This window comes from Dipodomys merriami, unplaced genomic scaffold (assembly GCF_024711535.1).
Source record: "Dipodomys merriami isolate MVZ:Mamm:240054 unplaced genomic scaffold, mDipMer1.0.p SCAF_14, whole genome shotgun sequence".
Taxonomy (NCBI): domain Eukaryota; kingdom Metazoa; phylum Chordata; class Mammalia; order Rodentia; family Heteromyidae; genus Dipodomys; species Dipodomys merriami.
In genome coordinates, this window is record NW_027202715.1 from 7,834,597 (window position 1) to 7,975,026 (window position 140,430).

Consider the following 140,430-nt stretch of genomic DNA (forward strand, 5'->3'; position numbering starts at 1 on the left):
CCTGTGGGATTCCTTGTCCCTTACCCAGAGCTCCCTGCAGGCCTAAGGCAGGCCCCAGGAGAGGTAGAGCCTTTGCTTTTGAAGTGGCGTGGTTCCCTAGGGAGGCCTTACCCATCCAGGCCCTGCTTAGCTAGGGGGAGGGGGTTAGGGAAGACTGGCAACAGAAGAGAGGTCCAAGGGCAGTTTAGAGAAGATGGTTCTGATGGGTGGGGGGAGGTAACCAGTCAGGTAAATGTTCTCACACAAGCATTTAGGCTTGGCCTGGTAAACATTGGAAGCCTTGAAGGACTCTGATTGAGCTGAGTGGCTTAGGTGTAGGGTAGATTGGGTGGTTCAAAATATAGCAGGAGATGGGTTGGAGCAAGAGAATGTATATAGTAAACAGGGATCAGGTAGAGGGGTGACAACAGGAAGCCTGCATTCCAGAGGCCAGGCCGAGGGCAGCCTACTACAAGCCTTCCAGCTTTTACCGAGGCTGGGGCCTCTCATGGAGTGAGGGCCTGAGAAAGAGCAAAAATAGAGGCTCAGCCTGAGCCTCGGGTTGCGCTGCTTCCTTCCCGACATGGCCTAAAGACATTGGGTCCAGGGGAGACAGACAGCCAAGCCGGTGGCCTTGTTACAATGCACGGGAAACTACTTCTGCATCAGGCCCGGGGTGACAGTGGATCAGGATGGGGGTCACCTAGGATGGCCTGACCGTGGGGTGAAGATGTTGGGGTCTGGGCTGCCAGAGCCCTGCTCCAGCATCCATAAAGGGCCTCCTTCCATCTCCTTTGCAGTGATGGGTCATTTCCCTATGACTCTGTCCCCTGGCAGCAGAATACCAACCAGCCTCCCGGCTCCCTCTCCGTGGTCACCACGGTGTGGGGAGTGACCAACACCTCCCAGAGCCAGGTAAGAGCGTCTCCCGCTCCCAGACAGGAGCCTTCCCCCTCAGGCCGCCACCACCTGCCCCCATTGCCCTCCAGCTCCAGAGCCCTGCTTTCGGGGGTCTTCCACTGCCATATCCCAGAAATGGTCTCCACTCACCTCACCTTGAGCCACTTCTGGGTCAGGGGAAGGAGTTAGCTTTCTAGGCTATAGCAGATGATGGGGGTAAACCACACTTACTCTGGTTGGATAAGCAAGAGAACTTTCTTTGCATTGTTAGCTTTAGAGTTCTGTAAGGTTAAGGTCTTTGGCTCTTGAGTGACCTGAATTAGATTTCAGTGAGATACTGTATTTCAGCCTGGAGGGAGCCGTTGTGCTTCCCTGGGGTCCTAAAACACAGCGTTGATCACCCCCCTCACCAAACCCATCCCCGCTGGAAGTTCTCATCCCCTGTGGGGCAGGTTTGTGCCACCAGCCACTCCCCCGTGACTCTGCTCTCTATGTCACGCTTTCTTCCTGCCTTTCCCCCATGACACTTTCTTGGATGACCGACACTGTCTGTGCTAACAGGTCCTTGGGAACCCCATGGCCAGTGCCAACAACCCGATGAATCCAGGCGGCAACCCCATGGCCTCAGGCATGACCACCAGCAACCCCGGCCTCAACTCCCCACAGTTCGCTGGGCAGCAGCAGCAGTTCTCCACCAAGGCCGGCCCTGCACAGCCTTACATCCAGCCGAGCATGTACGGACGGCCCAGCTACCCTGGCAGCGGGGGCTTCGGGGCCAGGTGAGCAGAGCAGCCCCTTCCTCCTACCACCCCCATCCATGCCCCAGTTTAGATGACAGCCTGGGAAGTGTGATCATGGCTGTTACTTGTCTTTGCCCTGGTAACCTGTTAGGGCTGGAGGCTGATCGCAGGATCAGACACTGCACAGCTAGGTGACATGCTCATTTCTCAAAGTGACCCTTGCGTGCTTGACTTCCACATATTGGGAGCTGCTGAAGAGCAGAGGCTCTGGGGTTATGTGCCTCAAAGCTGTGCCTCACCAATCTAGAAAGAAAGAATTAGACAGAGACTAAAGTCCCCTGGGTCACAGAAGAAAAAGCAGGGAACCCCAGGGAGAGATTTGGGTGCAGCAGAACATGAAAGACAAGCCACCCCAATTCTATCCAAGCTCCCAGCTTGGCTTCAGCCCTGTCTAGCTCCTGGAAGTGACCACAGCCCCACTGGGTTTCTGGTCTGGGGTGGCAGACACTTGAGGCTGCATTCACACCTCCACCCTACAGCACTGGGGGCCTTGGGCACCGTGCCCAGGTGTTGTAAGGCTCTGTGTACTCCAGCTGATGGGTTCACAGTTGAAGGCATGGCACCACCAAGCACCCACAACTTTGCACCTGGCCATTGCCAAGTGGTGATGATCAGGTCAAGCATCCCTTGTCCACTCCGGGCTCTACATTTTGGTGTCATGATGCGTGAGTTGGGTGCTGGAAGGACCTGGGTACTGCCCCGTCCCTGTCTTCCTAGCCCAACTTGTCATAGGTCCATCTATATAACTCTTCTACCCTTTTCTCCCCACAGTTACCCTGGGGGTCCTAACGCCCCTGCAGGCATGGGCATCCCTCCACACACCAGGCCGCCAGCCGACTTCACTCAGCCAGCAGCTGCAGCCGCAGCAGCTGCAGTAGCAGCCGCCGCTGCCACAGCCACTGCCACGGCCACAGCTACAGTGGCAGCCTTGCAGGAGACTCAGAACAAGGATATAAACCAGTATGGACCGGTAAGGGTCCCCATGTAGCCTGGGGAAGTGAGTTGGATATGGGTGCTTCCCACAAGAGAGCCAATGGTCTGCATGCTGGCTTTCTTGGAAGCCTGTGGAGGGGAGGGAATGTGTTAGGATCAGGTGTGGCAGTACCCTGTGGGCAGCAAGGATATTTGAGTGTTGTGTTCTGTGTGGGTTGGTGGTTCTTGTTGGGCTACAGTGAAAGAGGTTTGGCAATGCTCTCTGGGAATCCTAATCCCCAAAGAGTGAGTGGGTGGCCTCAGTGTCTAACACGGCCTTGTTCCCAGCCTATCCCCAAATCAACTCGGAGACCAGGTCTGCCGTATTAGCACCCTCTGTGGGTCCGGCCTCAGACCTTCAGAAGCATGGGGTAGGATGTGAGGAGAAGAGGGCCCCATAACCATGTGGGACAGGAGGCGTGGAGGTGGGTCCACAGAGCAGCTAGGCAGAAATGGAAGCTAGGGCCACATCTTGGTAGATGGAGGGTGTGTGTTCTCCATTGGCCAGGGGCCAGAGCTTGTAGGAAAAGACTTCAGCCTCCATCCTCATCTGCCTCCCTCTCCTATATCCTCCCCTAGCCCATCCCCACCCCCACCCTGGTCCCCTTGCCTGCCTTCCCTGGAAATGCTGCCTGTGCATTGGAGTGATTGCTCCCTGTCCTCCCTCCCCGAATGCCCCAGCTACAGCTTTCCCGTGCGGCCTGCAGAGGGCAGCAGTAAGCCCGGCAGGGACAGGCCCTCCTCTGGGGGCCTGGTCACTAGCAGCAGCCACACAGGAAAGTGCCCCTTATCCCTTAGCCCCCCACCCCTCCCCTGCCCTCCCTGCACTTTCAATGCATGTGGCATTTTATTCTTTTTTTTTTTTCTTCTTCTTCTCCCGTTGAAGGTCTGTTCCTCTTTCCAGATGGGTCCCACCCAGGCGTATAACAGCCAATTCATGAACCAGCCCGGGCCACGTGGGCCTGCCTCCATGGGGGCTAGCATGAACCCTGCCAGCATGGCGGCTGGCATGACTCCCTCAGGGATGAGCGGCCCCCCCATGGGCATGAACCAGCCCCGGCCGCCCGGCATCAGCCCCTTTGGCACACACGGGCAGCGGATGCCCCAGCAGACGTACCCGGGCCCCCGGCCCCAGTCCCTTCCTATTCAGAGCATAAAGAGGCCATACCCAGGAGAGGTGAGTGTGGGAGCAAGTTGAGACTGGGGAGGGCTGGCCTTGAAGACTAGACTCAGGGGCTGTGGATGGGCCCTTGGAGAGGGCATGCTTCAACAGCCAGAAAACCTGAGCCAAAAGAAAGGGCCTTAGGAGCCTGAACTCCTGGGGATTGAGAACTGACTTTGCCATTTCCCAACTTGAGCAAGTCACATGGTAGTGACAATTATACCTCTCTAAGCCATGCCTCCCCTCACCCACCTCTGCCTTGATTACTCATCCACAGAAGCCCCTTTTATAAGTATCCTGTCCCAAGGTTTTTCAGACCCATCTGGTCTTATACTGTGGCCCTCGACTTGGGCTGCAGTAAAGAACATACGTTCCTTGAATGTTCCCCTCAACAGCTACCCTAGCACAGGCCGATGACCTTGTTACTTGAAAAGGTTATCCTGAGTCAGAAGCTTAAGAATGGGGACCAGAGCCCTTGCTGAATATCCTGGAGACTGGAGCAAACCCTGACCCTCTAGCTAGTTGGCCTAGTTCATGGCGGGGGTGGAGGTGGGTGGCTTGAGAAAGACTGTGGGTTGTGGCTGTCCTTAGGAGATCACACGCCCCACTGAGCTCTCTTCTCTGCCTTCTCAACACTCAAACCTCCCAGTTTGCTCACTAGATGTCTGTGTATATGTGAGAGAGGGTACTGGGCATTGAACTCAGAGCCTTACACTTGCTAACCAGGCACTCTACCACTTGTTCAGCTCTTCGAGTGCCTTTATTTTGGGTCTCATTTTATGCTTTAAGCCAACCTGGGCTGTGGTGTGCTTTCCCTGTAGCTGGGATAATGGGATTCACCACCATACTCAGCTATTGGTTGAGGTAGAGTCTTGTGGGCTTTTATCCTCGGGCCAGCCTCAACGTTGGATCGTTCCTTCTCTGCCTACCAAGTAGCTAGGATAATAGGCTTGAGTTATCACATTTGTCTTTCTGGCTCCTAAAGGAATCGTCTTCCTCACAGAGCACCTTCCACACTGCATATCTGTTGTCCAGATGTGTAGTGCTTGCTCCTAGACCCGGTGATGACTGGGAGCCCTGGCCTTCATCTTGCCAGACATACAAGATGGTAGGACTTTAGGATGGACTGGAGTCAGGTCACCTGGTCCGTCCCGACAGGATTCTTCGGCTTGGGCAGGCACCAGGTACCACACACCTGCCGTGGAGAGAGACAGAGACACAGAATGCTGAAGGATGATCCCTTATATTCAGAGTAGCCAGTGCATCCCACAGTGTGAGTCATGGAAAGTTCTTGAAGTGCTGGCCACTCTGACATGTACTCACATGCATGGGAGCACAGTCATCTACCATACCTCTAAGTTAGAGCATGAGACACACTATTAGATGAGAAGTGTGTGGGCTGCAGGGGCCCTGAGAGTCACCTGATGCTCCAGACAGGGAGTATGGTTGAGGTGGCCCTGTCTCCTCTGCCAGGATGGATTGTCCAGCCCCTCACCAGCCCGTCTTCTCGGCCTCTGCATGCATGATGGGTTGACAGTGGCCTAGAGCTGGACACTGAGTGTGTTCTGGTCAGTGTGAGGTACAGAGCCCAATGCCGCTCGGATCTACCCTCGGAGTCCAGGGTGCTTTCTGGGAGCCACATCTAGTGGCCTGTCACCTTGGGGTACCCAGTGTGTGTGGGGGGGTGAGGGGACACTCACCCTGAAGTAAAGACTAGGAGACACAAAGGCAGGCTTTAGAATCAAGCCCCTTAAAATAGCCTCACTAAGATGCTCTAAAAGGATCCAAGGACGTGTGAGCCAGGAAGAATGGCCTCACTGGAAGGTGGCCTGTGAGCTGGACAGGAAGGACCTGTCCCTGGTAGAAGGGCACCATCTGGTCCAGCCTGCCTCCTTTTCTAGGCAGGGAGCATGTTTGAGTAGCAGCTACAACCTTGAGGTGAGGCCATGGAGTGATTTGCTGATGGAGCTCAGTCCCAGGATTAGAGGGAGCAGCTTGGTGACAAGTGACATGACAACCTTTCTCCTGTCCTCTCTCTGCAGCCACAGCCCAACTATGGAAACCAGCAATATGGACCAAACAGCCAGTTCCCCACCCAGCCGGGCCAGTACCCTACTCCTAACCCTCCAAGGCCACTCACCTCCCCCAACTACCCCGGGCAAAGGATGCCAAGCCAACCCAGCACCGGGCAGTACCCGCCCCCCACGGTCAACATGGGGCAGTATTACAAGGTGAGTGTCCACCCTGGGGCTGCCTCAGATCTCTCCCATCTGTGACCCCATTCTGTGTCCTGACCCCGCATGTGCTCCCTAAAGACCCCAAGAAGCCATGTGAGATTTCAGAGAGGACCATGCAGTACATTCTTGTTTTCTTTTTTTTTTTGGGGGGGGGGCTCCGGTCATGGGGCTGTTCGTGAACTCTGGGCCTGGGCGCTGTCCCTCAGCTTTTCAGCTCAAGGCTAGCGCACTCTACCACTTGAGCCACAGCGCCACTTCCGGCTTTTTTTCTTTTTGCTTATGTGGTGCTGAGGAATGGAACCCAGGGCCTCATGCATGCAAGGCAAGCGCTCTACCACTGAGCCACCTTCCCAGCCCCACATTCTTGTTTTCTTGTGGAAGTGCCTTGCTGCTTGGAGTTCAGTGTATGTGGACAGAAAGACTGGCTTTTCTTGGTTCTTGTTCTCATGGGATTTGGTTGGCCATTTTCTTTCTCCTGATTTATGGCACAAGCAAGAAAATAACAATAGAGAATGTTATGATGCTTTTTTTTTTAAGCATACACCCTGAATATATTAACATTTTATTCTAAACTGGATCTCTCTCCTTGCAGATCACTCAGCAACACATTGCAAACTGTTATTGTAGCCAGTCTTGAATCTGTTCGGGTTTTTTTTTTTTGCAGGGATGAGGTTTTTGTGGTCATTGTTGTTATTTTTGTGCTGGTCCTGGGGCTTGGGCACTGCTCCTTAGTCTTTTCACTCAAAGCTGGCACTCTACCACTGAGTCACAGCTCCACATCCATGGGTTCTTTTTGTTTGATTTTGGTTTTGTTTTGGTGATTAATTGGTAATTTGGTAGACTTTCCTGCCTAGGCTGGCTATTTTCCTCAGATCTCAGCCTCCTAAGTAACTAGGGTTACAGGTGTAAACCAGCATGAATCTAGGGTTTTCTATCTAGCTTGAATTCATTGTATGTTAATTATTGCCAGAGATCACTCCACCCTAGTTAGCCCCCTTCCCCTCCTTTATTCGTGGGTATTTGAGTTTCTGATTTTTCACTTGTTCTTTTTTTTCTCTTTTGGTCTCATTTTTGCTCTTGCTTTTCTGTGTGTGTGAGCACACGCATGTGCATGCTCATGCTCCCCAATAGTAGGGCTTAGACTGAACCACATCTCAACCTCCATTTTGCTAGCTAATTAGCGATAAGGGTATCTGCCCAAGCTGGATTAGAACCATGATCCTCAGATCTCAGCCTTCTGAGTAGCCAGAATTACAGGTGTGAGCTACCAGAGTCTAACATGATTTTTCACTCTGAAATGATACCACGATAAGTATCTTCAGGCTTCTAGGCTTTTCCTTCTGGAGTACCACGAAACCCATTCTTGGGAGGGATGGCATCATTGCACTGTTTTATATTGACTCACCAAAGAATCCTGCTGGCAGACGTAGCCACCTGCCTTTTGTCTTTGCCATCTTTACTCCTAACTTCAGCCTAGTAGGTGTTGCCTTTTTTGTTGTTGGTGGTGATGGTGGTCATAGGTCATGAACTCGGCTTGGGCACTGTCCCTGAACTCTTTTGCTCAAGGCTTAGCGTTATGCCACTTTGAGCCACAGCACCACTTCAAGGTTTTGAGTGGTTAATTGGAGATAAGAATCTCACCGGGACTTTTCTGCCCAGGCTGCCGTTGAACCACAATCCTCCGATCTCAGCCTCCGGAGTAGCTGGCATTACAGGCATGAGCCGCCAGCACTCAGCAGGTGTTGCTATTTTTATGGATGTGTTTACTAAATAAATAGGTATGGATAGACTCAAGCCCACTCTGGATGGCTCTCCCTGGCCCAGAAGTCCCCTCCTCAGATTCTAGTCTCAGGGGAGAATTGGGGGGGGGGGGTGCTTCTCCTGCCCTCCACTCACCAAGTTGCATATCTTTTTTTTCAACAGCCAGAACAGTTTAATGGACAGAACAATGCCTTCTCGGGGAGCAGCTACAGCAACTACAGCCAAGGGAATGTCAGTAGGGTAGGTACCACTGTAAGCCTCAGAAATTCCACCCTTTGTAGTACCAGCCTCTTGGGGTTCATGGGAATGTGTAGGGGGGAAGTGTACTTTCTCATCATCTGGGTCCAGAGATGCCCAGCATAGAAAGTCTTCAGCTCTGATGATTGACTAAAAACAAAGCCCTAGAGAAAGCGAAGCAGGGATGGAGAGAGAGGAAACGTTGACCAAAGGCCCCAAGGGGAAATGGCTTACAGTCATGATGTGTGGGAGGCTGCCGGCTGCCAGCTGCCAGGCTGGTTCCCACTCTCCTTCCCTCCCAGGTTGGACAAGTTCCTCCTACCCTGAACACCAGTGTGCTCCTTCCTCTAGTGGGTATAGAAATCTGTGTCCACCTGATCTTGAAGAAGCTCAGTGGCTTGAGACTGGATGAAGGGTGGAAACCCTTTCCCTAGTCATTTATCTTTCAAAGGGATCAGGGGCCAGTGGGAGAGAAGGATTTCCTTGGGGAGATTCCATTCCTGGGGAATAGCCCTAGGTAGGACCTAGGAGCAGGTGGGGTGAAAGTTCACAGCCAGGACTCCCTGCCGTGCTTGTGTCCCACAACCCATCTGTGGTTTCTCTTTCCTCTAGCCTCCCAGGCCGGTTCCTGTGGCAAATTACCCCCACTCACCTGTTCCAGGCAACCCCACGCCCCCCATGACCCCTGGGAGCAGCATCCCTCCCTACCTGTCCCCCAGCCAAGATGTCAAACCACCTTTCCCACCTGACATCAAGCCAAATATGAGCGCTCTGCCGCCACCCCCAGGTGAGAGCCCCACACATTGTGTTCGCTTCGGCTCCAGCCAGGAGCCGCAGTGGGCCAGGAACAAAGGGTCTGGGGACTACCTGTGCAGGGCCGTGCAGCGGCACAAAAGCACTGCATAGAAAAAGTCCACTGGGGGGCGGTGGGTGGCGAGAAGGGAGAGGGTGAGATAGAGAGAGTGTGTGTGCCCGTGTGTTAGGGCTTATGCTCAGGGCCTGGAGGGCTATCCCTTTGCTTTTTTTGCTCAAGCCTGGAATTACTACTTGAGCCATGGCTCCACTTCTGGATTATTTACTGGTTAATTGGAGACACAGGTCTCAGAGTTTCTTGCTCAGCTGTTTCAAACCTCAGTCGTCAGATCGAGGTTGCAGGGATGCGTTGGGGGCTGGAAGCTGGGAAAGGCCAGCAGGGCGGCACCTGAGCCTTCCAAAACAAGACAACAAAAAGGAGAAGCTGGGGGATTCATGGTCAGGCAGGCTTCACAAAACCAAGGCTTCCCTGGTGAATGTGGGCACAACAGGATGTCTGTGGCTCTGGCTTGCATCTGGGTTCCTTCAGTATGCCTGGGGGTGGTGTGTCAGGTGGGCAAGGGAGGTCCTGTTGTGGTTGGGGGGCCTGTGACTCATCAGCCCTGTGCCCCCCTCCCCCCGCCTCCTCCAGCCAACCACAATGATGAGCTGCGGCTCACATTCCCCGTGAGGGATGGTGTGGTGCTGGAGCCCTTCCGCTTGGAGCACAACCTGGCCGTCAGCAACCACGTGTTCCATCTGCGGCCCACGGTCCACCAGACACTGATGTGGAGGTGAGCATTCTTACGGTGTGGCCTTGCACAGGTGGTGGTTTCCCTCACCTGTCCAGCATCACTATGTGGGCCCTGTCCTGCACGAGTCCCTAGGGATGTCCCGTGGCACCCACAGGCACAGGGCGGGAACCAGCCGCATAAGGGCTGGCGAGAGGAAACAGTCAAAAATTGGACCAGGACTCCTGTGGCCAGAGCCACAGATAAGAAGGGCAGCAGGAAGGGCGGGGCAGGCTCAGCAACCACTGTAGACAACAGGGGCCTGACTACCAAGCAGGGCTGGCCCTCCTCCTAGGAACAGGCTTGAGGTCAATGTCTGGAGGGCCAGGCCAGCTCCTGGGTTTGTAGCTCGCTGTGATCTTGAAAGCAGGCTGTGCCACTTCCTTTGACAAATGAGGAAACAGACTTTGGAGAAGAGCATTCATGAGTTCACACAGCCAGCAAGAGGCAGAGCTGAGATTTGGGCCTGGGGCTTCTCAAGTTCATAACCAACCTGAGGTGTCTTCATCTGGGTCCTTCATCCTTGGGAAGAGCTCACTCACATTGTCACCTGGTGCCTAGGACTAGCCACCAGTGAGCATCCTGAAGGCAGGAGGTGGGCTCTGCTCTTGACAAGCCACCCCTCCTCCCTACACACACACACTCAGACCAACACAGCTTCCCTAGACTGCTCCGAGTGGCCACAGGCCTTCAGGACTCCAGAGCTAGGATGCTCAGAAGGATGTCTGATACATGAATGGACCTAAGCTAAGGGTGCATGTACCACCATACTCCTTCCTTAGAGGTGCCCTGGCCTGGAAGGGCTGGTTCCATGGACCTAAAGATGGGTTTAGTCTCTTAGCTAGTCTTGTCACATAGCATCTGTCTTTTTGTCCTTCTGTCTGTCCTGGGAGAATGGGAGATGGCCAGGAAGGTCATACTAGGAGTGCAGCAGGTGTGTGAAGATGATGGGAACTCAGAGTCTGGGGGTAGGTTTTCATGAGATGTGGGAAAAATGACATCTCTAGGTTGAGAGAGCAGGGGAAAGGACAGTGACCAGGATTGGGGTCCCCAGGAACTCAGGGCTGATGATGCATTTTGAGCGGGGCATGGTGGGGCTCACAGAGTCAAGCTGAACCCACCCCACCCCACCCCGACTCTAGGTCCGACTTAGAGCTACAGTTCAAGTGCTACCACCATGAGGACCGGCAGATGAACACCAACTGGCCGGCCTCCGTGCAGGTCAGCGTCAACGCCACTCCCCTCACCATCGAGCGTGGCGACAATAAGACCTCACATAAGCCGCTACACCTCAAGCACGTCTGCCAGCCGGGCCGCAACACCATCCAGATCACCGTGACCGCCTGCTGCTGTGTGAGTGTGCTGGGTGGTAGGGTCCCGATCCAGCCGGGACCAGGCCTGTGGACACCACCCCTAGCTCCATACCAATCAAAGGCCTCAGACTTTTCCCCTGTTCCCCTTCTGCCCCCATACAGCCTCCGTGTCTCTCTACGTCCTTCCTCGGCCTCTCCCCCAGGGCACACACTCTCATCCTCCATTGGTGAAGTTCTGTGTCCCTCAAAACTGTGTATGCATGGAATTTTCACAGTCCAACCACCTTTTTCTCCAAACCCATCTCCACTAACTGGGGATTAAACCTCTTCCTTCTTCACCTAGACTCTTTTTGTCTAGAGGTGGTATATGCCTGTGTATTGAGAGAGAGAAAGAGAGAGGGAGGGAGAGAGGGAGAGAGATCTGGGCTCATGCTTCAGCTATCCTGTCCGTGGAGGTCAGGGATGACACCGGGGTAATTTATGTGGAGGTAAACTGGCTGCTGCTCTGCTGGCCTTTCTGGAGGACCCAGAAGAACATGCTCTGGCCTTAGCCTAGCAAGCAGAGAGGCTCTGAGGCTGCAGAAATGGATGTGTGTCTCATTACTAGGGATGCTGTTTAACTAGGAGCCTGGTCAGGGAGATGGGAGCGTGCGGTCTGGGAGGGCTTCCCAGAGGAGGGAGGACAGAGAAGAGCACTCTGACCAGGAGAGCTAAAGACCCATGAAGGGAACAGTGATGGGAGAGGTTAGGAGGCCAGCTCGGCTCCCATCCTGATACCTTATGTTCCATAACTTTCTCCAGGAGACATTTCAGAGTCAAAGTCTACCTTGTTGGCCTAGAGCAGAGACACTTTTGGCTTCTGGGGTGACCTGGACTATAGAAGCTGAAGATGGGGTGGGTGAGGGAGGACCAAGGTGGGAACTAAGCATGCTCTCTGCTCATCTCTACAGTCCCACCTCTTCGTGCTGCAGCTGGTGCACCGACCCTCCGTGCGCTCTGTGCTACAGGGTCTCCTCAAGAAGCGCCTGCTCCCAGCTGAGCACTGCATCACAAAAAGTGAGTCAGTCAGAGGTTGGGGTGGGGGGAGGGGGCAGGGAGAGAGTGTGAGGCTGGGCCCGAAGGGAGCTTTTTGCTGATCCAGTAAATCTGACAAGTGCCAGATTGAGTTTCTGTGAGCTTTGCAGAAATCCACCCACCCCCTCCCATGCTTCACAAAGGTGGGGCCCGTTCTGCAGAGATCAGGAAAATGCCTCATCCCTCTTCTTCTGGCCACGTGTCACACATGAAGTTCCTGTTCAAGTTCAGGGCAGCGGAGTCTGAGGAATTAAGTTGTACCAGTGGCACACACTAGAGCAGGATTCTCCCCCCTCCCCCCAGCCTCTCACCTCACCCACCTGTTTCTTCTGCCCTACAGTCAAGAGGAATTTCAGCAGTGTGGCCGCCTCCTCGGGCAACACAACCCTCAATGGGGAGGATGGAGTGGAGCAGACAGCCATCAAGGTGTCTCTGAAGTGTCCCATCACGTTCCGGCGCATCCAGCTGCCCGCACGAGGCCATGACTGCAAGCATGTCCAGGTGAGCGTTTCTAGGGGGCACATCTCGAAGGTGAGCCACCCGCAGTGCGGCAGGGATGGCAAGAGACGGGCGGAGGCACCAACGGGGCCCGGGTCTGGTCATCAGCATGACTTCACACCTTCCCTTGCCATCCCAGAAATACGGCTTAGACGTGTGCTTATTTGGGCAGATGTCAGAGGCCAGCAGGTTGGGGACTCAGAGGGCAGGCAGGCATACCTGTGTCTGAGCAGGTGGATGAGTGTCACCATCCAGGCTGGCTCTGAACACTGGGCAGCCCAGGCTGGGAGAGAGGCTGAAGAGGGAGGCTAGTGTCTGAACCCTCCTGTCCCCCACACCATCCCGCCTTGCCATCACGGCTCCTCTTTAAGGGCTGAATGAGAAGTGGGGTTCCTTCCTCTGGAGAATGTGTGGGCCCAACAGTGTGGTCACTTTCACTATCTAACATGGAGTGAGGAACTTGATCCATTTTGTCCTGGGTCCTTGGGCTGCTCTTGGCCTCAGGAGGTAAAAACACTGAGTCAGCTGGGGTGGAAGGAGGACCAAGATAACTTCCCAAAGGATGTAGGGAGGGAGTCCTGTGTTGCACAAAGTGCTGGAGAGAGGGATGGGGGGGGGGGGCAGGGAGTGTGCACAACTGCTTTACCATGTCATCCTACCTCCTTCCCTAATAGGGACCTCTTCCTAAGAGTTCCCAGGGTGTAGTCTCACCTGTCTGACTGTCTGATTGTCTCTGTCTGGCCTCTGCAGTGCTTTGACCTGGAGTCGTACCTGCAGCTGAACTGTGAGAGAGGGACCTGGAGGTGTCCTGTATGCAAGTGAGTGACACCCACCCCAGCCAGGCCACAGAGAGAAGGAGGCCCTCCCCCTAGCCTCCCCCTGGGGCTCCAGCCACCTCCTCCCTGTTGTGAACTGAACCCAAACTCCACAGAGGAGCTCCGTCCCTGGGCTCCCGAGTGTGGCGCATGGTCACAGAGTGCCGTCTCTGTGCTGCTGCAGTACCAGCAGCAGCAGGGAGGGGTGGGCTGTGCCCCAGAACCATCTAACCCTGCTCTTTTCTTCCAGTAAAACTGCTCTGCTCGAGGGCCTGGAGGTGGATCAGTACATGTGGGGGATCCTTAATGCCATCCAACAGTAAGTGGGGCCCCCGCTGGTGGGGTGTGTGGCCTGGGATAGAGAAGAGAGTGGTGTGAAGACAGCCCTGATCACTTCCCTGGCCAGACCAGCAGACCATTGACCTCCCTCCCCTCCCTACCCATCCCCCACTTCTTTGCAACCTTGGAAGTTTGTGGACCTGGGGGTAAATGAACACTGAAGCCAACAGAGCTCAGCCAGAGCAGGAAACCGACAGTGCTTCATAGCAGCTCCTGGAAGAGAGGTCTTGTAGCCAGCTACCTAAAAGCCCAACCACTTGCTTCTCCTAGCCTCAGTTTCCCCGTCTCACTCAGAGATAAAGGGCCTCACCAGACTCCTGTGCACAGTAATGAAAAGGGCTAGAGGTTCTCAGCTATGGACCTTGTCTGCAAAGCCAGGCAACCCAGAGCCTCAGCTCTGCCTTCGTTAATCCCCCAGCTCCGAGTTCGAAGAAGTTACCATTGACCCCACCTGCAGCTGGCGGCCGGTGCCCATCAAGTCTGACCTGCACATTAAGGATGACCCCGACGGCATCCCCTCCAAACGGTTCAAGACCATGAGTCCTAGCCAGATGATTATGCCCAACGTCATGGAGATGATCGCTGCCCTGGGCCCTGGCCCGTCCCCCTATCCGCTCCCGCCTCCCCCCAGCGGCACCAACTCCAATGACTACAGCAACCAAGGTATGTGAAGCTGAGCAGGAGAGGGCAGGAGGGAGAGAGGAGAGGAGGAAGTCAGCTCAACACTGAGGGGTGCCTGATGTCTGTGTTGATGGTGGCAGGTACAGGAGGAGGAGGGGAAGAAGCAGAGGTGGCACTCTCCAAAACTCACTGAACTTGAGGGACAGTGGGCCAAGCCCAGGGGCTTCAGAGCTGGGTTCTACACCTGCTCTCTCTCCTGTGCACTCCTGAGGGTTTCTGTGATGTCCATCTTTGTCCCATCCCTTCAACTCTCCTGGAAGAAGTTCAGGCACTGGGAGCCCCAGCAGAGGCTGGGTCACCATCACGGGCTCTCACCTTAATGCCATTTGGCTGTTTAGAAAATACTCCACCCTCCAATGTAGAGGGTGGCAGCTGCCCAGCCAGGGTCTGTGATTGTAGGTCTCCAGGGCTCCTAGGTTATTCATGATCCAGAAATACTAGTCCATCTAGCCAGATTCCCACAGCATTTCAGCAAGCTGACCCTCTGAGCTTCATTGCCATGTGGTATGGGATGCAGTGGCTTGTTGAACCCCCTTCATCTGAACTCTCCTGAGCCTGGGACCGCTTACAAAAGAGCCTCGGGGCCTGCATCTCTCTGTAGCCGTGGCCAGGACTAGCTCAGCAGCTGCTCTTACAGGCTGCCTGTAAGAGGTATGTCCTCCCTGACCTATGGGAGCTGGCCTGAGGGTACAGGTGCCTTGCCAGCCTCCCAGGAAGAACAGAAGATAGCTTTTACCTTTCTGTGGTCTAATCCTTGAGGGCAGCACCTTCCCTGTGGGCGACAAACCTCACCTCATCCCTATCTCCCTCCCTCCCTAGGCAACAACTACCAGGGCCATGGCAATTTTGACTTTCCCCACGGGAACCCCGGTGGGACATCCATGAACGACTTCATGCATGGTCCCCCCCAGCTCTCCCACCCCCCGGACATGCCCAACAACATGGCCGCCCTGGAGAAACCCCTCAGTCACCCCATGCAAGAAACTGTGAGTACCTCCTTTGAGCAACCCAACTTTCTCACTGTCTGGGTCTCTGTCTGGGGTTGACTGGGGCTCCCTTGGGACTTTTCTCATGGGGATAAGTTTGATTCTCTCTCAGGCAAAGGGGGACCCCTAAGAATGGGGTGTTGGCTTAGAAGGAAATAAGGCAGTGAAATGGGCCATCATCCATGAACCCAGAAGCAGTCTCCGTAGACTGCAGAGTCTCTATCATCCATGAACCGACTCTGCAGTCTACAGAGACCACTTCTGGCCCAACGAGTGCGCGTGCGCACGCACGCACACACACACACACACTCACTCCGCACGCACACACACACACACACACACTCACTCACTCACTCACTCACTCATAGATAGACTCATGATTCCAGCCATCTAGAAGTTTGTCTTACACCCAGGCGCTTGTTCCCTCAAGGATATAAATCGTTGGGGCATCACCACCTCCTTCAAAAGGAAGTGCTAGGAAGTACAAGCAGCAGCCTGGGAGTGTGCTCTCTCATCCTGGTGTTGCTAGGATGTGCCTTGGAGCATGGGGTCCTGTGCCGGCCACTTGCCTTCCCCTCCCATGGCTTCGCAGCAGTGGTAGGAGGCCTGGCCATCCTCCAGAGTCCTGTCTAGTAAATGCTGGGTGGTTCCACTCTATGTAACAAGGGTTTCTTGAACCGTGCTCTTGGATCAGGCTTTTGCCAAGTGTTAACAAAATACACAAGGCCTGTGCCCTTGAAGGGCCTGGATGGAGGAAAAACATATGAGGCTTAAGGGGAAACCAAGGACTGAAGGACCTGTCTGAGGCCTCAGTCATCTTGAGAAGGATCAGCTGCTAAGGTCTTTCCAGCAGGGTTAGGGACCTATATCAGAAAAATCACTCCAGCCTGATGCCAGTAGCTCACGCCTGTAATCTTTTTTGTCGGTTGTAGGGCCTGAACTCTGGGCCCGGGGGCATTGTCCTTCAGCCAGAGCTGAAGGACACTCTACCACTTGAGCCTCAGCGCCACTTCCGGCTTTTTTCTGCCTCTATGGTGCTGAGGAATCGAACCCAGGGCCTCATGCATGCAAGGCAAGCGCTCTACCACTGAGCCACCTTCCCTGCCCCTCACGCCTATAATATTAAGCACTCAGGAAGCTGAGATCTGAGCATCCTAGTTTGAAGCTAGCCCCGGCAGAAAAGTCCATGAGACTTACCTCCAGAAAGTCAGAGTGAAACTATGGATCAAGTGGTAGAGCATGAGCCTTGAGTGGAGAGAGCATGAGGCCATGAGTTCAAACCCCAGTATTCACCCCCAAACACACACATACAGTTATACTGCAACCCTCTCACCTTCCATTTTATGCTCTGAAGGAAAGGGCCAAATACCTCTGAGTCTCAGCAACAGCAAACATTAACTTTCTACACCATGAGCTTCCAGAGACTTCCTTTCCTCCTCAGACCTTCTGGAAAAATGTTGGTGGGCAGGCCAAGTACTTTGTCTTACCAGCCAGGCTTTGTCTTGTCTTCTGTTAGTCCTACTACAAGGGCTCTGTGCAGGGGGGGGCTTAGCCTGGGTTACTCCCTAGGTAGACTCTGTCTTTTCTGATTTTTCGACTGCTCACAGAAGGCAAGACCCTGAGCTCCAGCTGTGCTTTTCAGGGGGAGGGGAGGGGCAGGGAAGATGTCCCATATCAAATCCAAAAACACTTGTGACCCTGCTGAGCATTCCCATGCACACCAAGATCTGGCTGAGCATCTCCAGCCAGGTGCCGATGTGTCCAGGGATTCTGCTATGCCAGGCGACGTGTGGAGAGCAGCAACAGGGGGTGGGGCAGCTGGGCTCAGGGAGCACCACCTGCCGCCTCCAGATCTTGACGTGTTCATCCCATGCCTTGGTCAAGGGGCAGAGCTGTGTCTGAAGATATAGGGACTGTCTGTCCTGAGCTGGGCTGCCTCTGGGAATGTGAAGCTCCTCTTTGCTTCCCCAGAATGGGTACTGTGGTATGGGTTGGGGTAGCCAGAGTGTCCACAGACATGAGCAGGAGTCTCCAGCCAACTTTTTAGATAGAGAGAGTAGCTGTCCCTCCAGCCTGATCTCATATCATACATGGGGTCCTAACCCTATGGTCATGTAATCATCCCCAGTTTGCAGGACCTGGACTGAAACAGCACCATGCAACCTCATGTCCTACTGGGGTGGGGAACTGTATCCCAAGAAGAAGGAGCCCCTTGGACTACAGTCAGAGGCCAGCCTACCAAAGACCTGGGGAGTAACTTCTAGCAGCAATAAGAACAACAAGGTTCTGGGAGGGCCAGGATAGCGTGGAGGCCACTTGGAAGAATATGGAGATGTGTTCTGTGTGGCCCAGGAAAAGGGACAGAGGACCAGGGAAATACTTGATCCCAGGCAGCCAGTTCTGAGGGACAGTATGGATGTGGGACAGAAAGCCCCCCAGAGTGAGGGTTTCCACGTGGCCTGTGTGTGACAATAAACAGCAGGGGCATAATTACATCAGACCCATACTTTGCTTACATGTCCACAGGCAACGTGCTTTGTTTTTGTTTGTTTTGGTTTTGATTTTTTGTGTTTTGAGGGGAGTTGTTGCTATTGCTAGTACTGGGGCTTGAACTCAGCCAGGGCTCTGTCCCTGAGCTTCTTTTGCTCAAGGCTAGTGTTCTACCACTTGAGTTATTTTCTATTTCCAGATTTTTAGTAGTTTACTGGAGATAAAAGTCTCACGAATTTTCCTGCCCAAGGCTGGTTTTGAACCGTGATCTTCAGATCTCAGCTTCCTGAGTAGCTAGGATTACAGGCTTGAGCCACCGGCACCCGGCTCTCTTGGCGTGTTCAAGGCAAGTGCCGGTTAATTGGAGATAAGAGTCTCACAGACTTTCTTGCCTGGGCTGCCTTCAAGCAGAGAACCTCCAATCTCAGCCTCCTGAGCAGCTAGGGTTACAGGGGTGAGCCGCTGATGCCCAGGTGGCATCTTGGGTTTTGAATTTACAAATTGAAGAGTGTGAACTGTCCAGCTGATCTGTGAACCACCAGGAACTCCAGCCCCAGCAGGGCCCCCCTTCCTATGGAAATCATGAGCAGCACCCCCTCCTTGAAGATCTGAAGGCACCTGGTTTCCCCAGGCACCTTCCAGCCTGAGGCCTGTTGTTGACTAAGTGAAGTGGTAACCAGGAAGAGAGACCAGGCTGGGCCTACTGAGTCACAGGCTCCCAGGAGGCTCCCCATCTGCCTGCCCAAGCCTTGCCTCGGAAGTAGGGCTCACTTGAGGGGCAGTCCCCATCCCCGAGCTGCACGCCTGCCCGTGCTGTGTGTCTGCGTCCGCTCTCTGCTGCCCTGGCCCTGTAAAAGGCCTGCATTACCATGCCGCTAGCAGGCCTTCCTGCCTCCTCCTCCCCAGATACATGCCCATTTTGCTTCTCCATTTTGCCCTCACTGTGGTGCGTTGTGGTGACAGTGTCGACTGGGAAGGTGCTGGAAAGTCTGTGCCCGTGTCGAAGCCCTCCTGGGCTCTGTGCAGCCTGTGGCCCCCTCCCCACCCTTCCTTTCCACAAACCTCCCTGATGAGCAGCGTGGCGGGGGGAGGATATTCTTATTTGTTTGGGGGTTTGTTACTTCCCTGGTTTGTTTGGTTTTCATTTTCTCCAGGCATCTCGTGGCTGTGCCTCCGTTCACCTCACCTCTCTTCTCTCCTGCTCTCTCCTCCTCCACAGATGCCCCACGCTGGCAGTTCTGACCAGCCCCATCCCTCCATACAACAAGGTTTGCACGTACCACACCCCAGCAGCCAGTCAGGGCCTCCATTACATCACAGTGGGGCTCCTCCTCCTCCTCCTTCCCAGCCTCCCCGGCAGCCACCACAGGCCGCTCCCAGCAACCATCCACACAGCGACCTGACCTTTAACCCCTCCTCAGCCTTAGAGGGTCAGGCCGGAGCACAGGGAGCATCCGACATGCCGGAGCCTTCACTGGATGTAAGTTGGGGTCACCACACACCTCGGCCTGGGGTCAGGCCTGGCACCGGGACCTGCCCGAGAAGAAGGGGAGGGTGTTGAGGGCTCAAGGCCCCGGGGGGAGAGGTGGGAGGGTGGTGGGTGGGCCCCAGACAGCCTCCCCAGGAAGCCCCCCCACAGAGAGAAGTGTCACTGAGGATCCCTTCTTCTCTCCTCCCCTCCCCCCCGCCCCCAGCCCCTTCCTCCCCAGTCCCTTGGCCACAGTCCTGTTCCCCAGTCCTGTCCACCTACTCAGGCCCTTGCAGTGGCCCTCTGGGCCGGGCTTTGGAGGCAGCACAGGAGGGTCCCTGCCCTTCTTCCCACTCTCCCTTCCCCTTCCCCCGTGTTGAGCTTGCTATATCTGTGTGGTACCCTCTCTGGCCCTTGTCAAGGGAAGGGCTGGAGTAGCAAGGCCCTTCTGTCCATCCTGCTGGTCTTGTCTGTCTGCAGTTTTCTTGTCCACGTGTTATCCATTCCCTGCTTCCGCTTGCTCCATTGCTCACTCCAAGAGACCCCACTGTGTGGGGTGACAAGATGGTGGGGGTGGGGGCAGGAGAATGAGTTCAGGAGGCAGTAGGTCAGAGCAGGCAGCTGAGTTTCAAGGTTTGCTCACCTTGAGGTCTTCATAGTCTGGAAGGTGGACACCATGGTAAGATTGGGGCTGGGCAGGTGGACAGGGCAACTGTGTGGAATGGAACCGGACACTTGGCCCTCAAATCTCCACCTTGGGATGCAGGGCCTATGGCTGGCCAATATACCCAGAGGCTGGATTTCCAGAGGAAGCTTCTCAGCCACTCTTGTCCTCTGCCTCCCAGCCCTGTTTGTCACCTTCTCCCTAGTGTGAGAGGCCTTGTATTGTGAGAACTCAATCACTGTGAAGCCATCTTGGGCTCTCCCCCAGCTCACCCACTCCCCTCACCGGGACAGTGGAATGATCTCCCTCCTCCCCCGTGTGACAAGGACTCCACATCAGCGTCACAGTAAGGGACAGCAAACAGTGGGCCTCAGGGACAGATAGTACTCCCTGCCAGTCAGAGGCTCCCTGCGAGCTCTAGGGAGAGATCCAGAACCAGCATTTTGAGGAACACCTGTGTAGTGTCGTTTCTCCAGAAGGCCATGTGATCTGCACTTGCCATGGTCATGTCAGAGAGGCCAGAGGAACACTCCATCAGCAGGAAGCCATGGCCTGCCATAGGGCCTTCCCTGCTTTTGGAGTTGGTGTTGGAGCCTGAGAAGGGTCAGCCCAGCTCTGGTCTCCACTGGTGGGCTGAGGGCTCTGCTACCCTCAATTTGGGATGGGCATGGCTGTGCCTGCCCCAGGTGGGGTGCAGTGGCCTGAGATGATGTGGGGGGGACGAGGGGGGAAGACAGCCAGTGGGACCTCAGTTTCCCCTCTGTGGACTAGGACCACAGGAAGCAGGTGGAGGGGATTTAAGCATGCCAGCAGGACCCCTCATTCCTCTTGCTGGACACTTCTCAGCCAACACCTCAACTGGACTCCTTCCTTCCTCTTTTCCAGCTCCTGCCAGAACTCACAAACCCTGATGAGCTCCTCTCCTACCTGGATCCCCCCGACCTTCCGAGCAATAGCAACGATGACCTCCTGTCTCTCTTTGAGAACAACTGAAGGCTACCCTCTGTTGGGGGGCCAACCCTTCCCACTCTGCCTCCTGCCCTGTCTGTCCCACACACTTGCCCTCCTTCCCAGGTGCCCGTGTCAGGCCGCCCCTTGCCAGAATCATGGGCCAGGGGGGTGGACAGGTACACCGGGAAGGTTGTATAGGGCTGAGCTGCATCCCCCTGAACGCCCAGAGCTCGAAGATGACCCCCCACTGAGGGGCGCCTGGTCCAGCAAGAGGCCCAGGCCCATGGTGGCGTCAGGTGGCTCCAGATGACCTTCCAATGCAATGCCCCCCCCCCAAGTTCTTCCATTTTCTAAACTGTAGCCCTGCTTCCCAGCCCAGAGCCTCCTTCAAGTGACTAGAGCCTGAAAGAACCACCCCCACCTCCAGGCCAGGTTGGGGTGGGGGGACAGCAAGCCTTTGGAGGAGCAATGACAGTTGGCCACAGTGAGAATTGCCCACCCACCACCATCCACCCCAGAAAAGCACAAATCTAGGAAGGAGAACATCTCTCCAGGCCGAGGGCATGCGCTCTGGTCTCTACCATCTATGCTGAGAAGCCGTGTCAACACTTGTCAGAGAAACAGAGAAAAGAGAAGGTGATGAGCCTGAGGATCTCCCATTTCTACTTGAGAAGGATGGAAAGGGGGGATCAGGGCCAGCCTGGAGCCAGGACAACACATTGGAGGCTCCATGACCTGGCCTGCAAAATCAGAGCCCAGTCTTGGACAGAAAAAAGAACATGTGCCAGAGAGAGGACACACCACACATGTGTACACCCAACCAACACGACTGTGCTCTCAGTTGGGGGCCGCCGGAGGAATTGGCAGCTGGAAGTCCATCAGGAGCAGCCCCTCACAACTTTGCTATAAGCCACTCCCTGATTTTTAAACTGTGAAAGTGACCGTGGAAAGTTCTGAAGTCACCAAAGGAAAGGCACGTTGGACTTGGACGACAAGCAAACCGTTTCCCTCATGTACTCTTCTTGTTTTCTTCTTCCTGACCCCACCTGCCTCTCCTAGACTGTTCAGTGGGACATGGCTTCCTTCTGGGTCCACATCCTTGTGTGTCCAGCCAGTGGCAGGGTACACGGTGGAGAGACAGGACAGGGACAGCTGGGACAGAGGCCTGAGCTGGCCAACCGGAAGTCCAGCACATCTGTGTCTCAGGCTGCCTCACACTGCAGCCCAGACCATCACTGCATGCCCCAAGATACTCCACAGGCAACGTGTGGGCTATGTGTGTGCCTGTCGACCACCCCCTCAGCATCCCCCCTCCACACTCCTGCTCAGCAAAAGCAGCCTCTGGTCTTCCCTCTTCACTCCATCTGGCTTAGGGCCCTCAAGGGGCTTTGTCACACATCCACTTTGTTCCAGGCTGAGCCATGGTGATACCGGGTTGTCCTGTCACTTGGGGTCCCATCTGTAAATTCTTGGCACCCTTCCCTGCTGCTGCCGCTGCCGCCGCCACCACCACCACCCTGAGCCCTGCCCTGCCCTCCCATCCACTGTCGGTGTCCTTGGTGGCTGTCAAAGTCCCCGTCCCACTGCGGGCGGTCAGTGCTCCCCAGAGCTGTTTGGCTTGTACCTGAAAGGCGGTCCCAGCTGTTGACTCTACCGTCACCTCACCGAAACGGCACAAGGTTTGCTTGTAGGAAGGCTGCCCTCGTCCCCCCCCCCTCTTTTTCTTCCTTTGTCCCTTTTGTCGAGGTTTTATCCAGATCACCTGTTGTTCAGTATGCAAATCAGTTATTTTAAGACTCGCTTTTGTAAATATCTTTGTGAATATTTTAGTATCGTCTTTGATAATATTCCAACATTTTCATGACCTGGTTATTGCCTTTGCTGGTGTTTTTAAAATACCTTGACTCAACAACAGACACTGAGTCTTTTTTTAGAAAAAAAAAATCAAACAACAAAAAAAAAAGCAACCAGGGCTATTTGTTATAGATGAGGGAGGAACAGAATGGGTGGTTACACTGGGAGGTTGTAGATCTGGAAGCCCGCTGTTGAGAGCCATTCCCCCACCGTGGCAGCTGATCGGGACAAGACTATGCCAAGTAGTATGCGGCAGTACCTGCCCTGTGCCTGTGGCCTGGCACATAGCCACAAACTGCATTGGACCACCTGGAATGTCAGCTTCAGACAGACTGACAGATGCCTTTCCTTAGAAGTTTCTGCTTTCTGCTGTGATCCCAGTCATCTAGAAAGGCCCAGGGTCCCTGCTGGTTCTTGTCACTGTACCTCAGTTTTGTTCATAGACCTACCCTCAGCTTTCTAGTGCAGAGGGGCTAAATCTATCCAGGCCCTCCTCCCCCTGCCATCTTGGGCTGGCTTCCTGAGTTCCCTGCCACACAGGCCTCTAGGGCCCTTTCGACCAGCTCCGGCCCAACGTGCCTGAAAGCTGGGGGCATGAGGGGTGCCCTTGTCCAGAATAGTTTTTTGAGTGTGAGAGAGCTAGAGCCATCCCTTAGACGTGACAAATAAGGCAACATCCGTTAGCAGAGGCAGGGCTGAGTTCTAGAAAGTTAACTTCCTGACCCTGGAGCCATAAGTAACCTCGACAAAAGAAGAAATGGTCTCAGTAAGCCACTTTCCTGTGCCAGCTGCTTCCACCCACCCGCTGGCATGAGTCTGTCCCCACTCCGCAAAATGGGCTGGGAACAGGCAGGCAGAAAAGGCCCCGTATAGGCAATCATCCCATCTTCTTGGTTTGAAGCTTTATCCGTGTATCATGTTCCCCTGTAGCAGTTTAATTTTTGAAGAAACTTCTAATCCTTTTCCCTCAGCTGTAACGCCCAGAGAGCTATATTTTGCTGCCGACGGGTTTCAGGCCTGACCTGTCCAGACAGGGCAGTGAGCAGCCACAGTGACTCAAGGGACGTGTGTGTACATATGTAAATGAGAAATAGACATGTCAACAGATGCTTTCATTTCTCTTGGAATGTGTATTGTTTTTATTTTACAAAACAACCACAAAAAAAAAAAGGCTTGAAACTCCATCATGCGTGGAAAAGAAAAAAAAAACTAGATCCTGTTAGCATTTGTCTCCGCTGTGTAATATACTCTGACCCTGTGTGGAAAGGTATTTTTTTCGTTCTTGTTTTTAATTTTTACCTACCTGTACTATTGAGCTTCAGTGTGCTAGTTCTGCCACCTGTGTATTTTTAGGGTGCTATGGAAATAATGAAACGGGGGATTTCAGAAGAAAATTGTAACCAAATTCATAACTTTGTATAATTTTTTGATATCATGATCACAGGTAATCCACACGCCCACACATCGACACGCCCACCAGTGCAGCCTGAAGTGACTCCCACCTGAACCGCCATCGTCTACATTGTCTGTACAATGCAATCATTTCATCTCTTCAACTGGTCAGAAAACTAATTGTGGTTTCTAGTCTTGCAAAGCTGTATGTAGTTAGATGATGTGACCTCTAATATTTATCTAATAAATATGTATTCAGATGAAACCTGTATATTAGGTGTTCATGTGGTTATTTTGTATTTAAAGATCAAATTATTTGACTATTGCTAGACATTTCTATACTCTGTTGTAACACTGAGGTTATCTCATTTGCCCATGTTAATTTTTTTCTAAATAAATTGACAAAAAAAAAAAAAAAAAGAAGGTTCTGGTGAAGTAGCTGTTTTGTGGGTATGGTGAGGAGTGGTCTGTGTGTTTCACTTTTATTCTTAAAAACCACCACCCCCTGCCCTGTCATTAAAAAAACATGCCCACAGCAAACATTAGAATGCTTTGGGGACTGCCCCTGGGGTCCCTAAGGCCACAGAGGATCTGTGCCTGACTACATTCAGCACACCCACCTTTTCTAAGGAGAGCTTGGGTCTCTAAGCTCTGTCTGCTAGCTCCTCCCCACACCACAGTCTGACCAGCCTTACAACCTCAGTACCCCCAGCATGGGCTGCACTTCTGTGTCTGGGGTTTAAACTTAAGGGAAGTGTATGTGATTGAAAGAGCCTAATGGTTGGTGTTGCCCTTTCTCCACTCAGCCTGACTGCTGAGCACTAGGAAGAAACAAACATGGCTATCTTGGTCCTCTGGCAATGGGAAGAAGGTTCTGAGAGGGAACCCCAAATACATCCACCAGTTGGGTGTGTGGCGATGTGGGTTAGAAGAGACAAGAGTAAGCAGATGAGGGAGGCTGTGGTGCAAGAAGATAGGACTGTCCTGGAGGTCTGAATGCTCACTCCTGTCTTCTCTAGATGAACACTCAGGTGGCTAGATTGTCTTGGGGAGATAGAGGTATGGAAAGAGAACTTGCATTAGCTCCTGCCTATAATCCTAGCTACTTAGGTAGCTGAGATCCCAAAATCATGGTTTGAAGCTAGCGGGGGTAGGAAAGTCCATGAGACTTTTGTCTCCAATTAACTAGCAAAAAGTGGAGGTCTGACTCAAGTAGTAGAAGGCTAGCCTTTAGTAAGAAAGCTGAGGTACAAACCTAGGTGCTGGTGGCTCATGAGCCTGTAATCCTAGCTACTCAGGAGGCTGAGGGTTGAGGATCCCAATTCAAAGCCAGCCCAGGCTGTAAAATCTGTAACAATTTTATCTCCAATAAACTACTTGGAAAAAGCCAGAGGCAGCATGGTGGCTCAAGTGGTAGAGCACTAGTAGAGAGCTAGTCTTGAGCAAAAGAAACTCAGGGATAGCTCCTAGGCCCTGAGTTCAAGCACAACACAATACAAGCATAACAAAGAAAAAGTAGAGCCCTGATCACTGCTAAATTCATGCATTGGCCTCTGTCAGCCTTGCAGCCTAAGAAGGGGCATTGGTGGAAATAGAGGGGTTTCCAAATGGGAAATGCCCTAGGGCACTGACTCCTCCAGAGAGCTGAGGACCCATTATAGTGAGGTATAACCTATAGTTTTGATTTTTAAAAAATAGAAATCAGAAGTGTACCCTACAAAACAAGACAACTTCGGGGGAGAGGGGCTCACACTTAGCTATGTTGTGATGGGAGTTCTTACTTGGAGGTTGTGTTTAATAACAAAAATGTTAGCTGAGCACTGATGGCTCACACCTGTAATCCTAGCTACTCAGGAGGCTGAGATCTAAGGATCACAGTTTGAAGCCAGCCTGGGCAGGAAAATCCATGAGTCTTTATCTCCAACTAACTATAAAAAGAAAGTGGAGCTATGGCTCAAGTGGTACAGTATTAGCCTTGAGCAAAAAAAAAAGTTCAGGGACATAACCAAAGTCTTTTGCTAAAGTCCAAAGTTTAAATATCTGTGCCCTAAAGGCAGGACCTAAGCAAGGGAGGAAGGATCCTGTGCTCTCCTAACTTCAGGATAAAAAGCAAAGTTCTAGACATTTCTGTTTGACGTCCTGAAACGAATGCTGCTACCAATTATCAACCTGTGGCCATCCTGAGGCCTCTTGGAAACCTATGGCTCCAGCCCAGTTCCCTCCTCCTGAGCCCAACTTTGGGCTGAGAGAAGCACACCTATCCAGGCTTCAGTCTTTCTCCTACCCACTACCCTTCCCTTGGGCTCTCCCCCAGCCTCCTCCTCAACCACACCACCTCACTCACTTCACCCTCACTCAGATGCTCATGAGCTGTCCATCCAACCCAGTGACCCACCTCCATCCTCCTCCGGTCATATCTTCCTCTGCTCAGGCCCAGAAGGTGGGGGGCCACTCATTCCCAGAGGGTCAATAACCCTCCCTGGCCTCATACCAGCTCCCCCTTCTCTTCGGTTCCAATGCTGGCTCTCCAGTGACCTCCTGGTTGCTAACATCCATGCCGCTTTCAGATCCTGGCTCTCACAGCAACACTTGACAGTTGCCCTGCCTTTCTGGAAATTCTTGTCTCAGGGATTCCAGAACAATGTCCTCTTGGTTGTTCTGATGTATTCTATTCTAGCACCTTCTATCTCCTCCACAGCCCTGGAGTGTCCAGGCACTTGTGATGCCCCATGAAGGCCTTCTGTCCCTCAACTGCTAGACAGCTGGCTACCAGCAGCGCACCTGATCCCTCCTTCACCAGAGTCACCCTCAGGAGATGAGCAAGTCACGGCCCTGCATTGTGCCAAGGGCACTGAGGCCTGTGCTTGCTCCACTGTCCCCTTCCTTGTCATGGCCGCTGGCATGCCTGTGTGGTGAATCCTTCCCATTGTAGGCCACCTTGGAATCTACTTCAAAAATAATTTCCACTCTCATCTCAAAAACATGACCAGTCACCCTTGAAACTATTTCTAGTTCTTTGCTTCCTGCCAATGTCTCCATGTGGCCAATCTTGATATCTGTGTTCTGCAACCATCTCCTGCCTACCATTTCCCTCGTCGCAGCTCAATACAGCCTGCTGGACTGGCCCAGCGGGCCGCCCAGCCCAGGCAGATGTGCCTCAAGCACTTAAGTCACCGGGTGACCTTCTGGAGCTTGAGCCTGCCTACTGTAACCCACCCACTGCACCTCCGCTCAGAGAACCTGTTGGCTAAATCCCTGGACTCAATGAAGATGGCGCTCCCAGATCCCACTCTCTCCTCCACACTTTTCCAGGGCAACTGTGGCCTCCAGAAATGCCATTTCCTTTCTAGGTAATATAATGACCTGTCAGTCATATTCTCTTCACTTCCCTCTGAGTCCCTCAAAGGGACATGCCACCACACCCAGTGAGTGACCAGCTCTTGGAGTGGCTCAATGCTGAAATCCCCTATATTCAGCTGCCAGATTAGGAAAACCAAGGAGAACCCCATAAAAAGTGAGTTTGGGAGCCAGGTTCCATATTTTATCACTTAAGGTTCTATTACCTGGCTGCCGGTGTAGCAGGAAAGGAGCTCAATCAGAAGACAAAGGTCCAGCAGGGCTCCTGTGGCTCACACCTGTAATCCTAGCTATTCAGGAGACTGAGTTCTGAGGATGGCAGTTCAAAGCCAGCCCAGGCAGGAAAGTCTTACCTCCAGTTAACCACTAGAAAGCTGGAAGTGGCACAGTGGCTTAAAGTGGTAGAGTATTAGCCTTGAGCAAAAAGAGCTCAGGCCCTGAGTTCAAGTCCCAGGATCGGCCAAAAAAAAAAGAAAGAAAGAAAGAAAGAAAGAAAGAAAGAAAGAAAGAAAGAAAGAAAGAAAGAAAGAAAGAAAGAGAAAGAAAGAAAGAAAGAAAGAAAGAAAGAAAGAAAGAAAGAAAGAAAGAAAGAAAGGAAAGAAAGAAAGAAAGAGCAAGAAAAGAAAGAAAGAAAGGAGGTAGAATCCTTGTTGGGTCTCTGCCCCTTAAATACATGCTTAGAAAATCCCACTGAGGCCAGGCAAGTGAAAAGATGGCTTGCCTCCCCATTGAATAAGTCAGTCAGGAGCTCAGAGTGCCAGCAACAGAAATCACCTCTGATTTTTTTTTTCTGGTCCTGGGACTTGAACTCTGGGCTTGGGTGCTATCCCTGAGCTTCTTTTGCTCAAGGAAAGTACTCTACTACTTCAGCCACAGTATCTCTTCTGGCTGTTCCTGAGTAGTTTATTGGAGATAAGAATCTCACAGACTTTCCTGCCTGGGCTGGCTTCAAACTACGATCCTCAAATCTCAGCCTCCTGAGTAGCTAGGACTGGCATCCAGCTCCAGCTCTGATTTTCTGGAGAAGTGTTTTCAGGTTGGTGAGTGGAGAGGCTGAGAAGGACACATGCAAAGAAGCTTAGAACAGGCACAAAGTATGACTCAGATAGCTTGGGGTACAAGAGCTCATTGTCCCATGAGGTCTCACGTAAAAAAGAAAGAATGAATTCTGTAGTTTGCCCCTTGTCCTGGTACCACCTCCTGAGTCAAGGTCATAGGCCAAACGGTTCCCCAACTCCCATAGACGTTTGTTCCTGGTGGGGAGAGTAAGGTCTATCAGAAAATGTCTCAAGGACACTTATGATTCCCATCAAGAATTAGAAAACTGCAAGTCTGGGGTTCAAATAAAGCCACACTTCCATTTTGTATGGCTTATTCACTAAGAACAGTTTAGGTGGGTTTTTTTATGTTTGCCGACATTTGTTTATACAGGAAGGCTCAGACCCCTGAATACATTGACCTACAAAGGTAGGTAATGGAAAGAGAAAATTTTTCTTGAGAAGAAGGCAGAAGATAGTCAGGAAGGAAAGGATTTGGAATGGCCACATATGACCCCTAATGTGCATGTGTGTGCATTCAGGCATGTAGCCTTAAACCAAAATGTCTTAAACCCAGGTGTCTCTCTGCCAGTTGCCACGTAGGAAGAACCCTGGGGATGAAAGGAAGTGATTGGGATGGGATGACCTTCATTGTCATTGGGAGGCTGGGGAAAGAGCTGCTTTACAATGCAGTTCAGAGCTGGGAAGCGTGGGAGCTCTCTTAGCATAGGTAAGTCAAGGTTACAGTCAGGATAAGAGTCAAGTGAGGTAAAACAGAGACCTAAGAATGCTCTCATCGATCCAATCACCATCAAGCCACCAGGTGCCAATCCAAAACTCCGAAGTGGACAGACAATGTGGTGAGACCACATAGAAAAATGAGAGATGAAGTCTCATTTGTCACTAGATCTGTGAATGAGTCACCATCTAACTGAGGCCAGACTGAGACCTCTGGAGAGAGAACCGCACTGCTGATGGAGTTAACCTCCAGCCCCTTGGACAGAATCAGCCATGGTTACTGCGTGAAGTCACAGCCACAGGGGAGTTGGCCACATAACTTCCTCTGCAAGGAACTCCATGTCTGCCAGTCCAGATGGGCTAGCTCTGTAGTAACCAGAGAGGATTCTCCACCCCACAAGAACCAGCCTAGCCAAGCACTGGGTGGGGGGTGGGGGGGCTCAACCCTGTGATCTTCCTGTATTCAGGAGGCTGAGATCTGAGGATCAAGTTTCAAAGCCAGCCCAGGATAGGAAGGTACATGAGACCCTTATCTCCAAGTCACCAAAGAAAAGCCAAAAGGGAAGCTGTGGTTCATTTGGTAGAGTACCAGCCTTGAGCAGTAAAGCTATGGGACAGCATCCAGGCCCCGAGTTTATGCACCACCTTGATCAAGGCCTCAGAGGGCAAGGCCATCTCTTAAGGTGGCTGGTCACACTCTGAAGGAGGTCTTTCTGCAGGTCCTTGTCCTGTGGCTTTCCCAGTAAAATGCACACTTACTAGAAAGTCCTGAGGACAACCAGCGTCAGACTCTGGTGCTACTGACTCACCTGAGCTGGACTGAGGGCAAAGGAGGGGGCACAGAGGACACACCCCTTGCTGCCTGAACTTCAGCACTGGAATCCTGAACAGTACCTCAGGACCCTGGTCTTGGCTGTCAGTGGCCAGGCCACGGGGAGAAGTCCAGGATGGAAATTGAGGGAACCCATCTTCCTGCCACACTTTCCAGCTGGGTAGGATCATACAATCAAGTTCCTCCATTGCCTCTTTCAGACAGCACATACCCTGCCTTCTCCACTCCCCTCCACAGCTCCCCACTGGCTGAGTAGGAGAGGTGAACAGCCAGATGAGACAGAACTGTGGATAGAATTGTTCTATAAATTTGCTCTGATGCCCAGGAGCACTGAGCCTGGTCTTTGCTCTCATGGAATCCCCAACTTGGTGGGGAAAGCTCATGCTGGTACATGTAAGTTTAGAGGAGTTAAAGTTAACAGAAAAGCATACAAAGCGTAGAAGAGACTGCAAGACAGGACGTGGCCACAGGGAGGCAGCAGGCCACACATTTACTGATTACTCAGGCTATCCACACAGATTACGCAAGAGGAAGTTTGGTCTGCTTTATTTATTATTTCTTCAGTGTCTAAAACAGAACCTAGCACGTGGCTGGTGCCTAATAATTGCATGTGATGAATTGATGAATGCCTGGTGAATGGATGAGTGAAGAGAAGGAAGAAAAGGCTATGGGGTGATCTGGTCCACGGGCGATGAGTCAGGGATGAGGTAGGACAGCATTCCAAGGAGAAGGAACAGTATGTGCAAGTGCTCAGAGCTGTGATGGCACCCGTGTATTTTGGCAAAGGTGGACTGTCCACTGCACCTGTAGAGAGGGAGATGCTGTTGACACATCTGGCTTTGAGAATACAGGTTCTTACCAAGGACATGGCAAAGTGTGGGGCGGGTGAGAGGGATACAAGGGGTCCTTGCTAATTAGATATGGTTTTTCAAACTTTATTGAGAGCTACTTAATAGGACATACAATGAACTCATTTCTAATGTCTTCATATAGTTACCATCAATTTTAGAACATGTTCATTACCTCAAAAGGGGGTAACAATGTTCAACAAGAAATGTGCTCGTTACCTTGTTCATGTAACTATAATCCCTCTGTACCGCATCTTTACAATTCAATAAAATTTAAAAAAGGAAACCTTATCAACTTTGTCCTCCAGCCATCCCATCCTCCATAAACAAATACTACCCTTCCTTCCCTCCTTCTTTTCTTCCTTCCTTCCTGACTGCCTGCCTTCCTTCTTCCTGTGCCTCCTTCCTTCCATCTGCTTTCTTTTCTTCCTTCTGTGTGCCAGACTGAGGCTTGAACTCAGAGCCTTATCCTCTCCCTTGGATTTGTGGTTCAAGGTGGGCACTCTACCATTTGAGCCATAGCTCCACTTCCAGCTTTCTTGTGGTTTAATTGGGTCTCTTAGACTTTCTTACCCAGACTGGCTTCGACTTTCCATCCTCAGATCTCAGCTTCCTGAATAACTAGGATTACTGGTGTAAGCCATCAGTGCCTGGCAATAATCTGTCTCTAGATTTGACTATTCTACATGTTTTTTGTGGTCTTTGTTGCTGGCTCCTCTCATTTAGCATGTTTTCAAAGCTGCGGTGGTGTTACTACTTTATTCCTTGTTATTGCCAACTAATATTCCATTGTTGAATAGACATGTCCTATTTTACCAGTTAATGGATGTTTCAGATGTTTAAATGTGGCTTAAAAAGGATCTTCTAAAATAAAACATCAGGAAGTCGGTACTCGAAAGGGGTGGGGCCAAGGGGAATGGGCCAATGAAAAGGAGAAAGGGGGAATTAGGTAGGAATTCAATGTATATCCTTCAAAATTCATAACAGTGAGAATAAGGGGAGAGATGGGTGAGCAAATTGAAAGGGGTGCATTGATCAAAATATATTGTATTCATAAACTGTTAAATGGCAACTCCTTTGTACAACTACTTAAAGATTTTTTTTTTTTAATCTAGCTGGGTGCTAGATGGCTCACACTTGTAATCCTAGCTACTCAGGGCTGATATCTGAGGATCTCAGTTTGAAGCCAGCTATAAGAATTTTTATCTCCAGTTAATCACTAGAAAGCTGGAAGTGGAGGTGTGACTCAAGTGGCAAAGTGTCAGCCTTGAAGGAAAAAGCTAAGAGACAGCACATAGGCCCTGAATTCAAGCCCCAGTACTACCACTAACTAACTAACTAACTAAATAAGTGAGATAAAATAAGATCATCTGGTGGTTAATATTAATAGCACTGACAATACCAAATGCTGGCAGGAACACAGAATTCTCTGATATTAGGGTTGGGAGGTTGTAATAGTACAACCATATAGATAGATGTATGGATAGATGTATGGATATATAGATAAGATGGATAGATAAATAGACTCTCACACACATGTATATATATAGAGAGAGAGAAATTCAATTTCTAGGCATTTATCTAAGAGAAATAAAAACATATGCTCCCCACAAAAACTTATATATAACCCCTATGCCACCAAAAAAGGTAAATGCTGTATACAACAGCATTTGCTAGTCACCTTATTCAGAATAGCCGAAGACTTAAAACAGCCTTCATTCTATTGCTCCATCCATAGGAGAACGGATAGACAAACTGAAAACTGAATTGTATTCGCAAAATGGAAACCTACCCACATGAAAGTCACGGAAGGCTAAGTGGGGGAGATGTTATGACACATGAAATGAGTCAGATGTAAAGAATTGTACTATATAATTAATTGGGTTGTGTGTGTGTGTGTGTGTGTGTGTGTGTGTGTGTGTGTGTGTGTGTGTGTGTGTGTGTGTGTGTGTGTATGCTAGTCCTAGGGCTTGAACTCAGGGCCTGGGCACTGTCCCTGAGCTTTTGTGTGCAAGGCTAGTGCTCTACCACTTTCAGCCACAGCATCATTTCTGTCTTTTTGGTGGTTACCCGGAGATAAGAGTCACAAAGACTTGCCCGCTTGGCTGACTTTTGAACTGCTATCCTCAGATCTCAGCCTCCTGCATAACTAGGATTATAAGTGTGAGCCACCGATGCCTGTCTGAGGTTCCATTTTTTAGTGTGTGTGTGTGTGTGTGTGTGTGTGTGTGTGTGTGTGTGTGTGAAAAAATAAACTTGCACAACTAATTTGGATAGGGGATAGAAGCCAGCACAGAGGTCTTTTTCAGGGAAAGATTACTTAAATGGGGGTAGGTATAAGGCCCCATTCCAGGTGATGGAAATGCTACAGGCTCTGATGTTGCTGACACAGGATTTGAATTCATCAGCTTCTTTAGTTGCCGTTGGATGGAGGAGGGTAGCAGTGAGGACTGGGGATGGGGCTTGGGCAGGAGGCAGTCAGGGCCACAGCGTACTCAGGGCTGCTGGAGGGCATGATTATGAAGGCAGGGGATAAGGGGTGGAGACTGGGGATAAGGAAGGATGGGGAGCTAAGCAGGTGTGGAGGGCAGCACAGACTGCCTGATCTGAGGCCGAGGTGAGCGTGACTCATGGATTCTTCCAGACACCTGTGAATACCCCTGAGCCCAGTCTTACTCTATCCAGGAACTTCCTTCCCAACACTGCCCAGTCCCAGCTACTTTCTGGCAGGGAGCGCGCACAGACTGCCACCTGTGTCAGCATCTTGTGATGCTCCCTGACTCATGGGGAAAGCAGCCCAGGTGACTTCAGCTCCTCCAGGCGCCCCACGTGAGCTGGTCTCTGAGGGAGGGGAGAAGGGGTCTAGCAAATGCCCAGGCTTCTTGGGTGGTTTGGATGCCTGGGAAAGCTCCAGAGCCTGAATGGAGAGCCACCCATGAGGTGTGATGCTCTCCCCACATTCCAGAGGACCAGTAAGAGGATGCTCTGGCCCTTTCGTTCTTACCTGCTCCCACACACCCCTGTTTTCTGCTCTACAGCTGGCAACACTGCCAGCACAGATGGCTCCAGAGCCCAAGAACAGAGCTGAGGGAGGTGCCGGAGGCCTCTGAATAGGAGTGCTAGGGCAGCAGGTGAGGTGAGCGTGACCTGGAGCCCAGCCCTGCTGGCAAGTCCCAGCCTTGTCACCCTCCCATGATGCACCTCCTCTTATCCTCAGCATGGACTTACTTCCCCTCATCATCCAGTCCAGCCTCAGCCTCCCAACAAACTCAGCCTCTTCTCAAACAATCCCTTGTCTGAAGTCCTGAGAACCAAGTGTCTTTCAACAGCGATTATCCTCCCTGCCTCTCCCCTCTTCTCCACTCTGCACCAAATTCTTCCAGAATAAAGAAAATGTGGTTATTATTCATTTGTTTGTTTTGATGCCCAGTACTAGCCCTTTGAACTCAAGGCCTCGTGTTCTCACTCAGCTTTTTTGTTCAAGACTAGTGCTCTACCACTTGAGCCACAGCTCCACTTCTGGCTTTTTGCTGGTCAGTTGGAGATGAGAGTCTCTTAGACTTCTTGCCCGGGATGGCTTCCCATCATGGTCCTCAGGTCTCAGCCTCCTGGGTAGCTAGGAGTATAGAAGTGAGTCACTGGCACTCGGCAATATATTTTGAAAAGGTTTTATTGGAACCTCACATTAAAAATATAGAGCCTGGGGCTGGGAAGGTGGCTCAGTGGTAGAGTGTTTGCCTTGCATACCTGAGGCCCTGGGTTCGATTCCCCAGCACCACATAAGCAAAAAGTAAAAAGCCAGAAGTGGCGCTGTGGCTCAAGTGGTAGAGCGCTAGCCTTGAGCTGAAGAGCTGAGAGACAGTGCCCAGGCCCAGAGTTCAGACCCCACGACCAAACCCCCCAAAAAAAATATAGAGAGAGAGCCTGCCTGAATCTTCAACATCAAGTTTGATGAGTTTCTCTCTCTCTCTCTCTCTCTCTCTCTCTCTCTCTCTCTCTCTCTCTCTCTCTCTCACACACACACACACACACACACACACACACACACACACACACACACACACACACGCATACACCACCACCAAAATGAGGGTGCTCTTGAGACTCCAGAAACCTCCCCTGATAGACGGCCTCTCCCTCCAAAGGTACTACTCTTCTGATTCTGTTACTAAAGTTTAACTTATTCTTGTGCTTCCTAGAAATGAGTCATGTATACACAGACTTTTGTATTTCTTCTCAATATAACTCTTATGAATTCCATCCATGTCGTTACAGCTATATTGCCAATATTATCTTTCTGTGTGTGGGTGTGTGGGTGTGCACGCACATGTACACACACATGTGCACATGCAAGCACCTGTACCAAAACTGGGACTTAAATCCAGGGCCTCACATGCTCACTCAGCTTGCTTGCTCTAGGCTGGTGTCTTACCACTTGAGTTACAGCTCTACTTGTAGCTTCTTGCTGGTTAGTTGGAGATAAGAGTCTCCTAGACTTTCCTGCTTAGGCTGGCTTCAAACTGCAATTCCCAGATCTCAGCCTCCTGAGTAGCTAGGATTATAGGCATGAGCTAGTAATTATTCTTTTTTTTTCTGCTGCTGTCTGGGAGCACTTGGATACACAGATCCATTTTTACCAGGATGAATACTTGGGCTGTTTCTGGTTTGAAGCCCTGATGAATATTTGCATAAATATTTGTGTGGACTCACTTCTCTGAATATGTGTTTTGGAGTGGAATTTCTGTGTCATAGGTAAGTGTATTTTTAGCTTTATTAGATAGTGTTTTGCACTGATGACACCAACTTATACTCACAGTAACAATGTAGGAAAGTTTGTTATGCCTTTTTATGATTTTAGTCGTTCTAGTGGCTATAAATGGCAGCTCAGTAGGCTTCCCTGGGCTTTCTCCAGGTGACTGGTAAGGCTGTGTGCCATCTTCTCTCCTACCTATGAGTCATTTGCATTCCTGTGTGTGTGCATGTGTGAAATGCCTGTTCAAGTCTTTCAACCAGTTCACAGGGCTGTTTACCTTTCCTGCTTGATTTATGGGAGGTCTTTATATACTCCAAATAGACACTTGGCTTGGAGAAATGTATCATGAATATTACATTCCAGTTTATGGCTTTATTTCATTCATCTCATTTCTTTTTGTGTTATGCCAGGACTGGACTGGGGCTTGAACTCAGGGCCCCCACTCTCTCTTTTAGCTTTTTTACTCAAGGTTGGTTCTCTACCACTTGAGCCACAGCTCTACTTCTGATTTTTTGCTGGTTAATTGGAGGTAAGAGTGGCATGGACTTTTCCTGTCTTGGAGTATTAGGATTACAGGTGTGAGCTACTGGCATTCAGCTAATTTCATTTCTAAATGAGTTTTTTTGTGTGTGAATGTTACTGGTGTTAGTAGAATTTAAAGTATTCATCTTTACTCTTGAGTAAGTACTCTATTCTTACATCCTTTGTAGGCACCTCTGAGAAGCCAGAGTCACACCAGCTGGCCAGAGTCATACCATCTTCCATTCTGTCTTCCTTTCTGCATTGGAGTTTGCTTATTCACCCACTGGGATCCAGGAATTTATCTATCCATCAGCTTACCTGACCATCAACCCATCCACCCACCCACTTATCTCCTATCCTTTCTCTCATTCCATTCACACCCTTCCACATGTCCATCTACCCATCCATCCATCACTGATCTATTCATCCATCTATACATCAACACACTCATCCATTGATCCATCCATCCACTACCCATTTATATATCCATCCATTCACATATCATCCATCATCAATCTATTCATCTATCCATACATCTATGTATTCATTTATCCATCCATCATCCATCCTTTCATTCATTGTCAATCTATCCATATATCCATTGATTCATCCATATATCCATCCACCCATCTATCTATTCCTCCACCCAATATTTCTTTCCATGAGCATGATCTGAAAGATGACAGGCAGTAAGTCTGAGATGGTGAAATGAATAAAGCCCTCGAGGATCATATGATCTGATGGGGAAATACAACATACACAAAGTCCTTAACAGATTTTTATCTAGCTTCATGCCATCCTGAATTCTGTAGTTCTCCTGCATTGTTCTTGGAGACCTCCATGTATTGGTCCTTGTTCTGTAACACACCTTTAAATACTTGTAGACAGTCCAGTTCCCACAAGTCTGAGCTGCAAATAGCAAATAGATGATTCTCCCCTTTAGATACTTAGCCTTTATTGAGAGAGTGTGGGATGGTCAACAGCACTGCCCCATCATTGACTTAAATCTTGCTTATAACCAGGCTGTGTTCATTCCAGTGCCCCCCTGGGTACCAATGACTGGCAAGTTGTGGGTGTTTGAAGCTGGCTACGTGGAACTAGTAAGCCATTCCAGAAGCAAAGAGGCCGGCAGTGGGCTTGTGCCTGAGTTCCAACAGGTGATCAGAGCAGGCTAAGAAAGAAACAACAGGGAGTGAGATGAACAGGAAGAAGGGAGAACTGAAGTTGCCATGTAAAAATGTGGTCTCATTCCTGGCTAGAAATGGTGTAAACTATAAGTCTTCGCTGTGGGGTGTCAGGCCAAGCTGGATCCTGGAGGCCTGAGTGGGGGGGCTGGATCAATATTTGGAAGGGCAGAGATCCTGCATGCCTCCTAGGGAACCCTTGTCTGGCCTCTGGACACCAGCTTGGCACATGTCCCCTCAGCTCCCCAGCCAGGACCTTTGCTTGCTCTGCTTCCCCAACCTCTACTGAAGGGCAGTGGCTCAAGGCCAAAAGCCCACAAAGAACCCACTCACCCTGTCCTCAGCTGCTCAGGGCCTGGTTGCTGCTTTGATGATCCGACTGCCCCAGACTCCCTGGCGGGCTTGGCCATTGTCCTGCCTGGGCAGCACCTGCTGTCCCAAGGACACTGGCCCTTTGTTGGGAGAGATGGATTGTTGGGACAATCTTAAGAAGGGTTTGATCCTCGCAGGCCAGGCTGGCGCCAGGCAGGACTGAGACCCTCAGCAAACAAGACCTCTACAGAGCAACCACAGTGCCTGATGGGACTGCAGCCAGTCATGACCAAGTAGGTGGAGCTACTAGTCTCAGCTATGCAGATTCCTGTTTTCCCCCTCCCTACCTTTCATCAGCGCCATGAGGTAAACCATGTTATTCTGAAACTCATTCCCACCATGCTGTGCCACCACAGGCTCAGAGTAATGGGACCAAGGGCGGAAACATCCAAAACTGTAAGCCTAAGCAAACCTTCTTCCTTTGTAAGTTGATTTGTCTCAGTTACTTATTATAATATTGGAAAACTGACTGGTAGAGGTTGGAGGTTGTTGGAGTGTGTCTCCCAGCAATTCGTGTGCTGGAAGCTTGATTCCCAGTAAGGTGGTGTTAGAAAGGGATGGGGTCTTCAGGGGGCTCACACTCATAATACTAGCTACTCAGGAGGATGTGATCTGAGAATCATAGTTCAAAGTCACTCCCACGAGGGCAGGAAAGTCCAAGAAATTTCTGTCTCCAATTAGCTGCCAAGAAGCCAGAAGTAAAGCTATAGCTCAAGTGGTAGAGTGCCAGCCTTCAGCAAAAAAGCTCAGGGACATCTGGGTACCAGTGGCTCACATATGTAATCCTAGCTCTTCAGCTGGCTAAGATCCAAGGATCATGGTTCAAAGCCAGCCTGGGCAGGAAAGACTGTGAGACTCTTATCTCTAATTAACCACCAGAAAATCAGAAGTGGGGTGTGGCTCAAAATGGTAGAGCACTAGCCTTGACCAGAAAAGTTCAGGGACAGCATCCAGGCCCAGAGTTCAAGCCCCAGGAGGAGGCTAGAAACAGTAATTGTTTCCTGAGTGCTCAGGGTAAGGGTCAGAGAACCTTCCAGACAAAACCTCTCACAGTTCCTGAGGTGGAGAGCTTGCTCTATGAGGTCTGCTGGGAAAGCTCCACCTATGATATGGATGAGTCCCCAGCTGGAGTACCAATGGGATCTGACCATGTGCAGAGCCGTGTGGTGAACCAGTAGGCCGGACCATTCAAAGAGAGGCCAAGGACCCTACTGGATGGAGATGACAGGCTGGCTTAGCCTGATAGCAGAGAGAAGGAAGACCTACAAGAGGACCACGTCCCCCAGCCCAGTCTTGCCTCTGCCAGGCTTACAGCCAAGTCCTGTGTGGGGCTGGAGGCTGCAAACACAAAATCAAACACTTGCCAGGGGCTGGTGGCTCATTCATGCCTGTCATTCTAGATACTTAGGAAGCTGAGATCTGAGGGTCATGGTTCAAATCCAGGGAAATTCCTGTCTCAATGAACCAGCTGGAAGTGGAAGTGCAGTTTAAGTGGTAGAGCACCAGCCTTGCATAAAAGCCAAGCAAGAGCACAAGGTCCTGAGTTCAAGCCCCAATGCCTGCAGGTACACATGCACACACATAAAGTACAGAGAAGAAAGGGAAGATCTGTTTCACTTATACCCTATAGAGGTGCAGAGAGTCTACTGAATGACCTCGTTTGGGTTAAATTGTGTCTCCTAAAGCTCATGATAATGTTCTTGTCTTTTTTTCCCCCCTTCAGTCCTGGGGCTTAAACTCAAGCCCTGGACACTCACCCTGAGTTTTGGTGCTCAGAGCTGATGCTCTTCCCCTTTGAGCCACAGATCTACTTCTGGTTTTCTGGTAGTTAATTGGAGTTGAGTCTTAAGAACTTTCCTGCCTGGGCTGGCTTTGAAACCTCGATCCTCATATCTCAGCTTCCTGAGTAGCTAAGATTACAGAGGTGAGTCACCAGTGCCTGGGAATGTTCTAGTCTTGATTGCCTAATTTCTAGTGTCTCCAAATGTGGCCTTAAAGACAACAGGGCTACTATTGTGGCATCATCAAGGTGAGTCCTAATCTAATACAAAGGATGGTTTTCCTTCTGAAAAGAAGATTTGGACTCACAGACAGGCAGCACAGTGAGGTGATGGTTGGAGACCCAGAGAGGATGTGGGAGGGAGGCCTGGAGCAGAACCATCCTTTATGCCCCTCAGAGCCACTTTGCAGATCCCCCTCTCCCCTTTCCCGCACAGCTGTGAGGCAGCGTGTACCCAAGGTCAAAGACCCTCTGTTGGTTTCATAATAGTGGTTACTGCAGTTCTAGCAAACCAATCCATGACCCCAGCCTGGGAAGACCTGCTAGACCCAGTAGGGGACAAATCAGCTTGAGGTCTGTTAGCCCAAAGAGCTCCCTTCCCATAGCTGAGTACACTCCTTCCCCCTTCCACAGCTAAGCACGCCCCCTTCCTAGGCAGCACTAGGAAATAATCAGCCTCCAACCCCCTTTACCTTGGGATGGCACTTTTCTGGGGCAGCTACCACCATATAAGGCAACAAGATCCCCTGAGAGTGACCTTTAGGTCTGGGCAGCTGCAGGGCCCCTTATCTACTATTTGAATAGCAACCATAAATCCTAGTCCACCATGATGAAGCTACACCAGGGTCTCCACCTCCTAGCCCCTTCCAGCCCCTCCTAAACCTTCTAGGTTATATAGGTCTCCTCAGACAATAGCCGGTGCTGCTTCTCACTTCTCCCTTGTGAGAAGGGGTCTTGCCAACCCCTTTCCTGGTAATAACCCTTTCTTTGTTCTCTGTACCTGGATGTCTGTGTGGTTTTCTGACAAAGTCCAAATAATCTAACAGGGATGGGGCAGGAAAGCTTACAGTTACCTAGTCAGTGGGTGATTCTATTTGTATGCCACTCTGATGAGTCCATGTAAACATTGTGGTAAGGCTGGGAGAAGGAGGGGTCGTGTGGCTGCGGGGAGGTGGAGGCAAGGAAGCCACGCCTGTAAGAACAGACTGGGCAGGGTGTTAGTGACTCAAGCTCTTCCTGGAAGCAGATACCAAGGCCTGATGGACCTGAAGGAAACACATTAAGGGAAATACAAAGGAAAGAGGGCTGGGATGGGTCAGAGGATGAGTCAAGTCTGACCTTGAGAGAGGAGAGAGGGAAGGGAAGACACTGGAAGGAAGGAGGAAGAAAAGGATAGAGGAAGGAGGATTGGCTGGGTGTGGTGCCAATCATAATCCCAAAAGACAAGAGAGGAAAGAAGGAGGGAGAGAGACGTATGAGAGAGGAACTGAAGACAGGCAGGCAGAAATCTGCTTTGTTCAGTTCAGAAATGGGCTACAGGTGAGCCTGCTGTTAGAGTAGCTCCAGCCTGTCATCTTAGCTACTCAAGAGGCTGAGATCTGAGCACTGCCATAATCTGAAATTGAAATCCCAAAAGTTCACAATTCCTAAATTCTTAAAAAAAACAAAAGCCATACAATCCCAAAAGATTAAATTCTGGAATATTAAACCCCCCAAATATCAAATCCTGAAACCATAGATCCTCTATGGTGTGTGTGTGTGTGTGTGTGTGTGTGTGTGTGTGTGTGTGTGTGTGTGTGTGTGTGTGTGTGTGTGTGTGTGTGTGTGTGTGTGTGTGTGTGTGTGTGTGTGTGTGTGTGTATAAGGAGATGGAAAGCTGGATTCTGGGGTAGGTCTATTCTTGCAATAAGATTTCTATGAAAATTTTAGTTAAAAAAAAAAAAAGCATGGTCTGTCTGTCTGCACTGGCACTGCTTCTAGCTGATGAGATTCCTGGAGCTTTTACCTATTTGCCTGAGGAAACCAGAGAAGCCACTGACTGTGGGGAAAGCAATTATGTGCACAGAAGGCGCTGAAGACATTTCTGTACACCCTCAGTCCCCAGAAGCTTCCAGCACATGTGTGACCCTGCTGAGGTCAGGCAGGTGGGCCTCTGTGTACCCTGGACCACACAGGAGTGCCCAGGGAAGTGGGTGGATGGGGCAGGCCTTGTCATCCTAGCTACTCAAGAGGCTGAGATCTGAAGATCACAGTTCAAAGCCAGCCTGGGCATGAAAGTCTTTGAGACTTTTATCTCTAATTAATCAGCAAAAGAAACCCAAAATCTAGAAATGGAGGTGGGGCTCAAGTAATAGAGCACTATTCTTGAATAAAAAAGGGAAGGGACAGGCCCTGGGTGCAAGCCCCAGTACTGACACAGAAGGAAGGAAAAGGAGGAAAAGGAGGAGGAGACTCTAGAGCTTCTCTGAGTACAGTACGTTCATAGACAGATCCCCTTGGCCTCCACCCCCTGCATCTTCTGCTAAATTGTCCCAAGTTTTCCCCAGGTTACAGACACCTGTGCTGTGATCTCTCTGGTGCCCTAGGGGCAACCGTGTGTCACTGTGACAGAGACTCTGGGAGTCCATTAATTATTTGCTCACCTACACCCCAGATTATTTGTCAAATCAACAGAGGTTCTCTCAGCCTGACCTGCTGATCTTTTGTACCCTAACGCAATGACAACTGAGGTAGCCTGAGAGGGCGGGGCCGAGTTCTGGGATCAGATGGAGCTGGGGCAGACAGACTGTCAGTTATTCACTTAACCTGAGGAAAAGTTCCTGCAGCCCTGGAGTGCTTGTGTCAGCTTTGGAGGCCACGTTCATACAGAAGAGCTAGCACTAGTATCTCCTCTCCAGAGCCACACAGAAACTGAGAAATGACATAAATGCTCGCTGAGCACACTTCATTAACAGAGATGAAAGCTAGCTACTTTTCCTGTTCTATGGGAATTCCACCAGTGAGATACAGCTGGTCGAATTGGGTATCTATTAAAATGCCGGTGTCTGCAAGCAGACTCATATCCCAAAAAACCTGCAGCAGCAAACACAAAGCTTAAATAGGCCAAAACCATACATGATGTGAGGAATTAAACCTAATGAAAGTGTTTTACATAAGTAAAGCGAACCAGGTTAGGAACCATTTGGGACTTAGGGCAAGGTACCAACATGGCAGTGAGGACAAGATGGTGTTACTTAGACCCCGTATCCATATTTCATTCCCATTATCACCAAGCATCCCAGACCGCTGTACTTACTTCACCTGGAAGAGAGGATAAGCAGTTGTGATTACTGGTGCCAGATATTGCTTAGAAGGTAGACAACAATGATTACGAGGAAACATTGTTGATTAGAAGGGGGAGGATGGAAAGGTCTCCATGTTAGTTTGTTTTCAGAGATGAAAAGGGTCCACTTGATAGATTCAAGAAAATTGCACAGGCCCATGGGAGCACATGTCTATAATCCAGCTACTTGTGAGGTAGAGACAGGAGGATTGCAGTTGGAGGCTGGTTCAAGAAAAAGTTAGAGACTCTATCTCAAAAGCTACCTGGGTATGTGGTGCATACTTAGGGTTCCAGCCACTTAGAAGATAAAAGAGGATCACTGTCTGAAGCTGGCCCATGACCATACCTGAAAAATAAAAACTTTAAAAATAAAAGCAAAAGGACTAGGAACATGGCTGAAGTGGTAGTTCATCTTGTCTAGCATGTATAAGGCCCTGAACTCAATCCCCACTACTGCCAAGAAGAAAAAGAAAAGAAGTCATGCAATGGTGGTTCACACTCCTGCTACTCAGGAGGCTGAAATCTGTGGATCACAGTTTGAAGCCAGCTTCGGCAGGAAAATCCATGAGACTTTTATATCATCTCCAGTTAATCAGCAAAATGCTGGAAAAAGAGCCATGGCTCAAGTGGTAGCGCACCAACCTTGATCACACACACAAAAAGCCAAGTGCAAACATGAGACCCTAAGTTCAAACCCCTAGTAATGACTAACACAAAGAAAGAAAAGGAAAGCAAAAAGAAAGAGAAAAAGGAAGGAAGGAACGAAGGAAGAAACGAAGGAAGGAAGGAAGGAAGGAAGGAAGGAAGGAAGGAAGCAAGCAAGGAAGGAAGGAAGGAAGGAAGGAAGGGAAAACAAAAACTGCACTGGTATCAGATCAAGGAAGGGAGGATAGACTATAAAATTGTAAGCTGTTTGCCTTCATGGGTGGAGAGCTCAGAGTTCAGGTGAGGTCTGATCAAGCTGCATTGGTAAAGGACACTCTTAAATGAGAAAAGCAAATCCTGCATGGTAAATAAAGGTGGGAATGGAGCTGTAGGAAGGGCTAATCTGGGTTGGTTTAGGCACCTCCTAGGCTCTGTTCACTGGCTCTTTTCCCTGTTGGCTCTGGGTGGGAACTGTGTACATACAGTTCAGGGCTACTGGTTTATGTGGTGGTCAGCTGTGCTGTCAGAGGCCATCAGGCCAGCCCACAGGCCAATGGTAGATTCTCTGGAGCAAGAAGGCTCAGCCAGGGCTGGGAAGGTGGCTCAGTGGTAGAGCGCTTGCCTTGCATGCCTGAGGCCCTGGGTTCGATTCCTCAGCACCACATAAGCAAAGAGAAAAAAGCCGGAAGTGGTGCTGTGGCTCAAGTGGTAGAGCGCTAGCCTTGAGCTGAAGAGCTGAGGGACAGCGCCCAGGCCCAGAGTTCAGGCCCTATGACCGGACCCTAAAAAAAAAAAAAAAAAAAAAGAAGGCTCAGCCAGAGGAAGAGTGCACAAGCTATATGGTGATCCTGGCTTGGGTTCAAGTCCCGCTCATCCACTTGGAATCCATCACAGAGAGACCAAAGACCCTCTGGAAGAGGACTAGGTAGGACCACAAACCTATATGACTAATGCCAGCATCAGGCTGGCTGGGGAAAGGCTGTGTGGTAGCCCCTTAATCTATTGCAGACATACCCCAGGAGCCCGCCTAGGCCCTGTCTAGGCCTCCACTTCTTCATTTGTAAGGCTGAGCTCACAAGCTCAACCCTGAAAGGCCATCCTGTGGCTATAGGAGGCATCTTGGGGCAATGTCCAGAATGGAATCACAAAATGAGGTACTGAGCCTGGTGGCTCACCCTTATACTCCTAGCTACTCAGGAGGCTGAGATCTGCAGATCACAGTTCAAAGCCAGCCTGGGCAAGAAAACCCATGAGACTCTTATCTCCAATTAACCACCAGCAAACCAGAAAATAGTGCTGTGGCTCAAAATGGTACAGTGCTAGTCTTGAGCACAAAAGCTCAGGGACAGTGGCCTAGGCCCTGAGTTCAAGCCCCATGACCAACAACAACAAATAAAAGTGAGGTGCCATCCCTAGTTCCAGCTCAAGCCAGGACTTCTTCCAGTCCTTCCCTCCCTTCCCATGGGCTTTATTCATTCGCCTTCAGATAATGAGGCAACTTGGCCAATTTACTCCTCACCTTCACAGAGACAAGCAAGTATTGTCTTGTCCCACCAGCTTCCTGTCTGAGCTGGTGGGGTCTTGGCCAAGAGCAGCTGGTGACACAAGCATGCTGAGTGGCAGGTCGGTGTCTGGCTGTGCACAGGACACTGGGATCATCCAGGGCTGTGGCTTCAGTGGGAGGGTTTGGGTATTAGTCGTCTATTGCTGGAGTGATGACCCAACACTTAGTAGGTTACTCAACAGCCAATGTGGATTACCTCAGTTTCTGCAGATCAGGTATCTAGGCATGGACTAGCTGGGTGCCTCTGACTCAGGACACTACAGTCCAGCTGTGGACTGGGGCAGTGGTCACCTCAACTCTCGGCTGCAGGTGAGGTGAGGGTCCTCTTCCAAACACCCTCCCATAGCAGAGAGCAGGTGGCAGATGCTCCATATCCATATCCACATGTGACTGTGGGCAGGTCTCCTTCTGAGATGGCCTGGATGTCCTCAGGACATGGCAGTTGTGGTGGTGGTGGTGGTGGCAGTGGTAGTGGTAGTGGTGGTGGTGGTGGTGGTGGGGTGTGTGTGTGTGTATGTGTATGTGTGTGTGTGTCAGAGAGAAAGAGGTAGTGGGGGGAGAAGAAAGACACAGTTAAAAGGGAGAAAGTCAGGTGCTGGTGGCTCATGTCTGTAAGCCCAGCTACTTAGGAGGCTCAGATCTGAGGATCAAGATTGGAAACCAGCCCAGGCAGGAAAATCCATGAGACTCTTATCTCCAACTAACCACCAATAAATAAATAAATAAATAAGCCATAGAGCTATGGCTCAAGTGGTAGAATGCCAGACTTGAACAAAAGGCTCAGGAACAGTGCCTAGGCCCTGAGTAAAGCCCTAGGACTGACAGAGAGAGGCGAGGGGGGAGAGGGAGGGAGGGAGGGAGGGAGGGAGGGAGAGGGAGAAAGAAAAAGAGAAAGAGGAAAAAAGAGAAAGAAAAAGAAAGAGAGAAAGAAAGAAAGAAGAAAGAAAGAGAAAGGAAGAAAGAAAGGAAGAAAGAGAGAGAAAGAGAGAAAGGGAGAGGGGAGGAAGAAAGAGAGAAAAAAACTCATAATCTCTTTGTAACCTAATTTCAGAAGGACCCAACACAGTGAGTGTATTGTTTATTAGAATCCAGGCCATTCAGGCATGGTGGTATACATCTGTAATCCCAGCACTCAGGAAGCTGCTGCAGGAAGATCACAGGTTCAAGGTCAGCTAAGGCTACATTGTGAGTTCAAGGCCAGTTTGAATTACATATGAGATCCTGTCTCAAAACAAAGACAACAACAAAATCAAGGACTGAGAATATAGCTCAACGGTAGGGTGCTTGCCTTGTATCTTCTAGGCCTTGGGTTCAATATCTAGCCTAGGGAGAAAAGAAAATCTTATGTCATTAGATCTGGCCTAATTCAAGGGAAAGTGACTGCATTACATCGTATGGGTCTGCCAGGATCATTGGGAGCCATCTTAGAGATTGCCTGCCTCAGGCAGGATGCGAGTGTGCCCCTATGTGTGTCTATGAGAGAGAGCATGTGCACCTGCGCATGCATGTGATGTGCTGGCACACACATGCTGGTACGAGGGAGCTTGAACTCAGGGCCTCGGTCTCTTGCTAAGCTTTTGTTAAGGCTAGTACTGTACCCCTTGAGCCATACTTCCACTCCCGGCTTTTTGCTGGTCAATTGGATATTAGTCTCTCAGGATTTGTTTGCCCAGGCTGGCTTTGAACTGGGACCTTCAGATCTCAGCCTCTTGAGTAGCTAGGATTACAGGTGTGAGCCACTGGCTCCTGGCTGATATAATACCTGTTTGCTCTGTGCAGTAGAAACGCTGGCTCTTGGTGTAGCAGGGGCCTCCCCACCTTCATACCTACAGGCCCACCCCTTCCCATTGAATGAGGATGTAGCCCAGCCTGGCACACACACAGGTCCTATGTAGATAAAAAACACTGACTCTGAGCACAATTTTCAGTGAAGAACTCTCAAATTGGACAAGCCAATTGGGGTGAGGTTAATATGATGATCAGGGATGAGGAGAGAAAAAAATTCACCCATAACAGCTGCACAGAATTCCAACCACTGGGCACAATGCCATACATTTGAAACTGCTCTTGTTTCAATTTTTACCTGGCCTGGATGGGGTGCATTCATTCCCTCCCTCATTCATTCTCTTATTCATTTGCTTACTCATTTATTCATTTACTAATTCATTCATTCATTTGCTCCTTTCCATCTTTCCTTCACTCCTTCCTTCCTTCCTTCATTCCTTGACCCCTTGATATGTTCTAGCCCTTCACAGCATTATCTTTCTGAACTAATAATCACCCTAGAAAAGGTGGAGGAGGTAACAAGGGCCCAGAGAGTAACTACGGAGGGACTGAAAGGATGTTGGAGCAAGGAAAGCTGCTGGAAGGAAATGAGAGGCCAGGTCCCCCCAGTTGGGTCCTGCCTAGACTTCCTGAGCCAGCAGAGTCACCTTCTTCCCCAGACTTCATCTACCCACCTCCTGACTCTTCCTTTGGTGGCAGCCTCTCAACTTTTCCTTCCTCAGCCTGGCTCACAGCAGACATACAGAGAACCCCCAAAGACAAGTCGCTTCCTGTTTCGAGTTTGGGGAATCTGTGGCATGACAGGTTGGGCAAGAGCCAGGAAGTCGGAGATGGGTCACACCCTGCCACAAATTCCCTCAGGGACTCTTGAGATCTGTCTCTCTCTCTCTGGTCACTGTGCTTATCACCAACCACCCTGGGCCACAACAGTGGCCTCCTCTCCCGGGCCTCCCTGCCTCCTCTCAGGACTTGCCTCCTTGCGTCAGCAGAGCCAGGCTGATATTCTCCCTGCTGACTTCACCAAGCATGGAGATGCCACCAGACAGCATTCCCAGAGCACAGCTGTCACCCATCCAGGAAAACATGTTCTCCCAGGCTCCTCAATCAGCACCTAGAGAGATAGACCCAAAGGCTTCTCTCCCAGGTCCTGGTCCTGGTCTTGGCTATCAGCCCCGCTGTGTCTCCTGGTGATGAACACTGACAATGGCTAAATGTACCCACCCTGGGTCCACACGGGCACCTGCCTTCATCCGGCCCTTCCTGGGCCTTCTAGAACAACCCAGCCTCCAGCCTCCACTGCACAGATGCCACCTACATACCTATTACAGGACACAGCACCTGCCTGTCCCCAGGAAGAAGTTTGTGGCCCGGCCCTGCTCTAAAAATACACCTGCAAGTGAGTCTCTGGAAATGACGCTGGCAAGATGGGTTTGGCCACATCTTGAGACTGCCTCACTTTCAGCTGATGGCCCAGTATCTGTCCCTCTCTGACCTCTCAGCTCCTCTTATTTATGCCATAGAAAGAACAAATGGTGAACTGGAGGCCTCCTCTTGCTGGTGGATACACTGTGAATGGCTCATTCGGTGTTTGATTTCACAATGAGAATCCCAATGTTCATGCAACTAATACAAGCATCCAGCTTATATTAGCAAACAAGAAGACCTGAACCCCACCTATAGCCGGTGGCTGACCCAGCAGCGGTGGCCCCTCTAACTGGGGCCTACATCACATGGATGCCCCTGGGTCTGTGCCAGCTCATACACGCGCTGTGTCACCTGCTCGCGCTCACAGGTACCTGTGTTTGCATGTCCTACCTGCACACATGACTCTGAGTCCACCCAGCCTGGCCATTCCTTGGCTCTGTGAAGCCCAAAGTTGCAGTCACAGAATCCTCTTTGACAATAAGCATCAGCTCCCTTGCTCACAACCCACTCTGGCCTCATGGGGAAATGCTGCCCTTTCTGGGCCTTATCAGGGGAGCCAGGGGATCACCAACACCTGTGTCATCTCACCTGCACCTGCTGTCCTCCAGGGCTGGGTGCGTGTCAGCCACGACTCAGCTGAGGGACTGTCCCTCCTCTTGATATCACTGTGGACAGCCCACAGAGGAATGACCTCATAGCCACGCCTGTGGAAAAGGCAGAACTTTTCTCTGGTTCATACACCAGGTAGGAATGATCTCTGACTTTTGAAAGATGGTGGAGGAGTTGCAGGAAGGAAGCAAGCGGGGGGGAGGTGGCATAGCACCATCCATGACTCCCTGGTGCAATCCCACAACGGTGGCCCTCGGCCTGGCCTTGGGGGCCCTCTGTGGTTGAACCCCCCGCCACGGGTTTTTCAGTATATCCCCAATATCCTAGCTGTTCCTCAAAGCTGCTCTGACCTCTCCCAGTTTGGGCTGGCCATCTCCCCATCCCAATCACCTCTTCATAGCTTTGCCTTTGGTCCTCAGTCTCAGTTATGTCCAGGCTGATTCCCATGGGTTGAAACCATTGCTCTTGTCCCTGGGTTCCACAGTCCCCCACTACCGCCTCCTGCAAACCCCCAGCTCCTTGAGTAGAGCCAGATATTGAAGTTAGACAAGCCAGCACCAGCACCAGCACTAGCGCTCTGCCCTTGGCCATGCACTGCCCCAAACAGGCTGGGCTCCTCCCCTCACAGAAATGGTGCTGATCAGGGGAGCTCAGGTCTGGGAAAGGGCTTAGAGACCAGACAGAAGGGGCCACGTGAACCAAGGCAGCTCACACACAGTGGGGGGGGGGGACTAAGGCCTCTCAAGAACAGAACACTGGTGGCTCACGCCTGTCATCCTAGCTACTCAGGAGGCTGAGATCTGAGGATCTTGATTTGAAGCCAGCCTGGGCAGTCAAATCTGAGATGTTCTATCTTCAACTAGCCAGCCATAAGTGGGGCTGTGGCTCAAGTGATTAGAGCAATAGACTTGAGTGCAAAAGCTAAGGGACAGTGCCGGGCCCTCGAGTTCAAGCTCCAGTACCAGCACAACAAAAGAGAAGGATTGAGAAGTCTGCAGTATGCACTGGGAATGGGAGATGTGCTCTTTGGGGGCAGGATAGGGACCAAGTGGTTTCCTGACTTAGGTCACTTACATCAGAACACAGCACAAAAAGAAGGAATCACTTCTTAGTTCAAAGTGAGGCCCATCCTGGTCTGGGGTCTGGTGAGCCTCCATTGGCTTTGTATTTGTTTTTGTGTCCGTCTTAGGGCTTGATCTCAACATCTGCACACAGTCTCTGAGTTTTTTATGCTCAAAGCCAATGCTCTACCACCTGAACACAGCTATACTTCTGGATATTTGGTGGTTAACTGGAGACAAGAGTCTCACAGGTTTTCCTGCCCTGGCTGGCTTCACATTGTGATCCTCCAATCTCAGCCTCCTGAGTAGCTAAGGATCACAGGCATGAGCCACCGACACCAAGCTCTTATTGGGCTTTCATTGAGTTCTCAGCACCCTTGCATGCTAGGAAACAAAGCCAGAGCTGTGAGTCTCCAGAAGGAGGGGTCTAGACACTGTTCTGAGCTCATGAATTTGTGTGGGTCATCAGTGATCTCCCCACACTGTTCTATAAACCAATACAGGGACTAAAGCCCACCTGCCTCCATGGATCAGCTCCTTTCACTTTCTGAGCCTCCACAGTCGAATCTCTGCTCTCTGAGCTCTAAACCCTCAGCAGTCAGACTAGACACTGCCCATCACCAAAACACAGTATGTAGCAGCTGACACAGACCTGACTAGAAAACAGAGTAGAGACTGGAGGCCTGGGAGGACCAGCACAGGTTGACAGTGGTGCTCCTGGTTCTGGCTAGAGCCTTCTCTGTGTGCCCATTTTTCTTTCTGTAGAATGCAGAGGTTAGCCCAGTCATGTTTCCTCACATTTCCTGTGGAATGGATGGTGTACAGACACAGGTCTGGGTCTGGCAGGAGCACAATAGGCCCAGGTTGCACTTCCAGCCTTGCTGAAGGTCACCTGGTGGGGTGACAGGGAGGTGTCTCTGCTTACCTGCTTCCTCTCGCAGCCTCACCTTCTCTAATCCCGCCTCTTATCTCTAACCTTTCTTGGACTCTCAGTGACAGCGATTCTCCTGGTCTCTGTCTGCAAGAACTATGAGGAAGGGGTGGAAGGAAACCACTTGGGCTGGAACCTTACATACATGAGTCACAAAGGTAGACTTCTATCACAGTCAAATAAAAACTTGTGGGTGCTCTTATTTTAGAACCACGTATTTGTATTTTTCTTTAATAAAATATATAACTGGGGTCCTCACCAAAAGGAACCAGCCTTGCTGGGGAGGGAGGAGGAGGGTACAGTTGTTTGTGGCTCTGGGAAGAGTTCTGTCCCCTATCAGTTCAAAGGACTTCACGTCCTTGGGCCGGCACTGCCGTCTGGCGCCGGCAGAGGGCGCCCGCGGGACGAGCCCATAGGGGGGCGTGGCGGAGGTGTGGCGAGGGCGGGACGTGGGCGGGGCCAAAGGACTCCTAAAAGCGGCCGCGGGCGGCTTCCGGGACCGCTTCCTGTGCGCGCGGCCTTAACGCCGCGGTCTCCGGTTCGAGTGTTCGTCTCCCGTCCGCCCGCGATGCTGGCGCTGCGCTGCGGCTCCCGCCTGCTCGGCCTCCGCCCGCTCTCCCGCCCCTGTTCGGCGCCGCTGCGGTGCTCCGCGGCCCGCGCCGGCGCCCGAAACCCGGCGTCCGCCTCTGCCGGGAACCCGCTGGTGTACCTGGACGTGGGCGCCGACGGGCAGCCGCTCGGCCGCGTGGTGCTGGAGGTGAGGTCGCAGGCCCCGCCGGCCCGGGTGACCCTGGGCTCCGCCTCCGGGCTCGGGGCCTCCGATTCCCGCTTAGTGAGAAGGGGCATCGGCTGGGCCGCTGGGAACGGTGGAGGTGGGAGGCGGAGCAGGGCAGAAGACAGTTCAAGGTCAGGTGGCCGCGGGCGGCCCGGGTTGAGGAAGGGGTTTCGAGGCTCCCCCTCGGGGCTAGCTCTGAAGTGGACGTGGGTCTGGGGTGGCCCTTGGGGCCTGGGCGGTGGACTAGCCAGCCCCTAGACTGACCCGGGTGTCCCTCGTGGGTGTCCCAGGAACCCAACCCAACCCCCCTCGTGGGGATGGACACTCAGCACTCGCCTTTTCTTCCGGCCCTTAAAAAAAAAAAGGGAACAACCAATGCCTGTGGCCCGTAATGCTAGCCACGCAGAAGGCTGAGATCTTGAGAACCAAGGTTCTAAGCCAGCTTGGGCAGGAAAAATCTGTGAGCCAAAAAGTTGGAAGGTGGAGCTGTGGCTCAAGTGGTTGAGCACCAGCTTCGAGTGAATGAAGAAGCTCAGGGACAGTGCCTAGGCCCTTAGTTCAAGATTCCCCCCCCCCCAAGGAAACAGGCCCTGGGGAACTGAGGAGCCCCAGTGTCGCCTTCATGCTGCTTCACTTTGAGCAGTGTTGATGGATCAGTTTCCAGGGAAGCCTTGGAATTTTTTTTTTTATGCCTCAGTTTCTGGAAAGTGAGGCTCACACTCTGTCCACATTTAGTGTATGAGTGACTTTCAAAGCCAAAGAGGCCAGAGGCCAGCTTGGCTGTTAACAATCTAACCCTCTCCGACTTGTCCCCTCTGGCCTCTCTCTGAGCCTCAGTTTCCCATCTTGTGTATTGAGGAGCTTGAATTGAGGACCTGCCTCTTCTTAATCTAGGCCAGGCACCTCTGATGCTGGCCCCCAGTGGAAGAAGCTCCCTGCTAGCTCTGCCCAGGAAGTGGGCCAGAGTGGCACCGTCATCTCTGCTGACAGGCTAGGAAACTGAGGCTGCCTCCCCAGGCCTCAGGTTCAGGAAGCAGCTTGCCACAGTGATAGCTGCTTCCCTGCTCCTTCAGGATTGGCAGTCACAGGAACAGGCCGAATGGCCAGGGGGGCTCTTCCTCAAGCTGCTCTGGTCACTGTGGTGTTGGGTGGTGGGGAGGCAGCTTCCTGTGCCTGCCCGTGGTGTGATGATCTTTTTGTCTCTCTTCCCTCCCCACAGCTGAAGGCAGATGTTGTCCCAAAGACAGCAGGTAAGGCAGAACCAGGACCTTCTCAGTTCCCTGTGGGCAGGAGTGGGGAGGCTTAGGTGGTCTGGGGGAAAACTGACCAGGAGAGAGTTCCACATGAGGCTCAATTGTTGGGCAACTTAGGACAGGCTCTGTCCCTTTCTAGGCCTCGCTATTAGCTCTGTCCGCCAGAACCAGTGGGAGGCTCATGTACATTCCCAGCCTCTTTCTCTTGCCTGAGTGGGCAGGGCTGGGTAACACCCCTGGACTCCATGCCTTGCTATCTGGCTGGCACAGCTAAGAGCTTGTACTCTTTGTCACTATGTTTGGGCTCTGGGGACAGGGGAGGGCAGTGACATGTTCCAGTCACGTAGTCATTCAGGCACTGTAGACCTAGGAAAGGGGAACATACCTGATGTACCTTCTGGGGGGGCTGGCATGAGCCTGCTGTGGGGTCCGCCAGGTTGACCTTCCTGTCCCTCCTCTCAGAGAACTTCAGAGCCCTATGCACTGGCGAGAAGGGCTTTGGCTACAAAGGCTCTACCTTCCACCGGGTGATCCCAGACTTCATGTGCCAGGTAATGTGGTCTTTGAACTTCGGTCGCTTGGGCTGTGAGTATGGATGGTAGTGGGAGGTGCCTAGAAGCTATGGGGGATACTGATCAGTAAGTCTGCAGGGAATAGGGAGCTGCTGTGAGTACCCTACTATACCCTCACCCTGAGAGGTTACACTCTCCAAGCTACCAGGGCCTCTGCTTGCCTAGAAGTCAAGCAACAAGGCCAGTGGCACAGAGGCCCTGTCCAGCTGCATGGGTGACATTGATCATGTCATAGGAGAGAGGTTGGGGGGGGTGGGGCCTGAAGGCTTCATAGAGCCAGTGGAGACTTCTGGTGTCTGACTTTGATCCCCATGTGTGTTGCCTACCCCCTGACTACTAGGCATAGGAGGTAGGAAGGAAAAAAGGGAGAGGAGGAGGATGAAGGCAGGGCCAAGCAGGAATGCACAAGTCTGGACTTGGAGCTGCTTTTCCCAGCAAGTGCATCTTCTTGGTCAAATGAATTTCTTTAGTCATAACCTGCTTGCACATCAAAAGCATTGATACTGCTGTGTCAGGTTGAGGAGCGGATGGTACCAAGAACTTCCATGGGATGTCAGGAGCTGGGGAGGTTGTTCTTTATTGGAGCAGACCCTCAGGATCCTGGGGCAGGAGCAGAAGTCAGGGAGCTCTGAATCCTTTTTGCCCCGAATTCCCTCCCCATCCCATCTAGGGGCTGGCATGCCATGTGAATGCTGACTCTCCATGATGCCTGAGTCTGATTAAACATGGCACAGGCATGGAGGGGCAGGCAAGGCTGTGGTCTGGCTGCTGCCACAGGCTCCCAGCTCTGTCTGGGGCCGGTGGATAGGAACCAGATCTGAGGTGGGTAAAGGAGCCAGGCATGGCCTTCCAGAGCCAGAACACTGTCTATGACATGAGGTAGTAATCCCCAGAGGCCCAGGCCACCCCAGGCATCTGGAGATAATCTTCCTGGGATTTGTGGATGCTTTAGCTGGACTGGGCAGCTTACCTCTCTCAACTTAAGGATCCCGCCTCAGGAAATCTGCCCTGTGGCCATAGCCAGTGACTAGAGATACCAGGACAACTACTGGCTCCTAGGGCAAGAACTCCACAGAAGTCCTGCAGGGCTTCCCAGGCATCTGGCACCAACTGCGGTGGGCGCTGTCCCTGGTCAGAACTGCTGGGCTTCGTGAGAGAGGGCTGCCTGGACAAGGGAGCTGCCCGCCCCCTCATGCTGCACTTGGGAATGGTGCTCCTGAGTTAAGTGTGGAAGTGTAGAAATCCTGAGTCACTAGGGAACATCGCAGATGGATTTTTTGAGACTTAACAATTTGCTCCAGCCAGGTGCTGGTGGCTCACACCTGTAATCCTAGCTATTTAGAGACTGAGGACTGAGGATCACAGTTCAGAGCCAACCCCAGACAGGAAAGTCTGTGAGACTCTTATCTCCAATTAGCCACCAAAAAACCAGAAGTGGTGATGTGGCTTAAAGTAGTAGGGTTAGCCTTAAGCAAAAAAGCTCAAGGACAGTGCCCAGGCCCTAAATTCAAGCCCCATGACCAATTCCTCCCCACCCTCACCCCCCAGCCCCGCAAAAAATTGCTCTGTCAAAAGGTGTATTGTGCTGTTCAGAAGCCAGGGTTATTCTTCTGGTAGGGGATATTTAAGCTTTGTTTCCTTTTTGCTTCGTTTCTTGGTTATTTCATTAGTTCTTGCTTCATTGAGTAAAGATGAATAGCACTCCGTTGGCCTCAGGAGCTGGGTAGGCCCGGGGTAGGTTGGGGGCTGCCTCTGAGCTCTGGGACAGCTCTGTGGCCACCACTCAGCGGGTGTTGTATGTGCAGGCAGGGGACTTCACCAACCACAACGGCACTGGGGGGAAATCCATCTACGGGAGCCGCTTTCCTGATGAGAACTTCACACTGAAGCACGAGGGACCAGGTATATGGTGGTGATGGAGTCCCCAACTCCTGAGTGAACCTTGTAGTTGCAGCCCAGCTGGATTCACACCCTTCCCCCCACCCCCAACTGCCCGCCTGCCCTGCCCAACCACGGCCCTGCCAAGCAGCCCTGGAAGAATGCAGTCAAACAGTCAAAATTGCTGAGGCCAGGCACTGGTGGCTCACACCTGTGTAAATCCTAGTACTCGGAAGGCCAAGATCTGAGGATCCCAATTCAAAACCAGCCTGGGCAGGAAAGTCTGTGAGACTCTTATCTCCAGCTAGCCACCCAAAAGCTAGAAGTAGAGCTGTAGCTCAAGTGGTAGCATGCCATTCTTGAGTGAAAAGGCTAAGAGACAGCACTCAGACCCCAAGTTCAAGCCCCAGTACAGGCGCACGTGCACACACACAAATATCCTATGACGAGGCTCTCTTCCTGGAGTATCTGGGCAGCCTAGCATTTCTGGCTTGCTGTGTTTCCCCAGAACCTTCTTATTCCTAGCTCCCAGTTTAAAAAACAGACTTCCCTTTGGGAACTTGGTGTGGGAGAACCTTGAAGCAGAACTGCAGCGTGGACCCAAGGTGGAATGTGGAAATGTAGAGATGGGGCCATAGCTTTACCAAACTGAGAAGCTTCCCCAAGGCACCCCACTGAGACATAGCAGGCAGCAAAGGGCAGCCAGCCCAGGGGCCAGGTGTTGGCCCTGGGCCCAGGCCTCACCTCTGCTTGCTTCTGCAGGTGTCCTGTCCATGGCAAACGCAGGCCCCAACACCAATGGCTCCCAGTTCTTCATTTGCACCATAAAGACAGACTGGTAAGTCTCTATACCAGGCCCTCTGGGAATGAGGGCCCAGCCTTGTAGCTATAGTGTATGGCTGCGTTTAACCCAGGACAGTGGCCTTCCTGACTGTGTATCTGTTTAGAGACATTCAGTGAAAGGCTTGGGGGAGAATCTTCCTGAAATTCCAGCTTGCTCATAAGTAGCCTTCTCATTGCTGGATCTGACCTATAACCCAGTACATACATACACACACCCCTATAGACACATCTGTACACATACACACACACCCCTTTGGGAAATTCCGTTATATGTTAGATTTCATTCTGTCCCGAGTAGAAGGCAGTTTGTTTGGTTTACCCTCTTTCTTCTGGTTTTCCTCCATCATGGAACATATCTAGAGAAACTGTGTCACAGCATGTTCTGATCACGTCCTGTATCAGCACGTGACTCCCAGCCACTTTCAGTCCCTTTCTCAATGCCCACAGATTCCAGGGTTGTCTTTTCCCTGGTGAAGTTTCCAGTAAAGCATGTTTCTCTGCACAGAGTCCCTGGTGTCTCAACACCTGGGGTTGATGGATAACATCTGGCCAGGAGCTGGGCTTCATAAAGCCCATTTCCAGGATTTGGGGAATCACCAGTGGCAAAGTAGACATTGTCTACCCTCCAGGACCCCTTAGGAGTCTGCCCTTCGCTGTCAACTGTCCTGGCTTTATGAGCTGAGCTAAGGGCTTCTTGCACTGTTAGAACTCTCCAGTCAGGAGCTGCTCATGCTCAGGACTTCCATATTTTCCCACTCTAGTCATCGCTGAGAAGTTCCATTTCTGTAGATTTCTCACTTGTTAAGAGTCACTCCATGCTCTGCCATCCCAGGCAGAACAAGTGTGATTCACTAATCACAGATGGGGTAGAACAGCTTGGGGCATAATCTCACCGGGCAGGAGTGACTGAACATGTCTTGGGGCTTGGGCATCCCCTGGGGTACCTCTGTGGGGAGCTCAGGTTGAGTTTGTGTTTCGGGTTGGAGGATCCAACCTGTTTCTGCCTGAGTGGCTCGAACCCGGGGTGGCCTGGCACTTCCCACCCAGTTCACCCAGCTCACCCAGCTCACCCCTCCTCCCAGGCTGGATGGCAAGCACGTCGTGTTTGGACACGTCAAAGAGGGCATGGACGTCGTAAAGAAAATAGAATCTTTCGGCTCCAAGAGTGGGAAGACATCTAAGAAGATTGTCATCACAGACTGTGGCCAGCTGAGCTGATCAGTGGCCAGGGTGTGAGGATGGTACTCAGGCACCCAGGGGCACACAGTCCCTGTCACTGCGTGTCTGAGGAAGTCCACTCGGGAGCCCACACCTCCACCAGGACCTGCCAGGGTGCTTCTCACTGTCTGCCCTTCTTCACAGCCCCGTTTCGGGGCCCCCGGTGTGTCTCCGTGACTGGCATCCCGGGTTCCTGGGTGCCTGGACATTGTTGGTGGTGACGGGTTTATCTGAGGAAGGATGGCTTCTAACCTCTTCCTTCACGCAGGTGGGCAGCCACTGGCTGACCAGTGCTGGCTTCCACATTGCAGTAACTCAGCAAATGGCATTGCTTAGAAATGAAGCTGTGGTCCCAGCTGTGCCAAACTGTGATGCCACCTGTTGGCTCAGGCTTCAAAACCCTAGGCTCCAGATTTGAAATACAACTCAGGGCTTTGGTGACAGACTCCAAGAGTGAGAACTTTCCTTCTAGTTCCTGTGAACCCTGCTGATTTGCTGTTGTCTTTATTTTTTTGATGCCAGTCCTAGGGCTTGAGCTCAGGGCCTTGGCTTCTTTTGCTTAACTACTTAAGCCATAGCTCCAGTTTTGGCTTTTATTTTAGTAGTTTTTATTGGATATAAAGAGTCTCACAGACTTTTTTGCCTGGGCAGGCTTTGAACCACAATCCTCAGATCTCAACCTCCTGAGTATGTAGGATTCCAGGTGTGAGCCACCAGCGCCCATCTGCTGTTATCATTTTAGAGGAGCGCCCATGGCAGAGTGGGCCTGAGAACAAACTTGTGAGCGGTCCCAGTCAATGTGAATCCCCATGTTGGAAACTTCTGGAAATGCCCTGTGCTCAGGAAGAAAATAGTTCCTGGTGCTTGTTGCTTTTTCTGTGTGTTGAATAAGTCTAGTCAACTGATGGTATACATGAAAAGTTTCTGAAACATGAGTGTTCACCTTAAATATGATAATAAATCCTATTTTCTATAACAGACTGGTGTCTGGTTTCAAAAAGAAGTTCATCTGTAACTGAAGTCTGGCACCTGCTTTTGAAGTTGCCATGTACTGGGTGCCATGATGAGAACTTGGTTTCCCCACTGCTGGCAGTGGGGCCCAAGACATGCTAGGCAAGTGCCTAGCCTCTGCCAAGGACTTGACTGAACTGTTGTCATCTGCTTTAGAGATGAAGGACTGGAGACCATCTTAGCATTTACAGCTCCAGACTTGAGCACTGGCTCTGCCCCTCAGTAACCACATTTCCATTTTCCTCAGCTGCATCATGGGTATGTAGTTCCTATGTCATACAGGGTGTGGTCCATACACTCAACACTCGGCCTGGTGTGTGGTTGCGATAAGCACCCTGGAATGACAGCTCTGACACCTCACGTGTCAGGCCATTAGGAAAGGGTGATCTTAACCTAAGATGGGGAGTGGGTTTTACACTGCTTGGCAAGTCCAAACTCAAGTTGGAATTCTGGTATTTCTGGATTCCAAGTAGAATTGGATGTTGGGGCAGGGTGGTGAGCTTCCTTAGCCAGGGCTGAGTGTTGTTTAGGGCCAGGAGGATAATTCGGGGCTCTGGGCTCTGGTTGGGGTGTCCCACAGGGTTCTCTGAATCCATTCACAGGTCACAGGTTGCATGGGTCCCTCTGAAGTCATAGTGGCTGGGGTTGGATCCTTGAGTCAGACTCCGTGAGTGCAGTTCCACTGCATGGGCTGGGAGCAGCAGGACTGGTTCTAACAGTTCTGAAAGCTTTGGGGTGCTCAGAGGGGAGCATGAGGGAGATCAACATGACCCCCAAGGCCATTTCATAGGAACTCCCCATTTTCCTTCCAGTGAGGCTCAGCAAGGGACTTCACTTGAGAATTGGGATCTGAGCTAAATAGTAACTTGTAATCATTCGTTCTGCCTAATCATTCTTGGTAGGTAAACTGAGGCCCCTAGAGGAATTGTGCTGGCCACTGGTGACCCTGTGAGTTGGCAGAATGAGTTAGGTCTCAGAGTGGCCTCTGCCAGTTCAGAGAACACAGGATCAAGGCCTTGAGGAGTCACACATCCCCTACACAACTCATCTGTGCAACCATGGTCAAAACCATGACTGTGGGCCCGCCAGAGGCTCCTCCTAGCACTCCAAAGGGCAGCAACAAGTTTGAGGAACAACCCTTGAGTGACGGAGGCTGGAAGAGAGGGGGGGTTGTAATTATCTACCTGATATTTTTCATTGGGGAAGTAGATGTGTCCTTAGGAGTTGGGGGGGGGTTGTAGACTAAACAGGCAGGAATATTCTAGAAACAGTTCCTCCAAATCAGCACCATCCCCTCAGTGCTCCCAGCCCTCCACACAGAAACCTGGACTTGTTTCTTGTATACAGCAAGAGTCTTAAGTGCAATATGAAGAAAATACTGACTTGTTGCTGGCCAGGGAGCATCACTGGTTGATAGACAAATGTCAAGGTGGTCCCTGCATGTGCTCCCATAAATGTGGGCACACATGACACCATGTAAACATGTGTTCTCATCTGAAAGATCAGAGATGTGTGAAAGCCTTCTACAGTGAGCATTCTATATCCATGGATCTGAAGACAGACTGGCCAAATGTCAGTAGTTTTCAAAATGGCCTACACGTGTGATGCAACTCCTTAACAGGGTTTGGTTTGTTACAAATTCAGGAGAAGATTCTAACATTCGTGGGCAATTATGAAGGACCCAGAATAACCAAAACAATCCTGAAAAACCAGAATTAGGTAGAGGATGAACCCTTTGTTACACTTGTTACAAAGTAGTGGACTTTTCTGCCAGGGATGGCTTTGAATTGAGATCCTCAGATCGCAGCCTCCTGAGTGGCTAGGATTACAGGTGTGAGCCACCAGAGCTCAGCCACAATTAAGTTTTTGTTTGATGTTAAGTGATACCAAAGGCTGGAGACCTGCCTAGCAAGCATGACATTCAAATGCCAGTACTGCTAAAACACACACACACACACACACACACACACACACACACACACACACAAACTTTTTATGGGGGGACTAGTCCTGTGGCTTGAACTCAGGGCCTGAGAGTGGTCGCTGAGCTTCTATGCTCAAGTTATCACTTGAGCCACAGCTCCACTTCTGGCACGCATGCACGTACGTGTGTGTGTGTGTGTGTGTGTGTGTGTGTGTGTGTGTGTGTGTGTGTGTGTGTGTGTGTGTGTGTGTGGTTAATTGGAGATAAAAGTCTCATGGACATTTTTGCCTGGGCTGGCTTTGAACTCTGATCCTCAGATTTCAGCCTCCTGGCTACTTAGCTAGGATTGCAGGCTTGAGCTACCAGTGCCTGTCTCTTTTTTAAAATTAAAAACCAGTTAAGGATTATCATCCCAGTGCCTACAAGAATAAGAGACTCATTAAGAGTGACAGAGTGACATTAAGAGTGGCAGAGTTCTGGTCCTCAGAATCGAAGGGCATTCATGTTTGGTTGTCTTTTGCTAAGCCATCAAACATCCTCCAAGGAATTTACCGCACATCACCATCTTTACTGTCATCTCTCCTACAGTGGTGGTCATGGCTGTAGTCACCTGGCCTCCTGTGGCACATGCCACTTACAGGCAAGTGATAACATGATTCATTCTGACGTCACTGCACACCATGGGTTGCCAGTATACCATTCCCCCATGCCTTCAAGGCCAAGGGCACAGCTTAACAGATGTTCACATTCCATCTCCTGGGACCACTCCTTCTCTCCATTCTGTATGGTCAGGGTCCAAACAGGACCACACAGCAGCATGAACAGGGAGATGTAGTGGCTTAGGAGAGAGTGCTGAGTCCCAGGGCACCTTCCCAGTGCCCTCTGTTCGTGAAGCCTGGTGTAACTCACATGGCAAGGTGATGGGTCCAGTGCCACAGGAGACAAGAGACCGATCCCTGGTGCATTGAGCATTGCTTTTCTTAGCCAATCTAACAATCAAATATTTAGATCATTTGCATTTCATGTAATTGCACATGTGGCTAATTTAAGATAAACAGGTTTACCATTTGTTTCCTGTGGGTCCTATCTGTCATTTGTTCTCTTCTTTCTTTTGAATTGTTTTTTTTTTCCTCTCAAATGATTGCTTTTATTGCCACTGTTGACTTACTAGGTTTCTTTATCTTAAAAATAAAGAAAAAGAAGAAAAAGAAGGAGGAGGAAGATGATGACTATGGAAGAACATGGTTGAGTTTTGTCTGGACAAGATTGCTCTGGGAGGTTGGGTCACAGGGCATGATAGCTTTCTTTCTGTGTTGTTTCCACTTCACATTATCCTTTTGTGCTGGTCCTGGGGCTTGAACTCAGGTTCTGAACACTATCTCTGAGCTTTTTTCCTCAAGGATAACACTGTGCTACTTGAGCCACAGCTCTACTTCTGACATTTTTGGGTGGTTAATTGGAGATAAGAGTTTCATAAGTTTTCTTGTCCTGGCATGAGGCACTGGTACTGGCCATATTCATTTTTATAACCAAGGGGAAAAGGCCCAATATTACCACTTGGCAGTTTTTCTCAAGTACAAATGTACAATGCCAGGGGAGGGAGAATCAGGGTTCACCTGGGATGTGTGTGTGGGTACGTTGGGGGGAGGGGGGAAGCGGGGGGGGGGGCGGGGGGGGGAAGGGACAGTCTGAGAGATCCCTTTTGTGTCCATACAGAACTGGCTGGTCTGCCAGTTCTTAAAATTAGCCACCAGAGGGCGGCAGGGGACAATCCAATTAGCACAAGAAAAAAGTAAATGTGAACTCTGCCTTGGCCACTTTGTTCTGGGAGAGCAGGCCACACAGTTTGAAGGAGTCTCCACTATGGTGCCAGACCAGGGTTCCAGGGAGAAGAGGACTAGGTATCTATGTCATGGACAAGGGTCTTTTGCCACAGAACAACAGGGAAACAGAGGCAGAGGCTCTGTCAGAAGAACTGAACAAAGTGTCTGTCTGAAGAAGGGAAGGGAAAGATCCAGAAGCGTTCCCAGGGCTGTTCCTGGGGCAAGGTGTGGGCTCCACGCTGCCAGCCCACCAGGGTGAAGGATTCAGAGACCCTTGCAGGGGAGGGAAGGAGGCCCATTCTGAGCACACCCCATGTGTCGAATGCCTTTCTGCTCATCTAGTTTATCGTGATCCTGATCTCAGAAGGCTCTTGACTCCCATTTACAAGGGAGGAAACAGGTTCCATTCAGTCCATTTGAACCCAGATGTCTTTCCCAGGATGAGGGTGAAAGACAAGAGGCCACAACAGGAACTGTTGGCCCTGGCTACCTTACAGGAGGCAAAGGGGTCAGCCTAGCATCCAGAAGTGAGTAGGGGAAGTTGAGAAGGTGGCAGAAGGGAAGCTGAGTGGCTCAGCTCCCAGCATGGAGGGCTTCTCTGGGGAGGAAGCCGTGTGCTTCCTAAACTATGATGAAGGGTCTGGGAGGAGACTTGAGCTCAGCTGATGGCTCCTGCAGGCTGTGGAGCCACATGGAGAGCATGCGTAGGGAGATGAAGCATGGGTGCCCATCAGATTCTCTCATTCTGACCACAGTGGAGACAGGAGCAGAGCCATAACCACCTCCAAGGGGCACCTGGGAAACTGTCATGGGCAGACATGGAAGGGGGTGCATAGAGAAAGCCTTGATGGGGGTGGGAGGGCTGGGCCTGGGTTCTGATTGCCTCACAAGCTTTCAGTGACCACCAGCCTGCACTGGATGGTTCTCAGGAAGACTGTTCGGGGGGCTGGACAGGGGTGAGGGGCCAGGGCAGAGCACAGGGACTCACTCAGGAAGGGTGGCAACACTGCACTGTCTGGGAAGGCAGCTGAGCGACAGAGGCTGCAGAAAGAGGGGATCAGACTGGGCACCTGCTGTGCCTTGGGAGTAGGGAACAGAGGGAGGGTGTCTCGGGGAGGGGCTGTGCTCTTTGCCAGCTCTAAGGTCTTGGAGAAGTTATTCAACCTCTCTGAACCTCAGCTGTCTCATCTGCAAGAGATGACTCCTAGCGGTCCCCACTGGTCACTATACAGAAGGGAAATGATGGTTTGAGGGCATGGCAGCTGGGCAGGCCCCACCCCGCCCTCACTACTGCTGTATACCCTCCTTGCTCAGCTCACCTTGGAGCTCACGTCCTGCTCAGGTGTGAGGACAGACACAAGTTCCCAACCCTTCTTCAGCCACCATCATCCATTTACCAGGGTCCTCTGAACACATCCTCTTCCCTTGCAATTCTGGATTGCTTGAAAACAACCCCACGGATGGTTTCATGTCACCTCCATGCTCCAGTATGGAACAGACGAGGACATCCTTTGTCACCATCCCAGGGCCATTATTACCACACCTCACACAACACAAATTGCTTCAGCTGTGTGGAGTAGGAGGGTAGACTGCTCTCTGGGCTGGGCTGGGTAGGGGTCCCTGCTGGAGTCCTCAGCTCATGGTGGTGGACGCCTGGCCTGTGAGGCAGGAGGTGGCAGGGCCCACAGGAAGTTTACTTCTCCTCTGTCCTGGGTCGAGCATTGACTGAATGTGTTAGGGGTTGGGAAGTGCTGCTCAGTGGACATTGGCTGCTTGGAACCTATGCTCCGCCCTCAGTGCAGCCCTGACATCCATGACTTGGCCCTTGGAGCCTGTTTGTGGTGTGTGTGTGTTTGTATGTGCGCGCGCGTGTGCATGCATGCATGTGATTGCATTAATATGTGGGGGTGGGGGCTGGGGAGCGCCAGCCTGGTGCCTCTGCTGGGAATCCAGCCTCAGGATAGGTAAAGGGGGGTGGGAGTGGGGGCAAAGGGGCCTCCACACAGAGTGCCGAGCACTAAGGACGGGCTGTTCCTGGCTGCTGCTAGAGCTCTTGGGGAGCAGCCAGAACATCTGACCCTGGAGAGCTGAGCTTGAAAGGTAGCAGATCTCTGAATGCCTGGCCTGGAACTTCCAGGTGTACAGGGCTGGGGGGTCAGGGCATCGGAGGGGCTGCTGTGGTCTGGTGGGGCCAACTCTGCAGAAGTGAGAGATGGGGGTGTGAGGACCTCCCCAGGATCAGATCGCACACGGGGGCTGGCGATGCCACAAAGGACCCTGCTGTCAGCCTTCCCCAGCCTCAGCTTCCCCACCCACCCTGTTGGCATACTGTCCCACCAGGGCTGTTAGGAGGACACAGGATACCAAAGAGCCTAAATAGCAGGAGAGTCTGCTGAGAGGATCTTCCTAGTACAGTGGGGGCTGGGGTCAGGCTGCAGCCATCCCTGGGCTGGGGCAGGGCCAGCGGGGATGCCAGCCCTCAGGGTATCCTGAGTGCTTTGTGTCACATATTAGGAGACAGAGTCACATACCTGGGGCCCTAAACTCCCAGCAGGCTCTGCTGCTGCTGCTCTGTCTGAACTCCACACTTGGTCTCACCAGGTCTACGTTCTGGCTCCATCTTCCTCTCCAGGGCCAAAGCAAATGCTATTAAGGCTCATTACACAACCTTCCAGCAGTGGCGCTATGGCTCTACTTCCCTCCCCGCGCTGGGCTTCTTGACCTGTAAGACTGCTGTGGGACTCACTCCTCACCATCCTTTGCAACTCAGGCTTAGTCCCAGCTCTGCCTTTAAACACAAGGTTCAGATCCTGGTTTTACACACGTCTGCTGGGTGAAGCTGGGGGAGACTTTCTCCTCTAGGGAAGTCTCGGCCACTTCCAGATCCAGGGCCTTCTGGCGGTCCCTCTTTAGGTAGACTCTGCTCTCTTCTGAGTCTCTCAGTAGTCACTGCCTCTGGACATGGCCATTTAGTCCAACCGGAAGCCCTTCCTGTCTGGGGGAATGACTAGTCTCCAGGGCTGTGGGAGATGTCGAAATAGAGGCTGCAGGATCCTGGAGTTTGTTTTCTTTCCAATTAACCAGTAAAAAGCCAGAAGTGGAGCTGTGGCTCAAATGACAGGGCAACAGCCTTGAGCTACCCAGGTTCTGAGTTCAAGCCTCAGTACCAGCATTAAATAAATAAATAGAAAATAAAGGGCTGGGAAGGTGGCTTAATGGTAGAGTGCTTGCCTAGCATGCATGAAGCCCTGGGTTCAATTCCTCAGGACCACATAAACAGAAAAAGCTGGAAATGGCACTGTGGCTCATAGTGGTAGAGTACTAGCCTTGAGCTAAAGAAGCTCAGGGACAGTGCCCAGGCCCTGAGTTCAAGCCCTAGCACTGGCAAAAATAGATAAAAATAGGTAAATTCAAAATAAAGGATCGGGAGGCGATTGGTAAGCGGGATGCAAACAGGTGACTTCTGCTAGCCTTGTTTCCTTGTGGCTCTGTGGTTCCTCCTAATCCTGGATTTGCTCAGAAGGAAAACTTCCCGCTCACCAACTTTCTCTCACAACCACTTCCATCTATTCATTGTGGGCTACCCGGGGCCTGGAGCGGCAATTACAATCTCAACCATGAGGGCCAACTGTTAGCAGCCCCTGCCAGGCCCTAGCCTGCCACCCTAGGCAGATTCTCTCCTATATATGGTTACCCAGAAGCCCAGCCCTGAGCTGATGTGTGACCTAATCTGTCAACAATCTCACCCTGCCTGGGGCCCAGTTCGGGGAGAAGCCTCACTCCGGAGATGGTGTCCACTTGGGGGCAGAGAGGCTGGGAGGAGGCAGATCAGATTAAGAACTCAGAAGCAAGACAAGACCTGCTACTGCCCAAGCCCCTCCCCACACTGGCGTTGTCCCTGGCCTGTGCAAACGTCCATCTTCCCCTGGTGCCCAGTGTAAACAAACCCACAAGCCTCTTGCTTTTCAAAGTCCTTTTTAATACAGCGTGAAAAGGATATAGTCCCATAGGCAAGCCAAATACAGAGTCTCCAGGTATAAGGCACACAACGGAATGCCATCCCGGGCGCCCTTGGCAGGGTGGGTGGTCTGTACCAGCTACCCTCCAAGTGGGGGCCCACGGGTTCTGTTTGTCTTTTTAGCTGGACACACACACACACACACACACACACACACACACACACACACACACACACAGAGACAAGGACAAGGGACAAGGGGGTGGAGGTCAAACAGTGAGGTTGGCCATAAGAGTGGTGATCACAGATGCCACCAGCCCTGGGGAAGGTGCAGGTGGGCAGGCCTTGGCACTCGGCCACTTCACTGCGGGCAGGAACACCCCCCTTTTATTTTAGGGTTAGTTGTTACACTGGGCTACAATGTAGTGAGGTTGGATTAAGTATTTGTTCGGCATAGATTCAAGTCTATTAGATGTTGGAGGGGCAGGTCGGCAGATCCAAGTTCACAGAGCGAGGGGGCCCAGGGGCATGGCTCATATACAAAAGCTGGGCAGGGCCACTGGAAGGCTGTGGCTGGAGCTGCCTCTCCCCCTCTTCTTGGGTCTGGCTAGTCCATGAAAGAGGGCTGGTTTATCAAAAGCTTTCTTCCCCTTGTCCATACCCCACTTCCCCCTGCACCCCCCCCATGAAATTTAATAAAATCATCTTAATAATAGAAAAACACAAAGGCTGGAGAACATCTATTACAATGGTGTGTTAGTTAATATCAACATTAACAAACACACAATGGGGTCACTGCTCCCCCTTTTTTTGCTATGTGTCTATAAAGAGCTCCCCTTAAGAAAGGCAATATGTTCCAAAATACACATATGTATAAATACAAGAGCATATTAATAAATCTAAACATTTGACTAATACACTGGCTACTATTTAATACTGATATTTTCACCCAAGAGGGACAATACAGACTAACAATATGGCTTAGAGAATTGCAAAGATTTTTTTCTCTCATCAGAATTATGTACCCACTTCATATAATATTCTATGTAGATAATATTTCCTTCTTAATGTAATTCGGTTGCATACTTTTTACATACTAAAGCATAATAATAAAAAAGCTAATAATAGGAAAAAGAGAAAAGTTCTCACTACAAATATTTTCTTTCAGCTCAAACGGCTTTGCAAAATGCTTCCAGAAATCTTTAATATTTTATTGCCTTCCTAAAAAAACTGAAGTGTTGAAAATGCCTCCTTTTTCTTTGCTTTTTAAAATCTCAAAAATATCAAATCATAATCATCCTTTTCTTTTTTCTTTTTTCTTTTTTTATAAAGGCCCTCAAATATATACAGACAAAAAAAAATCACCTGTAAGATTTTTTTTTTCCATGAGAAACTACCAAATTCAGTGTTGTGACAAAAACTGGTCATTCAGAAATGTTAACATCTGTGAATTTTTCCCCTTCATAATACACACATAGAATTTTTATTTTGTTTTTTTTAAAAAAAGGAATTCTGTGTCAAGTATAACTCAAAATAAATACAAATTCACAAATAGAGCTATGAGTACTTCATGTATATGGCATCCACTATAACCTCTCAACTAGATCGCTAGATCTACTTAATACACACAAATGTCCCTTTTGAACTTAATTACAACTACACACTTTCCTGTCCCCTGGGCTACCAGATCCTCTGAGCACTTAATTCTCCAAGCACTAGCTTGGACAGTGGTGTCTTTTGCTGACCCTGGAAAGCTCCCAAAGTCAGAGAGAAAGGAGGCATGGAGGGACTGCCCCAGGCGGAGGTGGAGGTGGAAAGGCAGGACTCTGCACAGATGTCATTACGGGGTAATGCCGGCCAGCTGGACCAGCCTCCGAACAAAAAGGTCACTTTGGGGTGACCGTTCTCCTGCTGGTCTGGCTTCTTGTGGTCTGGAGTCTGTGTTCTGTTCGGGGTGTGGGATTCCTCCCTACCTTTGCAGCCGGGTTGGCAGGCCTTAGATCTCCTTAGCCAAGGGACCGCATTCATTGTCGCAGCTGAGACAAGCACACTGCTTCACCCCCCACTCCCAACATTCAGAAGGATGATTGACAGCAACAGCTCATTCTGGAGGACAAAAACACTGGGTCACGGCCACCCAGCTCTTCCCCCAGGGCAGCAGCTGGCTCAGAGTCCTTGGTGACAGTCCCTAGAGGGAGCTGAAGCTATCTGCAGCGGCTTGCTGCCCCCAATGGGTGGGCATGGGGGAGGGCTGCAAATAAATATCCATATCTTAAGTGCTCAGAGGGCATGCCCCCCCAAAACCCATCCTGCAGTGCTCCCCCTATAGAAGCACTCAGTCTCTCACTCATTCCCTGGACCTTGGTTAACACTTTACGGTAACTCTTCAACTGTACAAAGCATGTTCACTTGCAAACAGAAGGCGACTAGGCACCAGACAGGTATGCTCCAGCCATGGTAAACATTTGAATTTCAGGACCATTTTGTGGCCTGATTTCTTTTTTTCTTTTCCTTCTTCTTCTTCTTTTTTCTTCTTTTTCCTACAGAGTCATAGTGTTAGGGGAAAAAAAAAATCAAGCCACCAATCCTGGTTGCTGATTCTCTCCTTCCCCAGGGAAAAAAAGACAACCTACAGACTGGGGAAAGGGAAGGGGTGTATTTCTACTTGTCCTACGATGTGCCCAGAGGCCTCTTGGCTCCCTTAGGAGGTAGGAGGAAATCACTGTCCCCAGTTTTCAAATGCGAGGTTCTGTGGCATGTTTCAGGCATTGCCCCCCTGCCCCAGCCAGGAGGGCTTGGGGAGACTTAGGTGAAGAGAAGGGTCCTTTTCTGTGTTTGCAGGGAAGGGGAGATAAACACAGGGGTCACAGGGGTGGACTCAGCTTCCCTCTCCCTGACTTCCTAAAGGACTGATGGGGCGATGTCTGACAGGTGTCTTCCCCCCCAAACCTGGGATTCCCCCCAAATAAAGCTCTCTGTCCCAGCGAGGTATCTGGACAGCATCAAAACTGACACACACTGTCAGTTTTGCTGTCTGGTGTCACTCTCTGACAGGGAAACTGAGGCTAGAGATGAGACGTCTTTGCCCCTGAATCCTTCCTGCCAGGGCAGCTTCTGTATGGGAGCCTTGGTAGGATCACAGCCCCCTCCCCTAATGGGGGTGAAAGACCAAGGGGGAGGGAAGGAAACGGGCTTGCAGGACCCAAGCCTGTGGGAGACTGTCTCTGGACCAGAGGAGTCACGGGAATAGGGGGGTGCACGATGTACTCACAGAACACTGCCCAACAGTTCACCTTCTGTGCTCCAGGCTCAAGGGGACCCTGGATGAGGGGCAATGCAGTGACATCCCAGGTGGGTGGGGTTTGATCTGAATGTGGTTGGGAACAGAAGCCCCTCCCCAGCTGTGGCCAGAATGGTGTCTGCTCCCTGTGAGGGCATGTGAAGGATTGAAAACTAGGGCATTCAGCGACAGGCTTGTCACATAGGCACACTGGAAGGTTCTGATGGGAGCTGACCTGGCTGGTCTTGAGGAGATGATTCCCCCCCCCCTCTTCCCACCATTACAGATCTCGGGATTCACAGTTCATTTAGTGCGCTGGTGGCCAGACAAGGCTGCTCACTTAGAAGGGACTCTCAGGAGAAGAGCCTGGGGAGGGTGAGGGATCCCAGCTCTGACCTCAGCTTTTACTTCTCTACAAACCCCTGTCTCCCGCAGCCCTGCTGTCAAACTTCTCAAGGCCTCCAGGAGCCCCCAGACCAGGCCGGCAGCCTGAGAAGGCTGCCCCCTCCCCTGGCCCGGCCAGGAGCCTTGCAGTCCCGCTGAGCAGCCAGGAAAGTGGTGGCCAGCAGGCCAGGCAGCTGGCAGGGTGCTGGCAGGGTGTGGCGGCTGTGGTGGCGGTCACTGCACGCGGCGGCAGTAGTAGCCCAGGACCTTGCACTTCTCACACAGATGCTGCGGATGCTCCTTGCTCTGGTCAGATACATCCAGGCCGTCGGGCTTCTCCAGGGGTCTCTGCAGAGATGGAGGGAGGGGACCCAGGGATGGACCGACACACAGGGAGAAACAGAAGAAGAGTGAGACACCCAGAGAGACAGGGGACACGAGAGGAGACAGACGCACTGACACACAGAGACAGAGTGATACATGCAGAGAGACCGAAGGAGATATGTAGCCTAGTGCTGGTGGCTCACACCTGTAAGCCTAGCTGTTCAAGAGGCTGAGATCTAAGGATCACTATTTGAAGCCAGCCTGGGGCAGGAAAATCCATGAGACTCATCTCCAATTAACCAGAAAACTAGAAGTGGAGCTGTGGCTCAAAGTGGTAAAGTGCTAGCCTTGCGAGAATAAGCTAAGGGAAAGTACCCAGGCCCTGAGTTAAAGCCCCACAATTGACAAAAAAGAAAGGGAAGGAGGGAAAGAGGGAAAGAGGAAGAGAAGGAGGGAGAGAGGAAAAGAGGGAGGGAGACAGAGGGAGGGAGGGAGAGAACAAGAGAAAGAGAGAGCAAGAGAGAGAGAGAGAGAGTGCATATAAGGCAAGATACACTGGAAGGGGCCCAGACTAAGAGACAGAAATGTATATCCAAAGACACAGACACAGACACAGACACACACACAGACACACATACACAGACACACAGACACAGGCACACACACAGACACACAGATACACAGACACACAGACACACAGATACACAGACACACAGATACACAGACACACAGACACACAGACACAGACACAGACACTCACAGACACACACAGACACACAGACAGACACAGACACACAGACACACACACACACACACACACACACACACACACACACACACACACACACACACACACACACACAGAGCTTGATCCTCCACCCCACCCCGTCCTCTCTGAGTCGCTCAGCACAGAGACAGGATCCAGCTAACAAAGACCTCTGCCAGATGAGGAAAAGGAGTCCCAGGGCAAGGGAGACCCACCCCCCCAAACCCTGATTCTTGGTGTCCAGTCTTCTTTCCTGGTCTCTTGTCCCCTCTCCCCACTCGGGACAGTCTTGGGAGTCAAGGAAACATCAGCCTGGATTCAGTCACAGACTGCAACCTTGGTATGAGTGAGACTTAACTTACCAAAATTGGCCTGGGGCTTGGGGTTACCCCCTTTCCCAGGGACTGGCCTACCCTGCCCAGTTTGTTGAGTTACCGTATGAATGGAACCTCATTGTTTTCTAATGGGGAAACTGAGACCCAGAGAAGGGAGACAAGTTGCCAGAGCTCTCAGCCTTCACCCTCCTCAGGGAGGACCAAGAAGAATGGTGGACTACAGAGCCTATTTCTGAGGTCCCCCAGTCCTTGCTCCCCAAACCCAGGGAGGATGACTCCTGGGAAATGAAAATGCTACAGCCCCCAGTTCCTGCCTGCAGGAAGGGCTCCCTGAACAGATCTGGGGGTCTCCGAGGAGAGCCACAGCTGAGGAGAGGGGCAGAAACTGCCGGGCTGACATGGAATGACAACCCTTAGATGCCAGACATGGCCCAGGATGGCTCGGGATGGTCAGGGGAGGGCAGTGAGGCCATCACTGCCCAGACCAGACCATGAACTGCTCGAAAGTAGTACAAAAGATGGGCGCTGATGGCTAATGCCTGTCATCCTAGCTACTCAGGGGGCTGAGATTTGAAGATTGTGGTTTAAGTCTATGGGCTACTTATCTCCCATTTACCATCAAAAAGCCAGAAGTGGAGGCATGGCTCAAGTGGTAGAGTGAAAAATTAATGGAGTAAAAAATTAATGGAGAGCCCCTGGCCCCAAGTTCAAGCTCCAGTACAGGTACAAAACAAACAATTTGTATTAGAGACTAGGAGAGTGCCTGGCACACACAGAGTGCTGGCCGGTATTGATATTAGGTGTTCTTAGTGCTATGGTGTAGGGTGCGGCCTGGCTGGGGACAGAAAACCAGGTGAGTTCCTTTGAAACTGGTCTCCTTAGCCCTGGGATCTTCTGATCTGTGGTGGTGACCCCTGATGCCTGGTCCTCTGTGGGCCTGTCTGCTCAGCCTAGCTCAGCCTGCCACCAGCAGGCTCCATGGGGCGCAAACTGGGGCTCCTCAGCTGAAAACACCCAGCAGTTGGACCTCCCCCACCTCCCCACAGGGAAGGGGAAGAGGAGGGGCAGGTCTGGCTGGCACAGCTGGGGCTTAACAAGAAACAGATGTGGCAGAGGCAGTTGCTGAGGGGGCCCAGGCCAGAGCTTGGGGTGGGGGTGGGGAGGGGCAGGATAAGTCAGCCAGCCCCTCTCTATGTGGGGGACCTGGGAAGGGCTCCAGTGTCTCCTCCAGCTCTTCAAAGGATCCTGACAGCCAGTCATGGGAAAAGGCACTACCTCAGGCCCCTCCCCAGCTGTGGAGAGAAGCCAATCACGCTGCCTGGAAAAGGACTCTGAAATCGCTGACCCTTAATGCTTGCTGCCACAGTGACCCTGCCCAAGCCCCCTCTTCTCTCTGGGCCTCAGTCTCTCTGATGCACACAGTAGGTGCTCAACAAACACTGGCTGAAGGACTGGGAGAGGAAGAGTGGAGTCAAATGCTCTTGAAAGGTCCTTCCCCTTGGGCCCTTGGGTGCTCCAGCCCTGACAGTGTGGAGGGGCCAGATGGGGCCCATGAGGCAGGAGATCCCATGGCCCCAAGGGGGTGGCCTGGTGTGTGTAAAAGGGACACAGTGAGCATCTGCCACATGCTGGGGTAATGAGGTGCTATTGAGGAAACAAGGACTTGGGTCCCACTGGCTTGTGGGTGCTGAGCTGGTCCTGCCTCTCTGTTCATAGAAAATGTGGGTCATAAAGACAGAGACCCTCAGATCTGCAGCCCAAACCCAAGCATTATCATGTACCACACACACACACACACACACACACACACACACACACACACAGAGCTACCCATCTGCCTCCTTCAGGTCTCATGCTGTCTTCCAACCCTAAACCTAGCCCCTCCTCATGAACCTCTGCTTCTCTACTGAGTTGGAGGGGCCAACCCCTTGCCTCAGTTTCCCCCTCAGGAAGGAGGGAAACACATCAGGCTGACTTCAGGGGCTGTCTGAGAGGATGATAGGTATACCTTAGAAGGTGTGTGTAGCAGGGATGGACACATTGCTCCAAGATACCCAAGTCACAGGAGGCCAGGCTGGTCCATAAGCAGGTGCCCTGGCAGGCCTCAGGACCAGGCTTGAGTTAGTAGATTGTTTGCAAACATAAGTGCAAGCTCAGCTTATTAGTAAGCCCTCCCACTGAGGACCCTCCCTAGACTAACCTGTGTGTACCTGTGATGACTAAAAATAAAGCTGAGAGCCCTGTGGCTCTTAAGCTCCCTTGGGTGTCCCCAGCCTCTGCTGTTTGGGCCCATTTAGCTTCCCACCCCCTTCCTGTCCATCACTGGGCTGTCCCACTCCATCACCCTATTCCAGTGAGACCAGGGGGCCCTTCCCAAGGCCACGCCCACTGCATCCACTTGAGGCCACACCCCCTGACTCGGTGACCACGCCCATGGGCCCTCCCACCAAGCACTCCCCTGCGGTGTCCCCGCCCACCACCGGCCCCGCCCCGCCCCCTGGTGGCCCCAGTAGCCAACACCGACGGACCCTCCCGCGGAGCCTCCACGCCCACTCCCCGCGGCCACGCCCACCTGCTTGTGCGGGTACACGTTGATGTGGCACTTGATGCACTCTTGCCCCATGTTGGCCCACGAGTTGCCGCTCATCCATTTTCTCTTGCACTTGGGACACTTGTACTCGCCAAAGCAGCGCTTTTTGCCCTGGTACGGGGTCAGACCCTCTCCTTTGGGCCGCGCCTGGAGGATAGAAAGCAAACACAGGCGTTTGAGGATGAGGAAGCCAAGGTGGCGCCCCCTCGGGGGTGTCTCAGTGTGCACCCCCGTGTCCCCATGTGCAAGCAGCTGGAGAGGACTGAGGTCACTCCAGATCTCTCCAGGCTTCAAGATCTCTGCTATCCCTAGACAGGAAGGGGAATCGAAGGAGGAATGGCGAGGCTATTTCCCTCACTGGGGTGTCACACGGGGGCAGCTGGTGGTCACAGAGGCACACATGCTCTTGGCCCACCCAAGACAGGCACACAGACAGGTGTGCAGCAAGCCACCCTATTTCCACAGGTTCCCCCTCTCACACACACTTTCTCTAGTTGGGCCTTTAATTTAGGTCCTTCCTGCCTCTTCCCCCACCCCCCCAAGGGTTGAAATTAACCACACAAGAACTGGAAGCAATCTCAATTTTCTGTCTACCACCCCAGACATGGCTGTGTGCAGACGCATTGGACATGCTTACACACTGGCTTTCTTCTCCGGTGTCAACTAGAAACAGATCCACACTGGCTCCACAGCTTCCTGCGGGCACTTAATAACACATCTCCCTGTCCCACATCATCACGATCATCGCAACACTGAGCTGTTCCATTAATAGTTACACAACCATGGAATCCAAGTTCAGGCACATTCACCTGTTGGTATTTCCAAAAATCTAGTACATCATTTTGCATATGTAGGGTAAATTTTCAGAGGTGAAATCTCTGAGTCAATATGAACTATCAATTATCAATTGTGTGTGTGTGTATGCATGCTGGTCTTGAGGCTTGAACTCAGGGCCTGGGCACTATCCCTGAGCTTTTTTGCTCAAGACTAGCACTCTACCACTTAAACCATAGCTCCATTTCTGGCTTTTTGGTGCTTTATTGGAGTTATTTGTCTCAAGGACTTTCCAGCTTCAAACTTCAGGTTGGCTTCAAACTGTGATCCACAGATCTCAGCCTCCTGAGTAGCTAGAAATTACAGCCACCAGCGCCCAGCCTGCGCTATTCATTTTTCACGACAACCTCACAACAAATGGGTACTGCGCCCCACCCCAGCACACTACATGTTGTCCAACTTCACATTCCATGCCCTCACCCACAGTTTCACTGTCTGGCCTCCCTCCCGAGAAGTTCCTCCTCTAACAATTTTGTTTTCCTTGACTTTAGTTATCTGTGGTCAATTGTGGTCTGAAAGTTATTCCATGGGAAGTTCCTGAGTTGTGCAACTCGGAAGTCTTCAATGACTCACTGCTTTGAGTAGTAGCAAGGTGCGATTGCTCTTCTCTTCCACAGTGGGACTCACTCTTTGTTTAGCGGATCAGAGTTGTATATGCCACCTGCCCGTTAGTTAGTCACTCAGTAGCTGTCTCAGCAGCAATGTTCACCACCTGATCCCGTTTTACACAGTAACAGCCCAACTATGCCAGGGTAATCTACGCAGGCAATCAGGATACACCACAGGGAAGCTATAAAGCACTTTCTTAAGGTGAAGCTTATCTCAAATAAGGAAAGACAAAATATATGCTGAGATTACTTAGATGGATGGCTAGAACTAGATCCTCTGTTTGTGGAATTGTGAAGAAAAAGAAATTTATGCCACATTGCATAATAAGTGCTTAGTGAAGAAGGGAGACCCAAGACCTGGAGTCTCACACCCTGTATTCATAGCTACTCAGGAGGTGGGAGATTCAGAGGGTTTGGCATTTAAAGCCAGCCTGAGCAGAACAGTCCTTGAGACTCTTATCTCTAATTAATCAGCAAAAATCTGGAAATGGAGCTATGGCTCAAGTAGTAGAGTGCCAGCCTTGACTGAAAAAGTTAAGGGAGAATGTCCAGGCCCTGAGATCAAGCCCCAGTACTGGCTCTCTCTCTGTCTCTGTCTCTGTCTCTGTCTCTCAATCTCTCTCTGTGGTGGGGGAGCAGAAGCTCTGGAGGTGCTGTAGAGGCCAGGCTGAGACCCAGGAGGCATCAGTCCAAAGAAGAAGTTTCCAGATATGGGTAACTCTCATTTGGAGAGTGGAGGTAGTCAGCAGAGTTAGCTTCCTTCACCTTCTAGAACATTCCAGGGAAGGACGGAGAAAGACAGAGGAAGGCTACCTTGCCTCGGGAATGTGCTGGTAGAGCACAAGGAAAGGAGGGATGAGGCCTGACATTTGTGTTCCGTAGGATGGGAACAGCCTGGAACCCCTCTCCCAGAATCCTGTGGGGCAGGGAGTGCTCTCAAGCCAGGTGACAGCTGGTGACACTGAGACCCAGGAACGCGGTGAGACTCTTTTAGAAGTGGCTGGCAGCAAGGCCACCCTGGCCACCTCATCTGTCTGCCACCACCAGGTCCAGGCTAGGGAAAGGGAGGAACCCCCCACCCCCAACAGGAATGTTAGGAGAAAATGCTTAGGCCCTCCCAGGTCACCAGTCACCCACTGCCGGGGGAGCTTCCTGCAGGCTGGGGGAGGGGTGGCCAGCAGAGCCAGAGGAAGAGACAGTGATGGAGGGAACACAGGCCAGCGGGCAGCGCCCAGCGGAGAGCAGCCACTTCCTGGAAGGTTCTGTGCAGACATTGTTTATGCTGACCAAAGAGGGCAGAGCCAAGAGAGAAGACATTTTTGAACAGAACAAAAGCCTTTCTGGTTCCCTTGCTTTCTCCCAGAAAGGTGCAGCTTCTTCTCATAAACATCAGCATGAAGCAGATGGTCACTGCTGACATGACTCTGTAGGGGTCACCACCCACCCTGGATGGGTAGGCTGCCAGGCCCAGGAGGCTCTATTGACCCCACCTCCTGCCACGGTACACACACACACACACACACACACACACACACACACACACACACACACACACACATCTGTCAGGACGCCACCTGGCACCTCTCACTCAGGCTCAGACACGTCCTCTGGGGACCTCAGAGGCCAGGGAACTTGCTCAATGGCCTGTGGTGAGTCAGTGACAAAGCTGACCTCCAGATCCTCTGACCACCAGATGGGGGGCTAGAAGAACTGTGGCAGAGCAAGCTGGGAAGGGGAGCCTGAGCTGGGGGGGAGGGCTAGCCACAGGAAGGAACAAAGAAGGCAAAGCTAACTCAGGCTTGTCATCCTAACTACTCAGAAGGCTGAGAACTGAGGATCGCGCTTTGAGGCCAGCCTAGGCAGAAGTCTGTGGAATTCTTATCTTCAATTAAGTACCAAAAAACCCAAAACAAAACAAAAAACCAAAACAACAACAACAACAACCAAAAAAAAAAACCCACAAAAAAACCAGAAGTGGAGCTGTGACTCAAGTGTTGAGAGCCAGCATTGAGTAAAACAGGTAAGGCACAGTGCCTAGGGCCTGAGACTGAGCTCTAGTACCAACATGTGAGAGAGAGAGAGGGGGGGGACAGAAATAAAGAGAGAGGAAAGAAGGAAAGGAAGGGAAGGGATAGTAGGAGCTGAAGAGACACATAGGCAGGCTGGCTAGCAGCTTGGGTCTAAGCAGAGTGCTATAACACTCTGGACATTTCTTCAGAATGATTCTGTGTAGGCTTCCCACCAGACCAGCTAGGAGGTGGTGAGCTCTCCATGATCAAAACAGTGCCCAGGACTGGGGACAACTATCAGAGAGCCTGCCAATGGAACCTTTGCCCTGGTTAGGCGGTTGGGCCTGGTGACTCTGAGTGTTCTTCCAGTTACGAAGCCTCACACCTTGGAGTTGGTGAAGGTAGCTAGAGCAGGTGTGGACGGAGGATTAAGTCAGATACTGCTGAGAATGGGGGTGGGCAGTTATCTTTTCCTATTGTCTTCCTTTCCCTTTCCCTTTCCCTTTTATTTTCTTTCCTTTCCTTTCCTTTCCTTTCCTTTCCTTTCCTTTCCTTTCCTTTCCTTTCTCCTCCTCTCTCCCTCCTTCCCTCTTACCTCCCTCCCTTCCTTCCTCCCTTCCTTCTTTCCTTCCTCTCTTTCTCTCTTTCCCTCCCACCCTCCCTCCCTTCCTCTTTCTTTCTCCTTCCTTCCTTCTTTCTTTCTTTCTTTCTTTCTTTCTTTCTTTCTTTCTTTCTTTCTTTCTTTCTTTCTTTCCTTCTTTCTCTCTCTTCCTCTCTTTCTCTTTCTTTCCTTCCAGTACTGAAGCTTGAATTCAGGACCTGGGCACTGTTTCGCTCCAGGTCACTGTTCTATCACTTGAGCCACAGGTCCATTTCTGTTTTTTTTGTTGTTGTTGTTGTTGGTTAATTGGAGATAAAGAGTCTCACAGAATTTTCCTGCCCAGGCTAGTCTGGGAATTTGATCCTCAGATCTCAGCCTCCTGAATAGCCAAGATTACAGGCGTGAGCCACCAATCAGCGTTCTGCATAGTCTGCCCAGCTTTCTGGAGGACAAGGAAAATCTGGACCCAGCCACATTCCACCCCAACATTCGGTTACACCCACTGGACAAATGACAACAAAGCCATTAGGATAGTAAAGATGGTTTTTCTTAGGAGCTGGGAAAGGGCTTAGAGAGAAGGTAGGGTGAGCGGTGAAATACTGCCTCTGTCTCCAGCTGAGAGAAGAAAAAAATGCACAAGAATAAAAACTGCCGGGAAACCAGCCAGAAAGTTTCAGAAGTTGCCTCTAGGACATGGGACTGGGGATGATTTTGTTTCTGCTTATGTTCTGTCCTAATTAATGAAAGGTCTTTCATCATGTGTGGGTTGGACTTGGCGGAAGATAATGCTGGCTTAACCAGACCACTTCCTGGCTTGCAAGACCCCTCCTGTCCATCAGGGGGCGCCCCGGGCTTTGCCAAGGTGGTGGGAATCCAGTGGGGAAGGCAGCTCAGTCTACACTTGTCCCTGGCAGTGCCAGTGTCCCTGGCTCGGTTGGACCATATTCTTGTCCACAGAGCTATGCTGCCCAGCCACAGAGGTATCCCCACTCCTCTACCTGGTCTGCCATTTTGAGGGACTTGAGAAGTGACCTGTGACACAGTCTGATTGATCTCCCCACCCTAGTAAATCATCCTTGGGGTGAAGCCTGGTTCCCCTCTTTTAGACTAAGAGTCCCCTTTTCATGGAAATGGCAGTTGTGGCTCAGGGAAGGAAGGGAGGGCAGGGTAGGAGACTGAGGGCTTTCCCCTCCTTGTTTGTCTCAACGTCATGCTGGCTGGACAGCAGTCTCCAGCTGTGGGACCGCCCCCCCTCCCCAGACCTGGCCTCCCCACTGGACCTGCCAGGAGGACAGATGCATTTCCTACCAAGCCCTGACTTAGAGATATCGCCATTACCCTTCCATTAGATGTCAGTGAGGGTCTGGCCCACTTTTAAGACCGGAGCAGGGGCGTTATCCAGGCAAGGGAATACCAAGATGGCACAAAGAGAAGAACCTACATCAGGGTAGTGAGAATCTATAAGTTACTGAAAGTCTTGAGGTGGGTCTTGGCATGCTAGGGGCCAATCCTTCCCCTGTCTGGGCCTCAGTGTTCCCATTTCTAGAAGCAAGGGGGAGAGGAATGGCCTCTGGGCAGGGTCAGTTGCCCCCTGGAGGACCATTGGCCTGGTCTGCCTCGCGGCCCCCCTCACATCCCCGTCCTCCCCACCTCCCACCAGTGCAGCTCTGAACTGTACCCGATCTTCCAGCTGAGAAGCAGGGGCTGAAGCCAAGAGGGTCAGGAGGAGGAGGTGCAGATGAAGAACAGATGGGCACTGAGCCAGTCTCCATTCCCCTGGCCGTTAGGTGGCCCTGGCCTCCAGGGCCCTGTCCTGAAGAGAAAGAGCCCTAGGCCTTGTTCAGAATTGGGCTTCTTCACCAACGCAGCACTGGGGGCACTGGGACAGGACAGGGAGGCCCCAGGGCACTGTCTGCAAGTCCCCTTGGAAGCTCACCACAGGGGAGGCCCGGATTTCTGCCTGTGAGCCCCTCTTCTTGCTCTCTGTGTTGGAGGTGGCTGGGGGCAAATAGAGGCTGGAAGGCCGATGCCCAGTTGGTCCTTCCAGACCCATCTGGAGCCCAGTTGATTCATCTGCCAAATGAGAGGTCTGGAAGGGCTGGGGATTTTAACCTTCAATGAGCACCTACTATGTGCAGGGCACTTTCTAACATTCCAGTGCACACCTTTTCCATGTGGCCGGGCAGCAAAGGGAGGCCCTGGGGAGGGCTAGGCATGTGCACAAGGCTTCACCGCTGTGTTCCCATACGTGAACCTCAGCAGCCGACCTTTCCCACTCAGTGCTTGGCCTTGGCCTGAACAGCTGTGAGCAAAAATGAGAGTACAAGCTGGTTCTGACCTCTGACCGCTGACCCCTGGCTGATCCATTCACATCCACTCATTCAAGGAACATCTGTTGTGCACCCCAGTGCTGTACCAGGCTGGATGGAAAATTCCAGAACACAGACATGAACAAGGAAGTTGAAGGCCTACCTCCGTGGAACACAGTTTGGGACCTTCAGAAGGGGCCGATCCTGTGACCCTTTTCCCACTTGTAGCCACGCCCACCCCATCAAGGACACCCCCAGCCATGCACACACCCAAGAGAGACTTATGGAAATATGCTGGGCTTCTATCTTCAGGCAGAGGCCGCCTTGACTCCTGGGTGACAGATGAGTAAACAGAGGCACACCCCCATCACTTAATTATTAAGCAACAGAGTGAGCCAGATATGAGGTCAAGTCGGTCAAGCACCCACATTGGGGCTCTTCCTTCCTCTCCGTGTCTAGGACCCTGCCTCGGGGGACCCTCCAACCCCCGCCCCAGCACATACCCCCGGCAGGTGGGAAGCAGGCTCCTGGCAGCTGCAGGCTGCCAGACGCCCCAGAGGAAGCAGCCGGGCAGAAGGACAGGTGGGCTGGGTGCAGCCTGCAGGATGCTGGGGGGAGAGGGTGCGGGGTGCGCAGAGCCACCCCAGCTTCCTCCAGTCTCAAGGGCCTCGTTGTCTGAGCGCAGTCGGGTCCATCCCAGCGCGTGTGCCCAGCCCCCTCCCCGGCTCTGAGTTCCTTCTGCAGCCCCCTCCCCCAGAGGCCCAGAAGGCCCAACCCCTCTGCCACCAACCCCCTCCCACCCTGCGAAAATGCCATCCTGAGTCCAAAACACTAGGGTCTGTCAAAGTGCAGGGAACAATGGACGCTTTCACAGTGGCAGGAAAAGCCCTGGGGAGGGGGCATGGCTGGTGTGGGGGTGCAGAGGAGGGGGAGCAGAGACAGCAAATGGAGAGGAGGGAGAGACCCAGGAGAGAAACAGTAGCCGTGTCAGGAGCCAGGGACAGGTGACTGGGGGGAGGGGGGTAACAAGGAGGGGAAGAAGACATTTGAAGAAAGAAGGAAGAGGAAATAGATATCCAGGCAGAAACCAATGCTCACTCCAAGGACCCTGAGTAGGAGGGGACCCCAGCACCAACCATGCCTCCAGGTTGGGGGTCTGTAAGACAACAGCACATCTTGCTCCACATCCCACCACCCGCCAGGCCATCTGAAGCAATCTCAAGCAAGGCTTTTTTTGGAAAGTCAAGACTTTATAATGGCATGCGCAGCTACTCCCGGGGCTATCTGTTTCCTGCTTCTGGCTTTCCTCCACCAGCCAACCACAGGATCGGGGGCTGAGGGCAGGCAGGGGAAGAGGGGCCGGCCAAAGGGGGTGGAAACATCCGAATCACAGGCATTGCAAAAGACCAGGCCTTCCTCTCCCGCTATGACTGCAGACCCAGGGATTGCTGCTGCCTGGCTGTTCTGGGAGGAGGCTACTGGCTGCGGCAGCCCCGCTGTGGTTTGTCAATCACTGCAGAAGACTCCGAAGGGAAAGCTATTTGTTTTCCTGAGTGGACTTCCCATCCTCTAACCTTAACTTGTGTGTGTGTGTGTGTGTGTGTGTGTGTGTGTGTGTGTGTGTGTGTGTGTGTGTGTGTGTGTGTGTGTGTGTGTTAGTCCTGGAGCCTCTAACCTTAACTTGTGTGTGTGTGTGTGTGTGTGTGTGTGTGTGTGTGTGTTAGTCCTGGAGCCTGAAGTCAGGGGCTAGTCACTGTCCCTTAGTGTTTTCTGATCAAAGATAACTAGCATTCCACCACTTGAGCCACAGCTCTACTTCAAGCTTTATGGTGGTTAACTGGAGACAGGAATGCCTGGCTGGCTTTGAACCATGATTTTTAGATCTCAGCCTCTTACATAGCTAAGATTACAGGCTATGAGCCACCGGTATCTGACGAACCTTAGCTTTTATGGGTCCCTCAAATAAAAAGAAAACAAAGCCACTTCCTGTGAGTCACACGCTCCTGCCATGCCTGATGCCTGCAATTCCCTGAGCCCCTGACACTTTTCCATCCAGGTATCCTTCTAGGACCAGCTCAACCTCCCTGCCTCCCTGGCTCACAGTGTCCAGCTTCCCTGTCCCAGCCAGGGTTCACTGCCACCCCCTCCCCGCCGCCCAGGGCTGGCTAGCTGAGAACACAGGAGGCGGAGCTCCTCAAACTCCCAATGGGTTGTGTGGTCAGCTCACTCATCTAGCTGTGGGTCATGTCCTGCCCTGACCCGGCCTCCTGCATGCCACACTCGGAGTTCATCCTGAATTTAAAGAAATGTTGCAAGCTATCCTGTGGTTCCCAAATGTGTGTGTGGGGGGGGGGGGGGAAGGGGGCAACGCTAGGTATGGCCCAGATGTCCTTGCCTGAGTTAGACTGACCACTCCAGGCCACAGGATTCCATGCCAGGAGTCTGGCTGGCTGGAGGGAGGTTTGCCCAAGGTCCCAGGGATGGAAGGGGGTGGGGGGCAGGTCTCAGCCTGGAGCGAGGAGGCTCTGGGTGTGAGCTCTGGTGGTGGCTCGGGAGGAGCTCAAAATAGCGGTGGGGGAAGGGTGTGCAACGTGGCCACGTGCCAGAGAGGAGCTCCACTCCGCCCTGGTGAGCGAAAAACGCTGCACTCAGCAGTTTGGGGGCCCTGTTCCCGCAGCAGCCAAAGCTGGGGCTCCCAGGGCTTGCCCGGTGAGGGGGACAGGGGCTGGAGGCTAGCCTTCCAGAGCCAGCTCTCTTGCTCCACACATCTCCCCCTCAGAGTCTCAAGCTCTTCTCCTGGCCAGAGGAGTGCAAAACATCAACAAAACAATGACTACCACAAAACCCAAGAAGCACGCTTTCTAGCTGAGCCTGGGAGCTGTGGGGGGCTGGGGCTGGCCGTGCACCACAGACAGCTTCGCTGTGACCTCATTCTTTCCAGATGGAGACACAAGAGAGGTTAAAAGCGACCTGTCCAAGGTCGCAGAGCAAATACCCGGGAGAATGTGCATCCCAGACCTGTGAGCTCCTGTCCAGCTCTCTCACGTCTGCACGAGCAGGCGGAGGCCCCATGGCCACAGCTGGAGGTCAAGGCCACCAGAGGTTCACTGTCATCAGGCAGAGCAGCAGTGGAGACTCCCATGGCCAGCCCTGGCCTCCATCTGCCGGCTCTTGCCATGGTTCCCAGGTGCTGAAAACAAACTGCAGGGAATCCTCTCACTGGTGGGTGCTGCAGGGGGGGGGTCCCCCAGAGAGGCTGCCCTTCTGACACTCCTCACCCCCCTAATCAGGGCTCAGCTGACTCTACTTCCCTTCAGGGCTGGAAGAGCACTGCAAAACCCACTCTTCCCACTGTCCCAAGGGCAAGTGTTTGGGGCAGGTGACTGTGGGAGGCAGAGGGTGGGGCACCTGACACGGCACCCCTCCCCCCATCTGTTTCCCTCCCTGAGCTCCAGTTTCCTCCAGAAGTAAAACTTCCAGCATTCCTGCTGCCTGCAAAGTTGCCCCTACCAATCTATGCCTACAGATGAGCAATGCAAGGCACAGAGAGGTGGGGAGACATGCCTGAAGACACACAGCCAGGAAGCAGAAGAGGTGGGATAGCCCGTGATCCTAGGGACTCAGGAGACTGAGATCTGAAGATCATGGTTCAAAGCCAGCCCAGGCAGGAGAGCCAATGAGACTCTTATCTCCAATAAACCACTAGGAAACTGGCAGTGGTGCTGTGCTCCAAGTGGTAGAGTGCAAAAAAGAGCTCAGGGAGAGCGCCTAGGCTCTGAGTTCAAGCCCCATGGCTGACAGAGAAAGAGAGAGACAGACAGACAGACAGACAGAGACAGAGAGAAAGAGACAGAGGGACAGAGAGAGAGGGATAGAGACAGAGAAACAGGAGACAGAGAAACAGAGACAGACAGACAGATAGACAGACAGACACACACACACACACACACACACACAGATAAGGGATCTAAACCCAGGCCCATTTTGTACCTCCAACACTGCCTGCTTCCTGCATGATTTCCAGCTCTGGCCTTCACCTTGTCCTTGACTTGGACTGCCTCATCTGTGACAGTAGGGTTAGAACATGAGGGGCTGTTGGGAGGGGGCTCACACCCATCCTGTCTCCAGTAGAATCTAATGAAAGCTACACTTCCTTCTAGAAGATGTGCGTGTGCACACATTTGTGTGTGTGTGTGTGTGTGTGTGTGTGTGTGTGTGTGTGTGTGTGGTGTGTGTGTGTGTGTGTGTGTGTGTGTGTGTGTGTACTGGGGCTTGGACTCAGAGCCTGGATGCTCTTCCTTAGACTTTTTGCTAAGACTGGTGCTCTATCACACAAGCCATGCCTCCACCTCCAGCTTTTTGCTGGTTAATTGGAGATACGGGTCTCATCTTTTCTGGCTAGGGTGACCCTGAACTGTGATCCTTAGATCTCAGTTTCCTGAGTAGCAGGGATTACAGGTGTGATCCATGAGCCCTTGGCTCTAAGTGATTGTTTGCCTCCAGTGGTCTCTGTCCTCCCTAGGTGCCCATCAGGTGGCTCCTGAATGTTCCGGGCCAGCTGAGGGCCAGGGGGACACGTGGCCCTGTGCCACAGACACTTGCTCCAGCAACACAGGAAGTTAGTGCTGGGGACGGAGCCAGGGCCGAGGAGCTGGGCCGGCTTGGTACAGGACTGGTGGAATATCAGTGGGGAAGTACCAGGCTGATTCTCTGGTCCAATCCCAAACCTGTGCATCCCCAACATCTGCAAAGCATCGGGGGCCAAACAGTCCCGGGCAGAGCTAGTTGTTGGGGCTGCAGTTTGGGGGTGAGTCAACTCAACCTGCAGTCGTGAGTGGGGAACTCTGGCTATGTTCAGCTCCCTGTCTGGCTCAGCTTCCCTAGCAATCTTTTTAGTTCAGGGAGCTCAGGGCGAGCGCTGGTCGAAGCCATCCATTTGATGCCCCACCCTGAATTGTTACTGCAGTCCTCTGAATCTCAGTGGAGGCTGAATGACCAGCCAGGGTGGGGGAAGGCCCTGTCACAAACCCTCCAGTCACGCCCTCAGCCCCTACCTGCCAGGCCCCAGCATAGGGCCTCAAATCAGCAGATGAAACCTGCACCCAAGACTCCTGGCACAATGGACTAGCAGCATGGGGAAGAATTACATCTCATTCAAATAATGTCAGTGGTTATGGGAGCTAGGAGAGGGTGGGTTGCTAAACTTCCTCCAGGAAGCCCTCCCAACAGACATCTCTCCCCCCTACCTCACTCCTCCCCCTCCACCATCCTGCATGGCCCTGCATTTGGACATCTCTCTGTAGAAAACACTCAGGATGAACCATTCTTTGTGTCTGTTGCAGCTTCCAACCCCATCTTCAGGGGGAGCTGGGTGCTGGGGCTCGCGCCTGTAATCCTTCGCTGTTTGAGGGGCTGAGGTCTGAGATCTGAGGCTCTTGGTTTAAAGCTGGTCTGGGGAAAGATACATCTCAGAGCCTCTTATGTTCAATTCACCACCACTCAAAAGCCAGAAGTGAAGGTGTGGCTCATGTGGTAGAGTGCCAGCCTTGAATGGGAAAAGCAAGGGTGTGAGGCCCTGAGTTCAAGTTTCAGTACACACACACACACACCAGAAGCAAGATGGGAAAGCTAGAACAGACGGAAGAGGCCCGAGGAAGGGGGTGGCAGAGCCTGGCAACTTCCTGGACTGGCGAGGGACCGCTGGCCCAAGCTCCCAGTCCCTCAGTGTGGCTATTGTCCCTGAGGGGCAGCGAGTGGCTCAATAGGGCCTCTGTCCCTCCCCAGGCAGGCCGGCCTGGCAGCTGGGAGGCGAGAATACTTCCTGTCCCTGCTGCAAGTGCTCAGGGTGGCAGAGGGCGGGGACTCTGAGACAAGCACCCATCTGTGTTCCCCAGAGAAGAGTGCCCAGCTGGAGAAGGCAAGAGATCCTCAGCCCTTCCCAACCAGCCTGGACCTGGAGCTGTCAGACCAGGCCCCCTCCTGGCTCTACCTCAGGGCCTTTGCACTTGCTCTTTCCTCTGCCAAGAACACTATGTGTTCCTGCTTTAACTGATCTCTATACAAGTTGCCATATCTGCAGAGAGGCTAGCCCTGCCAGCCCTGTGTGAACACATCATAGATGACCACATGGCTGTGTCTACATCTTCACTGCCTTGTCTCCCCACAAGGACATGACGGGTCACGTTTGTTTCTCATCTTCTTTTCCACTAAGGGACAGACAGTGCCTGGTATGTAACAGATAGTGACGTCATGAATGAAAAGCTGAGCATGACAACTTGAGCTAGGTATGGTGGCTCATGCTTGCTCTTCCAGTTAGCTTGGGAGGCTGAGCTTGGGAGGACTGTGGTTTGAGGCCAGCTGGGGGTGTGAGGGAGCTGGCCAGACTCCATCTCAGTCAATCAGTGTGTGATTGTGTGCACCTTTGGTCTCCGTTATTTAGGAGGTATGGGTGGGAGTATCTAGGTCCAAAACTAACCTCCAGGCAAAAGCGCAATGAAACAACAACAACAAAAAACTAAAGCAAAAAAAAAAAAAAAGACCTGGGGCATGGCTCAAATGGTACAGTGCTTGCTTAGCAAGTATGAGTCCCTAAGTACAAACCCCAGTACTATAACAACAGCACAAAGAAAGAACAAGTCTAACCACGCACACTTGATTTTCTACATAGAGGGACATGCACACTGGGGAAGAGGATGAGAAGAGGGGCGCAGGGGGTGTAGGGAGAGCCAGATGGAGGAGACTCCACTGGGTGGGGCTGGAGTCCAGGGCTGGGCGACTGGGAAGCATGGTGGCTGGAGGCTAGGAGGTAGCTGAGGGATGCCTGGATGTCAGGAGGCTTGGGGGAGGGAGTTCGAGGCCCAGGTCTGTAATGACCAGCCTCAGTCACGCTGCGTGCCAGTGGGCCACCAGGCAGGCTCCTCTGTGCTGTGAGGGACCTGGCTATAGCCAGGGCAGGGCCTGGTCAGTTGGAGAGAGAGAGCCAGGCCCTGGTGGTGACCTGTAAGAGAGGTCTAGCCATCCCTGGAAAGCAGGAGTGGATGAGAATGAGGCAGCCTGGCAAATACCTGTCCCCCCGAACCTGGACAAGGTGCCTGGACTCAGGGTCCACTACAAAGCTTGTTGCGAGGAGGGCTGGGTGCCCTGATTATAATTCACACCCTCGCCCATCTATGCTTGCTCCCTTGCAGGGGAGCAACTCAGCTCGGAGCAGGAGGGCCAGGCTAGGCACAGCCACAGATCTGAGGCAGGCCGGGGCCTTCCCCATCTTCTCCCGGTGACTGCCAGGCCCCCGCCTTCCTTCAGAGGAATGAACAGGAGCAGGAAGCAGCCCCAGGGGGAGAGAAAGGAGTGACCACAACCCAAGGGGCCGACAGACAACCCCACACAGGTGGGTACTGCCATAGTCTCCGTCTCTTCCCACTGCCCCTTCCACCCCGTAGAGGTGGCCCCAAGTCCAGTGCTGGGAGAAACTGCAGGTCCAGGAAGGGTGGGAAAGACCAGATGGCTGAGGGGACGTTGCAATGATGCCATCTCTTCAGAAGAAGTCACTTTCGATTCCCCGGCCCTCAACTGTTGTGACCTTGTGTCCTTGCAGGCTGTCAGGGCAGAGTGAAGCAGTGTTCCGGCTGCGGAGAGCTGGGTTCGAATCCTGCCAGTGCCGTTTACTGGCAGTCAGAGTGTACAGGGCTTTCTGCATCTCTCTGACCTTCAAGTTCTCATAATTCGAGTGGGGAGAACAACTCCTTTCAAGTTCTTAAGGACAAAATGCTTGGTACAAGTCTGGAATTTAGCTCAGAGCTGCCAAAATCACCACAGTGACCACCACTATTACCATCACAACCATCACCACCACTGTCACCATCAATGCCACCACCCTCATCACCACCACCGCCACCACCATCATCATCACAATCATCATCACCACTTCTGCCATCTTCATCATCATTGTTATATCTGCCCCAAATCTCACATGCCCAAAGCCTTCAGACTCTTCCTCTAGGAGACTTTTTTTCAGTACTAGAGCTTGAGGTCAAGCCCTCCACTTCCAGCTTTTTGCCAGTTAATTGGAGATAAGGGTCTCACAAGGGTAAGACCCCCAGACTGGTTTTGAACCGTGATCCTCAGATCTCAGCCTCCTGAGTGGAAAATCTCACTTAGTTCTCACAGTCTCTCTAGGTCATGATTACTGGCCCCCAACATAGAAAGGCACCGAGAGGGGCTGAGGTTTCTACAAGGTGTCATAGTGAGGGTCCCCCCAGCCTCCCAGCTGGACCTGTATGGATGTATGGGTGCACAGGGGTCACCAGTCCCAAGGTGAAAACAGCATGGTGTGGTCTGGCAGGAAGTGGCCTGGCCTGGATCACAGGGGGCTGTGTGCTGTTTTGGGGCCTGGTGAAATTGTGGGCTTACAGGTGTGTTACCTAGGTCTACAGGATGGGCTGTAGCGGTCTTGGTCCATGTCCGGCAAGTCATCTCCTCTTTCTGAGCTTAGTTTTCTCCATCTGAAATCAGTGTGTGTGTGTGTGTGTGTGTGTGTGTGTGTGTGTGTGTGAGACTGCATCCCCCCCCCGCCACGCCCCCAGGCCTACACACAAGGCTCACACAATCACCACCTTGTCTTCAGGAAGACAAAGGCCAGGCCCTGGGCCCTGGTGGCCCAGAGCCCAGATGGAATGGCAGATCACAGAGTTGCTGAATTTAGAATTTTGTTGGTGCCACAACAATCTAGATTCCTGGAATCTCTAGGATTCAGGATAACACCACGTCCCAATGACAGAGGCGAAGCTGCTGTCCCGAAGAACAATAGCGGAGCGCAGAGGAGTGCAGCTATGAAGGCGGTCTGAAGCAGCACACTTGGGGCAGTCTGACTACAGAACCTCAGGTTTAAAGTCACAAAATCTGTCACCACTGATCGGTGGGGGAACCATCCCTCCGGAAAAGCCTGCACCCCGGCTGTCACACCCTCCGGGGCTCTGGGATTGTGTAGGCTTGACTGGTGAAAGCAGTGTGGACCCCAGACGACACATCCAAAACCCTCTACAAGTGGGAAAGTCCATGTGATTGGGTCCATATAGGGAACAGAGACTGTAATTAACTAGCCAGAGGATGCGCCCCAGTCTGGGCACCAAGGTCACGCCCTTTAAGGCTTCTGCTTAGTTGTCTTGCCTGGACCCCTTTGGCTCCAAGGTTCTGTCCCTAACTCACTGCATCTGCTTCAGAGGAGCCCTGCTCAGGCCGGGATGTTCCCAGCGGCCTTAAAGCACAGCAGCACAGTGAGTGAGACACTCCCCACCCACAGAGCTACCAGGTGGCCTCAGGGAAGTCCTTGGAGAAGCATCAGAGCTCACCTCCTCCCTCCTGCCTGTAATAAAGAGGCCCAGGCAGGCAGGAAAGCAGACTCCAGAGGCCCTTGCCTGGTGGTGGCTTTAAATAAGTCACCATGGTATGAAGGCAACAGGCTCTGCACAGGTGGCCTCCGGGAAGCAGATCCAACCACACTCCTAAGGGAACCAAAACCCGCTGTGGCCTTGGCTGGCTTGTTCCTAATCAACCAGCAAGGGCTGGTGCTCCATCACTTCAGCCACACCTCCACTCTCTGGCTCTTTGCTGATTGGGTGGAGGTAAGAGTCTCTCAGATTTGTTTGCTTGAGCTGGCTGCGAGCCCTGATTCTCAGATCTCAGCCTCCTGCCTAGTTAGGATTATAGGTGTCAGTCACTGGCACCTGTGATATTTGCACATGAGAATCTTTTCTTCCTAACAGCTCCTCACTTTCATGCCTACGGTTTGTTTGCAGCTCTGTTGGCCCAGGAGATCCATACAGCATCCCTAAGGGACAGGCTGGGTGTGCATTGCTGGGTCCACTCTACAGAAGGGGAAACTGAGGCCCAGCCAGAGCAAGGGGCTTATTTGTCTGCCCATCTGACTACACCACTCCCTCTAAACAACTTGTCCATGGCTAGTTAGAACCAAACATGTTGGCAATCTATGAGGGACACCCCCATTATCTAGCATCTAGCACCTATCTAGCCTGCCCCCAACTTACCTCAGCCCCAGCCATGCTCTCCAGGGGCTGGGAAGAAACCCTACTGGTCATAATTTTGTGGGTTCGAGTCCAGTGGGCAGGGGATGTCTGAAGAGAAGGCCCCGATGGAGCTGGGGCCATGCTGGGCTCCAAAGGGAATCGGGAAGGAGGATGAGAGAAAGGCACCGGCAGATGAGCCAAGGCCCTGCTGTCCAGGAATCCTGGGTTTTTGTGCTCCTGGGAGAGTCTGTGGGGACCAAGTGGGTGCTGGGGTTCAGGGAGAAGTTGGGGGAAGGCTCTGCTGGGTCCTTATATGTTCCAGACGGCTTTCCTCCACCCTTGGTGCCAGTGTCAGAAGACCCAGTCTGCAATGAGGGGCGTGAGGGGGGGAGGGGCTGGGAGTCCCTCTGCCTCCTGTACCTCCACCCCCTTCACCCCTGCTGAGCACTGTGGGAAGCCCCACTCCTCGCCAGCAGCTTTGCCACACTTCCCCGGACACCCCGCAAGGCGGGTGAACCCATTTCCCAGATGCCCAGGCAAAGGTCACACAGCTGAGTGGTGTCTGAGTCCAGCTCAATACAGCCTTGGCCAGTCTGGCTTTTCCTATCTTCACTGATATTGAGGGGACCAAAGAGGCAGCTAAGCCAGAACCTTCCATGGGGTTCACAGAGCCAGCTCTGCCCTGAGTTCCCCCAAGATGAACATAAAGCATGTGAGAGACACAGGCTAAGAGCTTCAGATCAGAGACTCTCAACAGGGAGGAAGTGACAGAGAACAAGTTGTTCATAGCCTCAGAGACCAGGCTCTCTCAGCTTGGATAAGAGAAAGCAGAGAAGGCTGCCTGGATTTGGACAGGGTTCAAGTGTCTCCATACATATGCTAGGAGTCTGATGCAGGGGCGGTGGCATTGGGAAATGGCAGCACCCTAGGAGGAGGTGTAGAGGTCACTAGAGTGTGGTTCTGGAAGGATCCAGACAGTCTTGTGACCTCCAGAGTGGGTCTACTGAGAGGATGCTTGTGGCCTGGCTCGTCTCTCCCCTTGCTGTTTTCTGCACCTGTTCCTGTGTTCCCCCACCACCATCCTTGGCCACGGAACCACGGAGCCCTGCCTGCCAGAACCTGTGCTCTGTCCGTAGACTTTGAACCTCCAAGACGATCTTCTCTGCCAACCTCTTTCTGAAGTCAGCCGTGCCAGGAAATTTCACGACAGACAGCAAGCTGCTTCCTGCGGATGTGTGCTCGCTCCAGTGTGGTGCCTTGCAGAACTTTCCAGTGGCTCAAGGAAGGCTGAGTCCTCCACGTTCACCTGTGTCCACCTCCCTGTCCCTAGGCACAGAGGGCTGGGGAGCTGAGGCACTGATCCCCAGAGGGCCTGGGGCCTCCTCACCCCCACGTGTGACCAAAGGAGAACCTGACACTGAGGATATGAAACTTGCTCTCCTCGGCTCCTTCCTGACAGGCGCGGGGCGTAGAAGTGGCTGCCCAGGGTACCCCGTGTCCTGTGTCCCATCTCTCTGTCCCCACCCGGCCCCGCCCCACCCCGGCAGCTGCTCCCACTTGGCAAGACCAGCCCTCTGACTGCCAGATGGGAGCCAGCAGCCTGCAGGTGGTGCGGGCACCTTCTAGCCACGCCCCCGCGGCCTTCTTCCTGCAGAGTTCACCCAGGGAGACACAGCCTCGTGGTCTCATCCTCAACAGCCACTCTGGGGGGGCACAAAGTTCTCAGAACTAAGTGCTCCCCATTTCCAGATTCCAAGGGAGTACAGCTTTTGGGTGAGAGCAGAGGCCAAGAACCCTCTGTGGTCCCCCCTGAACTCTAAGTCAGGCATTCCTCAAACCTCTGGGACTTCTCCAACCAGCCTGAAAGAACTGAATCGCAGAATCATCATCATCATCATCATCATCATCATCATCACAGCAGCTGGGCACTGGTGACTCACGCCTAATCCTAGCTATGCAGGAGGCTGGGAGCTGAGGATTGTGTTTTGAAGCCAACTTGGGCAGCAAATTCCACAAGACTCATCTCCAATTAACCAGCCAAAAGCTGGAACTTAAGCCATGGTTCAACTAACCTTGAGCAAAAAAAGCTCAGGAACAGCACCCAAGCCCTAAGTTCAAGGCACAAAATTGTTACAGATGTGCATGCATGAGCACGCGCGCGCGCGCACACACACACACACACACACACACTGACAGCAATGAACAGTATTAACAGCCATGGCTCAATGTGTGTGGTGCCAGGTGCTCCCCAGGAGCAGGTTGGATGGAGTAACTCGCCAAGCCTCTCAGCATCCCTCTGAGGTGGAGTTTGCCAGTGTCTTCATCTTACTGGGACACTTTCTCGAGAGCATTCATTCAGAATGAGACAGCAGGGGCTAGGGTGCAGGCAGGCTCACACCAGCTCCTGCTGGTGTGAGGGGTCTCAGGCAGGACACACACCCAGGCCTGCGGTACCACCCAGTGCCAGCACCATGCCAAAGCCACCCCACCAAGCTGCAGTCACATACCATCTCAGCAACACCCACACTTGCTGAGTACTTACGACTCTGTCTGGATCCTGTGTCAAGCACAGCACAGGCCCCACAGCTGGTGGGCCAGCTCTGGGCTCCAGAGGTGCCACCTGCACTGTTACCTGCAGAGCAATTCCCTGTCCTTCAGGCCCAGGCCTTCCTCAAGAGGATCACAGAGCCATGCTGCTTTCCTACTTGCTCTTCTTCCTCATTCCTTCTCTCTTGCCTTCTTTCATTTCCTGCTTTCCCCTCTCTTTTATCTATCTATCATCTATCTATCTATCTATCTATCTATCTATCTATCTATCTATCTATCTATCTATCTATCTATCTATCCATCTATCTTTCTCTCTATCTTTCTATCTATCTATCTATCTATCTATCTATCTATCTATCTATCTATTTATCTATTGTGTGTGTGCACGCACACATGCACATGCACACACATGCGCTCGGGCATGCACATCTGTAACAATTTTGTGCCTTGAATTTAGGGCCTGGGTGCAGTCTCTGAGCTTTTTGTGCAGAAGGCAAGCACTCTACCACTTGAGCCACAGATCCATTTCCAGCTTTCTGATGGTTAATTGAGGATAAGAATCTCATAGGCTTTCCTGCCAGGCTGGCTTCGACTCAAGAGCTACAGATCTCGGCCTCCTGAGTAGTTAAGAGTACAGCTGTGAGCCACTGGCACTTGGCTGTATAGATTTATATATAAAACTGTGTCATATATCTATGTATATGAACATAAAATGTGTATTTCTAGCCCTCCATTTCTGCTATAGTATATTGGTCTGTTTTCTGTGACTATAACAAAATGCCTGGAGCTGGGTACTTATGAAGAAAAGAGGTTTATGTAGCACTATTTTGAGGTGGGCTACATAAACAGATGGCTCTAGGTCTGGTAAGGACCTTGGGTGAAAAATACTGTGATGGGAGGGCAGGGTGAGAGACAAGAAGAAGAATGAATGAATGAATGACCAGAAAAACCTGGCTTGCTTACTGCTGTTCTTTCTTCCTTTCTTAGTTGCACTGAGGACTGAATGCCAGGCCTTACGATTGCTAGGCAAGAGTTCAACCACTTGAGCTGTACCCCTAGATCAAGGCTTCCTCTTTTGTGACAACTCTTTCACTAACCAGAACTAACCACAAGAGAACTACCTTAACCTCTCAGGGCAGCAGTCAAGGCCTTAACCACCTCCCGCTAGGCCCCGCCTCTTAAAGGGTCACTGCCTTTCATATCCCCCAGACTGGGGACCAAACTTCCAACACACAGACTCTTCAAGGCAAGAAGCACACTTGGACTGTGTCTGTCTGTGTAGACTGCAGCAGGTATACAGCAGTCAGAGCTTGGGAAACTTTCCAGAGCTCTGAGGCTCTGCAATGCTTTGCATCCTGGACTTAGGTTCTATAGGAGGACCCCATACACCCACAGTCCTTCCCAGCTGTCTCCCTTCTGTCTCCAGCCCCTCCTCCCCCCCCCTCCCAGGGAATTCCAGCCTGCTGTCAGGTTGGGGCTGGAATAAAAGGCAGGTAAGGGCAGACCCAGACTAGTCAGCCCTTCCTGCTGCCTTAGACTCCCCAACTGCTCAGGAGCCGGCCTGCTCTGGCCTAGGGGAAGCTCAGGGCTAGGGTTCAAGGGCAGTGGGGATGGGGTGGGAGTGGGAATCAGAGCCCCAGGAGCCCCCTTTCCCCTCATTTCTCGCCCCTGCGCCAGCATGGCCCTGGAACTACTTCCAGCCCACCTCTAAGGTTTCAGCTGTTCTGGGACTCCATGCTTTCTGGGCTCTGGTTTTCTTTTTCTTTTGCAATCTCCAAGAAACCCGAGCTGCCCGTGGGGTGGGGGTGACCGTGTGGGCTCACATCTGTATCGCATTAGCAGTGCACGCTGACTCAGGCACAGGGCTCCCCGGGGCTCCAGCCCACTCTCGGCCTCCGGCCATGGCCAGACACAGCAGCACAGGTGACAGCACCCCTCAAACCTCCCTCAGGACAGAAGCTTGGAGAGTGCTGAAGGCCGAAGGCTTGGCTCACCTCTGCCTCCTGGTCAGGATGTAGAAGGTGGGCTGCCAGGCTGGGCGTGGCTGGGAAAGGGACACTGGATCCAACCAGGACACTGCTGTCCCACCCCCACACCAGCCTCCTCCACCTGTACAAAGGTGCCAAGTTTAGATCAACCCCAAATGGCAGATGATGAAAGGTGATCCAGAGTCATTAAGCCATCTGCTCAAGCAATATGCAAAGCTGGGGCTTAAACCTGGGTCTTGGGCTTATACATTTGAAGCTCTTTCCTTTGACCTCAGAAAGACCCACTCACCAGCACCAAGCCAAGGTCACTGCTGGTGGCACTGGGAGGGCTTACACCCACCAGAGAGGCCTGCTGTGCCATGTAATTGGCATCAGCCCCAGGTCTCGTTCATAGACTTTTGTGTTACTTCATCTGTTTGCCTGGATGGACCCTTCTTCCATAAGAAATTACTTAATCTGGGCACTGGTGGCTTATGCTACTCAGAAGGTTGAGCTCTGAGGATTGAAGTTCGAAGCTCAGCCTGGACAGAGAAATCCAAGAGATTCTTATCTCCAATTAACCACAAAAAAGCTGAAGTAGAGTTGTGGTTCAAGTGGAAGCGTGCCAGAAGCTAAGTGAGAGGCGGAAACCCTGAGTTTAATACCCAATATCAGCACATAAGAAGAAGATGAAGATAAAATCATTCTAAGTTACCTTTTAAGTTACTGTTTGTATAAAAGTATACAGGCTGGACTCACAATTTCATGCACACTTCAGTTCTTTTTTTGGTCGGTCATGGGGCCTGAACTCTGGGCCTGGGCGCTGTCCCTCAGCTCTTCAGCTCAAGGCTAGTGCTCTACCACTTGAGCCACAGCGCCACTTCTGGCTTTTTCTGTTTATGTGGTGCTGAGGAATCGAACCCAGGGCTTCATGCCTGCAAGGCAAGCGCTCTACCACTGAGCCACCTTCCCAGCCCTCCTGTTAATAGTATATTTACTTTCTCTTCTGGTTTTAAAATAAATGTAAATGGAAACAGTTCTGTGGACTCCTAAACGGCTCTCAGGCCCTGGGCACTGGACCTGCTGCTGCGTGTGGAAGAGTCCCTGCTGGCATCTGCCTATCAAAGGCGCCGTTATAGTCTTGCCCCGTCTCACCTTTCCTCACTTTCTTCTTGGTTTGCACTTACTGACTGACGGCACCAGCCAGACTTTGAGCTCGGCTCTGCTCCAGCGGTGTCCCCAGATGCCTCACCTCCAACCTCAGCACCTTCTGCCCACGTCTGCTCCTGCCACCCCCTTCCCACACCCTCAGGCTGCCCGCCTCAGCCCGGCCTCCTAAAGTCCGGCTCCCAGCCTCCCTCAGCTTGATCTTTCATGGCTTGGCTTCTGCCCGCCCTCTGCGTGAAGTGGTGAATGTGTGCAGCCTAGTGTACAGGTCCATGCCCCCAGCTCCAGCCACGCCCTTCAATCCTCCAAGCGTGCCAGCCCTGCCCAGGGCTCTGGGTATCTAGACTGCACGGGCATGCGGACTGCACAGCATATTACCCATATTATGAACTTAGGGCCTTGTGCTTTGTTAGTCAGGCACTGTACTATTGAGCCATGCCCTAGCCCTTTTGGGCCTTACTTATTTTTCAGATAGGGCCATGTTTTTCTATCCAGTATGGACCTCAGATTGCAATCCTCCTGCAAACAACTCCCACGTACTGGGGATTACAACTGTGAGCCACAACACCCAGCTTGTTGGCTGAAATGGAGTCTTACTCTCTTTTTGCTTAGGCAAGCCTGGAACTGTAATCCTCCTGATCTCCACCTCCCGAGCAGCAGAGATTATAAGCCTGTGGGCTACCATGCCTGACCTCCAACATCCTGTTTTTAAAGAACCCCATATTTCTAGGGATTATAGTAGAGATGAAGGTCTAAATGTAAATGGAGCTGATGGGCATAATTTTAGAAGCCTGGATTCTGCAGAACCCAAGCTCCAATCCTTTGAGATTTAAGCTTCACTAGTTGTGCAACCTTGGCAAGTCACCTAACTTCTCTGGGCCTTCATTTTATAAAACGGCAACTGCAGATCACTATCGTATCCATCGACTCAGGAGAGCCGTGGAGAGGACTAAATGAGATACTGCATGGAGCAGGCTCAGCTCCTCAGCAAGCTCAGCACTGCCAGGCTGTCAGCCATGACTGGATGGCTGGCACACTGCAGGGACCCAGGGCTGCAAGACCAGACGGTGGAAGGCACCCTGGCTCCTAAGCCTTCTGGGGCTGGTGCTGCCATCAGCTGGAGATGGCCCAGTCCTGATCCAGCACCACCCTTTCAACAATGTTCAGAATTGTCTCCAGCACCTTCTACCTTTGCTTTGGGGACTCCATTCTTCCCCAGTGGTCCTTGAGGATGCCCCAGGGACACAGGGAGACCCCAGCAGACTGGTAAGAAGGGTAATGAACACCTCTAGCTTTACTTTTTCTTCCTTCCACCCTCCTTCCCTTCCTTCCTTCCTTCCTTCCTTCCTCCCTCCCTTCCTTCCTCCCTTCCTCCCTTCCTTCCTTCTTTCCTTCCTTCCTTCCTTCCTTCCTTCCTTCCTTCCTTCCTTCCTTCCTCCCTCCCTTCCTTCCTCCCTTCCTCCCTTCCTTCCTTCTTTCCTTCCTTCCTTCCTCCCTTCCTCCCTTCCTTTCTTCTTTCCTTCCTTCCTTCCTTCCTCCCTTCCTCCCTTCCTTCCTTCTTTCCTTCCTTCCTTCCTTCCTTCCTTCCTTCCTTCCTTCCTTCCTTCCTTCCTTCCTTCCTTCTTTTTATTTTTACCAGTACCAGGGTTTGAAACCAGTGCCTCAGAATCTCCCTTGGCTTACTTGCTTGGCTGGCATGCTACCACTTGAGTCATGCCTCTAGTCCAGCTTTTATTTATTTATTTATTTTTTGCTAATTAGAGATGGAGTCTGGTGGATTTGCCCACCTGAAATGGCTTTGAACTGTGGTCCTCTGGATTTCAGCCACCTGAATTGCTAGGGTTATAGATGTGAGCTCACCCATGCATGAATTTCTTCCCTATTGTTAAGGTTGGGAAAGATGGCTTTGCAGCCTGCCAGCTCCTGTCTCTTACGTCACCAGCGGGACCATCATTGCTAAAAGCCTTAGCTGCCTCCCGCCGTTGCTTCTCCCAGGGCTCATGGGCAACTCTGGCACCTGCCAGGACCAATCCCACCCCAAGTATACTATAGGATTCTGAACATAAACACATTCAGACTACTTAAAATTATTTCATTAGAGAGAAGAAAACAATAATATAATATTGAAGAAGTATCAATTGAAGACTTCCCAAATCTGATGGATAATTTTAACCAGTGCAGCTAGGCAGCTCACAGGCTCCAAGAAGGATAAACACAGACAGGCAGACAGACACACCACAGGCGGATGACTGATCAAAAATGGAGAGATTGGGCAGCAGCTTCTCTCTGTATTCTTCTGGGAAGATGAGATGTATAAGGGAAGTCTGTGACAGCCAATACAGATATTGCTTTAAAAATGAGGAAAACCTCTGGGCATCGGTGACTCACGCCTGTAATCCTAGCCACTCAATAGGCTGAGATCTGAGAATTGTGGTTCAAAGCCAGCCATGGCAGGAAAATCCATAACACTCTTTATCTCTAATAAACTACTTAGGAAAAGCTGGAAGTGGCTCTGTGGCTCAAGTGGTAGCATGCTAGCCTTGAGCAAAAGAAACTTAAGGATGGTGCCCAAGCCCTGAGTTCATGCCCCACAACCAGCACTACCCCTCCCCCGCAAAAAACACCTAAAAATCTAAAAACTAAGATCTAGCTAAGGGTCATTGGCTCATGCCTATAACCTTAGGTACTTAGGAGACTGAGTCCTAAGGAACAGCTGAGGGTAAGCCCAGGAAGAAAAGTCAGTGAGACTCTACCTCCATCATAACTAGCAAAAAGCTGGACAGAATGGCTCAAATGCTAAAGCCCCAGCCAAGCAAGCTGAAACATAAAACCCTGAGTTCAAACCCCAGTACTAGCAAAACATTTATTAATTAATAAAAAAAATCACTCCTAGCTGCCTCTAAGTGACACACTTTAGATGCAAATGGACGTTCATGTTAAAAGTAAAAGGATGAGGACAACCTAGGATATAAACAGCAAACCATACCACTAGAAAGCTGGGTACATTGCTATCAGAAAAACTAGACTTTACAACGAAGGAAAGTTATTAGAGTAAAAAGGGATAGTTTTATAATAATGAAAGGATCAGTCTGTCAGGAAGATATAACAATTATGAACATAGGTGCACCTAATAACAGCACCCCCGAAAACATAGAATGGATAGAATTGAAGGGCAGTAGATAGTAATTCAACCATAATAGTTGGTTACTTTGATATTCTCCACCTGAAATAGTGGGGTAAAGAACTAGAAAGGACATGAAGAAGGCACCAGAAGCCATCAGCCAGCCCCGGAAGCAGCAATTCTGACAGACGCCCACAGCACGCTGCCCAGCAACGTGGTGTTCTTCTCAAGGGCACACAGACACCAGCACGGGCCACGTGCTAAGGCTGAAGCAAACCACGGGGTGCTTAGACAGGATGAACTAACACAAAGCAGGCTCCGTGGTCACCATGGAACAAAGTTAGCAATCATTGAAAGGTATTTGGAAAACTCACAGAATGCAGCTATTAAACGACATACCCTGAAATCACCAACGAGCAGGCCAAAGAGGAAATCATATGAAAATAAAGGTACAACAAACTAAAACCTATGGGATACAGCTTGCCAGACATACATAGTCATAAATGCCTACATTAGCAAAGAGAAGATGAGGCTGGGTGTGGTGGTTCACACCTGCAATCCCAGTCACTTGGGAGTTGGAGAGAGGAAGATTGCAAGTTGGAGGTCAGTCTAGGAAAAGTGAGCAAAAAAAAAAAAAAAGGTCTTAAGTGGTAGAGTACTTCCCTGTGAGGGGCTGGGTTCCACCCCCCAGTAAAAGAGAGAGAGAGACAGACAGACAGACAGACACAGACACACACCTGATTCTCCATTTCAAGAAACAAAAATAAGAAAGTCAACCCAAAACAAACTTATAGAGGGAAACAATGAAGACAAGAGTAGAGTTGAAAGCAAGGACTTGGTAAGCTATGTATACAGTTTTACTCAGAGCACCACTGTTCATAAGCACTCTTCATTACACCGTAAGCGGAAGAAATCCTGCTGTCCACTGATGGATGTGATGTAGTGTATGAGCCCCATGGAATACTATACAACCTTGGAAAGAAAGGACCTTCTGACCTGAGCTGAGCCACATGCATGAACCATGAGGACCTTCTGCACACTGCCAGGTGCTTGTCATAAAAGGAAACTATTTCTATGAGGTCTCTAGAGAAGTCAGATTCAGACAGACAGAGCAGAATGGCAGTTGTAAGGGGTGTGAAGTTACTTCATAGCTCAGAGATTCAGTTTTATCATCTATAAAGTGTTGTATGGCTAGTGGCTCACACCTGTAATCCTAGCTACTCAGGAGGCTGAGATTTGAGGACTGCGAGTCAAAGTAGAAAAATCCATGAGACTCTTACTTCCCATTAACCAGCAAAAATCCAGAAGTGGAGTGTGGTTCAAATGGTATAGTACCAGCCTTGGATGAAAAAGCTAAGGACAGTACCCAGACTCTGAGTTCATGCCCCAAAATCAGCAAGGGGGGGGGGGACAGGCGGCAGACAGAGACAGAGAGAGACAAGTCACACAGAGTTTTTTTGTTTTTAGTTTTTTTTTTTTGGGGGGGGGGTCTGGTCGTGGGGCCTGAACTCTGGGCCTGGGCGTTGTCCCTCAGCTCTTCAGCTCAAGGCTAACGCTCTACCAATTGAGCCACAGCAACCACTTCCGGCTTTTTTCTTTTTGCTTATGTGGTGCTGAGGAATCAAACCCAGGGCCTCATGCATGCAAGGCAAGTGCTCTACCACTGAGCCACCTTCCCAGCCCCGTCACAGAGAGTTTTGTGTGGATAGATGGCATTTCCTAGCACTGATCTGTATAGTTAAAAATGGTTACAATGATAAAATTTATGCTATGTGTATTTTACCACAATTTAAGAAAAAGATTCAAGTGGCAAGTAATGAAACAGAAAAGAAAAACAACTACCAACTAAGTCAAAAGTTGATTCTTGGAAAAGTTCAGCACAATTGGCAAATCATCAGCTAGATCTGTCCAAGAAAAAGAGAGAAGACTCAAATTACAAGACTTGTGAAGGAAAGAGGGGAACTTTATCAGTGACCTTACAGAAATAAAAAAAAATATTATAAGAAAATACTATACACATTTGCACATCACTAAATTAGACAAGTCAGATGAAGCAAATTCCTAGAAATACCCAAACTATAGTAAGAAACACTCAATACAAAACAACATTAGAACACATCTAGATGCCAGGTGCTGGTGACTCATGCCTGTAATACTAGCTACTCAGGAGGCTGTGATCTGAGAACCATAGTTTGAAGCCAGCCCATACAGGGAAGTCCTTGAGACTCTTCTGACCAATTAACCACCAAAATAGCTAGAAGTGGAGCTGTGACTCAGGGGATGGAACACTAGCCTTGAGGGGCAACACCAGGTTCTAAGTTCAAACTCTAGGACCAATACGCAAAACAAAAACAAAAACCCACGGGGTGGGGGGAAGGAAAGGGGGGAGGAATGTAGTTGTGGAGATGGGAGGGAAGAGATGGGAGGGGGAAAAACAAGAGAGGAAGCAACAATGCTTGATAAGAAATGTACTCATTACCTTGCTCATGTGATTGTAACCCTTCTGTACGATATTTTCACAATAAAAAACTTATTTTAAAAATACTCATCCAGAACAAGGAGAGAAATTGAATAGCCACCAAGATCTACCCACAACAGGAAGTCTAGTCTCAGATGGCTCCAGAATGGAGTTATTCCAAACGTCTGAAGAAGAATTAATGATAGTTCTTCAAAATCTCTCTTAGAAAATAGAATATGATAGAACTCTCTACTTATTGAGGACACAGATACAGATGAACTCTGAGAACATAACAGTATGTTTTTTTTTTAAGCCAGTCACAAAAGTCCCCCTATTGGGAGTTTCCACTTACATGAGATGTCCAGTGCAGACAAAAATCTGTTCAAAGAGGAAGGAGGAAGTAGAAAAGTAGTCGCTACCGAGGGCCTGTGACTCATGTCTGTAATCTTAACTACTAAGGAGGCTGAGATCTGAGGATCACAGTTTGAACTAGGCCCAAGCCTGGAAGTGGCCCTATGGTTCAAGTGGTAGAGCACTAGACCTTAAGCACAAATGCTCAGAACAGAGCCCAAGCCCTGAGATGAAGCTCCAGAACTGGCACCAAAGAAGACAGATGGAAAGAAAGAAAGGAAGGAAGAAAGGAAGAAAGGAAGAAAGAAAGAGAGAGAGAGAGAAAGAGAGAAAAGAAGGAAGGAATGAAGGAAGGAAGGAAGGAAGGAAGGAGAAAAGAAAAGGAAAGAAAAGTGGTTGCCAAGGGGTGGAAGGTGTGGAGGTGATATCTATAAAAGCATTGAGTTCTTTGTAGACTTTATAAAAATATTCTCTAACTGGTAGTGATGGTTGTGCAAGTCTTTGAATAGAATGAGAATAATTGCATTACACATTCTATTTATTTATTCATTTTTATTTTTGTGCCAGTACAAGGACTTGAACTCAGGGCTTGGCACTCTTGCCTGGCTTTTTTGCTCAGGGCTGATATTCTACTACTTGAGCCATACTGCTACTTCTGGCTTTGCTGGTTAATTGGAGATGAGACGTATTATCTGGGCTGGCTTTGAACTGTGATCCTTAGAGCCAGGATTATAGGTGTGAGCCACCAACACCTAACTGGATTACACATTTTTATACAGGCAAATTGTATGGTGAATGAATTATGCTTCAATCTGTTACTGAAAAAGTAATAAGCATCCAACTTTTATATGTTGAGCTCCTAGATAATATTTCCTTGAAATACAGGTTCCTGTCCACGGTTTACAGAAGCTTTTTCACCCTATTTATCCTATCTGGAAGATGCATGCTGAGCACCTGTTGGATAAAGAGTCGTGGGCTTGCATTATGTCCCTGACCCCTGAGATTCTAGTCAGATGAGCAGTGGGCATTATCCAAATAAATTCCAGCCTGTCAAAATAACCAGTACCTGGTCAGGTAATTCTTCATGACCCAAAGGAGAGAGAAAAGAGAAGTATTAGCCATATTTTGTAAGACATAAACATTTGCATTAAGAAAGGAAGGGGGGCCGGGCGCTGGTGGCTCACGCCTGTAATCCTAGCTACTCAGGAGGCTGAGATCTGAGGATCGCGGTTCAAAGCCAGCCCGGGCAGGAGAGACCGTGAGACTCCTATCTCCAATAAACAACCAGAAAACCGGAAGTGGCGCTGTAGCTCAAGTTGTAGAGCGCTCGCCTTGAGCTGAAGAGCTGAGGGACAGCGCCCAGGCCCAGAGTTCAAGCCCCACGACCAACAACAAAAAAAAAAAGAAAGAAAGAAAGGGGGTTCTGGAAAGGTGGCTCAGTGGTAGAGTACTTGCCTTGTATGCATGAGGCCCTGGGTTTGATTCCTCAGCACCACATAAACAGAAAAAGCCAGAAGTGATGTTGTGGCTCAATGGTAGAGGGTTAGCTTTGAGCTGAAAAGCTGAGGGACAGTTCCCAGGCCCAGAGTTTAGGCCCCATGACTGACAAAAACAAAAAGAAAGGACATTGTTGGGCATGGCCTGCGATCTAACCTACATGGGAAGCAGAGCTAGGAAGATCCCAACTCTCTCCCAGAATGATTGTCTTGCATTCTCAAGCATTCCTGTGTGCTAGTGCTCCCATTCGCTTCATTCCATCCAGGAAGCAGGGCATCCTTGGGTCTTCAGGAATCCCATACAAACTCAGGTTTCAGATGGGGCAGGATCAAAAAGTTTTATGCTGCCAAACTCAGCCAGACTACACAGACCATGGTGTGTGTGTATGGGTGTGTGTGTGGGGGGGGGGGAGTCTCAGCTTGGGGCTGGTATAGCTAGTTGATCTAGGGAGACAGTACACACTAAGACTCCAAGTTCTCACACACATTCTGCCTGATAGCCCAGCATTATAAACCCTCAGACATCCAATAAGACAAAGATCCAACTTCTACTGCTGCTATGGAGTTAAAAGCAAGCCATATAAAAGAAGAACCAGCCCAGTCTGATGAGGGTGTACATACCTGTAACCCCAGCACTTGGGAGACAGGGGCAGGAGGATTGTGAATTCAAGAGTACTCTTTGCTACACATTGAGACCTCATCTCAAATAAAGTAAACAGAAATAAATGAAAGAACCAGGCCGGATGTGGTGGCTTATGCCTGTAATTCCAGTGACTCCAGAGACATGATTCAAGGTCAGCCTAGTCCAAGAGTTATCAAGATACCACTTCAACCAAGAAGCTGACATGGTGGCCTGTGCCTGTGATTCCTCCTACATGGAAGATCTCTGTCCAGGCTTGCTTGGCCCAGCAAAAACCTGAAGCCCTATCTAAGAAATAACTGAAGTGAAAAGAGTTGGAAGTATGTGGCTCAAGTGGTAAAGTGCCAGCATAGTGAGCATGAGGCCCTGAGTCCAAACACTAGTACAGGAGGAGGAGGAGGGGGAGGAAGAGAACATGGAGGAAATGGAAGAGGAAAAAGAAGAGGAAGAGGAGGAGGAAGAGGAGAAGGAGAAAGGGAAGGAGAAGAAGGAAAAAGGTGGAGGAAGAAAAGAAGAAATAGTAGTGATTAACCTCCTCCTCGCCCCAACTTGGTCCTGACATTTAGGAGTCTTCTGGCCTGGCCTGTTGAGAGGCCCTCACATCTCTCCTGACCAGTTCCACTATCGTGGAGTTCCTTCCCTGCTTAAAGCTCCTGTTTCACCTTGCAGAATAAAGCAGTTCATAGACTCTGGGAGGTGGTGAGCAGTGCATGAAATCACAGAGATGCATTCTGCACACGGCCCTTCTCCTCTTCCCTGGGGCAAATTCCACTCTACTCACTTCCCAGGCCAAGCAGGAGGGGATGAGGGAATTGTGAACCACAATGCCCATGAGCTCTTGGTTGGCAAACCACAGGCAGATCCTTGAGAACCAGAGTCACTACTGCCCTCCTCTGCCAAAGTCCTAGAACAGGGTAAAGACTCTGTCTCTTCTGAGGGCCCCTTATATCAAATGTTTCTTGTGCCAAGTGTGGGTGGCTCATGCCTGTAATCCTAGCTACTCGGGAGGCTGAAATATGAGAACTGAGGTTCAAAGCCAGCCCAAGCAGGAAAAGTTCATAAGACTCTTACCTCCAATTACATGGCAGAAAGCCAAAAGTGGAGGCATCGGTCAAATAGTAGAGTGTTAGCCTTGATCAAAAAAGTCATGCAAGAGTGTGAAGCTTTTAGTTCAAGCCCCAGGTACACACACACACACACACACACACACACACACACACACACACACACACACACACACACACACACACGGGTCTCTTGTGCCCAGGGCTGATGGCTCATGTCTGTAATAGCTCCTCAGGAGCTGAGATCTGAGGATCACAGTTAAAAACCAGCCTTGGTAGAAAAGTCCATAAGATTCTTAGCTTCAGTCAAACACACACACATACACACACTCACACACACACACACACACACACACACACACACACACACGGGTCTCTTGTGCCCAGGGCTGATGGCTCATGTCTGTAATAGCTCCTCAGGAGCTGAGATCTGAGGATCACAGTTAAAAACCAGCCTTGGTAGAAAAGTCCATAAGATTCTTAGCTTCAGTCAAACACACACACATACACACACTCACACACACACACACACACACACACACACACACACACACACACACACACACACACACACATGGAAATGGAGCTGTGGCTCACAGCGGTAGAGTGCTAACCTTGAGCACAAAAGCTCAGGGATCAAGCCCCATGATCAACCAAAAAACAAACAAATAAAAAAGTGTTTCTTGCTTATGACCTCTATTGAGGAGGAAACAGGAGTAGGGGATATAGGATCAAGGACCAGTATTAGTGGGTCAGCCCCCACCATGCAAGTCCAGCTGTACGGAACCACATACATATGACCCACATGTATGCTGGGGTGAGCCCCGGATTCTGCATTTCTTACAAGTCCCTTAAGCGGAGCCCTTGAGGGGGACTGTGCTGGGCCTATATTTTAAGCACCAAAGACTAAAGCCTGCCTGGTGCAGTCCTTGAAAGTGGGGCTCTGATGAGCAGCAAATACCTCTGGGGGGGGGTACGGTCCTGGGCCCAGCCCCTCCCTACCAGCTACACTCAGCTTTTAACAGCTGGAGGGTAATGGACGCAGATTTTCAGTCTCTAGGATTCCATTGCTATTACGTATATGAAATCAAACCACTAGCCACATTATTATTTTTTAGCCTGGAAGATATATATATATATATATATATATATATATATATATATATGCATATATATATATATATGCATATATATATATATATGTAAAAACAAAATGATGGCTACAAACTGAGGTGTTTTACAAGACAGCTGCCCCTCCTAGCCCCAGGATGACAAAAGCCACGTGGAACAGGGATCACCGCTTCCTCACACATTGTCACAAAGGATCCTTCAGGACCCACCATCTCCCTAAGGCATCCCAACCCTGAGAAAGATGCTCAGTCCCTCATGGCCCAAGGCCTTTGCCCAGACGTGTGCCGGGACTCCTCATCTGTCCTGTTGCGGGCTGAAGAAGCAGAGATGGGGGGGGTGCACATCTGGATTCCTGGCCCTGAGCCTGCATTCCTTCCTAGTGAGTGCAAGCAGATGTAGCCTCCAGAGCTGCTGGCCCCCATCCTGCCCACCGCCAGGGAACTCACCCTGCAGAGAAACTGGTGGCGACGATCTGGAGGCCTCGAATCTCACTGTGTGTGTGGGGGGGGGGGTAATTTGGATCCAGACTCTCCCATTCAGATTGCTGATCAAGCAGCAGAGGCCTCCTCTGTCCTGTCTACACCAGTCAATCTCGTCTCACCAGCCAAAGAGATTGAAGGACAGCAAGGGCAGAGGCCCAGGGTGGAAGGGCACTGCACCCTGCTAACCACCGAGCAGTGCTCCTCCCTGATCATCCAGGCATTCTCAGAGCCCTTTCATGAGCCAGGGCTGCCTTACCTGGGGGCAGTCCTTGATGTAGTGGCCTTTGTTGAAACACAGGTGGCACAAGTAGTTGGGTGGGGGCCGCTTGCTGGGCTTGCGGGCCTCAGAGGTGAGAGTCAGGTCGGAGAAGTGTTCGGTGAGGGAGCTGAGGCCGTCTGCGATGTTGTTCAGGGAGCCGTAGGGTGAGGCACTCTTGTACACGCTGTTGCCCAGAGCCTGTAAGGGACAAAGACTCAGTTTTGGCCAAGGCCTCCCCTTGGGTGATTTCTACCTCCCTCTTCCACAGCATATGGGAATACACATGAGGTTTCAACTCACCCTGGGATCCTGAGTACAAATCCTAAGTCTATTTTGTGTCTTAGGACAAACCAGTCAGCCACATTGGGCCTTACTGGCTCTCTCTATAACTAGTGATACCTACCCATAGGGTTTCCAGGAGGCTAAAATGAGGTCATGCAATAGTGTGCTTGCTGTATGTCATGCCTGGCCTAGGAACTTCAGAACAGAGCAATGATTACTATTATAACTATTATTATTATTATTGCCATTAATAGTGTGTGTATGTGTAAGAGGGTGCATGTGTGTGAGTGTGGGCGTATGTGCTACTGGGACTTGAACTCAGGGCCTCATACACTTAACTTTTTTGCTCAAGGCTGGTGCTCTACCACTTGAGCTACACCCCCCATTTCCAGCTTTTTTTTTTTTTTTTTTTTTGCTGGTTAACTAAGGAGTAGAGTCACTCAGATTTGTCTGCCTGAGCTAGCTTTGAACTGGGATCCTCCATCCAACCTCAGCTGCCTGAGTAGCTAAGATTACAGGTGTGAGCCACCAGCCCCTGGCTCATTACTGTTGCTCCTTTTCACATGATGATGAGCTAAGACAGGATCACAGAAAGCAGCCTGTCAAATGTAGGACTGTGCCACTGACTAGTAGAATCACTGCTGACTCAGTTTCCTCATCTGGCAAGGAAAAGGTACCTGGGCTTGCAGCATGGCTTCCATTTTTGTGGTCCAGCCCCTGCCTGGTCTCCTGTACACACACACACACACACACACACACACACACACACACACACACACACACAGGCCTATTTGGAAGCCCTGCCCAGGCCAGCCAGCCATTCCTTTGGGAGCCAGAGGAGAGAAGAGTGCCACCTCTTCCACCTCTGCATGACAGGAACCAGACATCTTGCTGAGGCTGGTGTACACAGCCTCTATTTATAGGAATCACGGGCTCCAGGCGGCCTGGCACACTGGAATTTAGCGAAGGTGGGGCTGACACAGAATGGCCATGGGTCCCCAGAAAGGTCCATAGCAATTCTGAGCTATGGGGAAATCCCCTGACTCCAACGTAGGTGCCCACAAGCAGCCAAGAGCAAGCTATGGACTTTGGTAGGGAGAGTGAGTCTGATGGAGGAGATGGGGCTTTGCTCTTGAAGTCTCCCAGCCTCTTAGAAAGATGGGGCATGCTGTGTACTGGCGGGTCACAGCTTTAATCCTAGCTACTCAAGAGGCTGAGATCGGAGAATCATGGTTCAAAGCCAGCCCAGGCAGTAAAGTCCATGAGACTCTTATCTCCAATAAGCTACCAAAAAAGCTGGAAATAGTGCTGTGGCTCAAGAGGTAGAGTGTGAGCCTTGAGCAAAAGAAGCTCAGGGAGCGCGGACAGACCCAGAGTTCAAGCCCCAGGACCAGAGGGGAAAACAAAAAGAAAAGATGGGGACAGAGAGGGGCCCAGAGTGGGGCCAGTCTTTCCTATGCAGGAAGGGGGGGGATGAGAACTATGGGTGGGCTTCCCCTCCCCCAACCAGAGCAGCCGCACCCACATGAGCCTCCCCTGCTCCGTCTTTAGAGGCCTCCCCCCTGCTTCTAGAGGACAGCCTCCGTACCACTGAGGTGGTACCTCAGAACACCCTTGCTGTGTGCCCCTGGTAGGTCCTTTCCCACTCTGGGCCTCCGTGTCCTCTTACATACACCACAGCTGGATCCCCCAATGCCTAAGGAAGGGAACTCTGATGATTGTGCCTATCTGGTTCACCAAGAAACCCAGGACCAGAAAGATACTGCACCAGCCTGCACTGAGCCAGCCTCCACCCCCGTTCCCAGGCCTCAAGCAGCCCAGGCTGGAGCCATCCCTCCGAGCAAGGCACAGCATTCCATTCTTGGAAGCAATAAGGCCATGGTAGCCACCTTATGGGACCTGGAGACAGCTCCAATGGTGGTTAGATCAGGTGACCACAGAGACCAGCCAAGCCCTGAAAACTTTACACTCACTGGGATAGCTGCTCAGTGAGTCACCGTCCCCATTTCACAGATTAAATGAGTGTGTCCAAACTTGGATCGGATGACCTGGGAATCTGGGAAGCAAGACTCTTTTCTGGGCTCCACCTCAGATTCCCACCCCCACCCCATTCCCACCAGAGCAGATGCTTGGGACTGTGGGCAGATTTGGGCATGTGGTAAGATACCCATAACAGAGGTTGGTGCTTTCATGATTATAAAGTGTACAGTTCATTGACATCAAGAGAATTTACAAACCCAGGCACTGGTGGCTCACACCTCTAATCCTAGTGACTCAGGAGGCTGAGGTCTGAGGGGTTGTGATTTAAAGCCAACCCCAGGCCAAAAAGTCCATGAGACTCTAATCTCCATTAACCAGCAAAACAAAAAGGCAGAAGTGGAGATGAGGCTCAAGTGGCTAGCTATGACTGAAAAAGCTAAAGGGTGGTGCCCAGGCCTTGAGTTCAAACCCCAATACCCAATACCTGAACGCATGCGCGCGCGCACACACACACACACACACACACACACACAGAGCTTCACTCTGTTGTGCAACCATCATCCCCCACACCCACCTCAGAGCTTGTCCACCATCCCAAACTGAAAGTCTAAGACAATTAGGTCCTGCCCTGGCCTCCCCTGCCCGAACCCACATTTTTTAGACTTCTCAGGTATAAGCAGCCTTGGGCTCCTCTAGTCAGAAGCACCTGGAATTTTCCAGACATCAGGCCTCTGCTTATCTTCACTGAGAAGCTCTCCCCCTACGCCCCCACACCCCCAATCGACCCAAGGAGGAGCACCATCGCCCCAGCCTGTCAGAGAAAAGTTCATCCAAACAAGAAACTTGAAGCTCAGAGGCTGTGTGACTCACTCTCATGGCTGGGAAATGCAATTTCACAAATAACAACCCTCTTCGTTTTTCTTCCTTTTCCTTTTCTTTCTTTCTCTTATTTATTTATTTTATTAAAACAAAAAAAAATTTCCGGATAAGAGTTGAAGTGAGTCCACAAGGAATCAGAACTGTTTTGGCCACAAATTGTCAAGAGGAAGGGGAAGTTTGGTGGAGGCCCACAAGTACACTAATTACACCCTCAATAATCCTCTTTCCCGTCTTGTAGCCACGATCCCCTGCCCCCCATCTCCTCTTGGGGCATCTCTGGAAGAGTCAGAGGCCTCTTCCCTCCCAGTCACTGCCTCCCGAAAGTGCTAGATCTGCTCTTCCGAAAGGCAGCTCCCAGGAAGAGAGGTGAGGCCCTAGCTCCTCTTCTCAGCCTCTGACCTCCAGTGTCCTCCAGCCTGTCCCCAGTGGCTGCCTCAGCTCTCTGCCTCCAGCCCCTGTTCAATGCAGAACTCTACCTTAGAGCTGAAAGGGCAGGATGGTCAGCTAACCTGACCTAAGGTGCCTGTGACAAGATAGAGCAAGGGAGATCCAGAGAAGCTCAGAGATGCAGACTGAGCAGGGATTGGGAGCTGGGAGTCCAGCTTGCCTGGCCAGAGCAGGGCGGGTGAGGCAGTGAGCCGTTTCCTCTCCAAAGCCTTGTTTTGACTTTGAGCCATGGAGGTGAAAGGCAAGTCCTGGCCATGTCCACGGCCTGTGGGGACTGCACCGAGCAGAGGTCGGGATGGAGTATGGGGCAGGGCCTGGCCTCGTGGGTTTCCTGCAGTTGAGCGCAGCTTGAAGCAGCAGAGTCGGAGAGCAAACCTGACCATTCCTGCAGACTGCCATCTCCCCTGCAGACGAACAGGCCCTGAGGGGCACTCCAGAGCCCAGCCAGCAGGTGACTATTCTGATCATCTGTGGCCAGAGGGCCACTTTCTGGAATATCCTTCTTCTCTCCTTCCAACTGCAGATCCACCTCTACCTCTTATACATGGTCTCAAACCTACCATTTCCCCAACTCAGGCCTCAGGAGCCCAGGGACCATACACAACAGCAGATGCAAGTGTACCTGAGGCCCAGTTGTCCATAGATCTTGGCTTCTTAAGGGACCTTCTGGACCCTCTCACTCCTATCCTGGTCTAGGGGCAGGGGACCACTGCTCAACTCCATCTGCAACTGCCTGGGGACCCTCTGCAATCTCTAATCTCTGTATGTCTCTCCATCTCTCCCAGGAGGCTGGAGGTCCCTCAACGCAAGCTTCTGTGACTTTCTGTGGCTCCAGACTGGTTTTCCTGCACTTATTACTAGGTGTGAAGAGTTCCCAGCCCCAAGGGGCTTGGGAGTCTCTGGACCTGTGCAGTAACAGGCCAAGTCTCAGACTGTCTAGGCATCTCTAGGTGTAGTCAAGGGAAGCTTCCAGGTCATATTTCCTTCCATCCCAGGTCAGTGGCCCCAGCAGCCAGCTAGCAGGAGACACAGGTTCCTTGCAGCTCACCTGGAGGACAGAGATTCAGACTCCTGCCCAGTGCTGGAACTTCTCCAAGGTACTCACTTGGTTGATAGTGGAAAAGGGACAGAAAAACACCAGTTTGTTTGAACAGTGTGAAGTATCATATATTAGACTACCTCCTTTCCCTTTCTTAAGACCCAATAAGGACGTTAGTGGAGGCCAGGTGCTGATGGCTCATGCCTAGAATCATAGCTACTCGGGAGGCTGAGATCTGAGGATCCTGGTTCAAAGCCAGCCCAGGCAGACAAATCCCAGAGAGTCTTTCCTCCAAGTAACAAGCAAAAAAAAAAAAAAAAAAAAGATGTGGAAGTGTGACTCAAGTGGTAGATTGATCGAAAAACCCAAGCAGAAGTGTGAGACCCTGAGTTCAAGCTCCAGTACTGGCGCGCGCGCGCACGCACACACACACACACACACACACACACACACACACACACACACACACACACACACACACACATCTAGAGGAGTGCTGCCTGCCTCATTTCATAAGCCAGAACACTAGGCTCAGAGAGGCTGAATAAGTTATCAAAGGCAACACAGGCAGCATATATTGACAAGTTACATATCAGGCCCTCACCCCTGCTTTCTCCCTCTTCAAGCCTCTAAGGCTTGACTTCCCCACGGAAGAAGGAGCTGGAGGAAAAGGCCAGGTGTACCATCACCTGGAAGACTTCTCTCTGGCAGGATGAAGCCCAGCTGCTCTGGGGTATAGGGCGGATGGTTCTGCTCTGGAAATAGGGACTACAGGGGCAGAGAATTCCAGGGATGCATCCACATCTCCCCAGAGCCAGCCTGCCAAGCAGGGCTCCCTCCCACAGGGCATTCAGAGAGCCCTGTGGGGCAGGACAGACTCGGCACAGGTGAGCGGGTTTTTCTGAGGGTAGGCCCGAGGCAGAGCAGAGACAGCACAGAGGACTTTAGGAGTGGCAGAGACAGCAGGCAGGGATGGAGAGCTGGGCGGAGAGCAAGGCAGCACCCAGGGCTGCACCGTGGGCAGGGCAGCCTGAGGAGCTTAATTAGAAGAAGGCATGGTGTCCTGCTCCCTGGACTGAAAAAGTAAAGGGGGGGTGGGGGCTAAAGGAAGGACTCACTGATTGTAGTCCACAGCTGGACAAATGCCTTCTGATTCACCGAAAGCCACTCTACTGTACCCCTTTATCTCCCCTCACCCCCTCCTCTCTCTTTCACATACACACACACACACACACACACACACACACACACACACACACACACACACAGATGGGCATGCACCTGCAGACACAACCACACACTCCCACAAGAAACCATTCAGCTCACAAAGGACCTTACTCTGTCTCCCAAGGGGATCTGCAAACCTTCCCCTAGATCATGTCTGAAGACTAGCACATACATGCCCTATACACACAGACAGAGGCAGATGTGGACTGGATGTGGGCTGGACAGGGGAGGGGGGGCAGAGGAGACAGCCCAGGCATGAGGCACTGTGAGAAACCAGAGCCACACCTTGACTGAGGGCTTCCCCAACCCAAGTCAGCCTTGGCTGTGCTCTCAGGTTTCCAAGGTCAAAGTCTGGCCTGTGGGTGGGGCTGGTGTTGGGCTGGCTGAGACCCTGTGGTGAGCCCAGAGGGCTCATCCAGTACATAAAAAAGCACACAATTCCTATACACATAGCCCACGTTCCAGAATTCAATTCAAACCAGAAGAACCCATCCAAGTTCTTCGGGTGAGAAAGTGGGCTGGGAGAAATGGGGGAGAGGATGAGGGAGTAGGGGAGAAGAGAGTTGTTTCAGGATGAGCTGCACAGACCCGAGGGAGACCCTCTCTTCCTGTGGCTCTACTCAAGGGGATCTGGCCTCTGCTCAGGGCCACCACACCTGACAGATGCTCTGGCTTCCCACTCCCTGCCCTTTTCCCCGTCAATGTGTAAGCCCTGGGGACTCTGTACCTCTGGCTTCTAGTGCTTATTTGTCAAATGGAAGCAAATGCATGGATCTGAGAGTGACATTTAGGCAGTCCAGGACAGCACTGGTGCCTACAGCCTCTTCTGCAGAGGCCTGGATCTCAGACCCATTGTTTCCTGAAAGTGTCCGTGCCCTCCGCCCCCTCCTCCCCCCCCCCCCCCCCCCGCTCCCCCAATCACTCTCAGACCTGTGTTCACTGTGCTCACACCAGGAACACTGGCTGTCTTCAGGTTCTCAAAGAGACTCATGACCAAACAAGGTAAGGCCCATCAGCACAGCTCAGCCTCTGCCAGGACACTGCTTGGGACAGGGTTTCACCATCTCCTAAGTCAGCTCATTCCAAATTAACTGAGCAATCAATAAACATGCCTTCGTTGGGATAACACAGGGGGCTAAGAGACTAAGGTTGTAAGTCTAGACACAAGTGAGGGTAGATCTCAAATCACCTACCCAGACAACCACAGACATTCACTGAAAACCTCCTATGTCCCATCATCCGCACCAATACTGCTATGTTGAAAAGAGACAGGATTTCTACTCTCAGGGCTCTGGCACCTTAGCTATGAAAGGACCCACCCATTGCCTGGTGCCCAAAAGGACCAGCTGCAAAGATTGGCTGTACCAGGAGCATCACAATTCACTTGCCACAGGGCCACAGCAGCCAGAGAGGGGAGTGAGGAGTGCCACTGCCCCACCCCCATCCCCACAGCCAGGCAAAGCCACTTAGAGGAAAAGTATCCATGTGGATCTGTTGGAAAGTAGCTGGGAATGGCATTGTGGGAAAAGGCAATAGCTAGGACCAAAACTTGGTCACTGGGGGCCACTGGCTATCTTAGAAACTTCAAGTATCGCCAAGTATTGCTATATGACTTGAGAGGGACGGGTCGCAAACTGCACGCCTCCACCCCCCCCATCCCCCCCCACACACACATACACTGACAGGACACAGTAAGTCTCCTGTCTATCCCAGGCTGCAACTTTGGTTCTGTCTGTAGCCCCCTAAGCATTCTACCTTCCTCTTGAAGGGACTTAGTTTCTCCCTCTGGACAACAGAGCTGCAGCACCCAGGCTGTAATAGGAAGACAGGAGCAATACAAATGTTAATGTCCACTTCCACTGCTTATCTGCTAATGCAGACCAGCCAGAGCAAGAATTTGGTAGAAAATCAATGCCACCCAGAAAGACTGGAATCTTAGGGCAAAATGTGAGAAGCACTGCAGCTTGACAGGGAGCCCCTGTGTAATTACTGCCCTCCCTGGACAGTGGCACAGAGAACAATCCAGGTATGGGCTAACCTGGGGACCTGCTCAGCTGCAGGATAGACTACAGAGATAACTCCTGGCTAGAATGCAGGAAAGATTTAGCTCTAGCTCTGCCACTGACTTCCTGTGACTTTCCAGGCCTCTGTTTTGCCTTCTGTACAATGGGAGCTTTCCCAGAAGGAAAGAGGGAAAAGAATCCAAGAATAAAGCCTCGCCTACGAGCATGGGACTGTTCTCCACTGGCCACCATCCCCACAGGCTCAGCCCTCGATGCCGATGGTGCCAGCTCTGTGCTACTGATCACCGATTACTAACGCCTGCTTCCCCTTTGCCTGACTCAGAAGGGGCCCAAGGTGTGGTCTCCTTTCTGAGCCAATACTCACCCAGTCCACTTACTTGACAGAGGAAGGGTCAGCCTGCGTCTTCTAACAGTCTCTCATCAAGTGATGGGCCTGAGTCACCATTTGGCTTCCCTGGGAGTTAGAACATCTTCCTGAGCTGGGCTAGCCTGGCCATTCCTTCCAGACCCAGGGACCTCCCCCACCTCCCATCTCACACAGACCAAAGGCTATGGGGAACCAATATCAACTTCCCATAGGCCATTCCACCCCCACCAGACAGCCCTCGCTGCCTCCCAGCTTCAGGCAGAAATGTGGCTTTATCCCACACATTCGCACCGGCTACCCGCTGACTCATCTAAGCCAGTGATGGGCACAGGAGAAAAGTCCAAACTCCCAGAAAATCCAAAACCCAAACTCCTAGAAAATTGTCTTGCTTGGACTTTGGTGAGTATGACATTATAAGCTGTTCCCTTAACTGTTCTAGGAACCAGGTCTGGCCAGGCTCTAGTGGTTCACACCTATAATGCTAGCTACTCAGGAGGCTGAGATCTGAGAATCACAAATCAAAAACAGACCAGACAGGAATATGGGTGAGACTTTTACCTCCAATTAACAGGCTAGAAAGGGAGCTGTGGCTTACTTGGTAAAGCACTAGCCTTGAGCAAAAAAGCTAATGGACAGTGAAGCCTTGAGTTCAAGCCCCAATCTCCACACTAAATAAATAGGACCAGGTTTGTGTTGAAGGCCCTGGGAAAACCAGCATCTGTCAAATCTTGTGACACTTGCTGCCATTCTCAAATATCCAATGGGTGAAGGGCTACAGCAAAGAGGAAGGGTCTGTGATGTTGAAGATTGAGTGCCAGGACCCAGAGTTTACTCAAGTTTGCTTCTCAACGGAGCACTTGCTAAAATTTGGAGCTTCACAGTGGTGGAGAGGTCTGGCTTGGCTCAGTGGAGCGTCTCTGGGCTTGGAGACGTTGGAAGAAATGTTTGGCTGGAAGAATCATTGCCCTGTTTTGTACTGCAGGACTTCTCAGAACCTTTACTGAACTAGTGAGCACTGAGTGTCCATGGGAAGGACAGAGCATGATGCTTTCCAAATGTATTTGACTGCCAAAGCTCTTCCCTTAAACATCCACAAAGTAGTTGCCACTTGACAGTAGGGCCATACTTTCCAGCTACCCCCATCAACCACCCTAAAGCCGGCTGGGTACAGTCTTTGAGGACAGGCTCTTTGGCAAGGGGCCCAAGAGGTAATGCTTAACTCTACTTTTCCAGAGGTAGAATCCACAGCCACTGCTGCTGGGAATTTAAATTCCAAACAGAACTTGGCAAGAAAGATCCCATGCAGCAACTGCCTCTCCTGAGCACCTGGTGGGAGAGAGGAGGGGCTTAGCTAACTCCCCCCCCCTCTTTTCCAGCCCCGCCCCCTCCTCCCTGCTCAGCAGTCTCTCTCCAAAGGCAGGCAGAGTAGTCACAGATGAGTTTCTGAATGTGAGGTTCACATAGGCCTCTTCTCTGGACCCGGAAGTCTTTTAAGAAACTGCACAAGGTACCGGGGGCCGCTTTAGGGTGACTCTTGGTACTTTCTCTCCTATATTTGCCTGTGAACTCTCCCATTTCCCTCTCTGCTCCCAGGGCCAGAGTGCCACTCAGAAACCCTTGGCTTATCTTCAGCTTGCAGGGCTGAGGTTCTAGGGGCACAATGGGCTTCTGTGCCCCCAGTGTCCTCACCTCCCCCAGTGCCAGCTGCATTCATGGTGTTTTTCTGTTGTGGAGGGAGCAGCCTGGGGACGGTGCGGGAGGGGGTGGGCTCTTGGCACAGGGGCTGGCACAGACAGGCTGTGGTCAGCGGTCAGCATGCCAGTCACATCCACAGGCACTGCCACTGGGCCTGCCAGGCCTCACACAGAATGGCAACGCTCCTGGGCTTTGGGTCCCTTTGAAGAGTCTCCACCAGCCACACCGAACGTGCTGCCCCCACATCCAGCCTCCTGGAGGCTCAGAAGTGGGGGGCATCTCTTCCCGTCTTCCCAGCCAGTTGCTATCAAGGATCCATATTAGGTTACCAGCTAAGCCTGGACGTAGGAAAGGCCTGTCCCCAAATGCACAAGTGGGGCTCAGGAGAGGGTTTACGAGGCCCAGGGGGTGGGGGTACAGACAAGGAAGACTGAAGTTAAGACAACCTCCTGGAAGTCAGCAGCCAGAGCCCCCCAACCCTCCAAGGAAGCTGCTGGCCTGGGACCATGAGAAGCCCCTGGATGCTCCTTGGGCTCAAGCTGTCCTCAGGCCCATGTTCTCTGAATGGTACAGGTCTTCAATGTGAGACACACCACCCTGAGGACAAGCAGAGACAAAATCTACCAGAGGGGCAAGCCAAGACCCAGAGAGAGACAGGAACATGAGACAGCTGGGTACCAGTGGCTCATGCTTGTAATCCTAGCTGCTCAGGAGGCTGAGATCTGAGGATCATGGTTTGAAGCCAGCCTAGGCAGGACAAGTCCATGAGATGCTTATCTCTAATCAACCAGCAAAAAAGCCAGAAGTAGTGCTGTGCTTAAGTGGGAGAATACAGCCTTGAATGGACAAGCTAAGGCCCTGAGTTCAAGCCCTAGTACTGGCATCAATAAAAGAAAAAAGAAAAAAAAAAGGATGAGAGACATATCTCCAACAGTGTTCTCAAAATCTACTTGCTTATTCCACGGTGTGCCCTTTCAGGGAGAAACTGAGGCACTCAGTACTGAAGTGAAAGGAGGAAGATCTCACTGAGCCACAGCTGGGATCTTAGAGGGCAGAGATATTCAAAAGCAGGCAGGGCATCCCATTCCCATGGGAGACTCCTGATGGCCCCAAACTCCCAGGAGTAGAGACCCACAGGTGAGGGACAAGGCCAGCCTAGGGTGGGAGCAGAGGGAGGCTAACAGAGGCTGATTAGGGACCCTAGTTGATCAGTGGGCCATGTCACCTCCTCCCGGAGTGAGAGTTCACCCTTGAGGGCACACCCTCTTGCAGCCATCCACCATCCAATCAATCACTTACCAAGACAGCACTCCCCCCCCCCCCCCCCCCCCCCCCGCCATCCAATCAGCCACAATTCCCACAGATTGTCTGCCTACTTATCTGTGGCTTCCTCTAGCCTGTGGCTTTGAAGGCCCAGCCCCACCTCCCCCATTCCAGCTTAACAAATGTCTGGGAAGAGAATAAACAACAGGGAAAGACCCAGGCACTAAAGAAACACTCCAAGGAACTGTCCTCCAAAGTCACTGGTCACCTGAGGAGGCCCCAAAGTCTCTTACAAGAAGGAAAACTCCCTAACCAAGAAACATTCTTATATGCAGAGTGGGGAACTTTACAGTTTATAAGAGCTTTGGCATACAAAAGCTTCTGTCTGGCACTATGGGGTACCTTCTCCGCCTCATCTCCCTCAACCATGCCCAGTCTCCCCATACCAATTCTACCCCACTGCTCAACAGGGCAGTTTTATGTGTCCACAGATCCCCCGCCCCACACACTGTAAATAAAGGCAGTTTTACACACACATATATATATGATACTAGAAAGAGTGATCTTCTATCCACACTCCTTCCTGGCATGTACACCCAATCATATACAAACCTGCCTCCCACCCTATTTGGGGCTCCAAAGGAAACGGAAAGTGACCCCCTCCTGCTTCCCCTTCCCCATCCCCCACCCTTCTGCACCTTGGCAGAGATCAGCCACAAAGGAAGCTGGTGAAAGCCAGAGAGGGTGTCTTCAATTCCAAATGAAGCTGGAGTGGGGGTGCAGGAGGAGGAATCCAGCAGGAGAGAGAAACCAACTCTTGAGAAGGCCTTGCAGAAGACCCCTCAAAAAGAGTTGGAGGTCATGGCAATCTGTGTGTTTATCTTGCTGGGAAGAAGACGCTGCCCAGTAGACTTTGTAACTGGATCCACCAACCAGACAGATTTTGTGACACACAGAGGTTCCTGGAGAAGTGGCCAGTGGCTGGAACCCTCCCCTCTATCTAGCCCCCCCACAACCCCCAGAGAGCTCTAAGGATTTCCCTTTCATTTCCTTCCAGGCTGGGAGAGCCAGGGGACAGCAGCAGTCGGCGGGGGGTCAAGTCCTCAAAAACCACTTCCTATGTGGCTAGGGGAAGGACGAGCAGCTGGAAGATGGATCTTGGGGGTAGGGGGAGGTGTCCCCAAATGGAAGCCACAAGAAAAGCACACTGAGCCAAGTTACTGCCCCTCCAGGGCGCTGTCGGATGAGGAATCGTGAAGGTCTGAAGAGAAAAGATGGTAGGCCCTCCCAGAGTTCAGACAGGGCAGGATCTGCGCTCTTAGATCCCAGCTAGTAGCGGTGGCCAGAAGGGAGACAGGATTGGACAAGGGAAAAGACACTTGGAAGGGGTTCCCCGCCCTGGCCGCACCCCAGCTGTCTGGAAGAAATCCGGAGAACACCCTGGGCTCTCAGCTGGGAGAAGAGGGTGATCGGGGGTGGAGGGGGGTGGGGGGGGCTGCTCAGGTCGGAGCTGCTTCAGCCCAGGACGTGGTGACACTCTTCCCCCGACGCCCCCAGGGACCTGGGGCCACAAGGTTGTCGGAGTTGTTGGAAGCCCAGCCCAGCCGGGCCGCCCGGGGGCGATGCGAGGACAGTTGGGAAAGGGTCTGGCACAGCCGAGGGGCGCAGGGCGGGGGCGCGCGGGGGCACCCACCTCTCCGCGCTGCAGCTGGAAGAAGCTGTTGAGATAGCTGGAGTGCAGGGGCGAGCCCAGCTGCTCGGGGCGGCCCTTGCCGAAGGCCAGCTCCGGGGGCGCGGCGCCAGCGGGAGGCTCGGGCCGGAAGGCATCGAAGGCACTAGCCTGGTGCGTGTCCTGCAGCGACAGGTAGACCCAGTTGAGCAGCTGGGCCGGCTGGTACACCGAGGCGGCGCTCGTGTCGATGGCCGACAGCAGGCTCATTTTTGCCGCGGCGGTGCCGGCCCCTCCCCGGCCGCCCGCTCGCGCCCCCCTCCCGGCGGAGGGGCGGGCACCGGGGAGCCTGGATTGCCCACTGCCAGCTGCCCGAGCCCGGATGGCGATCGCCTTGGCGGCCCCGCGCCCCGCGCCCCGCGCGCGCTGCCCGCAGCCGCTGCCACCGCCGCCTCCCCCCCGACTGCAGCCCGGGGCGCGCGCGGGCGGAGGAAAGGAGGCAGCGAAAGTTGGGCAGGAAACTTTTGGCCCCGCCCCTCCGGCCGCCGGCCCCGCCCCGCTCCGCGATCCGCTATCTGCCACAGGGCTGACCCCTCCCGGGGGCAGCTCCCAGGGTGGGGTCCGCTGAGCCCCGCCCACACCCCGCCCCGCCTGGTCTCGTCCTCTCCTTCCATTGGCTGCTTCATTAAATATGCATATGAGGGCAGGGGCGAGGGAAATGAGATCTCTCTTCTCTGGCTGGACAGTGTAGGCCCGCCGGGGGACGGGGTGCGGCGTGGTGGGGGGGGGCGGAGGGAAGGGTGGATGGGTGGGGGGGGGCGGGAATAGGAGGGGAGCAGGCCCCTCCCCATCTCCTCCTGCCCCCAGCCGGGCAGACTCAGCTTCTGGCTCGCTGGAGTTCTGGGTTGTCCCAGCAGTGATCTATGTCTTGAAGCTCTGATGTCTGCTCTGCCTGGTCTCCTCTTCCCTAATTATTTTGTTTTTACTCCCCTCCTCCTGCTCCTCTCGCTCCCGTCCCTCTTCTCGCTATTGGCCTGATTGCTTTTCTGTGATTCTCTCTGTCTCCTCTCGTGTGTCTCCTCCTCTATTTGTCTCTTTTGATGTTTCCTTCTTTCTCTTTTTCACACACACACACATTTCTTCCCTCCCCTCGCTATCACCACAGGACCCTCCTCCTTCCACTTAATTCCTTCCATCTGCAGAATAGCTTTGCAGGCCGGCTGCGCCGAGGGGGGCCCCGGGTTCCTGCCCCAGGAAGGACTCCCCACCCCCTTCCCTCCTCCTCCTCGTTCCTCTCCTATTTCTGCTCTGCGTCCTGCCTTGCTTCTCGACCCTCTCCTCCTTCCTTGCTCCATCCTCAACACGCCCTGAAACCTAGGAGGGGCGCCAGGACCCCAGCCTAGGCCTGGAGATCTCAGGAACCAAGATCTGCTCCGCAGGGCGGAGTGGGAGGAATCCCGCGAAGCCTTGAGGCCTTCACCCCTCAGTCCCTGGACAATCTGCTCTGAGCTAACTCCCAGCACGTACCCACCGACCAGGAAGTCTCCCCTGCCCTCACAGGGGAACTGGTGGCCTTGCAGCGACTCAAGTCACTTCTGACACCTCCAACTGGGATCCAGGGGTATCCTGCCACGTCTTCAAAGATCATCTAAGTCACTTCTAAGTGTCACCTAGCCTCTGGGAGCGAGATGAGAATGACCAGAATTTCTAATTCTGAGATGATTGTGAAGTTTGCCAGGTTGGGTTTCGGGAACAGAAGATATTTCATAAATGTCAGTTCTCTGCCATTATCCTCTCCACGGTGACTTACCTGTTATAAGCAAGAACTGTGAATGCTTGAACCAGAATGGCCTTCAATGGTGGCCAGCTGATGTCTGGTCCACCAACGAAGAGCTCCTTTTGCCTCAAATCTCTGTGTTTCCAAAGAGGTTGTCTATCAAACAATGTGCAGTTGTTAACATAAATGATAACATGCATGCTGATCACATCTCAATATTTTAATTCATCAAAAAACACCTATACAGTCCCCTTCATATATTTAAGCTGTGTGAAACGTATTTAAGAAGGAGATTTATGATAGTTGGAAATAATAAATATGAGACCCATGTGTGTAATGTGTGTGTATGTGGGCATGTGTGTGCATGTGTGTACTAGTCTTAGAGTTGAACATGGGGGTCTGGCCACTGTCTCAGCTTATTCACTCAAGGCTGGCGCTCTACCACTTGAGCCACTGCTCTACTTTCAGCTTTTTGCTGGTTCATTGGAGATAAGACTCTCAGAATATCCTGCCCTGGCTGACAGTGAGCCACCATCCTCAGATTTCGGCCTCCTGAGTAGGTAGGATTTCAAGTATGAACTATACGTGGCTGACATGAGACACATTTTATTCTCGGGAATTTCCAGAATGCTACAGCTTTCTGAGCTTTCAAAGGTAGGGAGGAGAATTTGGAATTACTAACCAAGACTTTTTCTAGACTTCACAGAGAAAACTACTGATCTGAGAGTTGATGTCTTCAATTGTACAAGCAGGTAGTTGGGGAATTCAGAGTTGTTTCTGTCCTCCATTCACTCTAGACAAAAATTGTCCTATTAGGTTAAAGGACTGGTATTTTTCCCAAGTATGGGCTGCAAATTCAACTTCTAAGGGTTAAGCAGGTAATCAGCAGGGTAAGACAATAAGTAGGTGGTAATGAGACTTGTGGGAAACTAAAACACTAGCCAAAAGAAATACTTCTGTTATGTTGTGGGCATAAAACTAAGAATGTAAATTGAGAGCCAATGGCTCATGCCTGTAAGCCTATCTACTCAGGAGGCTGAGATCTGAGGATTGAGATTCAAAGCCAGCCTCAGCATGAAAAACTGTGTGACTCTCATCTCCAATTAATCACACACAAAGAGAAAGAAAGAAAGAAAGAGAGAGAGAGAGAGAGAGAGAGAGAGAGAGAGAGAGAGAGAGAGAGAGAGAGAGAGAAAGCCTAGAAGTAGTAGACCTCTATCTTTGAGCACAAAAGCTAAGGGACAGTGCCAAGACCTTAAGTTCAAGCCTCTCAAGCCCTAGTATTTGCACACACACATACACACACACACACATACACACACAAACACAAGACTAAAGATCTGATACCTACTCAGTGATAAAAAGGATTATAAGAGAATACTATGCACATTTGCATGGCACTAAATTAAACAAATTAGATGAAGCAAATTCTTCTCCCTTTCCCTACCCATGGCACACTTGCTCAACACATGAGCTTTGTACCCAGTAGGTGATCAATAAATGTGAGCAACATCCAGGAAGTTTGACTGAATTCACCTTGCTGACCTAAGATCAGCTGCTTCATTGGCTACAGAAGACATGCTGTGGGACAGAGGTTGTGTCTGTAGTCTAGTACCAGACCAAAAGACTGGGCAGGGTTCCAGGTTTGTGCCTCCTACCCTGGCCACGCCCACTTCTGAGCATGTCAGAAGTTCTTATTAAAACCCTGGCTTTCATCTGTCTTTGGGAGGGTAAGGGTACAGCAATAAAGGGACAAAGGATGAACAAATGCAGCAGTGGTACTCACTCTATACTATGTTGAAAATGAATGCAACTTGTGGATGGGATGGGGAGGGAAAAACTGAGAGAGAGAGAGAGAGAGAGAGAGAGAGAGAGAGAGAGAGAGAGAGAGAGAGAGAGAGAGAGAGAGAGAGAGTTACATTGTCCAAAAGGAAATATACTCATTACCTGACTTACATAATTGTAACCCCCCTATAATAACAATTTTAAAAAGTCGGTGGGCGGGGGTAGGGGGGAGCTGGGAAGGTGGCTCAGTGGTAGAGTGCTTGCCTTGCATGCATGAAGCCCTGGGTTGGATTCCTTAGCACCAAATAAGCAGAAAAAGCTGGAAGTGGTGCTGTGGCTCAAGTAGTAGAGTGCTAGCCTTGAGCTGAAGAGCTGAGGGACAGTGCCCAGACCCAGAGTTCAGGCCCCATGACCGACAATAATTAATAATAATAATAATAATAATAATAATAATAATAATAATAATAAACTAAGTAAGGGGAAAAAACTGGCTTTTTGCTAGGTGCTGGTGGTTCATACCTATAACTAGCTACTCAGGTGGCTAAGATCTCAGGATGGCTGTTTGAAGCCAGCCAGAGCAGGAAAAGTCCATGAAATTCTTATGGCCACTAGTAAATAACTAGCTAAATAAAAAAGACACAAGTGGAGCTGGAACTCAAGTGGTAGAGCTCTGAGCCAAAGAAGCTCAGAGACGGTGCCCAGGCTGCAAGCTCAAGCCCCAGGATGGGTTCCACTGAGGAGGAGGCACTGCAGCCCAGGAAAAAGAGACTTGCTAAGTCAACTGTTAAGTCCGACAGCCTAACCACACCCCATCTCTGCTTCACAGGTCCCAGTGCTCCCAGTGAAGCCATTCTGGCCTCATATTTGCATCTCAGAGCCAAAGACAAGAGGAACTCCCAGACCAGGTTGAGCCTCGGTCCCTTTCCTCATGAGGTGACTCCAGCTACTCCATGGTCTCCAGATCCAGGCAATGGAGAGAAGACAGGATTTAGAGAAGAATGACTGTTCATGTGCCCTGGAGCAGATCTCTGCCCTCTCTGTAAACTGTAATTTGCCCAGTCAACAAATGAAAATGCTCCCTCCCTCCCTCTCCCCATATACACACATTGATCTAGGACTGTCAAGGGTCAAATGAGAGTGTGAACGGAATAGCTCTTTGCTAACTGTATGCAGCCATGTGGCAGTGAACGATAGTATTGATCATTTCAGTAATAGGAATAGTCAGTTTATCTGGAGAGAAGGGCTGGGGTATATCTCTGTCTCAAAAGTCATCTCAGGTCAAACAGACCTGATTGACAGGTGTTGATGGAGTTTCCAACCAAGAGCTTTCAGCTCAGAGGAACGGGAGGAGAAGCAGGGTGTATTGGGGAAAGAAAACAAAACAACCCCCCAAAGCAATCTTCAATTTAGGCAGCAGAGATGAGACAGAAGACTCAAGTTAAGTTAGGCCAGTCCCTTCCATATGTGAAATCAAGAAACACCATGTTTACAGGCTCAAACCTGTAATTCCAGCTGCTCAGGAGGCTGAGATCTGAGGATCACAGTACAAAGCCAGCCTGGACAGGAAAGTCCACGAGACTCTTACTGCCAATTAACCACCAAAAAGTCAGAAGTAGAGCTGTGGCTCAAGTGGTAGAACATTAGCACAAAAGCTCAGGGACAGTGCTCAAGCCCAGAGTTTAAGCCCTAGGACTGACAAAACAAAAACAAAAACAAAAAACAGCACAAGCAAGGCTGAAATGATCTCTCCTCTTGGCCAGGGCTAGGCACTGGACATCTGTGGACTGTATATGGACACTGAAGGAGACCGTTTATAGACTAGAGGGCAAAATGGTAAATACTCTCCCTGCCTTCCCCTCTCCCACGTGGGGACAAACAGCCATCATCCAGCACAGAACCTGGCAGATCCACTTCAGCTTCCTCCTCTGGGCAGCTGTCCTCGTCCCCCCACACAAGAAGCTAGAGGTCAGCCATCAGATGGCAAGGCACAGACACTTCCTGCAACTCAGACCTATATGAAGTCACAAGTTGAGCTCAAACCTGGTGATTAACCATGTTTTGAAGTTCTCCATTTCCCTCCCTCCCTCCCTCCCTCCCTCCCTCCCTCCCTCCTTTCCTTCCTTCCTTCCTTCCTTCCTTCCTTCCTTCCTTCCTTCCTTCCTTCCTTCCTTCCTTCCTTCCTTCCTTCCTTTGTCGCCCCCCCCACTTTCAGAGAAAGGGGCTTGAACTCAGGACCTGAGTACTGCCCTATGAGCTTTTGTGCTCAAGGTCAGAGTTCTACCACTTGAACCACAGCTTCACTTCCAGCTTTTGGTGGTTAATTGAAGATCAGAATCTCATGGACTTTCCTGCCCTAGCTGGCTTGGAACTGTGATCCTCAGATCTCAGCCTCCTGAGTATCTAAGATTACAGGCATGAGCCTGTAGCCTAGCTACAGAATGGATTTTCTATATCCATTGTTTCCCCATCTCACAGTTCACTCCCAGACCCTCACCTCTCCCTCTAACTCCCACTGCCCCCCTGGAATGCTTTGGTGAGAATCAAATCTGCCCTGCCTGATGTTAACTGCACAGTCTCCACTCCGACCCTCATCTCAGCTCCAGCCTGAGCACAGCTGACACAGCTCTCCCTAACCAACTTGCTTTTCTTTCTCCAGCCTCTGCAAAAAAAAACAAAAACAAAAACAAAATAAAAACAAACTGTGAATGCTCCTATCACCTCTAGATTACTTATAATACCATGTAGACGGTATATAAATAAATTGTGTTATTTCAGGAATAAAATCAAAGGGAAATCTGTATGTGTTCAGTAGAAATGAATTTCTCCCCCTGAATATTTTCTACCTGCAGATGATTGAATTGTGGATGTAAAATCCCACAGATACAAACCAGCTGACTGTCTTCACAGGGAATCTCATCTTGTCTCTTGGATTTATATTTGTGTCAGTCAGCTTTCCATCATGGTGATAAAACACCTGATGGGAACCAACTTACAAGGAGGAAAGGCTTATTCTATTTCATGGCTTCAATCCCTGGTTGCAAAATCCTGTTGCTTTTGGGCCTTTGGCCACACCATACACCATGTGTGTTAGAGAAAAACTGCTCGCCTCCTGGTGGCCAGGAAGTAGAAAGAGAGAGGCAGGGGCTAGGGTTCCAAGATCTTCTCCACACCCACAATTACCTAATTCCTTTTCACTAAGCCCCACCTCCAGAATACTGCAAGCTAATCATCAAGCCTTTAATGGGTGGCCTTTGGGAAAACCTCCAAACGACAGCAATGTTGTGATTCCAAGCTCCAGTCTAGACATCTCTCTTGAGTCACAATGTCTACCTGATATCTCCATTAAGATGTCTAAAAGGCATCTCAAATAGGCCATTCCTCAATCTTTCCTGCAAGTTTGCTCTCCTCCATCCCGTCTTCTCCATCTCAGAGAGTGGTAACTCTATTCTTTCAGTGGCTTAAGAAAAATAAAAGACAACAAACCAAAAGCAAAAACCCACTGTGTGATCTCTGATGCATCACAAGGCATCTGTCAGAAAATTCCATCAGCTATACCTCTAGGACATATTTGTCAGCAGCTACTCACTTCATAGCTAACATCACTTTTTGCCTGGACTCCTTTGTGACACTGAGCCAGTGTCCACCCATACTACTTTCCCCTCCTGCTTGTGACCTAAGTGGGCTCACGTCACTTCACTCAGAATCCTTGGTGCCTCTCCTCACTCTCCAGGAAAAGCCACAATTTTTGTGATCACCCACAAAGCTGCACCAGAGCCCTCATTTCCTCCCCAACTTACTGCTTTCTACTCTCCATGAGTCACCTGGGATTACGTTGTGTTCCTTGAACATGCCTAGTTTACCTTGAAATTTTACCTTCTATTCTATCTACCTTCTATCCTATTCCTGGAAAGTTCCCTGGCTATCCTCCAGCCATTCAGCAATGCACAGGTCACTTCTTCAAAGCAGTCTTCCTTTATCTTACTTACTTCCTTATTTAATAGCGGAAAGCCTTCCAGTAAGATGTAAGCTTGCTGAGGGGTAGGAATTTTGTCTATTGTGCTGAGTGCTTTCTTTCTAGGCCCTGAGTCAGTGCATACATAAAGCAGGTACCTGTTGGTGGTTGGTAAGGTAATCTCCTCTGGCCTGTGCTGCCTGTGACCAGTGGCTAGATGTTCTGTCACAGTCACACCTTCATCAGATCACTTCCTCCTCTAGCACTGCAGGGGTTCTACACTCCCCTAGAGACTAGCCATGCCTGGCGGTCATCTGTTTCTCCCTTATGTCTGTCCAGCTTGCTTTAAAATCAAGCATAGGAAGTATCTCAGAGTCAGTGAGTAGAGTGTTTCTGGAAATGTCAAATCTGCTGGTGGGTCAAGAAAGATGAGTACTAGGAATTAACTGTTGGTTTTTGTGTTTTTTGTTTTTGTTTTTGTTTTGGCCGTTGTGGGGCCTGAACTCTGGGCCTGGGCACTGTCCCTCAGCTCTTCCCCTCAGGGCTAGTGCTCTACCACTTGAGTCACAGCGCCACTTCCGGCTTTTTCTGCTTATGTGGTGCTGAGGAATTGAACCCAGGGCCTCGCGCATGCAAGGCAAGCACTCTACCACTGAGCTACCTTTCCAGCCCCTGGCTTTAGTGTTATAGAGGTCAGTGGGGCCTTTGAGGGTGAAAGTCAGGGACAGAGCTTTACTGAGTAGATCCAAGGGAGACATGAGGAAAATATGGATGGGAGTCTGTGTGATGTCACAGACTTTGTTGTTCAGGGGCCATGGGGTAGAGGGAAGGAGGGAACCTGGAGATGTTACAGGGGGCCTGCTAGATTGGGAAATTTGGGACAGCCAAGGATAAGAATGACACCAGCTTCCTGTCTTGAGCTACTGGCTGGATGGCAAAGCCCTACTACCACTGCAAACCCAGGAAGAGAAATACAGTTTCCTGGTTTCCGCAGGGGGCGGGGGCAAGTCTGGGGAGTTTAGAGATTCCTGGTGAACGGGCGTTGGGTTGCCTGGCTAGTTGAGTCTTCAGAAGAAAGATCTGGGCTCAGGCACTAACTTTTTTCTTCAGGGGAGAGATCATGGCTCAGGTGCTGAATTAAGAGACCAATGAAGAAATAAAAAGTAGGGCCAAGTTAGGAAGTTGGCTGTGTAGTTAGTTGATAACAGCATTGTTCATTAATGAAGCCCATGTGCATTGTATGAGATTCTTGCCTACTGATTAATTTTGAGTATCCACTTGACTGGGCTAAAGGGTGACCAGATAGCTGGGAAAGCATTTTTTTTTTTCTGAGTATGGCTTCAAGAATATTCCAGGAAGAGAACGGCCTTTGTATTAGTGGACTGAGCAAACAGGATCCACTCTCATGCATGTGAATGCACCCACTGCTTTGGGGGCCTGGTAGAACTGCAGCTGTGTCATCCATCCTTCCTTCACCTGGGCATCAAAGCTCCAGGCTGACACCATCAGCTTGCCTGGTCCTCCCGCTGGCCTAGTGAACAGCTTTGTCTTAAGATTTCTCTGTCTCTGTAATTGTGTGAGCCTGTTCTCTTTATAAACCCCTTCTTCTGTGTCTGTATCAGTGTCTCCACAATTGGTTCTGTTCTTTGGAGAACTGTGCTTGCCATACCTCCTTGCCTTAGGTGCTTGTACCATCCCCCGAGACACTGACCATGTCACTTTCTCAGGCATTAAATGGTGCCCAGAATCACCTTGGTGAAGGGCTAACCCAACATGCCAGGCCCTAGACTCTTCCCATAACTTCAAAGCTAAGCAGGGACATAGGCTAAAGCCTTTCAACCCCCAGTGTGTGCTGGAGGGTGCTAGGGATGACCGTGGATGACCACCTGGGGACATAGCCTCTCTCAATGACCATAGGTTCTGATGAGTTTTCCCGAAGTCCAGGGCTGGACAATCCGGAACCTAAGGCTGATCCACTTTAGCTCTTGTCTCCCAGCAGATGTGTCTGAGGTTTGGCTAGAGAAGATCCCCAGAAGATGAGCTCCAAAGCGAACTGTAGTTCATGGCACCAGGCAAGGAACTAGGCAGTATCCTGCTGTCACTTGTGCTGTCTGAGATCCCACTGTAAGCCTCAGCTGACAGTGCTAGAGACCTGGTTCTGCTCAGGCCCTGTTGTTCTGTTCCCCAACATTGTCCCAGCAATGCCTTGTGCTTTGTGGAAAACCAGACTGAGTATAAATTCTTGCTACTTGTGGTCATGCTCCAAATAGGGCAACAGCGCTAAGAGGGCTGTCTTCCATTGTGCTCCAAGGTATGCCTTTGCACACCTTCAGAGCCCATGAAAAGGAAACAGATTTATTCTGTGGTATTCAGTTGGACGCAAGGGAGAACTTCACTGAGGTCCGGGTCATGATCACAATCATCATTAAAAGCTTTAATTGCACAGTCACAGTGCAAACTTGTTTTCTCAGAGATCAATGCCCTGGGGGAATTTGTTATCTGAGACTGATAGACTTGTTCAAGATGCTAGGATAGAAAGTTTGGACTTGTCAGGCAAGATCTGGAACTGGACCGATGGAATAAATCCGAACTGAGGGAGAATGGCACACACACACACACACACACACACACACACACACACACACACACACACACACGCACCCACACACGTGTGCACCTTGGACATGACACCAGAGGCTCAAGCAACCACAACACAGCAAACCAATAAGACTCCATAAAAACGAAAATCTTTTGGGTTCTAAAGCACACTATCAAGGAAGTAGAATGGTAACCCACAACAGGGGAGACTAATTATTATTTACAAACACACCTCTGAGGAAGGACCTGTTATCTGTGATGCATGAAGAACTACAAGTCATTAATTTAATTAATTACTTTAATTAATTAAAAGATACTTTTTCTTAAGTGGCCAAGGATTGGGTGCCAGTGGCTCACACCTTTTATCTCAGCTATTCAGGATGCTGAGATCTGAGGATTGCTGTTCAAAGCCAGGAAAGACTTGAGACTCTTATCTCCAACTAACCAGCAAAAAGCCAAAAGTGGAGGTATGGATGGTTCAAGTGGTAGAACATCAGCCTTGAGTAAAACTACAGCCAAGTAAGAATGAGAAGAGGTCCTGAATTCAAGCCCCAGTACCATCACAGACATTCAAAAAAATGGCTGAAGGATCTGAATAGGCATTTCATCACAGAAGATACACACAGCCAGAGAGCCTATGAGAAGATTCACAGATCATTAGTCACTAGGGAAATGCAAGTCAAAACCACAGAGAGAGATTGCTTCACACTCACTAGGGTTGTGGGGGAGGATGTGGAGAAGTTGGAAGCCTCAAACCTTGTTGTTGGAAATCTAAAATAATGCAATCACTATATGCAACAGTGTGTGTGTATGTGTGTGTGTGTGTGTGTGTGTGTGTGTTTGCTGAACTGTGTTCTTACTTGGCTCTTTTGCTCAAGGCTGGCACTTTACCATTGAGCCACAGCTCCATTTCTAGTTTCTTGGTGGTGAATTAGAAATACAAGACTCACAGAACTTTCTACCTGAGTTGGCATTAAACTGTAATCCTCAGATCTTAGCCTCCTGAGTAGCTAGGATTACTGGCGTGAGCCACTGGTACCCAGCTAGACAACAGGGTTTTTTGTTTGTTTGTTTAGATTATAGTGGGCTTGAATTCAGGGCTTGGACACTGAGCTCTTTTGCTCAAGTCTAGTGCTCTACCAATTTGAGCCACAGCTCCACTTTGGTTTTCTGATGGTTAATTGGAGATAGGGGTCTCATGGACTTTCCTGCCTGGGCTGACTTTGAACTGTGTATGATCCTCAGATCTCAGCCCTCTGAGTAGCTAGGATTATGCATGTGAGCCATCAAGTGCCTGGCTTAGACGCAAGTTTTATTTTTAAAATTAATTTATTGTTATTGTAAAGGTGATGTACAGAGGGATTGCAATTATATGAGTCAGATAGTGAGTACATTTCCTTTCATAGTGTCTTCCATTCCCTCATTCTCTCACAGTCCCGCCCTCCCGTCTCCATCCACAAGTTGTATGGTTCACTTTCATCAGTGTCCAGTGAACTCCACTGCTGCAATTTTTCACCCTTTCCCATCCCTCCAACCCTTCTGAAAATGTACACTTTAATACATACATAAAGTAAAGAAGACAGAATCATCAAAAAAGTTTTTTAAAAGATCTTCCATTTCCGTATCTTGAAGTTCACATGTATATTTTATGTAAAGATGAAGAGGCATGTAGACATTCTACCACCTTTTTGTTTCTCTCCTAAGAAGATCCTCTTTTGGTCTTACTGTGTGTGAATATCTAGAATCCTTTTTACTTTATCATATCCTAGTGTCTTTTAGATCCAATTTCCACATATTAGAGATAGTATGAGCTTTTTGTCTGTCTGGGCTTGGCTTACCTCACTTAAAGTGATTTGTTCTCATTCCTTCCATTTCCTTGCAAATGACATTATTTTATTCTTTCTAATGACTGTGTAAAATTCCATGGTGTAAAGGTGCCACATCTTTGGATCCACTCATCTATTGTGGGGCATCTGGGCTGTTTCCATATCTTGGCTATTGTGACTAATGCAGCAATGAACATGGATATGCAGGTAGACAACAGCTGAAGTACTCAGGAGAGTTAAACATAGGAATGCCATATGGCCTCCCAATTTCATCCCAAATTAGATCTGAAAGAACTGAACGCAGGTACTTAAACAAACCACTGTGCTACTCAGGGTAGCACTATTTGCAGTAGACAAGAATTAGAAATATTCAAATGTTCACAAATTTTAATGGGCAAAATATAAATATAAGTCAGAATTGATACAGAGCACAACATAGATAAACCTCAACAACTTTAGAGCAAGCAAAAATAAAAAAGGCAAACATCAACAATCCCAGCCCTTGCATAGATCTGACCCTGCCTCTCTGTTTCAATTCCAGGAGCTACTGGACCAATCTGCATTCCTCTGGGTTACTTCTTCCTGATCAGATGTCTACCCTCAACCCCAGCCTGCATTAGTGGAGCCTGAGGAATGGACTCTTGCTTGTCAGGATGGGCTGAATCACTAAGCAGTTAGACAGGGAGGATCTTGAACTCTAGAACATGTGCACCAGAAACTCAATCATGCTGTGTCTCTCATCTCTACTTCTTCTCTCAGTGTGCCAGCAAGTGAAGAATCTGGGAGAAGAATTCTGTCTAATCCATCATATAATGAGCTCAATGGAGACCCAGGGGATGGGGAGACAATACAGAGAGGGAATCCTCTCTGTAGACTTGATTGGAACTTGAACTCAGGGTCTGGTACTTTCACTCTACCACCTGAGTTAGGCCTCCAGCCAATGGATGGGAACAGTTCCCAAGTAGAATAAAGGAAAGACAACCTGTCATCTATAAGGCCTGGGGAAATTTGGTTTTGGTGACTCACACTTATAATCCTAGCTATTCAAGAGGCTGAGATCTAAGGATCAAGGTTCAAAGCCAGCCTGGGGAGAAAATCCTGTGAGACTTCTATCTCCAATTAACCATAAAAATAGATGGAAATGGAGCTATGACTCAATGGTAGAGTGAGCAAGAAAGCTCAGGATTGTGCCAGACACTGAGTTCAAGCCCAACTACTGGAACAAAAGAAAAAAAAAGGCTGGGGAATAGGTAAGACAGCAGGACAGCTACTTTGCAACACCCTGGAATATCAGGATTGCTAGGGTTCAGTTATAGTGATGGTCTCCATGGATAATAAGGAACTTCAGTAGCCTTTGTCAATGAAGAACCTCAGTGTGCACACCTGCTCAGAATCTACCACAAACTCAGGCCTTTGCATGATCCTGGGATGTCTCTGCAGATGAATACCCTTCATTGTTTTGCAGACAGGGGAAACTGAGGCTCTGGAAGTCAAAGCCACTTATCCCCATGAGGCAGGAAGCTGCTTCCAATAGCTCAGCTCCCTCCACCCATGTCCACTGCTTCTCCCTCTGCCAACCTCCTGAGTATGGATAGCCAGGTTGGAGCAGCCTAGGCCCAGCCACTAAATCCATAGGAATGAGGACATCCTGGTACTCTTGAGCTCCCGTGGAAGCCGATCAGGTGGGAGGAGGCTGAACGTGTGGACACCAGGAGATCACTTCCTCCAAAATAAGCAGAGCCATGAGAGACTGGGGCTTCTCCCCGCAGCAGAGGCTGTTTGCTTCTGAGCAGAAAACTGTGGTTGACTTGGAGCCAGCCCAAGACTCCCAAAGAAGAAACTCATCTGATGTCCTATAACTCTCAGAGCAGCTGCCCCAGGGTCTCCCCACCCCCATCCCACGCCAGATGTGGAGGCCCTCCTGTGACCATTGCTTCTGAGGCCACCGGCCTGGGAGTGCTCAGCATGTTCCAGAGAAGTCTTAGGGAATGGAATCACTGTTTATATGTCCCTGCGGGCCTCAGATTTAGGGCAGATGAAGCAGATGTGTCCCGGACACCCCAGAGGACAGGTTGGGAGAAGGCACAGGGCATAATGTTCCAATGCGAGGTGAAAGGAGATGTCCAGATGTCCCAGCTGTTTCTAGAACAAGTTCAGGACACCCTGAGGGCTCGTGGCCCCCCTCTGCTGGTGGTGTATGAGCTTTGATCGAATGCCCTCAGGCAGCACAGAGGAGGAGGGAGTGTCAGTAGGCCAGGAAGCTATCTGTCACTCATGATCCTTTCTCAGCCCCAAGTCCCTGGCTGTTCAAACTTCTTCCAAGCTTTATTCTCGTTCTCTGATTACCTTTGGTTTGGGGAAATGCATCTGTGATGGGCACTGCCTCTTGTTTGTTTCCCAGCATCCTTCCCCCTTCCTAGTATTCCAGAAGAGTCCGGGGTGATGAATGCCATCGCTGGGGAGGCCCTGGGTGGCCCCATCTCTTGCTGTAGTGGTGGGTCAATTATAGCAGTCAGGGCCCAGTGTTGCTAAACACTGGTGTTTGATTCAGGTGGAGGTGAACAACCACAGCAGGGCAGCGCCAGGCAGAGCTTTGTGATATCCATCAAGTACACTGACTGGGCAAGCCACACATGCCAGTGTGACAGCCCAAGCCTCATCACCCACCTTTCCCAGTCCCATTTCTATTTGTTATTATGATTTTTCCTCCATGGTCTGAGGCTCTCTGGGGGATCCCCAGCAGGCCAGAAAAGCCCAGAGCCACTTGGCTCTGTTCTTCTCCGAAGTTCCTCAGGAAGACTGCACTCTCATTTCCAGAATTTTCTGGGGGCTGTTTTTTCCCCTATCTGTTTTCCTATTTTCCTGCTGATGTTTCCTCAGGCCTTTTGCAGGTTAGATCACCCATTGGTCCTCAAGTCCCTGTTTGGTCATCTGGAGGGGTGGCGGGGTGAGTTGATGTGGAGGTACTGCTGTGGATTGGTGCTTTGAAACCACCTGGGGACCACCACAGGGCAAGCACAGGCCAGAGAGAGGGGCGGGGCAGAGCAGACAAGTGGAACCGTGGACATTGGTAAGCCAATGATGCTGCCTTCCCTCAAGTCTACCTTACCCCAAATAAACGTTTCATACTTATGAGCAACAAACCCCCATTCTGCCCTGACCCAGCCTGCCTTTTTTTCTTTTTTTCTCTTTTCTTTTCTTTGTCAGTCACAGGGCTTGAACTCAGGGCCTGGGTTCCATCCCTGAGCCTTTCTGCTCAATGCTAGCACTCCACCACTTCAAGCCACAGTTCCACTTTTGGTTTTCTGGTGGTTTATTGGTGATAAGAGTCTCACAGACTTTCCTGCCCGGGCTGGCTTTGAACCACAGTCCTCCGATCTCAGCCTCCTGAGTAGCTAGGATTACAGGTGTGAGTCACTAGCGCCCAGACATTGTGCTTGGTTTTCTATTGCTTATAACTCAAGTAATAGGAAGCATTGTGAAGGAGAGAATTCATGACCTGGAGAACCCCAAGCATGGCTGCTATGGTTCCAATGAGGGCCTCCAGTTCAGGTGTGAGGAGATGAGGCGTTAAGGAAGCTGCTTAGGTGTGAGGCCTCTGTTCTCACAAACAGGTCTCGGGAATGGATGGTTATAAACATGAGTGGGGCCCACTCTTGTCCTCGCTTTCTCTTTCTTCCACTCCCCTTCCCCCTCTCTCTCCCTCGATGCCTTTACTATGGGGATGTAGCAAGAAGGTCCTAGAAAATGTAGCCTCTCAATCTTGGATATCTACCTCTCAGAACTGAAAGCCAGCTAAACCGCTCCTGTTTATAAACAACACTTCCTGTGGCTTTCGGTCCCAGTAGCACCAATGGCCTTGCAAGTTGGGGGAAAGGATAGTCATCGTGAGAGATAGGCTGCTGTGACTGGCTGGGTGTGTGTGACACGGCTAGGCTCTCGGCATGAAGGTGACTAGGACCTCCATCATGCTGTTCTCCTTGTCTGTAAAAGAGGAACTGTTACCAGTGTGAAGGTTGAATAGATACATTTATATGAATATATATTTACTATAGATATTGTATAATTATTATACTATATAAATAAATAAAACATATTTATTATATGCAATATATTGTATAATTTACATTTATTTATGTAAATATACATGATATACAATATAATATATATTTCTCAAGTTCTGGGTACAGGTGGCTCATGTCAGTAACCAGCTACTCAGGAGGCTGAGATCTGAGGATCAAGGTTCGAAGCCAACCTGGCCAGAAAAATCTGTGAGATTCTTATGCCCAATTAACAAGCAAAATAGGGGGAAGTGGAGGTGGTAGCTCAAGTGGGAGAGAGCCAGCTTTGAGTGAAAAGCTAAGCAAAACATGAAACCCTGGGTTCAAGCCCCAGTAGCAGATATGTGTGTGTGTGTATACATATATATGTATATATATATACATACATACATATATATACATACATACATACAGATAGATGATAGATAGATAGATAGATAGATAGATAGATAGATAGATAGATAGATAGAGTACTAAGCTAAAACCTCAGTACTACCAAAAAAAAGGACAGAAAAGAAAATAATATTTGAAAAGTAATTAGCATGTAGCCAGTGTTTTCAAACTGGTAATTGGCTGGTAATTGGAGAAAGTGAGGCAAAAGAGAAATAGGAGGAGAAGGGGGGGAGGAGGAGGAGGAGGAGGAGGAGGAGGAGGAGGAGGAGGAGGAGGAGGAGGAGGAGGAAGAGGATTCCAGACTTGCCCACAGCAGTTCCAGAGCTAAGAGTAACAGGGGTGTGGTCCAGGGAAGAGAGGGAGAAAGATGGCCGCTAACATCTGCAGAACACAGGCTCTGCTCTGAGCACTTTGCATTGATTAGTTCATTGGTTGTTTGTTTGTTTCCCACTCAAAACTGAGAGATACAGGGTACTTTAGCCTGCAGGAAACTGAGGCACAGAGAAAAAGAGTTGAGCAACCTCTCTGCTTCGACTGACTGATTGCAGCCTGAGCTAACGTTAATGCTGAAGATGTGGAGTGCATTGATTACAGGGTGAGACATGTGGGCTCTATCCTCTGGTAAGTAGGCATAGTTTACTGGCACCAGCCCTGGGACAGTGGGGACATTGCATAAACCCTGGTAATTGGTTAAATCACTCTGGAGTCATCTTAGGAAACAGATTTTTCAGGCTGTCCTTCCCATGGGAACAAAACTTCCAGGGGGTTTTCCCTAGAGGAAACCAGAAGGCTGGAAGATTCTTGACCCCAGAGAGATGGAATGATGATGTAGGAGGAAGGAGGAAGACTAAGAGACACCTGAGCAAAAACAATCAAGGGGTTGAAAGCCCCTAAACTGTGCTGAGGAGGGGATCTTTTTCCTGAAGGAGATAGATATGCACTCATCCAAAGAAGATCAAGAGCCCCTTCTAGAACAAGCCAGGTGCCGGTGGCTTACTCTTATAATCCTAACTACTCAGGAGAACTGAATCTGAGGATTGAGTCGGCTTGGGCAGGAAAGTTCGTGAGACTCTTATCTCTAATGAATCAACAAAAAGTTGGAAGTAGAGCTGTGGGCCAAGTTGTTGAGCACTAGCCTTTAGCAAAATAGCTAGGGACAATGCCTAGGCCCTGAGTTCAAGTTCCAGTACCAACACATACAGAGAAAGAGAGAGAGTGTGTGTGTAAGAAAGGGAGAGAGATGGGTGAAGAGGAAGGAAGAAGAAAGGAAGGAGGGAAAGAGAGAGGGAAGGAAGGAAGGAAGGAGGGAAGGAAGATAAAAAGAAGAAAAAAAGTAATGAAGGCCTGGGCTGGCAGAGGGAGGGAGGAAGGAGATGGCGCTATGCCATGAACCATCTTTGATGGCTTGTTTCCAAACCCAGACTTCATCATCTCCGTCACTTCTCCCAGAAGGCTTGTGGCAAGATACTATTAGGAAAATGAGGATGGGTGTGCAAACAGACTAGAAGGATTCTTGGGACTTTGACTTCATCTGTTCTCTCACTGCCACTCGATTTGGTTATGTATGAGGTTGCACCACATCTAGACAGACCTTGCTCTGAGGCCTCCAGCTCACAAAGTTGAGCTGAGTCCTTGCTGAAGATGGGGCCCAACATAGCCCTGAGGGCAGAGGGTTAGGCCTAGGCCCGGATAGTACAGGGATGAACAGACATGAGGTCCTTCCTTCCTTCCTTCCTTCCTTCCTTCCTTCCTTCCTTCCTTCCTTCCTTCCTTCCTTCCTTCCTTTTCTCCTCTTTCTTTTTCTTCTCTTTCTCTTTCTCATCTCTCTCCTTCTCTCTCCTTCTTTCTTTCTCTTTCTTTCCTTCTTTCCTTCCTTTCTTTCCTTCCTTTCTTTTCTTCTCTTTCTTCTATCTCTTTCTTTTTCTTCTCTTTCTCTCTTCTCTTTATTTCTCTTTCTCTTTCTCATCTCTCTTCCTTCCTTCCTTTCTTTCTTCTTTCTTTCTTTCTTTCTTTCTTTCTTTCTTTCTTTCTTTCTTTCTTTCTTTCTTTCTTTCTGTCTTTCTTTCTGTCTTTCTTTCTGTCTTTCTTTCTGTCTTTCTTTCTGTCTCTCTGTCTTTCTCTTGCTAGTACTGGGGGCCTCACACTCTTTCTTGGCTTTTTTGCTCACAGATGATACTCCACCACATGAGCCACAGCTTTACTTCCATCTTTTTGGTGGTTAATTAGTGATAAAAGTTTCACCTACTTCCCTGTCTGGGTTGGCTTTGAACCAAGATCCTCAGATCTCAGTCTCCTGCGTATCTCGAATTACAGGTGTGAGCCACCAGTGCCTGCTACGAGGTCTTCTTGTGTAGAGTCATGAGAGCCATGCCTTTATTAATGCTGACCCAACCTGCCAACTATGTTTTGAGTACAGTGTAGCCCAGGGTCTTTTTTGCTGGAAGCTTGATGCCCAGGGTGGTGGCATTGAGCTGGTAGAATTTTTACAAAGTGGGGCCTAGCAGGAGGTAATGAGGCTGCAGGGCTGCTGCCCTGGCACAGGATCAATGTTGGTTTCTCAGGAGCAATTGGGTATAAAGGGAGCCCCTCACTCCTGCCACCAGCACACACACATGGCTTTTTCTGCATGTGGTCAGTTCCCTTTGATTTTTCCCTCGTTATTATGCAACCCAGCCCCCCTCCCCCAGACTAAACAGAGAGAATGACCCCATTTTGAGCTACCAGTCTCCAAAAACTATGAAGGAAATAAGCCTCTCTTTGTTCTTTAAATAAAATACCCATCCTTAGGCATTTTGTTATAGCAGCAGCAAACAGACCCAGCCACTTCCCCATCCCTAGGGAATTCAAATCTGAGCCTCTGAGAACGGAAAGAGTTGATGCTAAGTGGGGGTTGGTAGGATGCTGACATTTGCTTCCACTCCATCACACACACACACACACACACACACACACACACACACACACACACACACACACAGCCAAAGGGACAAGAAAATATACAAACCCCACAAAAATAATCAAAGGAGAGTGTTATGCTGCCTAATATTTCAAGCTGAAGAGCTGATGGAAGAGTGTGTGTGTGTGTGTGTGTGTGTGTGTGTGTGTGTGTGTGTGTGTGTGTGTGTGTGTGTGTGTGTGTTTGGTGGATCAGAGGAAGTTGAATCATAAGCAGGCAGGTAGAAAGTCAGAAGGCAGAGCCTCTTCTGGGCGCCACTTCACCCCAAGTGCTCAGGCCAGAGAATTTGAAGGTGGAGGCAGAGAGATAATGATAAATTTTTTTCCCAGTGAAACCTGAAAATGTGCAGCCACACAAAAACCTACTCACAGTATTTATAGCTTTATTCACCAGTCTCCAAGACTGAGGACAACCAAGATGTCTCTCTCTCCCCCTACCCCAATAGGTGAAACAGATCAACAGAACCTCAACACCCACATAACCCCAGAATGACTCAGGGGTAAAAAGAAATGAGCTTGCAATCTTGCAAAGACATGAGCGGATCTTCAATATATATCATTGAATCAAAGGGCCAGTTTGCAAGATAGCATACTCTATGATTCTGGAAAAAGGCAGAGAAAGTAGGAAGGCCAATGATTGCCAGGAAGTTGGAAGGAAAGCATGGGGTTTTTTTTGTTTATTTGTTTTGTATGGCTATGAAGCTATTTTGTATACTATTGCTTTGATGCACTTGCCAAAGCCACAGAAATTTACAGCAAAAAGAACAAACTTAAATGTATGCAAACATCTGTGTGTGTGTGTGCGTGTGCGCACACATGCGCACATGTGTGCATGCCTGTCTGTCTGTCTTTCCTGGGGCTTGAACTCAGGGCCTAGGTGCTGTTCCTGAGCTTTTTTTGCTCAAGGCTAGTGCTCTACTACTTGAAGCACAGCTCCACTTTTGGTTTTTTGATGGTTATTTGGAGATAAGAGTCTTATAGATGTTCCTGCCTGGGCTGGCTTTGAAGTTTGATCCTCAGATCTCAACATCTTGCAGAAATTTTAATGTGGTTGAGTTCTATGCTTGGCCAAACCTTCCCTCCAAAAGTAGACTTTAAACACTTTCTCCTGTTGACCTCATATGCTCCTTTTGCAAGGATGTCACCAGAGGACATGCCCACCAAAAGAAAAGAGAGAATATCAACAAGAAAGGGGATGAAGGATAAAAACACAAGAAGATCCTCTTGGACAACAGTTCAGGGAGCCCAGGGATCCAGGTGGGGGGAGAGGGGGAAAAGGGAAGGGAGCTG

At 50.8% G+C, this 140,430-nt stretch overlaps 3 protein-coding genes across 10 annotated transcripts in view; 2 read left to right on the top strand and 1 right to left on the bottom strand.

Annotated features, from left to right (window-relative positions):
* The window catches only part of Zmiz1 (zinc finger MIZ-type containing 1), a 226,944-nt gene extending 202,375 nt beyond the window's left edge, over positions 1-24,569 (top strand). For 4 of the 8 annotated variants that reach the window (XM_070020702.1, XM_070020701.1, XM_070020700.1 and 1 more), the window contains 18 exons: positions 780-894; positions 1,441-1,658; positions 2,451-2,649; positions 3,538-3,828; positions 5,856-6,044; positions 7,974-8,051; positions 8,661-8,835; positions 9,493-9,634; positions 10,774-10,984; positions 11,895-12,000; positions 12,359-12,519; positions 13,267-13,334; positions 13,582-13,650; positions 14,089-14,333; positions 15,171-15,337; positions 19,047-19,307; positions 20,845-22,589; positions 24,209-24,569. In XM_070020702.1, the coding sequence (XP_069876803.1) occupies positions 780-894; positions 1,441-1,658; positions 2,451-2,649; positions 3,538-3,828; positions 5,856-6,044; positions 7,974-8,051; positions 8,661-8,835; positions 9,493-9,634; positions 10,774-10,984; positions 11,895-12,000; positions 12,359-12,519; positions 13,267-13,334; positions 13,582-13,650; positions 14,089-14,333; positions 15,171-15,337; positions 19,047-19,307; positions 20,845-20,952 (2,803 nt within the window). In that variant the 3' untranslated portion in view covers positions 20,953-22,589; positions 24,209-24,569. The remainder of the gene's footprint in view (positions 1-779; positions 895-1,440; positions 1,659-2,450; positions 2,650-3,537; positions 3,829-5,855; positions 6,045-7,973; positions 8,052-8,660; positions 8,836-9,492; positions 9,635-10,773; positions 10,985-11,894; positions 12,001-12,358; positions 12,520-13,266; positions 13,335-13,581; positions 13,651-14,088; positions 14,334-15,170; positions 15,338-19,046; positions 19,308-20,844; positions 22,590-24,208) is intronic. The other 4 variants (XM_070020706.1, XM_070020705.1, XM_070020703.1 and 1 more) reach the window with 3 other exon arrangements.
* A 26,857-nt stretch (positions 24,570-51,426) lies between these two features.
* On the top strand, positions 51,427-58,438 carry Ppif (peptidylprolyl isomerase F). The gene is made up of 6 exons (XM_070020708.1): positions 51,427-51,678; positions 52,916-52,946; positions 53,412-53,500; positions 55,327-55,423; positions 56,162-56,237; positions 57,325-58,438. The coding sequence occupies exons 1-6, from the start codon at positions 51,490-51,492 to the stop codon at positions 57,458-57,460; spliced, it is 618 nt and encodes a 205-aa protein (XP_069876809.1). The 5' UTR covers positions 51,427-51,489; the 3' UTR covers positions 57,461-58,438.
* A 7,738-nt stretch (positions 58,439-66,176) lies between these two features.
* On the bottom strand, positions 66,177-120,213 carry Zcchc24 (zinc finger CCHC-type containing 24). Its single transcript, XM_070020709.1, has 4 exons — positions 119,818-120,213; positions 106,919-107,119; positions 73,838-74,002; positions 66,177-70,188 (listed from the first exon to the last, which is right to left on the bottom strand). Exons 1-4 carry the CDS (start codon positions 120,061-120,063, stop codon positions 70,075-70,077), a joined length of 726 nt encoding a protein of 241 aa, XP_069876810.1. The 5' UTR covers positions 120,064-120,213; the 3' UTR covers positions 66,177-70,074.
* Between the last annotated feature and the right edge of the window lie 20,217 nt (positions 120,214-140,430).

What these genes read in the sequence shown, in the direction of transcription:
- Ppif (XM_070020708.1), top strand. Translation starts at nt 51,490, where the DNA reads ATGCTGGCGCTGCGCTGCGGCTCCCGCCTGCTCGGCCTCCGCCCGCTC. An exon ending in TGTTGTCCCAAAGACAGCAG is followed by an intron (nt 52,947 to 53,411) that starts GTAAGGCAGAAC and finishes CCCTCCTCTCAG; the next exon opens with AGAACTTCAGAGCCCTATGC. An exon ending in TCCCAGACTTCATGTGCCAG is followed by an intron (nt 53,501 to 55,326) that starts GTAATGTGGTCT and finishes TTGTATGTGCAG; the next exon opens with GCAGGGGACTTCACCAACCA.
- Zcchc24 (XM_070020709.1), bottom strand. Translation starts at nt 120,063, where the DNA reads ATGAGCCTGCTGTCGGCCATCGACACGAGCGCCGCCTCGGTGTACCAG. An exon ending in ACATCAAGGACTGCCCCCAG is followed by an intron (nt 74,003 to 106,918) that starts GTAAGGCAGCCC and finishes TCTATCCTCCAG; the next exon opens with GCGCGGCCCAAAGGAGAGGG. An exon ending in ACGTGTACCCGCACAAGCAG is followed by an intron (nt 70,189 to 73,837) that starts GTGGGCGTGGCC and finishes CCATCTCTGCAG; the next exon opens with AGACCCCTGGAGAAGCCCGA.